The 144179-nt window shown below is 41.4% G+C and overlaps 1 protein-coding gene across 1 annotated transcript; it reads left to right on the top strand.

The window, feature by feature from the left end:
• The first annotated feature begins 52077 nt into the window (after positions 1 to 52077).
• LOC147886000 (uncharacterized) lies at positions 52078 to 117237 on the top strand. The gene is made up of 6 exons (XM_087396267.1): positions 52078 to 52272; positions 114184 to 114409; positions 114635 to 114894; positions 115068 to 115227; positions 115453 to 115568; positions 115916 to 117237. Exons 1-6 carry the CDS (start codon positions 52078 to 52080, stop codon positions 116948 to 116950), a joined length of 1992 nt encoding a protein of 663 aa, XP_087252393.1. The 3' UTR covers positions 116951 to 117237.
• The last annotated feature ends 26942 nt before the right edge of the window (positions 117238 to 144179 follow it).

Below are 144179 nucleotides of genomic sequence, written 5' to 3'. Positions count from 1 at the left end.
GTCAATGCCTGAGAACCCCCAGTTACTTACCCCTCATCTTGGTTGAGAGAAGTGGAGGGGGACTTTCCCCTTGAAGATACTCCAGCACATAAAGGACTGAGAATGTGTGAACCAAGTACCTCAACATCCCAATGCATTGCCCCTGTTGATGAGGCACGGAACTGGCGGTATCTCAACATTGGAAGTGAGGACCAACCCAGGCATTTGAAGTTAGCCACTTGGGTCTGGGAACATGACTATCTTCTAGGTGCAGTCACCGACCTTTTTAAAGAATTTGTGGATGTCTTTGCTTGGTCCTACAAGGATCTGAAGGGGGTGCCCGCTGATTTCATGAAGCATAGCATCGACTTATATCCCGATGCAGACCCTGTGATTAAAGGTCCATACCGCATGAATCCCAACTATGGCAAGGCAGTCCAAACAGATATACAGAAAATGGAGCAAGCAGGATTAATCTACCCAGTGGATTACTCCGATTGGGTCAGTGGAATTGTCATTGTACCCAAAAGAGAGACCGGCAAACTTAGAATATGTGTTGACTATCGGAGTTTGAATGCTGCAACACGACGTGATAGGTTCCCTCTTCCTTTCACAGATAGAGTGTTGGAGACAGTGGCAGGACATGCTTTATACTCATTCATGGATGGATATAGCGGGTACAACCAAGTTCGAGTGAAAGAACAGGATCAGCCCAAGACTACCTTTGTCACTCAATGGGGAACATACGCCTACCGAATGATGCCCTTTGGACTATGTAATGCCCCGGCAACCTTTCAACGACTTGTAACCAAACTCTTTCAAGAGAATATCGGTAAGTTTCTTGAGGTATTTCTAGATGACTTCTCTGTTTTTAATGGTAAATCGGCCTCCCATCTTGATCCGGCCATACAAAATGATCATCTACATAAGTTGAGATGGGTCTTTGATAAGTGCAGAGAAGTGCGCTTGTGTTTGAACCCTGACAAATGTTTCTTTCTCGCACTCCGAGGTGTTCTCCTTGGTCATATTGTTTTTGCTGAGGGCATGACCACGGATCCCGCAAAGGTAGAGGTGATCATCTCATTGCCCATCCCTCGTACACCCAAAGAGGTGAAGTCCTTCTTAGGGCATGTAGGATATTACAAAAGGTTCATACGTTTCTATGCCGACATTGCTATTGCACTGACAGAACTCCTACATCAAGACCGATCGTTTGTCTGGGCCACCCCACAACAACTAGCCTTTGATGATCTGAAGCATCGCCTCGTGAAGGCCCCCATCCTCAGGCAGCCTGATTGGGATGTAATTTTTCATGTCCATGTGGATGCTAGTGGGTGGGCAGTAGGTGCTATACTGGCTCAACCTAACCAGGATACTAAGATTGATTTGCCCATCTACTTCGCGAGTCGACAACTCAATGGAGCAGAACGCAATTACAGTACCACAGAAAGGGAGGGCCTCGGCATGGTTTATGCCATGACCAAGTATCGTCACTACCTCTTGGGCAACAAGTTTGTGATCATCACTGATCATCAAGCTCTTAAGTATTTATTGAATAAGCCCACTCTTGGTGGCCGGATAAGCAGATGGATTCTTCTCTTTCAAGAATTTGAATTCGACATTGTGGTGAGGGCTGGGAGACTGCATCAACCTGCAGACCACTTGTCTAGGTTACATTCCGGGGAACCAACCAGTGGTATCACCGATGACTTACCCGATGCGGGCTTGTTCGGAATAACAGAACTACCTGATGAATGCCTATTTGCGGTGGATTGCTTTCCACCATGGTATGCCAACATCGTACACCTTTTGTCTACAGGTGGCTTTCCTCCAGGATTAACTCCAACAGAGAAACGCAAACGGATCCTTCAAGCTGCTCCTTTTAAGTTGATTGCAGGTCAATTGTACAAGCTTGGGAAGGATCAGATCTTGAGACGGTGTGTGCTTCCACATGAGACACAATCCATTCTTAAATAAAGAGGCACATGCTGGCATAGGTGGAGGGCATATGGCCTCCGATGCTACTGCTCGTAAGATCATGCGAGCAGGGTTCTGATGGCCCAAGCTCTTCCGCGACTGCCATGTTCATGTGACCAGATGTGATTCATGTCAACGAGCGGGCCCCAAGCCTACGAGGCGTGAGTACCTCCCTCTCAAACCATTCACTCCGGTGCCTCCCTTCTATCACTGGGGATTGGATTTCATTGGACCCATCTCTCCTGCCACACGCCGAGGGAACAAGTATGCTCTGCTTGCCACCGACTATGGAACCAAATGGGTCGAAGCCAAGGCAGTCAAGAACTGTACAGCCCAGGTAGTAGCCACATTTCTATATGACCAGATCATCTCTCGGTTTGGTTGTCCTGTTGAGTTGATAAGTGATAGAGGGTCTCACTTTCTAAATGACACCATTGCTGCACTAGTTCACCTGCTTCAAATAGTTCACAAATTTTCATCTCCCTATTACCCATGTGCCAATGGTCTAGCTGAGAGCTCAAATCGCACAATGTGCGGGATCGTGCATCGACTTTGCCTAAATTCTCTAGCCGATTGGGACGACGTACTTCCAGCTGCTTTATTCGCCTATCGAACGGCTTACAAGGCGAGTACTGGGTATTCACCCTTCGAGCTTATCTATGGACTGGAGGCCGTTATGCCTTATGAATTTCATCTTGACACTCACAGGATTCTTCCAGACAAAAATGACAACCTTGAAGCCTGCACAATGGAACGCTTGTGGGATTTGGAAGCACTGGCAGAGCATCGACGTGAAGCAATTTTCGCTCAAGAAGTAAGTTTGTGAGTGGTTGGACAGGTCCATTTCTCATTGCCAAGCTTATCCCAAGTGGCGGAGTCTACTTGGCCACTTTAGAAGGCAGACTTCTACCTGCCCCGGTGAATGGGTCACGCATCAAGAGGTACCATGATCAATGAGAAAACACCCTCCTAATCCTTCTCCTTCCTGGTGACATCTTCTCCCTCTGAGTGAGGGCCAGTTTCTCTTTCTACAAGGGTCCTCTCTGCCCCTAGTGCCACTTTCTCTCTCTACATGGCTCCTCCTCTCTGCCCTTGGTGCCAATTTTTCTCTCTAAATGGGTCCTTCTCTTTCCACCCAAGTGTCACTTTCTTTCTCTAAGTGAGCCCTCCATTTTTCACCCCGAGCCACTTTCTCTCTCTAAGTGTGACCACCTTTTTTCATCCCGTGCCACTATCTCTCTCTAAATGACCACCCTTAAAATGCGGCCTCCCTTTTTCACTCTGTGTTACTTTCTCTCTCTAACTACGGCCTCCCCTTTTCATCCTGTTTTACAAAATCCTTCTCCTTCTACCTTCTCTCCAACTCCTACCTCTCTCTTACAAAAACCTTCTCTTTCCACCCTCTGTCCAGCTCCCTACCTCTCTCTTACAAAAACCTTCTCTTTCCACCTCTGTCCAACTCCCTACCTCTCTCTTACAAAAACCTTCTCTTTCTACCCTCTGTCCAACTCCCTACCTCTCTCTTACAAACACCTTCTCTTTCCACCCTCTGTCCAACTCCCTACCTCTCTCTTACAAAACTCTTCTCTTTCCACCCTCTGTCCAAGTTCTACCTCTCTCTTACAAACACCTTCTCTTTCCACCCTCTGTCCAAGTTCTACCTCTCTCTTACAAACACCTTCTCTTTCCACCCTCTCTCTTACAAAAACCTTCTCTTTCCACCCTCTGTCCAACTCCCTACCTCTCTCTTACAAAAACCTTCTCTTTCCATCCTCTGTCCAACTCCCTACCTCTCTCTTACAAAAACCTTCTCTTTCCACCCTATGTCCAACTTCTACCTCTCTCTTACAAAACTCTTTTCTTTCCACCCTCTGTCCAAGTTCTACCTCTCTCTTACAAACACCTTCTCTTTCCACCCTCTGTCCAACTCCCTACCTCTCTCTTACAAAAACCTTCTCTTTCCACCCTCTGTCCAACTCCCTACCTCTCTCTTACAAAAACCTTCTCTTTCCACCCTATGTCCAACTTCTACCTCTCTCTTACAAACACCTTCTCTTTCCACCCTCTGTCCAACTCCCTACCTCTCTCTTACAAAAACCTTCTCTTTCCACCCTCTGTCCAAGTTCTACCTCTCTCTTACAAACACCTTCTCTTTCCACCCTATGTCCCACCCCCCACCTCCCTCTTACAAACACCTTCTCTTTCCACCCTATGTCCCACCCCCCACCTCCCTCTTACAAACACCTTCTCTTTCCACCCTATGTCCCACCCCCCACCTCCCTCTTACAGAATACCTTCTCTTTCCACCCTCTGTCCAACTCCCTACCTCTCTCTTACAAAAACCTTCTCTTTCCACCCTCTGTCCAACTCCCTACCTCTCTCTTACAAAAACCTTCTCTTTCCACCCTATGTCCAACTTCTACCTCTCTCTTACAAAACTCTTCTCTTTCCACCCTCTGTCCAAGTTCTACCTCTCTCTTACAAACACCTTCTCTTTCCACCCTCTGTCCAACTCCCTACCTCTCTCTTACAAAAACCTTCTCTTTCCACCCTCTGTCCACCAACTCCCTACCTCTCTCTTACAAAAACCTTCTCTTTCCACCCTATGTCCAACTTCTACCTCTCTCTTACAAACACCTTCTCTTTCCACCCTCTGTCCAACTCCCTACCTCTCTCTTACAAAAACCTTCTCTTTCCACCCTCTGTCCAAGTTCTACCTCTCTCTTACAAACACCTTCTCTTTCCACCCTATGTCCCACCCCCCACCTCCCTCTTACAAACACCTTCTCTTTCCACCCTATGTCCCACCCCCCACCTCCCTCTTACAGAACACCTTCTCTTTCCACCCTATGTCAAACCCCCTACCTCTCTCTTACAAAACCGTTCTCTTTCCACCCTCTGTCCAACTCCCTACCTCTCTCTTACAAACACCTTCTCTTTCCACCCTCTGTCCAACGCCCTACCTCTCTCTTACAAAAACCTTCTCTTTCCACCCTATGTCCAACTTCTACCTCTCTCTTACAAACACCTTCTCTTTCCACCCTCTGTCCAACTCCCTACCTCTCTCTTACAAAAACCTTCTCTTTCCACCCTCTGTCCAAGTTCTACCTCTCTCTTACAAACACCTTCTCTTTCCACCCTATGCCCCACCCCCCACCTCCCTCTTACAAACACCTTCTCTTTCCACCCTATGTCCCACCCCCCACCTCCCTCTTACAAAACCCTTCTCTTTCCACCCTATGTCCAACTCTCCACCTCCCTCTTACAAACACCTTCTCTTTCCACCCTATGTCCAACTTCCACCTCCCTCTTACAAACACCTTCTCTTTCCACCCTATGTCCAACTTCCACCTCCCTCTTACAAACACCTTCTCTTTCCACCCTATGTCAAACCCCCAACCTCTCTCTTACAAAACCCTTCTCTTTCCACCCTCTGTCCAAATTCTACCTCTCTCTTACAAAACTCTTCTCTTTCCACCCTCTGTACAAGTTCTACCTCTCTCTTACAAACACCTTCTCTTTCCACCCTATGTCCCACCCCCTACCTCTCTCTTACAAAACCCTTCTCTTTCCACCCTATGTCCAACTCTCCACCTCCCTCTTACAAACACCTTCTCTTTCCACCCTATGACCAAACCCCTAGCTCCCTCTTACAAATACCTTCTCTTTCCACCTTTGTCACACTCATCTCTTTTTCTTCCATCTTCCATCATCCTGATGCACGTCCAACCTATTTTTGGCACTTAGCTAAATGTGGCAGATATGCTAAATTTGGCAATAAGCTAAATTTGACGAATATGCTAAATTTAGTGGATATGCTATTTTTGGTGGATAAGGTTAAGTTTGGCGGATTTGCTTTCTGGCTTTCTCTCCCCTCCATTGGTTTCTCCACCCTTTACATACCACACTCACAAGCGCGCTAGTTGGGTGGCCAACTATCCTCCTCCCAACTCTCCTCTCCTTGGCAACCAGCTCGCTCCCTCTCCACGCAGCTCCCTCTCCTCCCCTTCTCTCCCTCTACTACCCGCCACCCCGCCCCTACCTGCCCTCTCCCCTCCTGTGCAACAGCCCCCCCCTCTCTTCCTCTCCTCACCACCCTGCTTCTCCCCCTCTTTCCTGCGCAGCCCCTCCCTCCTCTCCCCTCCTGCGCAACAGCCCCCCCCTCTCTTCCTCTCCTCACCACCCTGCTTCTCCCCCCCCTTCCTGCGCAGCACCTCCCTCCTCTCCCTCTACCTGCCCTCTCCCCTCCTGCGCAACAGCCCCCCCTCTCTTCCTCTCCTCACCACCCTGCTTCTCCCCCTCCTTCCTGCGCAGCACCTCCCTCCTCTCCCTCTACCTGCCCTCTCCCCTCCTGGGCAACAGCCCCCCCCTCTCTTCCTCTCCTCACCACCCTGCTTCTCCCCCTCCTTCCTGCGCAGCACCTCCCTCCTCTCCCTCTACCTGCCCTCTCCCCTCCTGCGCAACAGCCCCCCCCTCTTCCTCTCCTCACCACCCTGCTTCTCCCCCTCCTTCCTGCGCAGCACCTCCCTCCTCTCCCTCTACCTGCCCTCTCCCCTCCTGCGCAACAGCCCCCCCCTCTCTTCCTCTCCTCACCACCCTGCTTCTCCCCCTCCTTCCTGCGCAGCACCTCCCTCCTCTCCCTCTACCTGCCCCCTCCCCTCCTGCGCAACAGCCCCCCCCTCTCTTCCTCTCCTCACCACCCTGCTTTTCCCCCTCCTTCCTGCGCAGCCCCTCCCCCCCTCTCCCTCTACCTGCCTACGTCCCCCTCTCCTGCGCAGCTCTCCCCCCTTCTCCTCCCTACACCCTCTGCATCTCCCCCTCTCCCCTCCTAGCTCCAGCCCACCTCCTCCCCCCTAGTCTACATCCGTCCTTTTACTCTCCCTCTCCACCGACACCCCTTCCTCACTCTTTTCCTCTCCATCGAAGCATGGGCCTGCACTGGTGGATCTGCTAAAGTATTCTCTCGTAGCAGATTCCGGGCTTAACCTCGACATCAACACCTCCTCCTTCCTCCTTGCCTCTCCATACCTCGACATCGACACCCCCTCCGTACTGTTTTCCTCTCCATGCGACGCCATCGTTCATGCCTACCAGTGCCTCTCGCCACAAGTACAAACCCAGATTACCCCGCTATACTTTATTCGTTGACTTCCATCGGGCTCGAGCAAGCCACACGACAGGATCGGGACCATCTTCCATGGCATCACTTGGCAAGCGCACCACTGATGACCTGGGTGCCGGGTCTACACCACAAAGCACTTCGAAACGACCTCGAGCAGTTGCAGATTCACCTTCCTCCGACAGGATCACTATCATATCGGATGAGGAGCTATCCCCCTTTTCGAGTTCCTCTGATTGAGATCATGGAGGCTCTGACTATCTGCCCCCCACAGGTACAATCAAAACACCATCCAAGGCATCCAGTGGGCACAGTGGTCACAGTAACGGTGGCGGTGATTTGGCCCCACAAAGTACGGCTTGTGATCTTCCACCCCCAGCTTCATCCTCCTCGATCATTCAGGTGGTTTTCAAACCTTTCCTCGATCCCACACTCAAGCTGTCTAGCATCTTGTCACCTGATGAGATAGCCCGCATGTCTCTCGTGGAGTTTGATGATGTCACACTTCCCCCGGTGGATGTCCAAATGTGTACTGCGTTCATTCAGTCTTATGACTTTGCAACAGACACATTCGGGTTCTTGAATTCCCGTCACATGTTCACTCCTAGTCTCGTATCCACATATCTCCGTCTTCCTACACTTCCTTTTTGCCACCTCACACCGGCTCACCCACATTCCTGTCCTTCTTGTCTACCTGTAAAACTCATCGCAGAGGACATGAGTGCAAGAAAGTTCTCGAGGGAAACAGCCGAGAGGCGCTTCTAGCGAGGTATTTGTTCACACACTTCTACTCTGCCCCAGGCCACTTCTTCATCACCAAGGCGATCCATTCTGCCTTAGACTCCATTCTCTCGGTCACTCCCTATGATTTCGCCTCACTCTTCTACTCTGCCTTTTGTAACACAATTCGCAAGCGTCGGGGCACATATACCTGTACTTGTGGGCCCCACCTCACCTTCTTACTTCATCAGTGGAAGGCCAACCCTCCTTCCATTGTCACAGGTCACCTCCCTTCATCATCTCTCTCCACTTCTATCACCCCCTTTTCCACATCGTTTACTGTCACTTCTAGTGTTCCTTCTCCCGGGACTGCCTCTTCTCCTCTTTCGCTCAGGAGGACACCTCGGCGAGCGCCACCTCATGAAGTCTGCACCGGAGCTTCTTCAGTATATTCTGTTACCGGTGCCCCAGGGTTACCACTAGTGACATGTCTTGTATCTCCATCAGTCGTGCCCGTGCCAGGACTTGCCTCTCCATCAGTCACACTTGTCCAGGCTTCTCCAGGGATTGCACCAGGTACACCTCCTGTTGTACCCGTGACGACGACTGTTGTACCCGGGACTTCCTCGACAGGTGTATTGTTACGCAGGACTGCAGTTGTTTCGTCTTCACCCCCTACCACTTTCACCGATGCAGTCATCACTACAGTTCAGGCGACCTCTGACCATGTTTTGGACCAGGTATTGGACCTGAATCTTAGCCTGGGACTCCCGACTCCCACTCCCATGGGCTTTCTCAAGAGATGTCATCCCAGGGTGTACTTCACATTTCAGCCTCCCCAGGCAGAGACAGGACTAGAGACGGGAGTGGGAGCCCCTCTCGCGGAGATGCTCCATCGGCCACTTCAGCATCAGAGGAGATATTTGAGGGAGGGATTCTGCCCAAATCTGTGGATTGCCCACCCCTTCATGAAAATGATATGTTCACAGCTTACATAGCTGCTTCATCGGGCCCCCCTCTTTCAAATATTTCCCTGGTGGAAAAACAGAATGAAGATTACAGCCAACTACTATCTGTCCTTCACAAAAAACGCTCACCAGTATGTGGGGAAGAGGAGGATCTCACTCAAATCTTCACCATTCCCTTGTAGGACTGCCTCACACAGAACAAGAAGATCTCCAGGGCCCCAACATGTTTTGTGCACTTGGACAAATTGGCACCTACAGGAAACCTGTCAACCGAGGAAGAGGGAGCTCTTCCTGACATGTTTGAGGAATTGGGGGACGTCATTAATTTGGCGGACAGGATGAATTACAGCGACAGGTATGCGTGGATGAAAAGGTCCCTGCATCTTGCTCAGCGTATCATGGATGACACCTTCACGCAGCTTGGGACAGCGGTCTTCAATTCCACAGGTTATGCTCATAAGCTCCTCTCTCAACAGCAACATTTAAAGTTAGAATTCGAGAGAGCTCAGGCAGCCCAGCAGCGCGCCACTAGCGTGACACTTCGACAACAGGAGGAAAGGTGGCAGAAAGAGAAGGCCTCAGCAATACATGAGCGTGACATCGCTTGGAATATTCAGAAGGCTGCCCTTGAGGATCGCCTCCATAATCACAGGCAGGAATGGGAAGCAGCAATGACATCTTTACGCAGCCAACATGCTGCAGCTCTGGCAACTTTGCACAGCCAGCATGTCACGGAGGTGACCAGATTTCACCAGGAGATTACCAAGTTAAAAGAGTCTTTGTCTTCCTCCGAGATTGCCAAAGAAAAATCAGAATCCAGAGTGGCTGAATTGGAAAAGAAGCGTTCATCCATGGAGGAAGAATTCACAGCTCTTCGGATGCAGTTGGCCACCCTCCAGACTTCCCAGTCCACCTTGCAAGAGCAAAAGGATCATTACTACCGGCGATACCACCGATATAAAGACAAGTATGAAAATCTGAGAAATGTGATGGACACGCTTGAGTGTGAGGAGGAAGCACCCCATCCACAGATACCTATGACTGAGCCAGAGCAAAGGGATGCGCAAAAAGCCACAGAGCCAAATACGAAGGCGGAAGAGGAGAAGGCAGAGGAACAGGCTGCAGCTTTACCACCCTCTGCAATCTCATAGAAGGGTTGATACATGGCTGTTGGTGTTTGGGTTTTTTTTTGGCACTGTTAGATTTTGCCAAGCTGTTTGGCCCTCACTGTAAATATCAGTGTTTTACCTCAAGATGTACTCAGTTTTTTCTGCAATTTTCCATGCTGTCCCTTGTAATACAGCAGTTTATTTTTCACATCTCCACTTAATACAAATCTTGGATTACTCCCACGGCCAACCACATGGTCTGTACTCTTTCCTTTTCCCACTCCATCACCATATCCATGGTTTGAAAGTTCATCTTTATTTTTCTTTGACGGATTCGTCCAACCTTTCTATTCACCGGGACGGTGAATGATAGTGGCGGGGGAAACTGTTACCTTATCACACGACCACCTGTCGACAGGCGTTGACCACATGACGACATCTGTTGACCACATGTTGACCATGTGTCAACACAAGTTAGCCACGCGATCACACGGGTTCATCCAGGAGTACTGTCCGAGGCTGTCAACCACAGGTCGACACATGTTAACCACAGGTCGACACATGTTAACCACAGGTCGACACAGGTCAACCACAGGTCGACACATGTCAACCACAGGTCATCAAGAGCTGCGCACATGGAGAGTGAGCTTAGCACATGGAGCAGTCAGGAGTATTTATATTACACAGTGGTTCAGTGATACAGTGGTGCAGTGGTGCGGTGAACCAGCTCACCTGCACATGGAGAATTTACACCATCGGGCTGGCGAGTCAGGGAGTCAGAAAGTCGCCGAAGCCATCAAGAGGTGCGGTGAACCAGCTCACCTGCACATGGAGAATTTACACCATCGGGCTGGCGAGTCAGGGAGTCAGGAAGTCGCCGAAGCCATCAAGAGAGCTAGCGGTGCAACGGCTATCCTCAACAGCTAAGGAGATAAGAGGATGACCAATGGGAAGAAAGAGGGGAGATTCTCAGCGAAGAAGGGACCCTCCAAGGCGGGGGATGAGGATGAAGGAGAAGGGAGAGAGAAAAGGAGGCATTCGGCATTCGGTAGGAGAGCGAAAGGGAGGAGAGTGAGGAGAGATAGAGGCTAGAGCTACGAGCTCGCCAAGGAGCGAATGTGAGAGACTTGTGTGTACCCTTTGTCTACTATGGGGATAGACCTGTGTATTCTGGTGATTTGCGACTTGTGTATTCTTGTGACTTGCGACTTGTGACCTGGGGACACATCCAGTGATATGTACATTGGCCAATTCGGTCACTTTCTCATCTCTCCTGTCTCTTCCGGATATGGGGATTGTTCACCAGTGTAGGATTTTCTTATTTTGCTTATGTTGTGGAGTTCACCGGTGATTGTCACTTAGCATAGTGCACTCATACGTCGTCGTTCACTGCAGTATAGCATACGACACTCGCACACTACTGCACGGTGCGCTCTGCACGATCCATGGCATTAGAGCATTGCACAACTCATGCTTCTCACACCAGTGGCCTTTGGCCTCCGGTAACACCTCCGGAAGGATAGGAACCCCTCCCCTCAAACACTATCCTTCCTCACTAGCTGGCTGCACATCTAGAACATTTGAAGGAGAAGCACACTCAACATGTGGCAAACTCACTGAAGTAGGAGAGGACGAAGGAGTATCCTTTGGAGAACCTATTGCATCATCGTCAAACTGAATTACATCCAAAGAAACATCATCATAAGGTGGCAAAGGGAGTTGCATGCATTCATTTTCAGCAACTTCCTGGTTCCTGGATCATAGAGCCCTTAGCCTTTACTTTCTATACTCAAACCACTCTTTTCTAAGAGTCATGTGCTTAGTAGCACCAGTATTATTTATCAATGGCAATAAAAGAAGCATCAATAGATTGAGCATGTGCACTAGAATCCCCCCTGGCATCAGGGATGTCTTGAACTACAGCAAACATGAAATCTCTGTCCTCGTGTGCAAAGTGTGCTTGTGGTGGAGCATTTGCATTTTTAGCTGGTGCAACAAAATTACTGCTTGTACCTTTCCTTGTCTTCTCATTAGCAATCTTTTTCTAACACTCTGCAATAAAATGACCCAGTTGTTTACAATAATTGCATCTGCCCATCTTTACCTTAGGACCTTGCTTTGTACTTGCATTCCTCTCATTCTTGGGCTGATATGTATGGTTGTTCTTTTTCTGAAAATGACCTCCCTTTTGCTGAAATTTTCCCTTTCCTTGGCTGGCAAGTGCTTTCTCACCTTGATAGGAAGAATAGACAAAATTGGAGGCCCTCTCCTCTTCCTGTAACAACAACCCAATTAGCTCATCAAACGAGAGAGGGGCTGCCCTGAGCATAATAGTCGAAGAGGTAACAAATGTGCTATAAGAGGGAGCCAAGCCGTTGAGAGTGATAGAGACGGAGAGAGGCTTCAATGTCCTCAATCTCTTACCTCAACCTCTTGGAAGATAGTCTAGCTCTGATACCATATGAAGATGCAAGACATGGAATGGAATGGAAAGGAAAAGCAAGACTAGGAAAGCATAATGGAAATGAAATAATGCGAGAAAGAAATATACAACTAAGTAAAGTACTTACATGATCAAGAAAGGCATGAGGCTTGATGAAAATGACAATGAAAGTACAATGCCTTTATAGGATAGGCACACACACTTTAAGTGTCAAATGTATATGGGATAAGTCCCATAGTAACACATGGCACTCTAGGATATAAAGTAGTATAGTACTACTCTAGGAACACACTAAAAGTCACTCAAATTGACTCCATTTCCTAACAATAACGTGTCACTGATGACGTGTCATGTGTCACGTGGACTTGATGATGTGGCTGTTGACGTGGAGGTGACCCGAGGTGCTGACGTGGCATGTATGAGGTGGCATATTGGATGCTGACGTGGCATATAACTTGCCACGTGTCAGCTTGAGTGGTGACCTTGAGGATAAGGTGACCAGGGTGTGCCACGTGTCTCTTGCTGGACTGTGGTGACCCAAATTGTGGTTAACTCAACTCACCCGAGGTTTTTCTAACTAGCCCTATCCTTCAATCTGCCACGTGTTGGAACAATAGCCACCGGAATCTTTATAGGAATCTGGATGATTCCATTGACAGCGAATGGAGGCCCGTGGAGGTGCGCGTCGAAGACGATGGCGTAGATGCTTTTGGAGGTTGCTATTCTGCTATGGAGCGTGCGAGCCGTCGTTGGAGAGGGTCGTGAGATAGAGCGTATGGAGGTGGAGAGCTCGTAGGAGAGTTGCGCTATGGTTGTCGCTGGAGGAGCTACAGGTTGTTGATGGAGCTACCAGGGAAGGCTGTTGTTGAAGTCCGCATCGAATGGCTTCCAATTGCTCGAGTTTGCTCGTAGGCCGGGAGCTTGTGTGCTGTTATCGATTGGAGCTAGGCTTAGGCCGACGGGCTATGGAAGCTAGAGGAGAAGCGCTGTTAAAGAGCATTGCATGGAGGGAAGCTTTCACGTTGACGATGGACTACAGCTGTATGTGGGCTTTTTGCAAGGCGGGCTTTGGCAGAAGGCCTTAGTAGGCGTTGCTTGGAGAGAAGCGCCGCCTTATACTAGGAGATGCATGCCTCTTCGTTGGAGGGCTTGGAGACTACTTGCGCCGTTTCGTTAGAGGCGGCTGTTGATAGGCTATGGAGGCTAGCCAATGCTGCCTACTGTTGTAGAATAGCTATTGTTGGAGCTTGTATGCCGAGATCCTGCTCGTAGTTAGCCTATAGAGTTGATGCTACTGCTTGCTACCTTTGCTATTGTCATTATTGCTGCTGTAGGTAGGTAGCTTTGCTTGTCATTGCAATGCTTTTTTGCTGGCTGTGTTGCAGAGTCTCACTCTTGAGTTGCTTGCTTTGGAGCCTTTGATAGATGTAATAGGCTTGCATGCTTGCTTCTTCCACCTCTACTTCTCACACATAGGACTCTCTCTCCCTCTTAGAAGACTCTCAAGAAAAATAGAATGGATTCTCTTGAAGAACTTCCCTCACAAACCTCTCAAACTAGTGGAAATATCTCTCACAATAGAACATAATTTCCTCTTAATGGATTTCTCTCTCTCACAAGCAAGGTCTCTCCCTACCTTTCTTTCTCTTCCTATCTCTTTTTCGCACACAAAGAAAGAACAATGGACAGAAAATCTCTCAATGCGAAATGAACGGAAATTTCCTTCACATGAACGGAAGTCTCTCACGGAAGAGAACACTCGAGAAGCTCTCAATCTCGAGAAGTCCCATGGGCCCATTTTGGCCTTTAGTGGACAATAATACACTTTCTTTCTTTCTCATAAGAAGGATAGCGCCGCAGCGGAAGGGACAACCATGCTCTGATACCATGACAAAATATGAAGAGGGGAGAGGAGAAGAGTGGAGATGAGGAGATAGGGCACATCTAGAGTGCACACCACAAATGACTAACTGTACACTAGATTTTAGTTGAAAATGTAGAATATATACAAACCCATTTAGGGATCGGGTTAGGGCATCTAACCCTTTCCTTTATAGCACTCTATTGGGTTAGTGCTATGCACATATGATCACATGATGGTGCTATGCACACATGATCACATGATGTTGAGCGTGAACTCTCAACATAACTAACTATGTATAAAAAGGTCATTAAGCTCAAAATCTTGCATCCCAAGTGGCTGACGCCATCTTCCCTATAGGAGCCTCTGTTGGCTATCTTGCTTGACTTGCATCCTTACACATCCAACTAGGAACTCTAACACAAACACATTGGATGTACAATGGAGCTGCTCTTTGTTGCAAGAAGGAAAGAACACTTCTTGGAAAAAGGGAGCTCTCGTGGCAATGAAACCTACGATAGCCAAGTTCATCGGAGGAATTTCATAGCTTTGGAAAGAGTGAAAGTATTGTTTTCTATTCTGATTCAGTTAATCAAAGAATTCAAGAGTGGCAGAGGACAATAAAGCTCTTCCACTGCAACACTGAGAAGGGGACAGATGGACTAGTTTCCCCTCTTTGCATTTGTGGGCGAGTCTGGGCATGAAGTACAGGGTGCTCGAAGCTCCCTATTGCTCCAAAATGAATAGATCGAGGGCATTGCAGGCCCTCCCCTCTCACTACTCCTGACATTTTATGATTGAGGGCACTGTTGGCTTTCCACTCTTAATGCTCCAAGGAGGGAGAGTATTGCCGGCTCTCCCTTCCCAATGATAGTCTAGTGTTCACAGAGGGAGCACATTGTTTGCCCTCCATTTGTGTTGCTCCAGGGCTGAACTGAGGGAGAACAACGCTGGTTGCATTTTTGTATAAGAATTGCAAGATACACCCTAAACTAAACTACAGAAAGAGTGGCCAGATTACATCTAACATATTTTTCCTACAATGTAATGCTAAAGATTGAATGTTTGATACCAGGGCCAGTTGCTTTTGGAAACTGTAAAGCAGTTGGACATGGACTGCAAGGAGGACCAGCTGGCAATCCTCTGGATTTTGATATTATATCCTTTGATCAGTACGGCAACTCAAACCCGACAAACCTATTCACTTTTTCTGTGATGCTGATTCCCAATGTGACTACATCGGTGCTCATTACCAAGGATGAATTTGGCATCTTTCATGTGAGCTATATGATCACTTGGGCACGGACATACTTAATGACAATTATTGGACAGACTGAGGAGACTCAAGGGCCAATAAAAGGAAGTCCCTTTTCAATTGAAATACATCCTGGTAGGTTTTACTTGTATGCATGTGCTTGTCTTTTTGCTTTCCCTTATATGTGTAGTTTTGTTGATACATGCCTCTCTTTCTCTGTCCTTACAAAAAGACAAAATTCTTCAAATATTGGGAAACTCTGTCTTGCAAAGTCATTCTCCATGACTACGAGGGAACCTTAGTCTTCCTCTACCTGTAAAATGAGGTACCATGTACTTGCTTTCTCTCAATCAACTTAAGTGGTTCCCTCTCTCTTGTCTCCATCACTCTGATTCTTTCCACTCTCTCTTCCCCTATCCTTGTTGAATCTATCTTTCATGAGATCCTCATCATGGTATCAGAGAAGGATCATTCTTTTTTGTTTTTTCAAAAAAGAGACTTCTATTAAGTAAGAAAGAAACCCGCTAGAGCAAGCTCTGTGCAGAAATACACCATGCTAAGCATGTAATAAAAACACCTCAGAGGAATGAGGTAGAAAGAAACCAAGATTGAGGCTGAAAATGCCATCTCAACCCTGTAGAAGTCTCAGCAAAGAAGGGAGAGTCTCTCCAATCTTTGAGAAAAGTAACTCTCCTGGAGGAGGCTGCTCGAGATGATCCCTGCATGGTCACCCAAATGGCCATTAGAGTGTGTATCGTATCTGTCTAAGTACTGGCCAAGATATGAGAAGGGTGAACCTGAGAACCCTCCAAAGCCTCAGTGCATCTGGCTCTCCAAATGTGCCATGCTGCAATGCTAGCTAGGATCTCCCATGGAGAGTCGACCGAGGAGTGAGCAGCCCTGAAAAGAGTGGCCGAAACATCCTCTAGAGAGCACGACTCCACAAGGTGTTGTCGAATGTGAAGAGCCCAAGAGGAATCAAGTCTCTCAAAAAATACCTGGGGCCCTGAAAGAATAAGCCAAGCCACTGATCCCCAGGTCATATAGAAAGGTAGGCGAACAAAAGTGCTGAAAAGTCTTGCAATCCCTTCCATATGATTCTCACCCGTCTACAATCCCAAAGGTAGTGTTGTATTGTCTCCAAAGTAGAAAGGCAGCGAGGGCAAGAAGGGTCAGCTCCTAACTTGGACCTCCAATGGTTTACTGCTATCCCACCATGAATAGAAAGCCAAAAGAAGAGAGTGATTTTTCTATTCCGGTGGGATTTCCAGAGTCTCTGCCAAAAAAATTTCTGCAAGTCAGCAGGAATCTGAAAGTTCTCCCAATGATGAGCTCTGGTGGGCCTCCAACCCCTACAGCTGAGCTGGAATTTCCTTGCATTACTGACCGTGTAACGAAAGAAGGGGATGCCCTTCTCTCGGTGCCCTTCATCTATCCATTCTCATTCCCCAGGGTCCCACTGCAAAAACTTAATTGGGACACCTCCATAGAGCCACAGCCTCCATGAGCCAAGGGTGAGGAGAAGCGGGTCAGGATCCAAGTACCACTTTGAAAGAGAGCCATGCTCCATGAAGCCCACTATCCTGACTGGCTGAAACGGTACCTCCAACAAGATATCGTCTGTGGATCTGGACAGCCTGCCCCCCGAAGAAACATCAAATACTAAGGCATCCTCGTGTGGATCAAGAAAAGCAATCATCTGTAAAGGAACTCCCAATCTGGAAAATGCCCCCATCCAGGTGGAGCAAGTAATAGGCATGTCATCTGTGTCCACCCAATCCAAGGGCAAGGCTGCATCAATGTGTTGGACTCTCCCTGCACTCCCTCTGAGATTAAGAACCATCTGGGCCTATTGGTCTGCAGGAAGCTTCCTAAAGGCTTTCCATGCTCCCACTGTAGATGCAGGGCCCCTCTCCCATCTTTGCCACTGCATGTAAGGAGAAGCTCCAAGTGGTCTGCCAAGCTCATCCAAAATCATGTCATTCCACATGATAGGCTGCCTTTCAATCTCTTCACGGGTGGATGGGGGAATCCTGCGAAGAGTACTCCTGAAGCTGGCCCATGCTTTCAGGATAGCAACCATAAGAGGGGAAGAGGGAGACCTGAGGTGGTGGGCTGTGGTGAAAACCCATCTAGTATTGTGTGTCCAATCCTCTCTTGAAGTGGGCGTGCGAGACTGTATGCATCTGATAAAAAAATCCTTCCAATGCTCTTGCCCTGGCATAAGCCCTCTCACAACGAACTTGCAGAGTAAAGCTCTGCATTGTAGATTTGGATCGATGATATTCAAACCCCCTTCTCTTGTAGGAAGAATCAAGGTCTCTAGAGCCACCTTGGCTGTAACATCAGTTGTGCCATCTAGACCACTCCATAAAAAGTTTCGTACAGGCCTCTTAAGCTGAGTGATACAATCCCTAGAGTGGCACCAATAAGAGCATACAAAGCATGCTGTGGCTAGAAGAACCTGGTTAACCACCACCACCCTGGAGGCCAAGTCAAGTTTGGCTGAGCTCCAGAAAAGGAGCTCTCTTCTGATGCTTTCCAACACCGGAGCAAACTGTTGTGAAGGAGAGATGCCCACCCCAACCTGGCAGCCCAAATATCTGACGGAGACGCCCCTCTGTACCCAAGTGAAGCCAATATCATTACCCCGATCCGGGGTGTCATCCTCGCAAATCCAAAAACCACTGGATTTATGCCAATTAATGTGTGCACCTGCAGCCGTGCAAAACAAATCCAAGGCTTTCCGAAAGGAAGTGAGTGTCTTGGGGGAGGCATCCAAAAAAACATCCGTGTCACCTGCCAACTCACTATCCAGGAGCTCTTCTTGCGGATAGGAAGCCTCAGCCCATAAATATCAGCTTGAGATCTAATGTAGATACTCATAGCTTCCGCCACAAACAGAAAAAGAAACGGGGCAAGAGAACATCCCTGGCGGACGGATCTGGAAATCTGAAACCTGTCCCCTCTTACCCCCCCACAACGAGCAACTAGCTATGGGCTGATCTGTAGAGAGAGGATACTCCTCTAATCCATGCATCTGAAAAACCAAAGCGAGATAGAGTACCCTCTAAAAACTCCCAGTCTACTCTGTCGTAAGCTTTCTCAAAGTCCAAGAGTCGAATGGCCAATCTCTGGCGGCTCTGCATGGCCCATTCTGAGGCCTCCCAAAATGAGAAAATATTATCAAAAATACTTCTGACATGCACAAACCCTGTCTGCGTGTCATGAATCAAATCTGGAAGATAAACCTGTAGCCGTAGACTAATGGCTTTCACCAGAATCTTGTAAAAAGTGCCCAATCGAGTGATGGGTCTCCATTGAGACACAAGATTCCTATTACCCCCCTTTGGGATGAGATGAATGAGACCATCTGTAAGTGAGTCCGGCATCTCACCAGAGTCCCACACGCCTTGCAAGGCTGATGTAATGTGATCACCAATCTGCTCCCAAAAAGTAATAAAAAAGGAGGGGGTAAGTCCATCTGAACCTGGGCACTTGCCCTTGTGAAGGGCAAGTAATGCAGTCTTGAATTCTGCACTTGAATTCTGCATTAGTGAAAGGTGCATCCAGAGAAACATACATCTCATCCTTCACCAATACAGGGATACACTACCAAATAACCTCTCTGGCATCATCAATGGCCTGTGTTCCTGGATCTGCAGTAAGAAGGGATGCAAAAAAATCTGAAGCTATACGCATGACAGCATCAAGATCTGGCTGTAACACCCCGTCTGAGTCAACAAGCTACGAAACACTATCTCTACTATGTCTGGGCCCATGAGTAGAGAAAAAGTGTTTGTTGACCCTGCCACCCATCTGAATCCAAAAGGATTCCCGTGCATGAAAGGCATATTCTGCTCTCTAATCCAACAATGTCTGCAAATGAGCCCTTGCTGCAGCACGGCGCTCCTGAATCCAAGCATCTGTGGTCCTCTTCTGCTCTTCCCTCTGAAGGGACGCTAACTACTAGCGTATACCAATCTCACATCTGAGAATCTCACGTCTCCTAGAATCAGCGACTGTATGATAATAGTCACTAATTCCGGATAAGGCTGTAGCTACCTGAGATGGGTGGACAGCTCCACCCTGTATGTGAGAAACCCACATCTGTAAAATATCCTCTGTGAGGCTCTCCTCTGCATAAAAAGCATCCGGAATCCTGACACTGGCAGAGCGTCCTCTTCGATGAGGCTCAAGAATCTGCAACACCACTGGAAAATGATCTGAGGTGGAAACCCCAGTAGAAATGCATACAGATCCTCCTCTGTCAAGTGCCCAATCGTCTACATAAAATCTGTCAATCCTTGCATGAATGGGCATGTGTATTCTCCTGTTCGACCAAGAGTATAGGAGTGACTGTGGCATAATATGAAAGGCATCATCCAACCAAGTGTCCCTGCCATTGAATTGAAAGAGGAAGGCATCCCAGGCTGCCCTCTCCAAAGAATGAATTCCACCCTGTCTGCCTTCCTTTTGTCTGAAGGCAACTCAACCATGTTGAAGTCGCCACCAATGATCCAAGAATCTGCAATGGGGGCCCAAGAGAGTAACTCCTTCCAAAAGGAGATTCGCTCCCCTCTGGTGTTGGTTGTATCTGCGAAAAAATATGATTCACAATTGATACCCTGCAACGAAGGGTCACTCCATGCCATGCTCTCACTTTTTGCCACAACTTTGTCCTTGAACCAATCGAATCTCTGCCTTAGAGTCAGGCCAACATCCAGTGGCACCCCAAACATCTACTAATTGTCCCTCTTTCCAATCAAGAAAGTGGCAATGCATCCAACCATTCTGGGCACACTCTAGGATCAGTTCTCAAACCGAAGGCCTTTAGCTAGCTACACACAGAACCATATACTGCACAAAACTTCAGCACACAGAGCATAAATTCTGAACACTCTACTGATCCTCCTCAGAAAAATCAATTATATCATCTACAAACATCTGAGGCACACTTGGTTTCTAGAAGGCAGCACCAGTGCTTTAATATTCCCCTCAGCCACCCCCTTCTTAAGCATATCAATCAATGGCACAGTACATATAGCAAACAACAAAGGGGCCAATGGGCACCCTTGTTTCACAGATCTCTGAAGTTCAAACTTGCCTACCACCCCTCCATTTAGACATAGCACAACCAAGGCATTCATGAGGTGGGCCCTCACTTTTCCACAAAAAGCATCATGAAATGCCAGTTTCCTTAAGTCTGACAACATGTAATCCCACCTAATCCTATCATATGCTTGATCAAAGTCGAAGCCCATCGACACACGTCTTTGCTCAGACGGACCTGCATAATCCAGTGATAAAGCCACATTCAAAATATTCTCTCCCCTTCACAAACCCATTTTGTTCTCTGTCAACCACCTTCATGCACAGATCACAAATCCTCATAGACAGGGCTTTGGCAATTAACTTATAAGATGCATTCAACATGTTTTGCCTCTTGGGAAACATCTTCGTTAGTTCCTTTTACTTCCTTAGTTCCAAGAGTTTTTGGTTCTCGAGACTATAAAAGAAGACTACTCTACCTAGATAGATTAATGTCTGTGGGTCTTTTTTCAATAAAAGTTTTTGAAAAATATAATATCAAAGCTCTTTTTAAACTTCAATATACCTTAGAAAACTTCTCTTTTGAGGATTTGAATCTAAATAAGCTCCATTATATACAACTTAAAACTTCGTTGGATCGCTTCTTAAAAGTAAAAGTTCCTGTCAAAGCAAATAAGTCTATCTAAATAAGAAACTCTTGATTTGTATTTTTACTTCTCCCTCTCTTGACAAGATAGGCTTAAACTCACTTTTGAAGTCTCCTGAAGTAATGGATTCTCTCCCTCATTTTGTGAGAAGAATTTGGAAGCATCCAGTAGTAGCTTGGAAGTATGTAAAAACTTTAGGACAGAAGGCTTTCAACTATGGAGAGATAGGTAAAAGGATTTCAGAGCATTCAAAATATTCTATCCTTAGAGAACCTTGCTGTTGTAAAAGTAAGACATTCCAAAGCTTTATTGATGCTGATTTAGGACATGTAGTCACAGTTGATATCTCAATTTTGCTTTCTGGTAACTTAAGAGACCTTTTCATGAAAGGCACGAAATTTTGATTGTACTCTTTTAAAGAGTCTTGCCTTTTAAAAGCTATCGAAAAGGGAATCTCAAAGTTTGTTTTGTAATTAGAAGAATGTTTAGGAGTTCAAAATATCTTATCAGAATGGAAAGGGAAGATTTTGAAGGAAGTTGCTTTGAAACTAAAAGAAGTCCCTTCGGTTAATTGCTCAAAGCAAAGTAACCATCTTTCTAAAGAAGATGAAACTCTTCTTCGAAAATTCAAAGGAATTTTGTCATTTCTTGTATGGACAAATGCTCTAATAACTTTGTTTTTATTTGCAAAAAGTTTTACTTAGAATGTCTTTTGAGAGAAGTGAACTCGTCTACCAAAACTTACGCCCGTGCCTTAATTTCTCAAAAGGATTTGATCTCAAAACACCAGAGTTTTTGCAAGTCTTCTGGGTTTGTTTGCAATCCAAGTATCCCTTTTCTTTGTGTTGCTTGGAAGTTCCATAAAACTCCAAAAAAGCAAAAGATTTATTGCAGCTGCTTGTGAGACTACTTTGACGGACGTCTCTAAATGGCTAAGCTATTGCTTCAAAGCCATGTTGCCTAGTGTCCATTAACTTTGAAGGGACTTATTAAAGGAGGCAGATGTCCCCTCGCACTCAAGCTGGATTTTAAATGACTCTATAGGAGTGATTCCTGTTGTAAAATCTTTTAATTTCTCTCGAAGCATTCAGGAAAAAGAGTCTCCTATTCTCCGATTTTCCATGCTTTACACAAAGATCGAGCTGGAAGACCTGAAGTTTAGAATAAAAAAGCTAGTGGCTGAAGCTTTTAAGCTGAGATCTGACAAAGATAGATGCAAAGTGCTAAAAGTTGAGAAAACAGCCTTATGCTTTGACTTTTTGTGGCTAAAAAATAAAGATCATGACATCGGTTCTAAAAAGAAAAGATACACAAAGGTAGTAAGTGTTGAAGATGTTTGCTCTTGGATAGATTTTCTTTCAAATAATCTTTACATCACAATAGGTGATTCTTTGTTTCAACAAATTATAGGAATCCCCATGGGCACTAATTGTGCTGTCTTTTTAGCAAACTTTTATCTTTTCACTTATGAATTTGAGTTTATGCAATGTCTTATTTCTATCAATACCTGCCCTATCATTTTACATAAGCTTAGCCAAGTTAGGCTTTTTATAGATGATTTATATGTACCAGATATTGCTAATTTTCAAGACTTTATGTACAAAGATGCTTGTGCTTTTGGAGAAGGAATCTATCCTCACGACTTTTGTGAACTGAACTGCACTTCAAGGGGGGATTCTTGTGTTTTCTTAGATCTTAGACTTTCTTGATCTACCATAGGATTAGAGGTTGATATTTATGATAAACGTGAACAACGTGAATATAGTGGTTTACACATTATAAAAATGCCTCACATTGACTCAAACATTTCTGATTTGGCAAAATATGGAGTCATTTCTTCCCAATTCCATAGATGTTCCCGTCTTTGTACAACTAAGGAGCCTTTTATCACTAAATGTAGTAATTTGATCACTTTACTATTACACAAGAGGTATAATCCAAGGAAAAGTACGCACAATCTTAGATATGAAGTCTTTTATCTATGGTGTATTGGCCTTAGGTATGTTTAGAATGATCGAACATAAGCTGAAAACAAAAAGCGGAGAGCTGAATAGTCTGTTTTTCTTTTAGTTTCAAAAGAGAGTTTGATTCAGTATGCTTGTGCTTTCTAAGTTAGGAATGTAATTTTGCCTCTTTGTAGGAAGCGATACATAAGTGTAAAGGGTCCATTTAGCTTTTTATGTTTTAAGTAAGAGTGAAAGTAAGTGAGAGAGAGAGAGAGAGAGAGCATTAATTCTAAGAGTGAAAGTGAGTGAGAGAGAGAGAGAGAGCATTAATTCCAGTTTTTTGAAAGATTTTGGTTTTTGTTTCTTGACTTGCTTGTTTATTTTTGCTTAGTCACCTTCTTCCTTTCTTCTTTATTTCTTGTTTTCTTTCTCTTTTGTTTATTTGACGTATTTTAGTAAGCACTGGGTTTGCCCAAGAGACTCCGTAGGTCTTTAGAAACCCAGTATAGTTGCTTATGCTTGGGCACTAATGATGACATAAGTGTTGCTTTGCTTGCTAAGTATGTCTTCCTTTTGTTTTTGATAAAAGTTTTTGTTTACCTTTGATTTTTTGTCTTTAGAACAACAAAAAATCTAAATTTGTTTGATTGGACTTATTCTAGTCTTACAAAGGTATATAAAATCTTCATTAGCCCCACATTGACGTCCTCTAACAGCATCCCCCTATCCATGACAGAGTTGGCCATCTCCACAAAATCACTCTTGATCACATCCCATATTGCATTAAAAAAAATCGGCCTTTAAGCCATCAGGCCTAGGAGACTTATCTTACTCCAAACAATTCACAGCTTCTCTCATCTCATCAACCAAGAACTCCCTTCCCAACCCCACCCTTTGACTGGCATCAACTGTGAGCACAAGACCCTCGAACACCCCTCCTTCTGAGAGCCATAGGATCCCACTATGCTTGAAATCTCCCTCTTAAACACCTCAGCAATATGCCAAAAAGTAGTAACAATATAATCTTCTGCATCCTGAAGCTGATCAATTGCTTCAATCGCCTACTTCTTGAGTTCCTAGAAGAAAAATTTTGTCGAAGCATCACTTTGAGCACAGGAGCCTGCTCTGCCTTGCCACCTCCGCTTTCTCCAACTCCTCTACTCTTAAGGCCACCTCCAAAAACACCAAAAGAGTTAGCCATAATAGGGTCTCTTGGGCACTCTTCCAAATCCAGCTCAAGCTGAACCTACAATTCACCAAACATATATTACATATGGACTTTTCTTACCTGTATCTTTTATCCCAATCCTTGTTGAGCTTCAAAACCGCATTTATGGATTTATCCCATCTCACACACGGGTCTTCCTCACACCCTACCACTCTCCTCCACACACTTCAAATCTCATCACAAAACCCTCTCATCCTCAGTAATCTCTTATTGAACTTGTACAGGACATCTAGAGATCTGCCAACGTCTCCTAGATTGGAAAAGACCACTCAATAGGGCTAGGATCAGGCTAGGATCAGACAAACTCAAATTGAAGAGAATACTCCCCCTCATCAGAGCACTAACCCACCATCAAAGATAGAATCTATCTATCCTACTAGCCCTGAACTCCTCTCCCTTACACTTATTATTCTAGATAAACCCATTCAAGCCCCCTTCTCACTGCAAATCTTGACACATAGGCCAAAGATGATGCCAGATATGCTATATGGCATTGTATTCCTATGTTGGTGAAACCAAATATGCGCGGCTCACTTCATGCACCTTTTACCAACATAGAGCTCAGGATTGCGCTAGATGGTAGCTTTCATGGGAGCAGGCATTCCTCTACATGTTATTGCTTTCTGTGGTGCAGATGAGGATGCCCTGGTTTTTTATGTCCTTGCGGGAGGCAAGTTGTCTAGATCGACCTTTGATGTTCTACTAGGGGCATGTCAAGATTGTTGGTGTGTGAAGCATTGCTCAGAATCAGTGTGGTACATAAACCCTCACCCACGTCTTGTTACCGTGGTTGCTTGGAGGTTGTGGCTTTATGTGTGTGTTCCCATAATGTATTTGGAGTGGGATCTCGGGGAGTAGGAGTGGATTGATGAATGGCATCAAGAGAAGATCCTCCCCTTCTTTTGTGTCTTTTGTTACACGGTAGTAATGCTAGGAGATTTAAGCTGAGTTGTGGAGGTTGGAAGCCCTCCAGAGCACCCCATTGGAATTAGAGTGGTACATAAACCCTCACCCACGTCTTGTTGCCCTGGTTGCTTGGAGATTGTGGCTTTATGGGGGTGTTCACATAATGTATCTGGAGTGGGATCTCGGGGAGTGGGAGTGGATTGATGAATGGCATCAAGAGAAGAGCTTGCCCTTCTTTCCTTACAGGGTAGTAATGCTAGGAGATTTAAGCTTAGTTGTGGAGGTTGGAGGCCCTCCAGAGCACCCCATTGGGAGGGATTTGAGATTTCAGCTAACCTGCATAAGAACTTCTGGTCTTCTATGAGAAAGATGACTCCTCTTGGGCTTTATCGATTCGACGTCACATAGTTGATCCATGCTCTCTCTGAATGATGTTCCTATAAGAGATTACAAAGATATGGTGTTGTAGGCGTAAAGTCAACCCTATGGTTGACCAGTAGTACTTGGGTACTATATATAAGTACTTGTATTGTTTCATTTGAACATTTCTATTGGAGCTTTCTTCTGTGTGCACTCTTGCTCACTTGTGTTCACAACATGTCTCCACTTTGTTCCTACATTTGGTATCAGAGCGCTTCCATCTCTAGAGCCCATTCCTGTGCTTGCTTTGAGACACCCGTAAGTTTGGTGCTCCAGTACATGTTCCTGGTTCTCACATTCAGCTCTCTAGCTTTTGTTTGAGGTAGCTCCAATACTCTAGCGGCTGTTTTTTGACCTTTTGAGGTTCGATTTCGACTTTTTTTGAAATTTCGGAGCTGCCCGCATACAAACAAATCGGTCCCACACCACTTCAGGCGAAAAAAAATAATTTTTTGGGTCCTTTTTTTCGTCCATACAGTCTGTATGACCTGTCCGTACAGTTGCACGACAGTGCCGCGAGTCCGTACGACTTGTCGGAACCTGATTTCGAGCCCGTACAACTGGTTCGAAGGCGATTTGAGCGTTTTTTGGCATTTTTGCTCATATCTGGACTCTTTTCAGCACCACCCTCTCCCGGGTGTGTTCTAGCAGCTCTAGGCTCTTCTCTACACATGTATTGTGTTCAGAAGTACTCCAGACAGCTTCATTCAGCTCCAAACAGCTCACTTCAGCTCCTTTGTCATCTCCAGCTTGCCCACACAGTCAGTGGACTGTTTTGCAGGTGTTTTGGGCCAAGGTGCACTTTCAGTAAGTGTTTTGAGCTCTGTATTTCGCTTCAGGACTGTTTTTGCAGCCCATACTCTTGCACTCTCAGGTGCATTTGCAAATACTCTGCATTGTTGGGCGCATTTGCAGTTACTTTACAGTTGTGGATGCTTTTGAGCTCTGTTGGGTGCATTTGAGCACTCGTGGGTGCGCTCTTTCAGATTTGGGTTGTGCATTTTCAGTTTGGGATTGCACTTCAGATTGCAGCAGAGAGCAGTGATTGGTTGATGCCATTTTTGCAGTGATTGCATTGTGCAGTCAGTGGCATTTCAGAGCAGCCAGTCGTACTTTGCATTTGCAGCCAATATTAGTTTGGGATTTGCAGGCACATTTGCAGCCAGTTGCACTTTTGGGACTTGCAGTTCTTTTTGCAGGTACATTTGCAGCTTGTGGGTATCCCATTTTGCATCATGTCAACTCTTTCAGACAATTTTGGCAATTTGTCCGAGGGTGACAAGTTGGATGAACCAAACTATGCCTTGTGTTCATTCATGCTTAAGAACATCTTGGTTGATAAGGGATAGTGGGATATTGTTAGTGGGGACGAGGTGAGGCCAGCAGGTTCATCTAAATCCAACACAGCTTCTTTGGGTCAGACTACAGGCAGACAGTAGACTGCTATAGTCCCTCCTGCTAGTCCCATAGCATCGACGGAGGAGCTGAAGAAGTTTGACCGCCGCAGTGCCCAAGCGATGTTTTTGATTGCCACAAATGTGAAGGGGCACATTATGACGACTATCAAGTCGTGCAAGGATGCAAAGGTAGCATGGGAAAGATTGGCAAACATGGTAAGAATGAGGCAAGAGCCATTGCCTTGACAAATCAGCTCAAGGATCTTGAGATGCAGGAAGGCCAGGCCATCACTGATCATATTGCCAAGATCACTGATCTACGTGATCAGCTCGCAAGTATGATGAGGAAATAGAAGACAAGAAGCTCATCTCTATTACTCTCAATAGCTTAGCGTCCTCATATGGCACATTCATCACTTCATTGATCATTGTTCTCAGGGCAGTCCCACTCTCGTTCGATAGTTAGGCTTTTGTTGTAGGAAGAGGAGAGATGCTTAAATTTTGCCAAAGCCTCTCCTCAGGGTGAGCAAGCACTTGCCATGGGTGGAAAGGGCAAATTTCAAGAAAATTTTGAGCTAAAACACAGCCATACAACTCAGCCCAAGGAGAGGAATGCAAGCAGTTCAAGCAAAAATCAGAAAAAGGGCAAATGCAATTATTGCAAGAAGCCAAGGCATTACATCGCAGTGTCTCAGAAAAGGATTGCCAATGAAAAGAAGAGGCAAAGGGACAGCTCTAGCATTAATTTTGTTGCCCCCACTGAAACTCATGCTTCATATGCACATGGTGAAGCTCATCTTGCCCAAGGTGATAGAGATTTTGTGTTTGCTGCATTTAATGAGAAGATGATGCCAGGGGGGATTTGAATGCTGAAAATCAATCAGGGGATGCTTCCCTTGTTGCAAGTGATACATGGTATATCGACAGTGGTGCTATTAAGCACATGACTCCTCGCCAGGAGTGGTTTGAGAGCATCACACCTGTTCATGGCAGACAGGTTACGTGTGACAATGATGCTTCTCAAGACATCATCGGAGTTGGGCACATTCCTATTCAGCTTGATAATGGGAAAGTTAAGTATATCCGAGATTTGGTATGTTCCAGATTTGAGGCAAAATCTGATTTCAGTTTCAAACATTGCCCATGATCAACATATGTTGGTCGAATTTCAGGATAACCAATGCAGGATCAAGGATCCAAAGAAAGGATATGAGATTGTAGCAACAGGCACATATGACAGAGGCTTATACAAGCTTGATTCTCAGCCTTATGATCAGAAGATATTCGCTGTAGCAAACACTTCCAGCAACCAGCAAATGAAGTGTGTGAGGGGTGTGCACTTGGCCAATTGCATCGCTTGCCATTCAATAAGCAAGGCAAGAATTGGGTCAAGGCAACTAGAGTGTTGCAGATAGTGCACAGTGATGTATGTGGCCCCATGACCATTCCCACGCATAGAGAAGCAAGATACTTTGTGACCTTAATAGATGACTTCTCCAGGTTCACATGGATTTTTCTCGTGAAAGAAAAATCTGAGGTGTTCTATTGGTTTCAGGAGTTCAAAGCGATGGTTGAGAACCAAACCAATTCTAGAATTAAAACACTCAACTCAGATAGAGGGGGAGAGTACACGTCACATGCATTCTAGGGATTTTTGAAGCAGCATGGGATTAAACATCACTTGACATGCCCTTACACACCACAGCAGAATCCACTCCCTGAGAGGAAGAATCGTACTCTCATGGAAATGACGAGATGCATGCTGAAATTCAAGAGTCTCAAAGGCTTTTTGGGGAGAAGCAATTGTGACAGCCACTTATATTCAGAACAGATGCCCTACCAAAGCTTTGGTTAATGTGACTCCATTTGAGGCTTTGTATGTCTTTAAGCCAAAGGTTAGTCATTTCAAAATTTTTGGCTCAGTCGCATATGCTTTGGTTCTAGATGCACATCGGACAAAGCTTGATGACAAGAGTGTCAAATGCATTTTCGTGGGGTATAGCACTGAAAGCAGGGGATTTAGGCTTTATAATCCCACTACCAGGAAGGTAATAATCAGCAGAGATGTTCTCTTTGCTGAGAATGTGTGCATGCAGCCCGCTAGTGTAGACTTGCCACCATATGATGACACCCCTTTGGACATCATCGAGTTTGAGGATGATGAGACGGAGTCTCCTGATGCTTCCCCTTCTACTTCTCATAGTTCAGATGGCTTGCCACATGTTGAGGATGGCTCTCCCTCAAATGTTTCAGATTTGCAGCCAATTAATGAGAATAGACAGCCTCATGTTTGGAGGCATTATCAACGTCGTGAGGCCCCTAAAGATGTTGATGCAGCCCCGAGTGGTACAGCAGAGAGATCTATTCCACATTGGGCAAGGTTAACCATTCAAGATGCTAAGGATCAGCCTACTTTGGGGAAAACCAGGGCCAGTACTCAGATGGATGTCAAGACCGCTTTCCTCAATGGAGATCTTAAAGAGGAGGTCTATGTACATCAGCCCCAAGGTTTTGATGTGAAGGGACAAGAGCATAAGGTATGCAAGCTCAGGAAGGCTCTGGGCTGAAGCAAGCACCATGTGCGTGGTATCAGAAGAGGTACTATATGTGGATGACATTATACTCACTGGCAGTGATTTGCAGCAAATTACAGTAGAGCAGTGCAGTCCGCTTTGTCACAACTTTGACATGACAGATTTGGGCCTATTGCACTATTGTCTTGGCATTGAGTTTTGGCAGACCCATGATGGGATCTCTATGTCATAGACAAAGTATTCGAAGGGGTTGTTGCAAAAATTTAAAATGGAGAACTTTAAGCCTGTGGCTACTCCATTGGAAAAGGGATTCAAGCTGAGTAAGCATGATACTGCTGAAAAGTTTGATGGCACTTTGTACAGGCAGTTGGTTGGCAGTTTGATATATCTATGCTCCACACGGCTTGATATTGCCTACGCCATAGGGCTTTTGAGCGCTAGTTCATGCATTGTCCCACGATCACACATTGGAATGCAGCAAAGAGGGTTCTCAGATATGTCCATGGCACTCTCTCTCTTGGCTTGCATTATGCTTCAGATTGTGATCTAAAGCTGAGTGGTTTCACCGACTCAGATTGGTCAGGGGACATTGACGACAGACGGTCCACTACTGGCTATTGTTTCTCATTGGGTTCAGCCTATATCTCATGGCTCAGTAAGAAGCAAGATCAAGTCTCTCTTTCCTCTAGTGAAGCAGAGTACAAAGCTGCAAATTCAGCCAGTACAGAGTTAATGTGGTTAAGGAAGCTTTTGCATGACTTGCATCATGCACAGGATGGTGAAGCAAACTCTATCTTCTGTGATAGCCAAAGTTGCATTACCATAGCCAACAATCCTGTCTTTCATGCTCGCATGAAACACATTGAAAATCATTATCATTATGTACGGGATTGTATTTCTGATGGCTTCATTGATCTCATCTATTGCCATCTGAGGACAATATGGCGGATATATCTTCACCAAAACCCTGTCAACAGATCTTTTCTCATGACATCGACATGGCTTGGGGATTAGAGACATTCTCACAATGTCAAGGGAGGTTGTGAAGTGATTCACAATGACATAGTTTTCATGCACTCCCATAGGTTGCATATCCATCTGGATGAATTTGTGCAACCATGGTACTTTAGGTACTACAGGGTACACCTGAGATGTTTCCAAGGTACTTTCAGTCATATCTTTGAGGGGGGATTTGTAAGAGATTACAAAGATATGGTGTTGTAGGCATAAATTCAACCCTATGGTTGACAAGTAGTACTTGGGTTCTATATATACCAAGTACTTGTATTGTTTCATTTGAACATTTCTATTGGAGCTTTCTTGTGTATGCACTCTTGCTCACTTGTGTTCACAACCTGTCTCCACTTTGTTCCTACAGTTCCTACCTTACCCTTTAGAGTTATGCATGCCTTTGTGGACTCTTCTTGGGAGATAACGGCAACTATTGCATTGGATGGATCCCATGTCCAACCACCCTTCTCATACTTTGGCTAGTATATGGACAGACACTTTTAACCTCAACCTTGTTTTTTTATACCTCTTTCTGAGGAGGGTTTTTTCCCTGCACTGCATGATGTATATCGGCTTTTTTTTTTTTCAAGAAAGATACTTCTATTAAGTAAGAGAAAAACCCGCGAGAGCGAGCTCAAAGTGGAATACATCATGTAACCATGAGGATTAAAAAACCCCCTCAAAATGAGGTGGAAAACAACCAGGCATTACTGACCGTGTAGCGAAAGAAGGGGATGCTCTTCTCTCGATGCCCTACATCAATCCACTCCCACTCTCTAGGGTCCCATTGCAAATATCTAATGGGAACTCGCTCGTAGAGCCAAAGCCTCCAAGATCCAGTGGAGAGAAGTCGGGGGTCTGGGTCAAGGAACCACTCTGAATCTGATCCTTGCTCCAAAAGACCTACAACCCTGATAGGCTGAAAGCTAGCAGACTCAAGCAAGATGTCCTTTGTGGACCTGAACAATCTGCCACCAGCAAGTGAGAGGCATATCATCTGTGTCTACCCAATCCACTGGAAGGGCTGCCTCAATTTGCAAGATCCTCCCTGCACTCCCTTTGAGATGTCCTGTCAACTGAGATTTAGTCTCCTCTGGAAACCTCCGGAAATCTTTCCATGACCCCAGAGATGAGGTAGGTCCCCTCTCCCATCTGGACCACTGCATGTAGTGTGAAGCACCAAGTGGTCTGCCAAGATCATCCAAAATATTGTCATTCCACATGACCGGTTGCCTATCAATCTCTTCACGAGAGGAAGGGGGAATCCTTCGAAGAGTGCTCCTGAAGCTGGCCCACGCTTTCAGGATGGCAACCATGAGAGGGGACGAAGGAGACCTGAGGTGTGCTACGGTGAAGATCCATCTAATAGTGCTCATCCAGTCTCCTCCTGAAGAAGGTGTGCAAGTTTGTATGCTGCTAATAAAAAATTCCTTCCACAGCTCCTGCCCTAGCATAAGTCCCAGCACCACCATCTTTCAGAGTAAAGCTCTGCACTGTAAATCTGGATCAATAATATTGAGACGTCCTACTGTGTAGGGAGGATGAGGGTCTCCCAAGCCACCCTGGCTAATGCATCTGCTGTGCCATCAAGCCCACTCCAAAGAAAATTTCTGATCGGTCTCCTGAGCTAAATGATGCAATCCCTAGAACGGCACCAGCAAGAACAAACAAACCAGGCCATGGCCAAGAGGACCTCGTTGACCACCACAACTCTAGAGGCAAGGTCGAGCTTGGCTGAGCCCCAAAAAAGGAGCTTCCTCCTGATGCTCTCCAACACGGGAGAAAACTGCTACGTGGAAGAAATATCCAACTCGATTTGGTAGCCCAAATATCTGGTTGGTGCGCCCCTCTGAACCCAAGTGAAACCTATGTCAAGCCCCCAATCTGGAGTGTCCTCATCGCTGATCCAAAAGCCATTTTTTTAATGCCAATTTATCTGCGCCCCCACCGCCGCCAAGCAAAATAAATCGAATGCTATCCTGAAATAAGTGAGCGTCTATGGTGTGGCATCCAAGTAAACTGCCGTGTCATCTGCCAACTCGCTGTCAAGTAACTTCTCTTCCCGTCTGATGGGAAGCCTCAGCCCAAAGATGTCAACTTGAGATCTAATATAGATTTGCACATCTGTATGCTGCTAATAAAAAATGCCTTCCATGGCTCCTGCCCTAGCATAAGTCCCCGCATCACCATCTTGTAGAGTAAAGCTCTGCACTGTAAATCTGGATCAATAATATTGAGACCCCCTTCCTGTGTAGGAAGGATGAGGGTCTCCCAAGCCACCCTAGCTAACGCAACTGCTATACCATCAAGCCCACTCCAAAGAAAATTTCTAATCGGTCTTCAGAGCTGAACGATGCAATCCCTAGAAGGACACCAGCATGAACAAACAAACCAAGCCATGGCCAAGAGGACCTGGTTGACCACCACAACTCTAGAGGTAAGATCCAGCTTGGTTGAGCTCCAAAAAAGGAGCTTCCTCCTAATGCTCTCCAACACGGGAGCAAACTGCTGCGTGGAAGAAATATCCAAGCCGACCTGGCAGCCCAAATACTTGATTGGCACACCCCTCTGAACCCAAGTGAATCCTATGTCAAGCCTTGAAGCTGGAGTGTCCTCATCGCTGATCCAAAAGCCATTGGATTTATGCCAATTTATCTGCGCCCCCGCCGCCAAGCAAAATAAATCCAATGCTGTCCTGAAAGAAGTGAGCGTCTGAGGTGTGGCATCCAAGTAAACTGTTGTGTCATCTGCCAACTCACTGTCAAGTAGCTCCTCTTCCCTTTTGATGGGAAGTCTCAGCCCAAAGATGTCAGGTTGAGATCTAATATAGATACTCATAGCTTCAACCACGAACAGAAAAAGGAAAGGAGCAAGGGGGCATCCTTGACGGACTGATTTGGATTGAAATCTCTCACCCCTTACCGGACCAATAAGTACCTGGCTATGGGCTGATTTGGAGAGGAAACACCTCTGATCCAAGCATTTGTAAAGCCAAAACGTAGAAGGGTGCCCTCCAAGAAATCCCAATCTACTCTGTCATAAGCTTTCTCAAAATCCAAGAGTAGAATAGCTAAATTCTGTCCGCTCTGCATGGCTCACTCTGAAGCTTCCCAAAAGGAGAAGATGTTATAAAAAATGCTTCTGCCATGCACAAATCCCGTCTGAGTGTCATGAATAAGATCTGGGAGAAGGGGCTGCAATCGAATACCTGATAGAAGCCTTTTTTTTGCAAAAATAGAAATAAAAATCATATGATTGGGACTCATCAGATATGTATTTTTACCTTGGATCACAACAAATTCTTACTCGTGCATAGGTATCCACATACTTTTTTATCTCTCCATCCTTCATATGCAAATTCTAACTCGTGCGTAGGTATCCACATACTTTTCATGCAAACACGTCTTATTCACCATGTGCTCGATTGGAAGAAGCATCCATATGTGCTCCTTGATGGAATAGCTCTTTGTTGGCTTATATGCTTATATTTTTAGTTGAGAGCACTAAGTATCAGAAGAGGGCTGCATCATACAAGAAAGGGCATTTATACTACAAAGAGAAATATGAAGAGTTTTAGCATAATTGGAGACAATGGACATCGACTAGGAGTCTGATCAAAATTCAACAAAGCTAACATCATTGTCAAGTGCACCTAAGGATAAATGGGATCCTACACACCTATCATATGTCTCCAATATTATGGTGATGTACGGCCTCATGCCATTTGCCTTGTTTTAATCATTACCTTCACAAGGACAAACAAAAAATAGGAAAAGTTGCACAATACTTTCACGTATGTACCGCCATCTTCAAATTCATTGATGATGAATTGACAGCAATGGGGGAGCTATTACACCAATGAATTAGGGACTTACTGCACTATAAGATGATTTCTACCAACTATTTCGAGACTTATTGCTCCAAAAGACGATCGAGACTTATTGCTGCAAAAGGCGATCTTGACTCAACCCAAACTGACCTGAGACCAATTGGAGAGAGAGAGAGAGAGAGAGAGAGAGAGAGAGAGAGAGGACCTCTGAACTATCACTTGACGCCCTCCTTGAAGGTACATGGTGGAGACGGAGAGAGAGATAGTGGGCTAGGAAGAGAGAGAGAGTGATACTCAAAGAGAGACATAATGAAATGGAAATGAAATGACTAGAGCAATGACTAAAATGAAAGTACTCACATGTAGACCAAAGAGGTTGTAGCTTGATACTTGATTGATTTGACACTAGACAAGTACAGCTCTTATATAGAGTACACACACACATATGAACACCAATATATATGGGATAACCCCCAATGTGACACGCGGCATCCATAGGACACACTAGACTAGAACTCATACTAGAACACACCAAACTGACTCATCTTGGCTTCATGTTCTAACACCCCCCCATGAAGGCAAGGTGAGAGACTACTGGAATGGAACCAAGAACAAAACATGACAATGACGGTATCTACTACTCTGTGTAATGTCTGAACTAGACATGGCTCTCATGCTAACTCAGAGGCTGAAGTTTGAGCATGGTTCATAGGTCGGACTGAGCACTCATGTGGCTTTACGTCCCAAACATGACTCAGAGGCTCATGTCTCAGCATGGATGCATGACCAACTCAGCGGTCTAAGAAACCAATGCACCACCATCTTGGAACTCATATGCTAGGCCTAATATCTAGATCCTATCAATGCCAATACATGGCTCCCATAGTACATCCCCCTCTTGACTCCAGGGTCTAACTAGGAACATGGAGCCACACACCATAAATATAAAAGAAGTACATCATTTTAGGACGACTATCCAAGGCAGAGGACCTTTATTGACTCAACACTTTTTGGGAAACAACCCAAGGCAGAGTACCCAAATAGAACTAACCATTATCTATTATTTCATATAGATCATGCAAAACAATAGATAAAGCTCGTCAGTCAGGTCCAGTAGATGTGTTGTAAAGATTCTCGAACTTGGCTTTGATTTCCGTGGCTGAAGCAGTGGGGTCAAAGTGACGAAGTATTTTGCTATCCAATCTCATACCGATACGAGCCAATGCTTTCTCCCTAAATGATATGACTTCTTCACAAGGGCGAGGCTCCATGGTAGCAAATCAATATGAGGTAGTGAAACGGTGGACTAGTAGCTCCCACAGGTAGAAATCCCACGGGCATAAGTGGCAGATGGAGCAGCAAATCGTGGGCACCAGCAAATCGGGGGCACCCGCGAATGGGGAGCAACGTGAGGGCAGCTCAACTCAGTGGCTCATGCGCATTTGGAGAGGCAATGAGTAGCAAAAATGACACACCAATCAAATAAGTAGGCAGCTGCAAATGGTACTTCAATCGAGGGCAAAGGGCAGCTGCAAATGACGCAGTAGATGGGTAGTCTTTACAGGCAGATCTTTACAGGCAGACTAGCAAGAGTGCGAGCAGTACAGAGAGCTAGTACGGGCCTGTTGTGTGCAATGGCAGGAGAAGCAGCAGTTGGCGGAAGTCCCGAGGGCTGGTACGGAATTTGTACAGCCTGTTGTATGGCCTGGGTGTACTACGGATCAGTCCATACTGTTCCGGACTGTACGGCCTGTACAGCCTGCTTGCATGTCGATGAAGTAGCTGGAGGTGAGGCTACTAAGGCGACTGATGGTGAGGCAAAGAAGTGGCTGTTGGTGAGGCATTTTGGGCTGAAGAAGGGGTACTTGATGGCGAGGTAGATCAGCTCCAACAGCTCTGAAGGTGAGGCTAAGGTAGGAGAAGAAAACAAGATGGGGAGAAAGGAGTGGAAGGGAGCTCAATGATGGAGGAGAGAGGAGCCTCTAGGTAGAGCAAGAAGAAGGGGAAGGTAGAAAGGGAGGCTCTAATACCACATTAAGATACATGGTGGAGAGGGAGAGAGAGAGAGTAGGCTAGGGAGAGAAAATGGAAATGAAATGACTAGAGCAATGACCAAAATAAAAGTACTCGCATGTAGACCAAAGAGCTTGATACTTCATTGATTTGATACTAGAGAAGTACAGCTCTTATATAGAGCACACACACACATATGAATACCAATACATGTGGGATAACTCCCAATGTGGCACGTGGCATCCATAGGACACACTAGACTAGAACTCACACTAGAACACACCAAATTGACTCATCTTGGCTTCATGTTCTAACGCTCCTCGCCCAACTTTTTTTTAATTCTTGCAACCCATGGACCTTGATCATTCCCAAATCTTTTAAGGAGCACCTCTGAAGTTCCTTTCCCGCCGCATTAACAAAACCTTTCAAATTTCCATTATCAACATAGATTTGATTAGTCGGCTCGTCAGACCTCAAATTGATTAAAAGACTTTGTATGATCAGCTTATATATCCTGTCAATCTCCTCAGAATTCAGCCAAGTCCTTCCACCACGGTCCCAAGTACTTCTAAAAGTGATCACATCACTATTGCACAAGTTCCTAACACGCCTAGCCACAACCACCAATGGTTTGAAGTTCCCTTTAGAGGCCAAATCTGTCAACTAGAGAGACCTGCCCAGAGAAGCGTCTTCCTGCAACAATCTGCGTCCAACCCAGGAGGCATGAGAAACATATGAAGAAACATGGTGGAGAGAGAGAGAGAGAGAGGGTAGACTAGGGAGAGAGGAAGTGATACTCAAAGAGAGACATAATGAAATGGAAATGAAATTACTATAGCAATGAGCCAAAATGAAAGTACTCACATGTAGACCAAAGAGGTTGTAGCTTGATACTTGATTTTATCTGACACTAGACAAGTACGGCTCTTATATAAGAGCACACACACACATATGAACACCTATGCATATGGGATAACTCCCAATATGACACGTGGCATCCATAGGACTCACTAGACTATAAAACACCCCCTAGACACCTAGTACACTCATTTTTTACTCACTTTGGCTTCATATTCCAACACCCCCCATGAAAGCAAGGTGAGAGACTATTGGAATGGAACCAAGAACAGAACATGACAATGATGGTCATCAAAACTGTGCATGTTGGTCTAGAACTAGACATGGTTCCCACACAATCTCAGAGTCAAGTGAGCATGGCTCAGAGGTGAGTGAGCATAACATTGAAATCTCATCTAGCATGGCTCAGAGGCTCATCATGCATTTGCCGAAAAAACAGTGTCAATTATATTACTTCGAAAACAAGATACAAGAGGTCAGCATTGTAGATGACAGGTTGCGTTCACAAATCGGACGCAGCCCAAAAAGGAAACAAAAGTAAAGCTCTCTCTCACAGAGGGATAAGGCAAGTGTGAATGAACAGCCAGATAGGTGGTGAGTAGCGCCACTGAAGGCCCTGCGAAGTCTGCATGGATAAACAAATAGACCTATCAAAGCCAATACATATGGCTCCCACAGTACATCCCCCTCTTGACTCTAGGAACTAACTAGAAACATGGAGTCACACACCAAAAATATAAAAGAAATACATCATTTTAGGAGGACTATCCAACTCAACACACATTACTTATTGCATTCATTTTGGGAAACATCCCCGGGCAGAGTACCCAAATATTCCTAACCATTATCTATCACTTCAGATAGATCATGTAAAACAATAGATATGGCTCGTCGGTCAGGTCCAGTAGATGTAGTGATAAGCTTCTTGAACTTGGCTTTGATCTCCGTGGTGGAAGCAGTGAGGTCACAGTGATGGAGCAACCTGTCGTCCAACTTCACACCAATACGGGCAAGTGCTTTCTCTCTGGATAATGTGACTTCTCCAGGAGGACGAGGCTCCATGGCATTAACCTTGAAGTAGCTAATTAAGCAGGCTGAAAAGGCTAATCAGCTTGCAATATCTCACGCAATTGGAAAGGCAATGAGCAGGAGCAAAGGCGTGTAGGCAGTTGCTAATGGTTCTGAGGGCAAAAGGGTAGCTGCAAATGATGCGGCAGAGAATGCAAGTTATGGCAGAGTCAGGAGCAAGTTTTGGTGTGGATTTTGAGTGCAGGAGCAGCAGTAGTAAACAGCATCAGATGGCGCATCAATCAAGGCTATAAGCAGCTACTGTTGGGTGCACATTTCGAGGTTGTTTGGTACGGACAGTTGGGCAGGAGTGTACGGATAGTTGAGCTGGCTGTACAGGCAGTGGAGCAGGCTGTACGGGCAGTACTGCAGAAGCATACGGGCAGCCTGGCACGGCAATCAGCGGGCCTGTTGTATGGCACACCAGTCTGTACGGCTGTACGGCTGATGCTGAGGCTAAAGGAGCAGCCGATGGTGAGGAACCAGAAGCGGCTGTTGGCGAGGCATTTCGGGCTGAAGAAGAGGTAGTTGATGGCGAGGTAGATCAGCTCCAAATCAGCTCCCGAGGTGAGGCTAAGGATTTGGAAGGGAGTTCAATCATGGAGGAGAGAGGAGCTTCCATTTGCGGGCTTCTCTCATCCTCTAGGTAGAGCAAGAAGAAGGGGAAGGTAGGAAGGGAGGCTCTGACACCATATGAAGAAACATGGTGGAGAGAGAGAGAGAGAGGGTAGACTAGGAAGAGAGGAAGTGAAACTCACAGAGAGACATAATGAAATGGAAATGAAATTACTATAGCAATGAGCCAAAATGAAAGTACTCACATGTAGACCAAAGAGCGCTTGTAGCTTGATACTTGATTTTATTTGGTACTAGACAAGTACAGCTCTTATATAAGAGCACACACACACATATGAACACCTATGCATATGGGATAACTCCCAATATGACATGTGGCATCCATAGGACTCACTAGACTATAAAACACCCCCTAGACACCTAGTACACTCATTTTTGACTCACTTTGGCTTCATATTCCAACAACATAACCCTCCAAAGTCTTAAAATTTGCAAGTATTTCTGATTGCAGTATCTTGATTTCATAGTCACTTAATGTTATATCCTGCTATGGTGCAACGACCCCCCATGGTCCATTCCGGGATATCCAAAATCTTGCAATAACCGCCCACGGCTGATCACAGTGTAGCTTCAGGAACCATTTTGCACATAATCTTCTACATTTTTGGGTCATACTTTTCAAGGCCATGACCTCCATCTTTTTTGCGAGTTGTCATAATACTCCTGTCAATGGAGTGCCATTGCCCTCTCCAGATAAAGTATGTAATCATCTTGTCTATCTTCTTTAAACCATTCTCTGAAAATGGGAACGCTGATTAAACATAGACTGAGAAAGAGGACAAAATCTGCTTCGCAATGACAACCCTCCTAGCAAAAGAAACCTTAGTGTTCTTCCACACTACTACCTTTTGCTTGATTTTATTTAAGCGCCATTCAAATTTATCCTTCATATTAACTGCAAAACCAACTGGGCATCCCAAATTTATAACCACTTCTCTTGCTCTCATCCACTTGAAAGAAAAGGATGAAGTCCACACCGGCATATCTCCCCAACCCACCCACACAGCAGTTTTTTTGTCTTGGTTGACCCAAGAATCAGATAGAAATGCAAACTCTTCAAACACAGAAAGAAAATTCCTAACATTGTCTTCCCTGCCCACTAAAAGACTAGTGTTATCATCTGCAAAAAATTGCATGAAAAATGAAGAGCCGTCAGGAAAAGGCAGACCCCTAATACATTCTTACCTCTGATAGTAATCTAGCTGATGATGATAGAGGTTCAGTGACAATAGCAAAGAGCAGAAGGGACAAAGGGCACCCTTTCCGAATTGACCTCTTTAATGCAAAGGATTGTCTCAAGTATCTGTTCAGTGACAGTCTAGCAGATGCATGTGGGAAAAGCACAGTCGTTATATTGCAAAATCCTTTTCCGAATCCCAATTCCTCCATGGCAGCAATAATAAACTTCCATGTTACCCTATCATAGGCTTTCTCCAAATCAAGATTTAGGATTATAGATCTTTCATTACTCCATACTGCATGATCAATGGCTAACAGAACATTAAGGACTTTGTCATGGATATTCCTTCCAAAGACAGACAAACCCGTATTTCTTGGCATGAATAATTCTGCTAAGAATAAACTTATACCTAGATGAATCCACGAACATTCCCAAACTCATGCTCTAAAAACACAACATAGTGCAATTGCCTTTGCCATCACTTTATAAACACAGTTAGGCATGGTGAGTGGCCTCTAGTGCCTTGTTAGCACCCTGTTCTGACTTTTGGGAATTAATTTCACAATCCCTGTATTGAAACTACGAGGCATATAACCTTTCATAAAGTACAAGTTAATCACCGTAGCCATATCTCTACCACATATGTGCCAGTAATGTTGATAAAATTCTATAGGCACCAGGAGACTTTCCTTTGGTCATTGAAAACACATTGAACTTTATTTCCTCCCTAGAAAATGTTCTCTGCAATTCAATGGAGGTTCAGAATCAGCAACATCAGGCAGATTTTTAGTAAAATTTCTGCAATCTTCTTTTCTTGGTATACCATAACCTCATCACTCGTCGCATTCTTTTCTCTCTTACTGCTTTGAAGAAAAAGGCAGTCGGTCTATCTCCATCCTACATCCACCTTGAATGTTGAGAGAAGCAAACCTCATATGTTCAATCGACTTGAAAAACAGCTCCATTGAACTAAGTAGTGAAGATAGCATACAGTCTTCAGGAGTCTCCACTATTGCAACCAACCAACATTCTCTACATTTCTGCAGAGGTGCAGAAGAACTTTTGGAGGAGACTCTAGAAATCCCTCAGAAATAGAAAGATCACTCTCTTCTTTTGGCTTTCTATTCATGGAGGGATTGCAATGAACCTGTGGAGATCCAAGTTCGGGGCTGACCCTACTTGTCCTCGATGTCACGCAGCAGTTGAGTCAGTTCAGCATTGCCTTGGGAGTGCAGACAGGCGAGGACGATCTGTGTCACGTACCGGTTGGAGGATGCACATGTGTGGAAGAATGATGCATAAGTTGAGAAGCATTGGCCCTCCAAATGGGGTGGAAGGAGTGCCCACATGAGTGTACTTTTGCTATTGACTCCTCTACCATGCTCATGCAATCCACAAACCACATATGAGTGCATAATGCCTCATACACACATTCCATGCATACAAGAGGTCACAACCTCTCATGCCTCTTGGGATCCATCCCTTGGGCATACCCCATTGTTCTACCCTTAGTCTATGACTCTTTTATGCCTACCATTTATTAATGCATACCCATGCATTCCTACCCATTCCTATCCTAGGACCTACATTTGTGAGTGCTCCATATATGTTAATCAATTAACATATCCAATACATCATCCATATGGCATTTGGCCATTTAAACCTACCTAGCCTACCTTCTAATTATTACATTTGATCATTCTAGACTACAAAATCGTGTCGTGACAATCTGGAAGGGTGTTGCTAGGATTCTTTGGTATATTTCATGAAATACCCTTTTCATGACTTGGGGATCTGTAGCATGGTTCTCTCTTACTGGTCCTCAGGTTTTTTTTGAGGGACATAACTCAGACTCATCCTTCATTATACGACGACACTCTGTGGAGGCATGCTCTCCCCAAGATGCTCCTTTCACTCTTTTCAGAGATGCTCATACCTCGGTGGACACTGCTTGGGAGATTCTGGATAGCATTGCAGCTTGGTATATTTGGAGGGCCAGATGTACGAAGGTGATGGAGGGTTCACAAGTTCCCCCTAGTCTATGGCCAGCATATAGATTGATACTACACACACGCTGATGGCCATCTAGGCAAGCATGCAGGGATCCTCCAGAGCAGCTACAGCCAGGAGAGAGATTTTTTTCTGAGTCTGGAGAGGATCTCCGTTCTTCTCTAAGTCTTCTTTAGGGTTGAGGTGGCATTTTCAGCCTCCACCTTGGATTTTGTTAGCTCTTTTTGAGCTGATTTTTTTTTCATGCATGACATGATGTACTCTTGCATTTGAGCTTGCTCTCGCGGCTTTCATTCATACTTAATGGAGTAATCTTTTTGAAAAAAAAAAAACCACTTTCAAACTCCTCTTCCTACTCTCCCCAAGAAAAACTTAAAGAAACCACATTCCTCTATGTGTGAATATTCTTTGCACAGCTACTGAGGCTTAGTATCCACTGGTACTCATAAGATCTTTTTAGACCTAGCAACATTCCCATGCATGGACTGTCTTTTCAAACTCCTCTTCCTACTCTCCCCAAGAAAAACTTAAAGAAACCACATTCCTCTATGTGTGAATATTCTTTGCACAGCTACGGAGGCTTAGTATCCACTGGTACTCATAAGATCTTTTTAGACCTAGCAACATTCCCATGCATGGACTGTCTTTTTCGAATATTAATTTTTGTAGATCGTTTTCCAAGCAAACCAAATCAGCAGGATCAATTGTTCCTTGCAACGATTTAGCTGCCTCTGCATAACCCTCAGCATTGCATGCCATTTCTTTGTCGGGGTCCGGATTTGTAGAATTTTAAGGCAAATGGCCCTTTTCCTTTCCTGAGATTGAGTGATAAGAGATCAGGTGCCAACTGCCAATCAATCGCTGTAGCTGGCCTTCAACCATTATTGGGGATGGCCCGCATGTCCTCAGGATCTTACGGGCTTTGTCATTAGCTGCATCTCGACTTGTAGTCCCCTCATCCATGCACTGTTTATCAGCTGGCATGTCTAATTACTATCTACTGTCAGTTCTTGACCATCCCCTCAGACGGAGCCATCTTTCAATGGGTATAGTTGTGATGGCCTTGATGTGTGAGCTGGGATGAATCTTTCTCATTTTCCCTTCTCATTTTCTATCCAAGTTTTATATTGTGAGTTATAAATTTTTAAGGAGACAAAAGCTGACAGAATGAGGCTTTGACAAGCATTGAAGGTTTCAGTTTGTAAAGAGAAAATAAGGGTATTGCATAATCTATACATGGTTTTATGGAAAAGTATGAATCTATCTAAGCCCCAAGATGATGGATTGACATTGCAAAATATGGTTTATGCTAGAGGGAATTATTTCTTAGTTGGTTTGAAGATATTAAAAGGGTTATTCATGTTGATACTCATGCCAAGCTACCACACACTTGTACTTCATTCCTTTAACATCAAAACAAAGTAGAGATCCAAAAGGCCCACTAGTAACCAAAGCCAAGGAAAAGCATAGTATCCTCCAAAAGTGACCAACCAACTATATCATAGGCCTTCTCAAAATTGAGTAGATCACTATTAGAGTGATCATCTTGTATGTAAGTTAAGATGTCATATAGAATACTCCAATCCTAGAGACATCAAGTAATACATGAAATGGAATATTTATATGGAAACTATGGATTTTACCAATATATTATGTGTTTTCAAAGCTACGAGATCAATTTGGCATTCCTCATAAAGGATTTATTACATTGCAAATCATGAAACCTAAGAGTACGTCACGGTCTAGAAAAATTCGTGTGCAAAGTGTGAAGAAGACGGGTTTAATGAGATCTTAGAAGCACATAGACAATAGTAGAGACAAGCCTTGAATCTTGGTTCCTTATTGATTAAGCGCATATTCAAGCTCTCTAGTTGTCCCTGATTGCGCTCAAGAAAGACACATAACTCATTTTTCTTTACATTGCTTCTAAAAGTCTTTCATACTTATTGGTGAGGTGAGAGTGGTTAATGTGATCTCAAGCCCATGTTTATTTGGAATCTTGAGAAGGTGTCTAGCATGAATAATTTAGTTTCATCTTTCAAGAAGAGGGCATCTAAGGCATCAATTGTGTTGTGTTATCATTTGCATTTTAATATCATATTAAAATTCTCTAAATTACTTTCATATACAATATTGAGATCTTTGACATAAATTTTGAACATAAAAAAAGTGTTATTTTGTGAATTATATATATGATGAAATTGTCAAGTTTAGGGAATGTAAGTTTTCCTTATTGAATGAACTCTAATTATTGGATCACAAATTAGTTTGACATAGTTCTAAATCCTTTTGGGGGTTTTGTGGGATACTAGGTTTTCAAAGGAGAAAATTAAAGCTTCATTATAACTTTCACTAAATTATTTGCCACAAGCAAGAACTCATGACAACATGAACAAATTTCAATATTAATGAAGTATATGTTACTCTTTTTATTAATAAGGGTAATAAATAGAAGGCTCTACTGAAAGATAGAGTTAATGCATATATATAATTGAATGCTCTTGAGAATGTCTAAAGTCCTAGACCATGAAATGGGAAAAGGCTCTCGGCATTGCTTACCCATACATTGTGATTCACAAACTTTTTGATGGAAGACCTTGAAGCCATATTTGACTCGTAGAAACTAAGCTTTTAAAATTGAGGGTGATAGAACCTGTGGTTCCCCAATATGCTTTAGTAAACATCTTCATTTTGATGGTCAACAACAAGTGCACTTTGAATTGTTTTTCATGTTAGGTTTATGTAATTATCACTATTTGGATGTTCTACATGTGTAGGACCAGTTGATATGAGCCTTTCGACAGCTAGTGGGTTTGGCTTGACGTCAATTGCAACAAGAAATATGCCAAATGATGTGGTGGTTCTTTTTAAAGATTCATATGGAAATCCGACCATAGCAAATATAAGCCTACTTGATATGATAATCTACACAAATTTTGATGTTGATGTCACAAACTTTATGTATAAGGGAGTAAATGAGTATGTTGCTACATATACACCAAAATCAGGAGGACTTTATACTCTCTTAATATCGTATAAAAACATCAACTTCACAAGGATGCCTTACACAGTACTGATAGAAAGTGGTAACTCTTTTCCCTATGCTGCACTTACTTCAATTTGTGGATAAATGTCTTATGTTTGTGTAGGCATGTCTTGTATGTGTTGCATTGACAAGTGTGTACATGTTTTATGTTTAAGGGAGTGAAAACGTATATGTTGCTACATGTATACCAAAATCAAGAGGATTTAAGATATGTTAATATTATAATTTCATAGGGTCTCCTTACATAGTATTAATAGGTAACTCTTTTTCCTATGCCCCCCTTACTTCACTTTGTGCATACATACCTATGTTTACGTAGGCGTCCCATATGTGCATGTGTTGACGAGGTGTTAATGTGTGTACATATGTGCAGTACATGTGTGCAATACATGTGTTTGCATTTGTGCCATATCATGTACACGTTATTTGAAATTAGAGTGCGGATCTTTAGGCGTAATCCTTGCTAAAAATCTAGAGGTCAGTTCTATTTAAATGGGAATTTAGTGACCATCCTTATTTCATCACATACCCAATCAAATATGCTTGGTTCTTTACATTTGACGGATGAATATACATAAAGACTACCTAGCAAGGGCCCTCAATATCACACATGTAGATACCACATTTCTTCATTACCCTTTATTTCTAAGAGGAGGATAATGATATCATAGTCTTGATGATATTAGAGGGGCCACATGTTCCTCATTCCATTAAGCAATTCTATGCTCTATGACCCCTAACACATATAGGTGGATCCATCTAGAGATCGGCTAGATAAATCAATATCTATTGTATCACAGTTATTGAGGGGAATGCCTCATCCCACATAAGATAAATCAGAACAAACAAATTTTGGTAGTGATTCCTTTGTGAATTGCTGATTGTGTGCGGCTTGTGGAGGATTAAGTGATAAAGTTGGGCGAATGGATAATGTTCGATGCATGTAATTGATCCGCCTGTGATATTGGAAGGAAACCTTCTAAGGCACAACCGTCGATAGCAGCAGGTCATTGAAAGTTGATGACAAAGATTACTGAGTGTCGACGGCAATGGCCATCGAAAGTTGAAGGCCATGGACTGAGCATCCACAGTAGATAGTAAATACCATCGAAAATTAAAGATAGAAGATGAAAGCGTCGATCCTAGACCCTTTGCAAGATGATCTTTTTGCTTCTATGGTGTTGTTTAGAGTGCCTTCCATGAAATTGAGCTTAAAACTGAGTCTCTTGTAAAGGGAATGGCTCATTTGGATACTTCGAATTCAAGCTAGGAAGGATATTTCAATGGATGAAAGGCAATGAAAGATTGGCTATGTTTTAGTAGTGCCCAAATCAATCATAAGTGAATAAAAACTCTTTTAATAATGTGAACAACCAATGAAGCAAGATCATAGTATGCAAGTGTTGTACATTCCTCAACATTCTAAATATAAGGATAAGGAAGTAAAAGTTTTCCACAAGGATGAAGCACATGCTTGCTTCAGTATTTTGACCATATGGCAGTCCAATTTTTGTCCCCATGACCTAGTTAGGATGCATGGGATTCTTAATGGGAAAGTTATGGTGAATGATAATGCCACCTACACCTTTTAAAATACTCACTGATTAAAGAACTAAAAGTTACCTAAAAGTCCTAGTCCACATGTGTATGTAGTCTCATCTCGCTAAGTGCTGACAAGAAAGTTTGGGACATGATGGTCAATAATTTGGCTATGAATATTTAACGGTATAAGGATACTCTTAGCTTTCAAATTATGCATCTTGATAGGGTTGATGTGGTCCTTGATAGGGAATGGCCCTATGGGTTAAGCCAAACCCTATAGAGGAGTTATTTGAGCAAGGCGATGGCCAAGTATTTCTTTGGGATCGTCTTCTTGTTATTGAAAGTTCATTGGATTTAGTTGAAAAGAAAAATGAAAAGGTTCAATTTTTGTTGCATGAAGTTGTTGATGTTTTTCTTGCGAAACTTCCGAATGGTTTACTTCTTCAGTGAGTTAAGTGCTCTTCTATTTCCAATCACCTTACCATTTAAACAAAATAAAACAAGATAAAGTAAGGCAATAGTTGTGAGAATAGATAGACTCAGCCCAGTAGTTCTCCATGAGCTATCCTAGGTCTTTTAGTAAGAGACAGAGTTAGATTTGTTTTATGCATTGTGTGAAAGTACCTTAAAAAAGGATGGACTCAAACCAGTAGTTCTCCATGAGCTATTCGAGGTCTTTTGGTAAGAGACAGAGTGAAATTTGTTTTATGCATTGTGTGAATCCTAGGGAAAGCCTTGTATTGTCTTTATATTTGTTTTATGCATTGTGTAAATCCTAGGGAAAGCCTTGTATTGTCTTTATATTTTCTAACACAGATGGTCAAATAGAAGAAGTCAATCAAACTTTGGAAATATGTTGTAAGATTTTGTCAGTAAACATCAAACAAGTTAGTAGGATTATCCTACAATTTTGAAGTTTACCTATAATAGTGCAACACATTCAACTAAAGGCCGTAGTTCATTTATTTTGCTGTATGGGTTCCTATCAAGAGCTCGGTTTCAAAAGAGAAAAGGTACAGGAAGCTAAAGACTTTCACTAGGACATGCATTAGGTGTTCCAAGAAAGTAAGATAGAGCTAAACTTATGTGAATCCACCTAGATGAAAATGGAATTTGATGGTCTAGAAAGTTTAGACAGTTATCTAAACCCCCTAAAGATTGCTACTTTAGAGGATTCGTGAGGTTGCTTGTAAGTGCACCTAGGAGCTAAGACTCATACTAATTATCCTAGGTGTCTCAACCAAACTTAGGCCATTTAGCCCACCATCATACCACTAAAAGCTAACAACTAATGACCATTGTCTTATGCCTATCTTCCTAACCCAAGGGATCCATGTTACATCATGCTATGATTGTTTAAACAGAGTTGATATCTTGGCAACATCGATAGAAAACAATTACTTGAGTTTGCTTACAATTTTCCATGTAGCATTCTCTCCTAAACCATTCTTCCCCTTTACTAAATATTCTTGAATGATTATTATGGCATGTATGCCTTCCTTTCACATCAAGAACGATTTTTGGCTCATTTGCAAACATTTAAGTTTCAATCAAGTCTCGAGAAGTTCTCCTACCACTAGATTATCACCTTCATGAATTCGCTTCTTGAAGAGACTAACATGAAGTATTGGATGCACTCTACATTATTCTAGTAAGGCAAACCGCTTATGGAGTGCAATTATTGAAAGTGACCATTGAGCTTAGGGGTGGTAATGAGTGCATCCAAGAGATTCTAGTGTAGTTAATCCTGCTTAATTTACCATGGTTGGCTGGTGAACATCCTATTGCAAATTTGTCTATTCATGGGAATCCTTAAGTAGAGGAATCTATGTATTTTCTAAGATGCAACTCAAACTTGGTCTCATAGGCCTTTTCACCCTTTCACCAACATTGACTATATAGACCATGCAAGCACATGCCACACTGAGGATAATATTATTGGACAATCTAGACGATAGGCCACCGCATGATAGAGAACAAGAACATGATACAACCTTCAAAGAGGAATCATACATATCATAGTAGATCTTAGAGATGTTCTAGAGACACCAAGGATCTCGTTGGAGCCCTAGTCAAGCTGACACAAAACTTAGACTTGTGACCAAACATGACATATGATCACACGACATGACACAACAAGAACTACTCATGATACATGATTTCTTTTTTTTGGACAAAAGAAAAGTGATTATATTTATCTCAAAGTGATATTCACATCTTTAGAGTTCAAATTTGTAGCTCTAAAGGTCCATAACAAGACATACATCCTCACAAAAGGGATAACAACAAAAGAGACCCTGTTCTCAAGACATACTAGTCCCTTACTGTCCATGAAAAAGAGGAAAACAGCAGGCCCAGCTTGCAGTGAAAAGTACTTCAGCATCTCTCATAGACACAAGAGGGAACATGAAAAGATAAACTTTTTTGCAGTCTTATCACTATGAGGTAGAAGTAGCAACAGCTTGCAAAGGATCCAATGAGATTTCTTGAGAAAGATTCTATAACCCAGTCGACGGAGAAGAGTACTGTTCAGCATCTCCCTGACCAGCTCTGCATCTGGATGATCTGCTCCCTCATGACCTGGAGGTCTCCTAAGAAGATAGGGTGACAACTTAACCTGTTCATCATTAATGTCGCACCTGCTCTTGTGTTCAGCCAACTCAGTACACAACCTGGAATGTTCAAGATTGTAAGCACTTATCTGGAAATCAAGTCTTTTTTTTTTCAATTCCACCATTCAGCAAAGAGGGCATCAGTACACATTTCAACTTTATTAAACTGAAAGTTGCTCTTAGAGATCCATATAAACCATAAAGCATGTGCCCTTATGTGGAACCATAGCTCCTATTTAGTTTTGCATGCATCACCTAAGAGTATAGCCTTCCAATTAACTGGTTCCCCACACTCATTGAATGAACTTCCACACCTTCCTAGCATGTGGGCAAGCAACAAACAAATGAAAAATATCCTCAAGAACTCTTGGGCATCTTCTGCACTTTCCATCCCCCTTCCTATTCTGAATCCTCTGGCATTAGTCCAAACTGCTTTGTGAAGTATAAGCTAGGCTAGGCAAAATATTTTCTCAGGGACCTGTTTAATCCAAAGCTTGCCAAATTTCTCATAACACCTTTCCCTGCTATCCTGCAATGACCATTTTGCATTTAGGGTCCTAAACCGCTCCCCCATGTCATCATTATTGTGGGGATAGGGAAAATAGATGAACTTCCTATCTAGCTAAACTCTTTGTGAAAAAGTCAATTAGTGCCACCCTTCCAAAGCTCCAACCTGCTTAAAATAAGTGCCCAACTTTGATTGTTTAATGCAAACTCCCTTCTAATTTCTTGCCAGGTTATCCACCTTAGTTGTTCTTTGCACCATAATTGATGCCAAGTTTGCAGTCCTTTTTAAAACAGAGTGCTAGGTAGCACAATCTGTTCCTCAGTGAGTTGGGCCTTACTGAAAATGGATGCACCCATATGGAGTCTCTGGCCATAAAGGCACCTTTACCCACAAAATGCAAGAAATCCTTGATCTCCTCAAAGGCCTTCTAGATAGATTGCCAGAGGGAACTACCCTTAGTCTTACAAGGCTCAAGATTATAGAAATCAAAGAGCAAAGGGTAGTTTTTCCATTTGGGAGCCCTCACTGGACGACCTGTTTCATATTTCTTAACAACAATTGGGCCCAATCATTTTAAGAATGGCATTAATAACCCAAGTGGCAGAAAGTTTTCTAGGAGCAATAGCTATACCAATGACTCCTAGACCTCTTTCTTTCTTAGGCTTGGTACAGTAAGACCATCTAACCTTACAAATTTCGGAGTGCCCTCTCCACAGAAAAGATCCATAGACCCTAATAAATCTATCCAGACGGACTTGAAAGGGCCCCAACAAGACAAATAAAAATGGAGATAGGATAAATGCAATGGTTGAGGACCAACGTTCTTCCTGCCATATTTTCTTGAAACACTCTCCACTTGTCAACCTTTTTCTGGAATCTTTCCATAAACTGTTGAAGGATGGCAATCCTCACCAAGGTACATGTGGCGTTGTGCATGGAAACACTTGCATGGCATTGAGCATCTTGATATCTGAGTAGACGATGGTGTCTTTCTTGCCTGGCTCTTTGCTTATCACCACCTCACCTTGATTCTATGAGAATGATCTTCATCAGCGGCACAATCATAGGGATGCTTATAGTAATCTTGCCTCTCATTTCAAAGAGCAGTTTGGGTGATGATCTGGTGACCGACTGTTTATATGGATCTAGTGGGGGTGTGTTCGATTGCAACTTGCATGAGAGTTAACCAAGTACCGTTGTTAAGATCTATGAATAAGAGTAGCAGCAACTACTCACCTTCTCTATGTGTAGGGTCATTAGTCCAGTCTTGTCTGTCTATGTATACCTGCAAAAAGGCACGTAGGCATGAGTAGATTTTATCGTCAGTCTTAGTTGGAAATTGTCCCTTCCATGCATGAATAAAAGTCAGTATATTTCCAAAGCTCAGTGTGTCGCGTCTTTCTCAAATTTTGAGTTTATTATTGTCATGCCATTTTATGCTCATGTGATATTAAAGCTGCAAGTTTCGATTTTCTTCAATTGGTATAGAGCCACACTTAACGAGGCTTGTGAGAGATTTGGAAGACGTGCTTGGTGTGATGGATAATTCTAAAGAAGATTCGGCCAAATTGGAGAAATTCTCTAGAAACAATTTCCTAGCATGGCAGCTCGGAGTACAATTATACTTCATGGAGGAAGGTCTTTGGTCAATTGTTGCTGGCATAGAAAAGAAACTCACAGGAAAAGCTAAGCAAGAATCTCTAGATGTATTGAATCAGTGGGAGAGTAAAAATGAGAGAGCACTTGGCATCATGGGACGTGCTTTTGGAAAGAAATTCAATCATCATTTGGATTTGACGAAGACTCCATCAAAAAATTGGATGGCACTTGAAGCACTCTTTGGATCTCGACTAAAGACTTTAAAGGTCCTATTGAAACAAGAATTTTTGGGGCTCAAAAGGGACGGGACAGGGAAATTAGGTGAACACGAGCAAATTCCCTTCACTTATGAAAGAACTATCGTGCAATCAAAAATTGCAAACTCCACGATGAAGGTGGGGACCAATGAATGGGGAGCAACTTGATAGTAATGGCAAACTAATTGGGAGAAGTATTTGCCCATATTAGAATTTGCATATAATAGTGCCAAAATGCATGAGTTGATGAAGATGATGCACGAGCTGTCTTACTATCTAGCTTGTCCTCTAAATATGATCATGTGGAGAAGATCCTTTGAGTTAGCAGTGATTTGATCTTAAATGATATGATTGCTATACTATTGGATGAAGATCGGCGCCAAGTACCAACTTATGTGGATGAACGTGTAGATGCAAAAATTGATGGAAAACGAGGCGCGAAGAAGGATAAGAAGCATATGCAATGCAACTGTTGTGGAAGATCAGGACATACAAAAGAATATTGTTTTAAAAAGCCTGATGATTCCGCTTCTAAAGAGAAGGTAAAGAAGGAGACATGTCATTTTGTAGGATTGAGTGTAGCAGGTGGTTCGAGTGAAGAGACCAATGATGGGTGGGCTTTCTAAGAGGTTACAAAGAAATTTATGGCAACTCAATGCAAGCACCATTAGTCTTTGCAGTTCTTCTTTGGTGTTCCTTGTACGTGGTTGTCCTTCATCTTTGAACCGGATTTTGTATTCAATTTTGTCTCTCTTCACTTGCCTGACGAAGGGGGGCCGTTTTGATTCGGTTATTTTTGAAGAAGTATTGTCATTCTATGCAACTTCATGTTTTATGGTTCATTCTTTTCCCTTGTTCAGCTTGAGGGGGTGGTTGAAGGATGGCAATCCTCACCAGGGTACATGTGACGTTGTGCATGGAGACATGTGCATGGTGTTGAGCATCTTCATACTATGAGATGGTTGCATGCTTTCAGAGTAGACACTGGTGCCTTTCTTGCCTGGCTCTTTGCTTCATCACCACCTCTCCTTGATTCCGTGAGAACGATTGTGATTAATTTTTGAGCCAGATGCTTGACAGAAGATATCCAGACAGTGCATTATGCATCCAACATCATGCTTAGTGTTTCTGGGCATGAGGGTGGTATCATCTGCAAATTGCTGACACCCCTCAACATTAGTTCAATCCCTATGAGAATCCCTTCCTGGGTCTGACTCTTAAGAAGACAGCTAAGGGAATCAACAACAATTGCAAAAAGTAGAGGGGCAAGAGGACAACCTTGTCTAATTGAATTCCTCAGAGGAAAAGGACTCCTCATGTCACCATTAACACAGACTTTGGTAGAAGCATTAGAAAGCCGCAATTTTATAGGAAACAAAAGAAGGACCCAAGGCCATATCCTGCAAGGATTGTATAAATAAGTCCCACTCTAGCCTATCATAAGCTTTGCCAAAGTCTACCTTTAAAAAACAGATGTCTTGTTTTGTCTCTTTGGCATATTCACACCTCCCCGAAATGTTTATGATGGCCTCCAAGAGATGACGACCCTTTATGAATCCTTTATGTTCTTGCAAGATCCAATCTTTCATCTTACCTTGTATTATGCACAGGGTGAATCCTTTCAGGTTACACTCAACATCTTGGTTAACATGGCCCAAAGTTTGGTGACATCCCACCATGGATGACAATAAAGAAGAGACACCTCATGCTTGCCTTCCTTGTGCCAGGGAAGTACAAGGCAAAGAATATGGAGGTGTACATTGCACCTTTGATAAATGAGCTCCAGACCTTACAGAGAGGAATACATGTCTTTGATATTCCTAGAGCTCCGAGGCACACCAATGACATTTTGGTTAGCGGAATTTTGATGTGGACAATGCATGAATTTCTAGGATATGGGGAGTGCTCAGGTTGCAAAAGTTATCTGTGATTGATCCTGCGAGATCTTCTAGCAGTCTAGACTCCTTTCTGTAGGATTAGCCAGAGCAAGCAGGATTGCTTCTCAGAGATATTTTTGTCCCACATATTTTCGAATCTCTTTATCCAAGTTCCCCAAGAGTCCATGAGCGTCTTTATTATTTCTCCTTGGCCTTCCACCCAAATTGGGACTGTGGTTAATTGGTTTTTCCCAACCCATATGGATTCCCTCAGAGATGGTCTAAGGTGGCCTCCCATCCACGACAAGCTTTCAGAGCCCTGCCACATCAGCTAGCCATCTTTTTTAGCGAATCCAGCTGATTGGTCAGCATTGGTTTTGTGACATCACTTGCTATGGTTGATCACCATATGTCTTGAGGGCGTGAGTTTAAACTTGCATGTGGGCAAGAGCCTAGAAAACTGAGTGGGCAAGGCATGGAAAGTTTCCCCTAGGAATTACTACCTTGGGGGTGAGTTTGGTCCAAAGAGGGGGGCAAAGGACCCTTAGAATTCAAGTTGGGCCATTGGTTGGCGCCTAAAAATTGCCCCACTAGAGGGGACAATGGGGGCAAATGAGAAGGAGGATGCCATGTGGCATTTCCCATGCTTGGGATGGAATTAGCAAGGAACCCTATGAGAAGACCTAGGAGATTGACGTAAGGCTGGTCGTGGAACGATGATCGAAGGAGTTCATGTAACGTAAGGATTTCCATAGCGTGCACTGAATTAGCCTTATTTTAGCATGTTTTCCAATTTGGTCATTTTTGGACATCTTTGGGATTGTTAATGACGATCAGGGGAGCAGAAAACGATCATGCGGGGGCTTGATGGGGATGAACAACTTGTTGTGTGATGGAGGCTAGTCCTTGAGGTAATGGCAATGGAGTACGGATTGTCCGTATGGAAAACTCTAATGGGTGATGAAGTGTGTACGCTGCTCAAAGGGCCATGGGCCTTGGGGACTGGGCTAGTCAAGATTGACATACGAGAGCACAGGCTGGTCACGAGTGTTTGCATGCTTGTGGGTCGGTGACTGTGTAGCATGCAATGGTAATCTGATCGTGTAATTCACAACAAGACCTTCTTCAAACCTTTAGCGAGGAATTAGCATTGTACACCATAGAGAGAGAAAGGGGGGAGAATTTGCTTTATACTTGGAGAACTGAGATATACAAAGAACACTCTTTGAGAGAGCATGGAATGTGCTTCTGAAGAGCTCACTGTGCACACGTAGAGTAGATGAGCCAGAGCTTTAGAAAGATTTTGTAGCTGCAGTTAAGCATTATGAGGGATCTCCAATTTTTGAGATCTTCCTTGGAGCCCTTCTTAGGAATGAGCTTGATAATTCCTCCATTGACATGAGAGGGTAGAGCTCCATTGTGTAAGTTTTCTTGCCATAGTAATAGCAAATAAGGCCCAACAGTGTCCCAAAAAGCTTTATAAAACTCTACAGGTAGCCCATCCTCTCCTGGTGTTTTCCCATCAGCCATTATTGTAACAACTCCCTTTAGTTCTTCAAGGGATAAGGGATTCTCAAGATAAACCATATCAAACCTCTCAACAGCTCTATTTCTAATCACATGGCACAATTCTCTTGCTCTTTGAATCTCCTCATCTGGGATCACTGTTTAGGAAAGAAGTGTGAAAATGATTATGAATCACAATGATATTTTCCTTTATAGAGAAAGCTAGAGTGTTATCATCCTTCTTAAGAAGAGGGACATATTCATTTTCTCTCTTCCTCCTCATAAGCATAAAAGTTTCCTTAGTGGGTCTGTCTACCTTCCCTACCCACCAATTTGTGTAATAAACTTTAGATTCATTTAACCTTATCGGTTCTTGTATTTTGAGGTCCTTTTTAGTAATCAAAAGATCCCTTTGAGCATCCTCATCTCCCAATTTGGCATGTTCCTCTAGTCTTTTGATTCTGACCTGAATATTGTCCATTCTTTGAGCTCTGATTTTAGCTCTGTTCTTTCTAGCTGATTTTAAAAGCTTTTGGGTATTTTCTACTATCACAACCCATGCCTCTACAACAATTATGTACTCACCAAAAGCAACCTCCCAAACTATTTTCACCATGCATTGCACACTCTTCATTGCAAAAAATTTTAGATATGCTTTAAACCATGAAGATACTCTATGGCCATTACCAAAGTGACAGTCAAGAAGGACAAGTTTGTGGTCTGACAAGATAAGAGAGGAGAAGGATTGAGTCTTCATAGAGATAATATTACTCAACAAAGATAAAATCTGTCTAATCTGGCTTCTCTTTGGAATTCTCCAATTTGACTATTGCACCAAGTAAAATCACCATCTGGATAAGCATCCACTTATTGTCAATGATCTTTGAGATCTCCCAAGCAGCTAGTTCAGTACCTCTAATTACATTACCCTTTTTTGGCCATTTGTCACATTTCCTTTCTACCATATTGAAATCCCCCATGGCAAAACAATTGCCTTCTACACAAATTAATGAATCCCACATTGATTTTCTTTCAACTGCTATGTTTGGGGCATACAGAGAGTTGACTACAAAGTCATTACCTTTGATGAGACATTTGAGGAGCACCCATCTATTCAAGACATCAGTCACTACTTGATTGACTCCTCCATTATAACGGGATAGTAACCCAATAGCAGCCCTCCCCTTCTGCATGGGAAGTAAAGTACCAATTTCTCCTCTATCAATAGTTTTTAACCTACTCTCTAAGTTTACTCCACTAGCCTTGAATTCTTGCAATGCTAGAAAGGTAGGAGAGAGACAGTTAGCCCTCAACCAATGGGCTATCTCTTCTTCTCTACCAGGGTCAATCAACCCTCTAGCATTGAGAGTCAAGAAGGAGAATTTTTTACCCGGCATTTTTTTTTGGCTGTTTCTTAGCCTTGGGGTTGGGGTTGTTCACCTGAGTAGAAGCTACCTTGGATTGTCTTCTTTTATTCTGCAGCACCACACTGAAAGCTTTAGCTAGTGTCCCCTTTCTTCCCTTGGGTACCTTTACCTTGGTCTTCTTTTGAGTCTTTTTCACCATTAATATCTCCCCCTTCCATTACATCTTCTCTATTGACCTCCTCTTCAAACTCCTTGGACCATCTAGACTCTATCATCATTTGGTCATCAGGATATTGACTGTTACTAGTCTCATTGTCCTCCCCTTGTTCTTTAAGATCTTCAAATGGGTTCTTGGTTATAGGAGGGGATGTAACGATTTCCTTTCCTTTTTCCAAGGTAATCTTGGAGGTATGAACCCCTTGGTTAGAAGTATCAGGGACAGTAGGAGTCTTAGGGACCATTTTTCAAAAGAAGTAGCTTGTTTTTGGGTCACAGGAATAGTTTCTTTGGGATTTTCCCTTTTCAAAGGGCAGTTTTAATCCACGTGTGGAAAGTTGTTATACACCAAATCTACTCCCTGAAAATGCTAGCATTCCTACTCAAGATCACCAGGGTCTTAGGGAGTTCTTCTACAATGTATAACTTAATACACACCTTGCCCCTCGGGTTGATGAGATTTTCATGTTTTACTTGCATGACTTCTCCTAGCCCACAGCATAGGAAAGGCAATTGATAACACAGATATAAAGGAAGATCAGGTAGCTCCACCCACATAGGAATTCTAGTGGATCTACGGGCATTAGGAGAGAACTCCTTGGTCCACCATTCCAAGTACAAAGGTTGGTTCCTGATGGGTCCAAAGCCCATATTGTGGAGCTCTAGCTACCATTTTAGGCTTCTCAAATAGAAAGACAAAAAGCCTTTTTTGAGAAATCTTAGATTCAAAACATTCAATCCCTTCCTTACCTAGTTTGTCCTAATCCATGTTTCAATAAAGGCCATTGGAGGTCCAACACCAGGAAAGAAGCCCACTAGTGCATGTGTACTAAGCCACCTCACAGAATCATTGAGAAGATTGTCATCCAAAAAAGCCATGATGGACTTACCATTGCTAGGTTGGCATGTTAAACATGCTTTCTAGTTGAAGCCCGAGGAAATAGATACTTTAAGGACCTTTTGTGAAGGCATACAAGTGAAAATATAGAAAATAAGCGTCAAACTTAATCATAAAAAACAGAAATGTTACATAAGATATTTTTGAGGGTTAAGACTTTGAAACTATACAATATAGATACTCATTTGAAAGCCCTTTAAAGAAAAGTTCATTATGGTTGTAAGCTCACATAATGGACATCATAACATAAAGATATATCCTTTTGTGCAAAAAAAGATCAAAACATAATACAATGGGTATCAATGGAAATAAAATTGTCCTCTTAAGGTTAACTTTAATGTAGGTAAACTAGTTATGTTAAGTTTACTAACATAACACTGCGGCGGCAGTGCGAAAAGGTCCTTGATTGTGTGTATTTTTTAGGCAACTATGTAGTCTTGTCTCAGTACTTGAGCTATGCTCTTACTCAATTAGTTGTATGAGCAACTATGTAGTTTTGCTAGTACTTGAGATTATGCTCTTAGTCAATCACTAGTATAAGTCAATAGTCAAGTCTATCTAATAAGTAACAACGTTCCTTGACTTGTGCTCCATTTTGGGTTAATAAACCTATGCTCCAAAATGGTTAATATACTGTGCCCATGAATTGGCCAAACCATATCAATTCTATTATGACTATTTCTAATTGGAGTTCATGTCTATTTTGATTTTTAGTTCATGAGTTAGAGTATAGAAAGGTAGGCAATTCTAACCCAATTGAATTATATCTTGAAAGAAGGTTTAGACTTGCTAGCTTAAACTCTCTTAGTACTTTGATAATGTGATTAGTATCAATGACCCCATTCGTCACTACTACTTCAGCAATGCCAAGCTAAGTTTTTATTGTCTTTTGTTTTTTATGTTAAATTTCATTTTCCTCCATGTTTAAGATATCTTGAGTTTAGTGATTGTTTATTCTATAGAGTGACCAATGAGTTTAGAGTAATAATTTGGAAAATGCAAAATAGTCAAAGAGTGCATGACATGCCATTAAAAAATGGCCTCCTATAAAGAGTGCATGACATGCCATTAAAAAATGGCCTCCTATAAAGAAAAATAGTTGAATTTACATGGAAGGAATTAATAAACAAGATAAAAATACTAGATACTATTAAAAGTAAAGGAGTAAATATCAAGATACTCCTATTTGATAAAGATATTTGTGTTGCCCAACTAGATGTGTTAGATGTTGTAAAAATGAAAACCACATCATAAAGTGAACAGAGAGAAAAGTTATAATTTGCATTTTGACACACTATCTTTATAAATCATATCAAAATTTTGGTGTACTTGTTTTGTAGGATTAGGAGTTCCCCTCCCAAAGATAGTTCATATTGATGTTCAACCCAAAGGAAGACTTGTCGCTGGTCAAAAGGCTTTTATATACATCATGCCAAAAAATTTCACTCATTCAAAGTACAATCTTGAATTCACAGTACTTTTAGATCCAAATCCTTTCCCTTCAAGTTTGGTTACACATACAATACTTCAAAGAAATAATACGTACTTGGCAACATTCACAATCATTGTAGTTGGATCGTATAACCTTTATGTTTCACTTTTTGATAGCTTGGTAGATTTGAGGCCATGCGTTTTGATCATTGATCCAAGTAAGTTCATGAAATCCAACCAAGACTTCCATTCCATTATGAATATTGTACACAATACATAATTTCTAATTGAAAAGTAGATTCATGTACACACATCCTCCCCCCACACACACATGCACACATGCACGCATGCACGCATACACCCATGCATGCATGCATGCATGCCCACATGTATGTGCACACACACACACACACACACACACACACATAGAAACATGCTCACACACACACATGCATGCATGCACACACATTGTTGAAATATGGTCCAACCCCCATGTACCCCTATTGTGTGGCTTGGTTGATGGAAAATCACAAGGGGTGAAAAGGTGCCCTTGGCAATATCTGAGACATGTAATTTGGTGGCTTTGAATATTCCCATATGCAAATGGCCACTCTTGTGAGCCTTGAATATATGTATGGTGGAAACCTATCTCCATTATCCCCACTGGATTTTCGGAAGTCAAAGAGGGCATGTGTGGCTATGGTGAGGGACTAGGCCCCCTTGTAAAATCGATGCACCTTGATTTGACATGTGGTAACCTATAGTGGTACAAAAGCCAAAAGTTTATGGCATTTAGTGGCAACTTTATTTGGTGTGTTGTGGGATGCGGTGACCTATGGCAGACTATTTGGTGTGAGTGACGCATTGTAATGGGCTCCTCTTTGGTAGACTATGAAGGTGTCACAATTTGTGGCTGCTTGGCGACAATGCTTGCACTATTGGCTCATTGTCTATAATTGGTGTGGCTTACACTTTGTGGCAACTTTGGTTTCTCATACCTTTTGTGGTTTGTCTTGTGTCACCATTGGATGTTGTGTTGGCATTTGGTTTAGTCAATGCTTGTTTATGTGCTTGGCTCACAAGGGGGTGTTGGAATATGGGCCAACCCCCGCAGTGTGTATAACTTCATTGATGGAAATGGCAAAGGGTTCAAAAGGGCCCTTGGTGCTAGTTGACCTATGTAATATGGTGCCTTTGATTAGTCCCACATAAAAAGGAGCACTCTTGTGATCCATGAATATATGTAGGGTGGAAACCCTTCTCCAACATCCCACCAACTTTTGGGCATTTGGAGTGGGCATGCACAGTTAGGGTGCAAGGGAGCACCCCAATTCAATATGTGGTTGTTGAGAGTTCACGCTCAACATCATGTGATCATGTGTGCATAGCACCATCACGTGATCATATGTGCATAGCACTAACCTTATAGAGTGCTATAAAGGAAAGGGTTAGATCCCCTAACCCTAACCCTAAAAGGGTTTGTATATATTCTATTTTTTCAACTAATTCTAGTGTACAGTTAGTCATTTGTGGTGTGCTCTCTAGCTGTGCCCTCTCTCCTCATCTCCACTCTTCTCCTCTCCCCTCTTCATATTTTGTCATGGTATCAGAGCTCCCTTGTCTTCCGCTGAGACATTGAGATTCTTGAGAGTGTGAGAGAGATTGTGAGATTGAGAGTTCTCTTGAGTGATTGTGAGATCCTTCCTTTCACTTCCATTGAGTGAGAAAGAAATTTCCGTCATTGTTCTTGAGAGATTTCCATTGTGACAAAGAGAGTGCTTTACTTGCGAGGTATTCTTCTCTTAACTGAGAGAGATATAGAGAGAGATATAGGGAGAAATTCTGCTGTGATAATGTATGAATAGAGTCTTGTTTGAGAGAAAGAAAGACTTGGCGGGTAGCATAAGGCTTCTAGCTATCCATTCGGTCACCAACTCCTTCTACAGTAGCAACGTTGCAAAACAACAAGGCCTACGCAATGGTGGACTATAGACCTTAGCAGCAGCTGCCATCTACCTCGACTCAGCATAGAGGCAACTTTATCCTCTACACTAGCTACAACTCGGTGGTCTTCTACAACGATCCCTCAAGGTCTTGCACGGTGACTCCTTCAGCGAACTCTACAATGAAGCGCCACCAATTATGAGCTCCAAAGCTCCAAGCGTCGTTGCTCGTCTCCTATCCGAAGCCTGTGATTCGGTATCCAATGCAGCGACGGAGGGAAAAGAATTCTCAATAGTTCGTAAGGTCTGAGGAGTTAATTTTCGGATGTGCGAGTCCCCCCCCGGCCTTACCCTTTGGTGCCGACAAAAGCTCCACGTCAAACGAAGTAGTCACGGTCTCAGCTCCTAGCTCTTACAAGGCTCCAGCAGCTTCCAACGACTGCTATTCCAGCCAGCTCCAAACGGCCGGCTCCTTGACAGACTCCCAAACCGTCTTGCTCTCCACAGCCGACCTTCATTCACAACAAGCCCTACAACCGACCGAACGGCTTCAAGCGACCTTATGCAAGCTCTACGGCAAACGAAGTAGTTGCTGGCCGACGCGTAGTAGTTGCCTCCAGTGGACGGTCGCATTTACAGCCACAAGCTGTGTTGCGGCTCTAGCTACTAGCTCCTAGCTACAACAAGCTTACGCTCCAACGAAGCGCCATCGACCAGCAACTCGCCACCGATCGACGGCCTCTCCAAACGGGCTCCCTTCAGCGCATTGCCGCCTCGAACAAGCCTCAAAGGCGCCGCCACACGGGTTGCAGCTCTCTCTTCTGCAAAGCGTTCATTAACGGGCCGCCTCCATCGACGGAGAAGACGACGGAATCCAGAAGATTCCGTCCGAATCTTTCTAGATTCCGGCTTCCCACAGCGTGACATGTGGCCCGTGTGCCACGTCAGCTAATCCTATCTGCCACGTCATCTTATCTGCCACGTGTCTTATCATCTGCCACGTCATCAGCCAATCCTATCTGCCACATCAGCAGCACCACGTAAGTAGGCCACGTCAGCACCGACTGCCACGTCAGCATCGATTGCCACATCACCTGCCACATCATCAGTGACACGTCATCAGCCACGTCACCTGCCACGTCATCAGTGACACGTCATCAGGCCACGTCATCTGCCATGTCATCTGGCCACATCATCTGTGCCACGTCACTTGTGCCACGTCATCTGTGCCACGTCATCATTGCCACGTCATCAGTGCCATGTCATCAGTGACACCTCAGCACTGCCACCTCAGCACAGAGCTTCACTGGCACACCTCTTGCTAAGCACAGTGCCACATCATCACTGCATGTGACTCACAGTGACACATCATCATTGAGCACCATTTGCACTCCTTTTGCCCCTCCACCTAGATCAAGTCATATCTCTTGATCCAGGAAGAATTTGAGGGTGCTCCAAAAAGGAAAGTCGCTCGATTTTTTGTGCTCTACGCGCTCGCTACATCACGCGCACATTTCTGCGCAAGTTACATTCACATTTGAGCCTCGCCGACAAAACCACTTCCTTCACGCACATTTGCCTCTACATCGACGCATCTGACCCAGCACTTAAAAAGAATAAAGGAAAAGGAATTATTTGCTGTTCTTTCATCGATTGATGGTTGGTTTAGATCTAGATCAGAGTAGACTAGATCGCCATAGAGGGGACGCTTTGAATTCCCCAAGTTGCCAATCTAAGCCATGCCCGAAATTCCCGACTAGTACCTACTCGGAGTCAGTCCATACGCTCACATCCGATTTCACATCATTACATTACCTGAAACCTTACGTTCATCAGTTCAGTGAGCAGACTTCAGAGTTCAGAGGCATTGCAGATTGATTCAGTGGGCAGATAGCACTTGATTTCACACACACATGCCACCATTGTAAAGCCTATTTGGCTATCTCACAGCATCGTGCACATCATTTTTCAGCCTTGTAAAGCCTCTTGGCTATTCCCGGCATCATTGCCACAAGCCTTGTAACACAGATCAGATCTTATTTACTGCAGTTCTATCTTCATCGATGGTACAGAGATTTCACTTGGCATCTTCAGTGTATTTGCAGTTGATTCATACAGAGTTTTTCCAGGACACTTTTTGAGTACATTGTTTGCACCAAGTCGACTAGCAACCTCAATCTGGAGGCATCTGCTAAGTTAGACAACTCCAATTACGGTACATGGAAATACCGAATGGAGACCATTCTTGTGCTTCAGGACAAATGGGAGTATGTTGATGGATCCATACCTAGACCATTGGCCGATCCAGCCACCAGTAGCTCTACTCCATCTGATGTCACAGCACCAGCAACGGGATCTACATCGGGATCTACATCTACACAAACAGTTTCCGCATCAGTAGCAGATCCTGCCATTGCCCGAGCTCAAGCAGAATGGGATAAGAAAGATAAGTATGCCTATCACCTGATCAAGCAGAATGTGCAAGATGTCATGCTAGGACAGCTCAACACAGTCAAGACATCAAAAGAAGCATGGGATATGTTCGCAGCTCTCTACGAGTCCAAGAACACATCCAGGATTCTCACCCTGAGAAACCAGATCAACCAGAGTTTCCGCAACAGCAATGAAACTGGTCATGCTTATGTACTCCGCATCAAAGACTACAACAATCAACTTGCAGCAGCAGGAGAGACTATGAATCCCGCAGAAATGGTTCAAGTAATCCTGAATGGACTAGGAGAAGGATATGAGAATCTAGTCCAGAGTATTGCCATCCAACGGCAAATTCCAACACTGGAAGAACTTCAGTCAGTTCTACTTGGTGAAGAACTCAGGACTCAAGCCATTCAAGCACGTAAAGGTCATTCTAATGATCAGGCATTAACCGCTTCAGACAGAAGCAGAGGCAAAGGCAGAAACAGAGGTAGATCATATCAGAAAAGTGGTCAAAATCAAAGTCAGAATCAGCATCAGCATCAGCAGCATCCTCAGCAACATCAAAATCAGCAAAGAGGAAATCATTCCAACAGAGGAAGATTCCAAGGACGAGGGAATGCATCCACCAATGTGTCAAACATTCAATGCAACTATTGTCACAAGTTTGGACACTATGAAAGAGATTGCCGCAAGAAGCAGTATGACCAAGGCGGTCAATCCAGAGGAAATTCCCGAGGAAGAGGAAATCATCATGGTGGACATTCTAGTCACAGTCATTTTGCAAATGAACATGGAAATATGTTTCTTGCAAGTGAGGAATTGCATCAGACTGATACAATGCACCTAGACACTGATTTCAATTCCAAAGAAGATTTCAGTTATCAAGTCGACCAAGTGGAACAGGATCCTTGGTACATCGACAGCGGTGCATCATCTCATATGACAAATCATCAGGAATGGTTCACAGAAATGAAGCCATTAGAAGGTCAAAAGAATGTCATCTATACAGCAGACAATACACCGAATCCGGTTCAAGGGACAGGTGTTATCCCTATGAACAATTTCACTGGTACAAAAGGATTAGTCAAAGATGTGCTCTATGTTCCGAAGCTCAGCAAGAACCTTTTGTCAGTAGGTCAAATGACGGAACACAACTATAAAGTCATCTTCGACGGTGATGAATGCACTATCAGAGACAAATCCAAAAGAGGTCAGCTAGTAGCAAAAGGTGTCAAGGAAGGACGCTTATACAGGATGCTAGCTACAGTACCAGATAAGCATGCCATGTCAGCTCAAATGCAACAGATGCCACTATCTGCAAAATGGCACAAGAGATATGGTCATGTCAACTTCAAGTACTTGTTAGATCTAAGGAATCAAAATATGGCAATTGGGATTCCGAAGCTACAGTTTCTTGGAAAGGTTTGTGAAGCATGCTGCTTCGGCAAACAAAAGCGAACCAACTTTGTCAGAAGTACCTCTCGTGCACGAGGTATTCTTGATTTAATTCATACAGATGTATGGGGTTATGCCCAGACCCGCAGCATCAATGGTTCACTTTATTACTTGACCTTCATCGACGACTACAGCAGATATTGTTGGATTTACTTTCTGAAAGAGAAATCTGAAGTGTTTGCCAGATTTCAAGAATTCAAAGCCATGGTAGAAAACCAAACAGGCAGAAAAATCAAGGTCATGAGATCAGACAGAGGAGGTGAATACATGTCTTCAGCATTTATGAACTTTTGCAAAACTCACGGCATTCGAAGACAATTCACATGTGCAGATACTCCTCAGCAAAATGCAATAGCTGAAAGGAAGAATGGGACTTTAGCAGACAGTGCTAGAGCAATGCTTAGTGAAAAGCATCTTCCGAATCAGTATTGGGCAGAAGCAATAGCTACAGCTAACTACTTGCTTAATCGGCTTCCTACCGAACCGATACAAGGTATGACTCCTTATGAAGCATTCACTGGACACAAGCCACACATTGGGCATCTCCGCATATTTGGTTGCATAGCATATGCCCACATACATGATGATCATCGCAGGAAATTGGATGCGAAGTCATGCAAATGCATCATGGTTGGCTACAGTGAAGAAAGTAAAGCATACAAATTGTATGATCCCATCAACCGCAAAGTCATTATCTCCAGAGATGTAATCTTTGATGAGGAATCAGAATGGAAAACCTCACCTACACAGGAGATAGAAGCATCGACTTCACAGTCATCTACAGAACAGGTTGATGAAGAAGAGCAAGAATTGCCAGCAACACCCCAATCAGCGTCACAGCAGCTCAGACGGTCTACTAGGGAGAGCAGACCACCAGCCAGATTGACATATGCTCAAAAAGGCAAAGCAATTCAGGTGGAAACCACCAACTATGCTCTTATGACTACCATCATGGCTATAGAAGAGCCAGTGTACTTCGAAGACGCAGTAGATAAGCCAGAATGGCAAACTGCTATGAATGAAGAAATGGATGCTTTGTATAAAAATAACACTTGGGAATTATGCGACCTTCCACCAGGAAAGAAGGCCATAGCCAACAAATGGGTATACAAAGTGAAGTACAATCCAGATGGCAGTATTCAGAGATACAAAGCCAGATTAGTTGCAAAAGGATTTGCACAACAATATGGCCAAGATTATGATGAGACTTATGCTCCAGTAGCAAAGATGGATTCCATACGGTTCTTGATATCACTAGCGACACTCAGTAAATGGAATGTGTATCAGCTCGATGTCAAGAATGCATTTCTCAATGGTTATCTAGACGAGGAAGTCTACATGCAACAACCAGCAGGTTATGTTGAACCAGGAAAAGAGAACAAGGTTTGCCATCTCAAGAAAAGTCTCTATGGCTTAAAGCAAGCACCCAGAAGTTGGTACAGCAGAATTGACAAGTATTTTGCTGATCTGGGATACATGAAGTCCAATGCAGATCATACTCTCTACTACAAAGTTCAAGGGGAAGATATTACTATTGCACTTTTGTACGTAGATGATCTGATTGTGACAGGAAGCAAGGATAGCTTCATCCGAAAGCTAAAACAAGACTTATCTGTAGAGTTCGATATGAAAGATCTTGGACTTATGCACTATTGTCTTGGAATTGAGTTCTGGAGAGATTCAGATAGCACATTCATGAGTCAGCTCAAATATGTTGATAGTCTCCTGAAGAAGTTTCATATGGCAGATTGCAAGATTGCAGCCACTCCCATGGAACAGAGTTTGAAACTTACTAAAGATTCAGAAAAGCCTACAGTCAATGACAGATACTACAGGCAACTCATTGGATCTCTTATATATCTGACAATCACACGGCCAGATATTTGTTATACAGTAAGCTCACTAGCACAGTTTATGGCAAATCCAAAACAGTCTCACTGGAATGCAGCCAAAAGAGTCTTGAGATACATAAGAGGTACAAGACAATTTGGGATAGAATACAGAGGAAGTCATCCACGGTTGCACGGATACTGTGACAGTGACTATGCTGGAGATCATGAGACCAGGAGATCGACACAGGGATATGCATTTTTCCTTGGTCAAGGTGCTATATCATGGTTGTCAAACAAACAGCCAACTGTTTCTTTGTCTTCGACTGAAGCAGAATATAGAGCACTCACTATAGGTGCATGTGAGGCTATATGGCTCAGAAGACTATTGTCAGAAACAGATTACTTTGATGAGTCAAAGCCAACAACAATATACTGTGATAATCAATCGGCTCAAGCATTGGCCAAAAATCCAGTATATCACTCCAGAACAAAGGACATTGATGTCAGAGAGCACTTCATCAGAGAAAGAGTGTTACTTGGTGACATCATACTGCAGCATTGTGATAGCAAAGAAAATGTTGTAGACATCTTTACCAAACCACTCGGTAAAGAGCTATTCGAGAAACACCGACTAGCTCTTGGTTTGATGCAGAGGAAGGACATTCCCATTAAAGGGGTGTGATGGAATGTAATGCTCAGTCCTTCTTCGATTCCCCAGAATCATCATCTTGAGGGAAGGCCTACTTCATGTGTTGATCTTGAGGGAAGGTGTTGAGAGTTCACGCTCAACATCATGTGATCATGTGTGCATACACCATCACGTGATCATATGTGCATAGCACTAACCTTATAGAGTGCTATAAAGGAAAGGGTTAGATCCCCTAACCCTAACCCTAAAAGGGTTTGTATATATTCTATTTTTTCAACTAATTCTAGTGTACAGTTAGTCATTTGTGGTGTGCTCTCTAGCTGTGCCCTCTCTCCTCATCTCCACTCTTCTCCTCTCCCCTCTTCATATTTTGTCAGTGGTAGCCTACACACTTGCATGCACTCACACACACATGCACACATGATACACATGTGTGAGTGAGCATATATATGCAAGGCTACCAACACACTCAGCATGATGGGTGGGAGGGCATGGGAGAACAAGAAATTTGATCATGTAAGAGAGAAACTAGGGGGGATGAAGAGTCCATTAAGAGCAGACCAAGAACATGGTGTATCAATAGGGGGAATGATGAGAAGGAGAGGCATGCAGGGATACTTTATGAGGAGAGCATGAGAATAGGGACAAGTGAGAATCAAAGAGTAGATCGAGGGGCTAAAAAGGCCATGAAGTGACAGGAGCCCAAGAAGATGAAGGGGATCAAGAGGGCTAAATTAGGGTACAAGGTTGGAAGGAATCCTACATGAGGAGAGGGGAGAACTATATATCAAGTAGGATGGTTGGCATGGTCTCCTATTGAGTCTCAATCAACAACTCAACATATGACGAGGCATCTATTATGATAGTTGAGTTAATGAGGATGGTGTGTATATGGCCATGTGGAAGATAAGAGCAACTCAAAAATTGAGTTGGGTGACACTTCAACCAATATTATCTCTTGAATGTAGCGGTATTTTCACTTGGCCTACTAAGAGCTATATGCTAGAAGGAATCCAATCATCATAGTTAAAACATTATTATTTAGTACTCCTACCCTTCTTAGACCATAAGAGATACCTTTATTTTATAACTCATCATGTCCTATGGTCCACATGCACAATATTAGAATGCAAGATACTGAAGGCACCCACATGTGAGATCAGATAGAAGAACATTGTTTGACTATTCTCACTAGAAATAGCAAGCATAGTTTTGGTACATGGGGAAGTTTATCCTTGTGATAGTACCATGTTGCCAAGAGACAACTACATATAAGTTTTTCTTTAAAACTCTAATGCAAGCATTTTAAATGCATCAATTTGATACAAAGTTAGACCAACCATTACATCAATAATTAGATTATATCTTATATTAAAATACTATAGCCCTACATTTATCACTTATTTCTTTTTAGTAGAGATAAATTTATATTAAAGAATTATGTCCATCGTATTCTTTGAATGATATGTTGAAGGGTTATGACTTGTATGCTTCAAATATGAAGCATTTGGCATACTATGCTATATAGGGTCAATTTCTTTTAATGATAAGAGCATACATTATGAACTATAGTCTCTCAAATCCACGTTCAAACATTGACCTAAAAAATGTAGATCCCAAGTAAATTTATGACTAGCATGGCCTACAATTCAAGTATTCAAAAGGCAAAGCATGCCTAGTGTTGAATAATTAATTCTAAATAATAATGCATTTGTAGGATTGATTGCTGTAGACGAGTATGTACAATCAGACAATTGGACATTTTGAAGAACCAATTCCAAATAAGAATGCATTTGTAGGATTGATTGCTATAGATGAGTGTGTACAATCAAACTATGGGGCATTTTGAAGAATTAATTCCAAATAATAAAGCATTTGTAGGACTGATTGCTATAGATATGTACAATCAATATTTGTAGGACTGATTGTTGTAGATAAGTATGTACAATCAGACAATTGGGCATTTTGAACTCCATCACATTGTAGTTTTTTTTCTTAGTTTTTCCCTTTGTGGGTGGCCTATTTAGTCAACTGAGAACCTGGCTATTCGTGAGTGATCACCAATGATCCTTTTTCTTTGATTAGACTTATCTCTTTCGAAGTGGATTGTCAACTTTTTGCAAATGTTTTTGATTTGATGCCTTCATTTGATTCAAAGTGTATGGATAGCTTTGTGACAGCTTCTAATCAAATACTGTGAGTTTTTGGCTTATAATTTTGTGATGAACCCTTTTAAACTTTGGGAGAATCTTGGGGAAATCCTCACTTTAGGGCTTGGGTGCATGTGGTGACACTTGTCTTACCAAAGCCTTCAAGGGGTTTATGATCACATGTGGTAGTTGGCTTTGAAAGAGTGGTAGATTGGACATGGTGGCTCATCCAATGCATGGATAGCCATGATACTTTTCATGGTGGCAACATGGAGCATCGTTTCAAATTGACTAGCCAATCCCTTCATACGGATTTGGGTTTTGATAAAAGGAATTCAATTCTTAGAGATCCTTTTCTTCTTCGACCTATTGAATCCTCAGCTGGGTGATATAGAGCTTTGAAGAGAATTGACTCTTGAGTCATATAATATTGTAGTGCAAGCTCAATTTGCTAGTTGATATAGAAGTTTGATGTCATAAATGGGTTTATGACCCTTGAATCATATACTATTGTAGTGCAAGCTCAGCTTGCTAGTTGATAGGGTCCTTAGACTTCAGTCCTAGTGATCTTGGTCTTGTGTAAAGCTAAGTTGAGATGAACTACTTCTAGTTAGGTATTTTAACATATAGGATCCTTTTTTAAACCTATTTTTAATGATCTTCACATGATATCTAAATTGTCAATTTATTTCATGATCTTTAATCATTTCATGTGATATTCTAAGTTGAGAGTTTAATTCATAATCTTTTATAATTTCATGTGATATTGTAAGCTGTTATTTTTTCTTAGGTTGAGAGTGAGAGTAAAACATTGTCTTGCACCATATACTATAACAAAAAATTGTGTAAATTATCTAGTTAAAAATCCTTTAAAAGACACCTTTTTGTGATTATGTGTGCAATCTTGCATATTCCCTAGTGGAACCCCTATGGGAGGTACCTTCTTCAAAGCTTGCATCCTCTTGGCTTTTTGGCTAGGTACTATTAGCTGCAAAAGAAATCAAGACCAAAGGCTAGAGGCTAAGCATGGCAACGCTCGAGGGCCATAGAGGAAAGGAGATCGTGAGGGCGAAACGTTTCATGGGAGGGGAAAAGGAATTAGAAGGGGAGGGAATGAAGAGGGAGACTATGACACAAGGGGAAAGGGAGAGGGGGAGGAGAAGCATGTACATGATAGGAGGAGGAATGTAAAGATGGAGACATCAAGGGAAGAGGACCATACTTTATTTGAAAGAAAGGATGAGAGGGAAATATCAAAGTACTAGCTAGGTGGCTTTACAAGAATGAGCGTGTCTCATCAAGGAATAGACCCCTCCTTTTATAGCCAAAAGAGGGGGTCTCTCCCAATTAATGCATCCTCCCACATGCATGGTGTGTGTGGAAAAGTCTCCCATGTGGGCTAGGCAGTTACACACTCTCAATTGTGTGCGACAACCCTTTGCCTCAATTTTCCACATAAATCAAGCCCCATATCTCAAGTCTATGATACTCTCTTGGTCTCTTCCCAATTTTATTATATGTTCAAACCTCTAGGAGGACAAGTGGAGGGTTGGCACAAGGAATCTTGCCACCTCATCCTACTTTCCCCATTATTTAACTTGCTCTCTTGGACCTTCTATACCTCCCCCACATGGGCCTATCCTATATGGAGGGAATAACCCAATATAATATCCATCTCCACCTATTTTATATTACTTCTCCCATGGACTTTGAGCCATAACTCACTAAATGCAGCCTAGGTGGAGGGGTGGCACATGGAGGAGCCATGCCACCTTACATTTTATAATATTACTGCCATGGATTATGTACAACACACCTTATGGGTCCTCTTACGTGGAAGGGTGGCACATGGTCATGCCCTACCACCTCAACCCTGGGCCCTATGCACACCATATTTTATTATACTATTGCCACATATACAAAACACACACACATATTAATGCCTTTTTCCTTAGACAATTTTATCCATAACAGTTCCCCCCCTAGGCAGGGAATGCACAGCATTTCCATGCCTAGGTCCATCATGCACAAAGAAAGGCTTGAGGTAATGCTTGTTGATCACCTTCTTGCCATATGGTTCATGCAGCTCCCGAACTTGTACAGACCCATTGCTATGTTCCTTGATGACTTTGTATGAACCAGTCCACAGTGGCAAAAACTTCGTATCCATTTGGTGGTCCAATTTATTATCAAAGCATAGCACAACATCCCCCTCAGCAAAGTATCTTTCCCATCCCTTGCGAATCTTAGCATCCACAATGCCATATGTCTAAGCATACCCCTTGACAACTAATCTTGCCTTGTATCTGTTCACAGAACCATTTGCATTGTGCTTGATCTTATAAACCCACTTACAGCCAATTGCATTCTTGTCTTTAGGCAAAGGCACCAATTCCCATGTAGCATTTCTTCCAAGGCATCCATTTCTTCATCCATGGCTTTCTTCCATTTTTCATTTCCCATGGCTTGCTCAAAAGAAGTGGGTTCTGGTTCCTGTATCACTTTGACCATATAGGCATAGTGAATGGCTATAAATCCATCATATTTCAGCCTATCCACAGGATATCTAGCTCTGGTAGACCTACGCAAAATAAGCTTACTTCCAGGTGCTCTCAAAACATCCCTGGTCTTCCTTACTCCAGGTGTAACAATAGAAGGAATACCCAACTCATCATCAATGCTCTGTTTTGAGCCACTGGATTCACCATCCACATAAGAGTGACCTGCATTCACATCAAACATGGGATGATCTACCTTCTCTTTTCCTTTTCGTGATACCTGCGTACCACTATCTGCATTGCTTTGAGGAGATTCTCCTAATCTCAATCTGCCTGTCCATGGTGAAGTATGTGAACCACTGCTAGAGGACACTACAGGTCCACTGATATTTTGTGATTACTGCTGTGAATTTTGTGCAGCATTACCATTTTGCGCATCTACATTAATCATCACATTTACTGGTTTATACTAGCTACTCATCTCATAAAAAACAACATCTCTGCTCACTGTAAACTTACAAGAAGAAGGGTTATAGCATCTATACCCTTTCTGCTGTAGACAATAACCAATAAAGATGCACTTCTCAGCTTTTGGATCCAACTTGGACCTCAACTCATCTGGCACATGAACATAGGCAATGCAACCAAAAATTTTCAAATGAGAAATGTCTGGTTTCCTACAGTATACATCTCCTAGTATACATCTCCTTTGGCGTCATGCCATGTATTGCTGTAGTGGGAGTCCTGTTCATTATGTAAACTGTTGTAGCAACTGCTTCAGCCCAATAATAATCTGGTAGATCTTTTTCATTTAGCATGGCCCGAGATACCTCTCCAATATGCCTGTTTTTCCTTTCTGCAAGTCCATTTTGCTGTGGGGTATGACTGCATGAATATTGCTGCTTTATGCCATGCTCCTACAAGAACCTTGCAAACTCATTTGAGAGATACTCTCCCCCTCCATCTGACCTTAGGCATTTTATTTGCAGGCCTATTTCTTTTTCAACCATAGCTTTAAAAGCTTTGAAGTGCCCAAACACTTCACTTTTCTTTTTCATAAAATACACCCAAAATTTTCTGCTGAAGTCATCAATAAAAGTGACAAAATAGTGGTAGCCTCCAATAGATACAGCTTTAGTAGTCCACACATCAGAGTGGATTAATTCCAATGGCTTTTTACTCTCTTGAACATGCCTAGGAAATGGTTTCCTTGCCTGTTTTCAAAATTGACAGGCTTCACAAACCTTATGCATTTCTGCAACCTTGAATTTTGGCAATCCTGCAACAATATTTTAGGCTTGCATTGATTTAAGTCACTGTATAGTAACATGACCAATGTGTTTATGCCAGATATCAATATCTGCAACTACACCGGTCCCATGTGCAAACATTGTTGCACTCAATTCAGGCATGTCCGCATCCAACGTAAACATCCTGCCTTTCTTCTTTCCTTTTGCTATCAAGCGACCGTTATTTTTCATATCCTCAACAAAGCATCCATGAGGATTAAATCTGACCTGTAAGCTCTGCTCAACCATTTGACCAATAGAAACTAGGTTCTTGGTGATGTTCGGGACATGAAATACATCAAACAGGTATTTCTTTTTCCCATCCTGCATAGACAAAGGAATTTTACCAATCTGCACAATAGGATGTGCGGTATCATCACCAGTCTCCACAAATCCTAGTTTTTCCATTTTCCTTGCATCCTGCATCCATTCTGCATGACTTGTCATGTGGTTTGATGCACCTGAGTCAACATACCACACATCATTTTGTTCTTCTGCACTTGTCACAGAACTGGTCATGTGCTGTACCATAAATAGATGCTTATTTTTGTCATCACCCTGTCTACTAAAAGATGCATAATTACCTTGCTGCAATTTTCCATTCATAATGTCATTCTGCTTTTTGTAGCATTCCTTAGCCATATGACCCATTTTACCACAGTAGTAGCATTCAACATTGTTATTTGCATTTTGGCCTCTCTGCCATCCACCACGGCCTCTTTGGCTCCCCCTGCCTCTAGAGTTACCACGTCCTCCTCCATAGGACTGGTTTTCTTGAGTTTGCTGCATATTCTGCTTTCTACCATGGCCTGTAGATCAGCCTCCTCCTCTACTCAAGAAAACCATAGGACTAGTTTTCTTGAGTTTGCTGCATATTCTGATTTCTACCACGGCCTGTAGATCGGCCTCCTCTTCTTCTGCCTCTACCTCTTTCAGCATTTGAGTAGAAGATAGTTTCTGTTGAAGTTCCTCCTGAAGAAGATACACCCCCATTTCTCTGCTCTTCAAAAATTAGAAGAGCAAACAACTCTTCAAAATCAAGAAATTTTTCACGGACGGCAATGGATGTCTGGAACTGTGCATAATCCTTTCCTAGACCATTCAAGGTCACAGAAACTAGATCATCATCTTCCACTGGTGATCCAATGGAAGCAAGTGCATCTGCAATTTTCTTCACCTTCATGTGGTACTCATTTATGCTCAAATTTTCTCTCTGCACATTGTGCAACTCCTGTTTGAGTTGCATTTTCCTGGCTTGCGTATTTGTGCTACATTTTTGCCAAAGTATCCCATGCCTCCTTTGGCGTACTTGCATCCTGAATATGCACAATCATAGAATCCGAAATACTAATAAACAGCCAGTACATAACTTTTCTGGCTCTCTCATGCCATCATTTAAATGCCTGCATTTCCTGTTGATTGGGAACATTAGGAAGAACTGGTTCTTCTACATTTCCTGTAATGAACTCCCAATAGCCTTTTTCCATAAGGAAATTCATCATTCTAAACTTCCATGCCTAGAAGTTATTCTTGTCAAGCTTTTCAATGACAATCTATGAAAGAGAATCAAACGCCATTACAGAACACTGCAAAATATTTTGTCACTGCGAAAAACACAGCTTTTGCCTCACACAGGTAGATCTGCAAAACTGACGAAAGTGGTATTTGACCACATAGTCACTTCCTAGTGACGATTTTGCATCAACAGGCAACAAGCATGATTTTGCAACTCCCAATATCTCTGCACACAGGCATATGATGCAATTTCTGCGACAACTTTTCACCGACCAGCCAAGTAGTGGTCGCACAGCAAAAACAAGGTCTTTTTCAGAGTGCTTGCGAAGAACTTCCGCCTTCAAAAAGGGCCTCAAAATGGCCTCAAATAAGAAAAATAACATCACCAAGGGCTTTGCCCTTACCCGCAGCATATACTATGCTCTCGCCACACCACGAAGGGCGTCTCAATCTAAGACAGTGCACTCTTGCACTTCTGGCTGTGCTACCTACAGAGATTTGCTCCCAAACTTGAAAAAGGAAAGCAACACTGGTCCTCTTACCAAGACACCGCGAACTTAGTTTGCTTTCTTGAGCTCCTTACCACGAACAAGGCTTTGATACCATGTGAAGATAGTGGGAGAGAGGAAAGGAGTCTCACTTGCGGCTTTCTCACATACACAATGGGGGAATACACACACAAGTGGAGGCTGAAAACAGTTTTCCTCTTCTTAGTTGTGAAAGCCAAAAGAACTCAAGTACAAAGAAATAGAAGAATCCTATATGTGGGTCTCAAACCAAACTCAACTAACTAAGGTGGCATACTAACTGAGCCACAAACTAGATTAGATAAGGATAGCTATCATCCAGCTATTATTCATGGGCGGTGTACCAACCGCATCTGCAGCGAACAAGTCGGTGACATAAATGCACAATGGTCACTTTGGCATATTATTGCGAGTGGAGCTCGATATCTCAACAGTTCTGTTACAGGGGGGGCCTCTTTAGGTGGAGGGGCTGAGGGAGTAGAAAGGAGGGGGGCTCATGGGCGAGGCTGGGGAAATCTTTGAGGCGGAGGGTGAGAGTATACACCTTGTTGAGGGTAAGCATCTAAGGGAGGACCATACACTTGAGGTGGAGGCGGTGAATACATCCCTGATGAGGGGTGGGGGTATGCCCCTGAGTTAGACCCCCCAGGTTCAATCGTCTTCTTTGAAGCGGGGTCGGACTGAACTTTATCAAACTTTTGAGCAATCTCATGTGCTAGCACCATAGTTTCTAGATTCTCCTTTAAGCTTGAGGCAGAATTCATCACTTGCTCCTGCTACAAGGTAGCCCAGCACATGTTGAGTCATTCCAGCTCAAAATCCGGCATTGTCCTCCTATGTGGCAATTAAATGGTCCAAGAGCATGGCCGCTCGATCCACATATCGACGCACCGTCTCACCTTTTGACTGCTTCAAGTTTGCCACTTGCAAGTAAACATTCTCCGGCTCCTCTTCTTTGCCAAAATACTCAATCATTGCTGTTGTCAACCTTGGCCAGCTTTGGCGAATGTCTTCGGCCTGCTTCTCATACCACACTTGAGCCAAACCCTCTAGAAATGTGGGAAGAACCAATAGCCATCTATCTTCAGTAAGAAAGTTGAGAGAAACACAACGGCGCTTGAAGGCCACAAGATACTCATTTGGATTTTCTTCCACTCATCCACAAAACACGGGAATGTCAGCCATGCTTGGAAGATGGAAAAGAGAGTGGCAAGACGAGGCTTATATATGGACAAACAATAGAAAGAGGAAGCTTGAACTGAAAATTGGGTGAAGATACATCCACAAAGCACACATAGGTAGGGTAGGGTGTGACTGGTGTATTGTAAAATACCACACGGGAAGAATCTTCAACATAGAATAGCACATAGACAATCTTAAAAGGACCAACCCTCATGATATCACATCCATCTTTATAAGCGAGGGTTAGAGACGTGGCGCTGCATGAGGTTGTTCATCAAGGCAAACAAGAATGCCATGACAAACATCAACAGTTGGAGAGCTTGCACATCACCTTCAGCTTCTTCTAGTTCTTATAGTCACCATGCTATTTCTTCAAGGGGTGTGTGGTCTGGCATCCTTCTTTTGAGCAATGTCCTTGAGGACCTTTCTGATGATCTTCTGAAGTCGGTGAACTCGTATCAAGTATGCCCAACACTTAGTTTCATGATGACCACAACCTTTGCATTCCTTACAAATGATCACCCTCCTTCATGGCTTGCAGCTTTGTTGGGGTGGTGCTTCCACTCGCATCATGTGTGACTGAAGTACAAGCTTCACATGCTAAGAAATCACCAACTAGATTTCGAGCTCGAGGGATATGCTGAATTTTTACCTCTTCATATTGGTTGCAAAGTTCCAATGCTTGTTGATGTTGTGGAACCAAGCCTTTGCTCCGCACCTTCCACCTTCCACTAACTTGTTCACACACTAGTTGAGAATCTCCTTGCACTTCAAGTTGCTTGACGTGATGTTCTTTTGCCTTTTGTAGCCCAAAAATAAGTGCCAAGTACTCAGCTTGATTGCAAGTACATGCAGGTGCAGACTTACTATAACAATACTCCTCACCACCCGGTGAAGTGAGCTTCACACCCACACTAGCAGCCTTGGTCGAAGGTTTGTAAGCTCCATCAGATTGAAGGATCCAAGATGTCATCACACTAAGACTAAAATTCGGATATCACAAGTTTCTCAATAGTCCAGGATAGGTAGAAGGAGAGGGTGGGGAGAATTCAACACTTGAGCCAAACATTCAGCACCAAATAAACTTGGAATCCTTTGTTGATAGTTTATCTTTAGACCAAAAAGAATTACAACTTGAAGCTCGAAATGAGGCACAAAAGGTTAATTAGGTACAAATGGATTCCTTGGTCGAAACATTACCAACCATAGCCGAGGCCTAGAAACCTTTGTAGTGAGATTGAGAATAAACCATTCAGGATGAGCTTATCCATAGGAATTAACAAGCAGATGTGCCAAATCTCGCCCCAAGCTTGGGGAGCATCCCACCCTTCGATGAAGGACACCATTTTAATTACCTCTGAAGCAGCAAGTAGTTCGATCACCGCATAATGAATAGAAGTAAAATCAAAGTTCTCCCAGCGTATCAGTAGTTCTTCACCATGAAATGTCCATGGTGTATCATTCCACCCATCATCTCCTTGAACAATGCACTGGACAATTGGCCGTTGAAGGTCGACATGAAGATCAAGGAAGAGATCTCGTGCATTGGTAGCCGTAAGGCACGGAGGACCAGGCACCAAATCCTTAAACGCATCAAGAAGTGACATAAATATCCACCCTCCTCGTGTGATATGCATCTGTGAAGTGAACTTGGAGAAGTTCTAAATCGGTGATCTAGCAGGAGATGTGAATAGAGCACATGAAATGAAGTACTTTTTCTTTTTACAGCAAGAGCAAACTCCCCACGGTTAGAGAGTTACAGTTCCTGAGATTTTAATATATAAACAAAAATCATTACATTTGCATCACTTCCAACTTGTTGGCCCAATGATAAATCTCCCTTTTGTGAAGGGGGAGGTCTTGGGTTCAAATCCTACTCTTTAATAAAAAGAGAGGAGAGGAGAGGAGAAGGAGAAGAGAAGAGAGAGGGGGGTGTGGGATCTGCTGTTATAGTTTTGCAGAAACTCAGAAGAACTGTCCATGACCAGAAGATGTAGCAGCCCAGAAAACTGTCACGCAGGTGAACACAGTAGACGCACGAAGTGAGAAAACTGTCCGCGACCAGAAGATGCAGGAGCCCAAAAAACTATTGCATGAGTGAAATAGTAGATGCGCAAATCGAATGCGCGCGCAGTAGCTTAGAAAGAGCACAGATGGTGCAGTTTTGCAGATGCGACTGGTATGAGCACAAGATTCGCCACTAGCCGTGGAGATTTCGATCCCAACAACCACACCATTTCTATTAGCCAGAAAAGAAATCAAGACTAGAGCCTAGAGGCTAAGCATGGCGACGCTCGAGGGCCATAGAAGAAAAGAGATCGTGAGGGCGAAACGTTTCATGGGAGGGGAAAAGGAATTAGAAGGGGAGGGAATGAAGAGGGAGACTATGACACAAGGGGAAAGGGAGAGGGGGAGGAAAATCATGTACATGATAGGAGGAGGAATGTAAAGATGGAGACATCAAGGGAAAAGGACCATATTTTATTTGAAAGAAAGGATGAGAGGGAAATATCAAAGTACTAGCTAGGTGGCTTTATAAGAATGAGCGTGTCTCATCAAAGAAAAGCCCCCTCCTTTTATAGCCAAAAGAGGGGGTCTCTCCCAATTAATGCATCCTCCCACATGCATGGTGTGTGTGGAAAAATCTCCCATGTGGGCTAGGCGGTTACGCACTCTCAATTGTGTGCGACAACCCTTTGCCTTAATTTTCCACATAAATCAAGCCCCATATCTCAAGTCTATGATACTCCCTTAGTCTCTTCCCAATTTTATTATATGTTCAAACCTCTAGGAGGACAAGTGGAGGGTTGGCACAAGGAATCTTGCCACCTCATCCTACTTTCCCCATTATTTAACTTGCTCTCTTGCACCTTCTATACCTCCCCCACATGGGCCTATCCTATATGGAGGGAATAACCCAATATAATATCCATCTCCACCTATTTTATATTACTTCTCCCATGGATTTGAGCCATAACTCACTAAATGTAGCCTAGGTGGAGGGGTGGCACATGGAGGAGCCATGCCACCTTACATTTTATAATATTACTACCATGGATTATGTACAACACACCTTATGGGTCCTCTTACGTGGAAGGGTGGCACATGGTCATGCCCTGCCACCTCAACCCTGGGCCCTATGCACACCATATTTTATTATACTATTGCCACATATACAAACACACACACATATTAATGCCTTTTTCCTTAGACAATTTTATCCATAATAGTACACCCGCATCTCTAATTTTTTTCATGTATTTGGCCCCATTAATAGATAAATAATCATGATATTGGAATAATTGCTTGCATCCATGGGTCCATTTCTTTATGGATTGGGATGATTATGTTAAGTGTGTAGAACATAGGAAATAATTTACAAGACAACCAAGATCAAGGAAAGTACATCTAAAATGTTAAGAGTTCTTTAAATCACATCATGATCTCAAAGAATTAGATTGTTAGAGAGAGAGAGAGAGAAAGAGAGAGAGAGAGAGAGAGAAGGGGGGGGGAGGGAGGGAGGGAGGGAGGAGAGAGAGAGAGAGAGAGAGAGAGAGAGAGAGAGAGAGAGAGAGAGAGAGAGAGAGAGAGAGAGAGAGAGAGAGAGAGAGAGAGAGAGAGAGATTCTTATATGAATAGAACTTTTAGGTGAAGTCAAGATCACATCATGTATCCCTCTAGGGATTGGACTTACAACAGCAATTGTTGGTTCAACACAAGAAATCATGATTCAAACAATGGATATGTTTGGAAACTTAGCAAGTATGATCGAGGAAACTGATCCAAATTTGGATTTTGTGATGACCATATCAAATATTTCAACACACCAAGAGTTCTTGTTCTTCCAATCATCAGAATTCTACTTTAAGGGGAACTATACAATTTATGACCCAGGGGAATATAATCTTTACATAAATTCTGTAGGGGTACCAGTGGATGGGAGTCCCTTTATGCTTTATGTATCTGAAGGTATGTGGGAGAGAACAAATAACATATACATTCTTTAAATTTAAGTTTACTTTTATTCTCATTGTACTACTCAACATATGAGTATCATGGGATTTGTTGGCTTTATGCCTTAGCAAATGTTCTATTTGGCAACGATGACTTGCATTTTTGGTTATTTGGCACTGATGATGTGTAATTTGGGTCCATTGTCATTCACTCTCATCATAAATATATCACATTTGTGTGCATATACATTGAACCTTAGGTCCATTGGTGATGCATTGATATACCTATTTTGACTACTCATATTTATAGTTTTATTATGTTCCCTTTTGCTTCCACTATCTCAACTTCATCTGGTAAGAGTAGATACACCTACATAGTCCATCAATTTATAGCTTTCTTACGAACATGGTCTTATACATCCACTTTTATAGTCATTTGTACATTGATTACATGTTGAGCATGCGTATGTCCTACTCAATAAAAACAGAAATTTGCCTTTAACTACTTCGAGTAAGATACATGAGGGGCAAAAAAAAAGGGTTTGATTAGTTATAGACAATTTCAAAGCTTGAATAAATAGCACTCAACTAAGTGAAGCTGGATCATAATGATTATCTACCTAGTTCTTAGTGGGGTATAAACCAATTTGGGATATGCTCAAGGTTTCTATTGCCATATATCTGTCTCCCTTCAATTTAAAATAAATACGAAGGAAAGCTTTGCTATAGAAGCTAGAGTATCTAACTCTATAAGAATGAAGATATCTTGCCAATATGCTCCACACAAAAATAGATGCTTCTATGTAAGGAGCCCTTTGATTCACCTTTAGGTCACTTTATGTATATATTCTAGGGCTTGTTAGAGGGGATGCTTGATCCTAAAATAACCAAGAAATAGACACTTAGTGAACCTTATCTCATATAAAGTCACTTTCCATGCATCCTTGGAAGAGAAGATTAAGCAATAAAATTTAAAGGATCTATGTTGAGGGCTGCCTTCCAAGATGAAAGGAACATGAGGCCACTACGAGATGGATCGTTACATCAAGTAGAGGATAGCTCTACAAGCCTCATTGAAGAAAATGAAGACTAAGAAGTACCTATGGTGGGGTATGTGACATGGATTGCCATGTGTGCTAATGACATTGCACTATGGGGGATACTAGTGAGATGGTAGATAAGGATGATGTGGTAGTGAGACACTTGTCAAAATATTGTGGTGTATCTAATCTATGTCGCATGTTCATCTATGAGCACATGCTAATCTAGGAGCAATCTATCTACCATGTGGCCTTATCCTGCCACGTCTTCTAGGTTGCAGTATGGAGGAAGATGCTACCAAAGTTTCAATCATTGTCCTTGTAGTTGCCATCGATTTTTTTGTGATATACATTTTCTTGTGGTGCCTTTACTTCATTTTTGTCATCATAGCTTTTTGTTTCTAGTCTTCTTTCTTGTTGGTTGGTTTGTGAATGCTGTAGTCTACCATTGTTGGTCTCTCACTCCTCGTAGGAGTTTGTAGTGAGTGATGGTTACATTTTGGTCCATATCCTTCTTCTTATATGTTATTGCACTAACATCACTTTGTATATGTTGTTGTTGGTGTGACATTCTTGTGTAGAGTTGATGTAGGTTACTTAGCTCTAGTCGTAGATATCTTGTTGGTTGTTGACCACTTGGCTATGATATTGAGTTATTGTTGCTAGTGTAGGTTGCTTGCAGAAGTCCATCCCATTTATTTTTGTCTTAGCATCTTTCCTACCTTCTAGTAGACTTGGCTATTTGGATGCTTGTAACATATACATAGTCTTTTCGTCTTGCTTAAGCTATCACTAGTGCTTTGAGTTGCTATTTTAACATATACATAGTGTTTTTATCTTGCTTAAGATATCACTAGTGCATTGAGTTGCTATTTTAACATATACATAGTCTTTTTGTCTTGCTTAAGCTATCACTAGTGATTCAGTTGCTATTTTAACATATACATAGTCTTTTTATCTTGATTAAGCTATCATTATTGCATTGAGTTGCTATTTTATTGTAGCTTTTTGTGTTGCTCTTGGTTACACCTTTGCTTTCTTTGCATATTGCATCGCTAGCTTTTGCTACTATTGGGGCTACTTGTGTAGGTGATGAAGTATTCACTTATGTTTTGTCCGTAGTCTAGGTTGTTACATTGTTGCTATAGTAGGGACTTGTTGTAGAGAGTTTAGAAGCTTTGCAGATATTTTTTGGCTCACGTTGAGTTCCATGGGACAATTGAGGTAGCCATGTGTCTGATCCTAGAGTAGATGCTAAAGGAGCTAGAGTTGACTAGATATAATGGACTCTCTCTCTTTCTCTCTAAAATAAAAGAAAACTTAAAAGTGTATGTATGTATGTATGTATCTCAATAGGTAGCATGAATAGAATGGAATGATGTATATAACGCCTCAACAAAAAGCAAGGGAGATTTGATTCTATGAAAAACGTGAAGAGGGAGAGGAGAAGAGTGGAGACAAGGAGAGAAGTCATAGCTAGAGAGCACAACACAAATGGCTTAAGTATACACTATATTAGTTAAAAATAATGCATATATACACACCCTTTTAGGGTTAGAATTAGAATTAAGGTTCGCAACCCCTTGTGCCTTTCAACACCACTTTTTGTGTAGTGCTATGAACAATTTGAACATGTGACGTTGAGATAAATCTTTACATTTTGACCGTGCAATATGAGGGTACCTTGCTTAATAGAAAGGAAGACCCTACCCATTCCCAACATGTCAAGGCCCTTTTGGATGTGCCATAGGTGACCGCCGAACCTTAATATTGAGTCCTACTATTAAATGCTAGAATTATATTCATAAAATTCTCCATTTCACGTGGTGCATATTTGGCTTACCCTAATACAATTCCACACCATAATCAAATAGTAAGAATGAATTAACATAAAAAAGACACAAAGTGAGGGCTTTTTATGAAGTAATGTAGCAAAGATGAATTCTTAATTTAAGAACACTCAATTCACTTTGAAATTTATTACAATGATATAATTTTAAAAACAAATCCAAAATAAAGATAATATTATTTGTATAAATGTGTTTATAAATAAAACTTTCAAAATAACATTTCTTTACTCTTGGTTGTGTAGGTTTGTGGCCACAACCAAAACTAGTCATATTATCCAACTTGATCATTGCTATAGCAAATGTACCATTTCAAATAAAAAGGTATTAATGAAAGTGCACTCAAATTTTTTGAAAGGAAAGAAAATTGCTTTAAGAAAACTTTGTTATAGAAAGGCAATGCTAAAAAAACCCTAAGGAAGATGTAAATTTTAAAAAAAATGAAAAGATTTCTCTTTAGTATGAAAGAAGCAATAAGAGCAAAGCTCATTGAAAAGACACATCATGCAAGGCATGACCAACAAAAAACCCTAAATGGGTAAGAAGTACGTTGACTCATTATAGAGAGCTAGAAAAACACCAAGGTTGAGGTCGAAAGTGCCATCTCAACATTGTGGTGGACTTTGAGAAAAACAAGGAACCCATCCAAGCCCTAAAGAAAATTATCCTCCTAGCAGACACCACCCAAGAGGATCCCTACATGCCCACTCAAATGGATGTCAAGTGTGGATAGTGTCTATCCAAATACTAGTCAATGTATGTGAAGGTTGGATTCATGAGCCATCTGAAGCCTCTATTCCTCTAGATCTCCAAATATGGCACATTGAAATGCTTGCCAAAATCTTCAAAAAAGTGTCCACTATGGCATGTGTAGGTCTATAAGGAAGGCCAGGAACATTATCCAGAGAGCATGACTCAAGTAATTGTCATTGAACCAAAATAGTTTAAAAAAATTCATGCCTCATAAAAGACATAAGGACATGAGAGAGAAAGCCAAGCCGCTAAAACCTAGGTCATGAAAATGGGGGAAGGAACAAAAGTTCTTGAGAGAATAGTAATCCCCTTCCAAACTATCCTTGCCTATCTACAACCCATGCATAATGTTGAATAGAATCCTCAGTAGAAAGGAAATGATGGCAACTAGAGGTTACTAAAGACATGGACCTCCATTGGTGTACTTCAATTTCTCCATGAATAGAAAAGGGTTATTGTTAGAGATGAAATTTCATGGTGTTCCTAATTGTGTACAAAAAGAAGGGGAGGCTCTTCTCTTAGTGCCTCATATCAATCCACCCCCATGTAACCCTATCCCCTTGGGTCCCATTGAAAAATTTACAAGGACATCTCCATAGAGGCAAATCCTCCATGAGCCCAGGGGAATGTGATCTATGTTAGGGCCTAGATGCCATCCTAAGTCCCAAGAAGCTCTACTCCATGTGATGTAAAACTTGATAGCTAAAATTCAGCATCCACGTGGATATTCTCATCTATAGCTTAAAAACTTGCCCCAAAATGAACATAAAAAACCAATGCATCCCTGTTGAATCTTGTCATAATCTTAAGACCTGAAGTGGAATACTTGTCGATACAAGTATACCAATAGTGAGTCATATAATCTATATCAACCAATCGAAGGGTATGCCTACATCAATTTACTGAAATCTCTTTGCACATCTATCTCAATCCAAGGGCATATATGGCTTCATCAATCTACTCATATCTCCTTACACTTTGATTGAAGTGACTTCCTAATTGGAATTTAGGAATATCTGGAAGATTTTGAAATCCTTCCAAGACCCCATGGAGGAAGTAAGGCCTCTCCACCATCTTGACCGTTGCATATAATTAGAAGTACCAAGTGGTCTACCAAATATACTCTTATTTCACATGATAGGCTACCTATTAATCTCTTCTAGAGAGGAGAGGGAAACTGTTGAAAGAGTACTCTTGAAGCTTCCCAATCTTGATCTCATGAAACTAAAAATTTGTGTAAGTCTTTTTGATTTTTTGTAGAGCTAGAATTTTGAGGATTATAGACTTTTTATCCCAATTGTTCAATCTAAACTCTTTATAGAATCTTTATTCCAATTGTTCAATCTAAACTCCTATTGTGGGGGTTAAAGGTCACTGTGCCTTAACCCCGGTTATGTACAGTACTCAAACACATATATAAATGAATGAAAAAGAAGATTAGGGTGGTTCTGCACCCACCAAAACTTGTGTGGCTCTCTGTTTCTCTCTCTCCCTCTTCCGTTCTTGCTTCCGTTGAGAGCACTCTCAACTGGTATCAGAGCCCAGGTGATCTAGCTGAGCGTGCGTGAATGCTTGGAAGCTCAACAGCTCTGTGGGAGGAAGGAGAAGCTCTGTGGGAAGCTTTGTGGGTGACTTTACTTGCATCCGAGTGTGCAGAGACCTTGGAGGAACCTTTGGAAAAGTCACTTTGGTTTTGCGAAGTGGTTTTGAGAGCCTAATAAGAGCTTTCAAAGAAAAAGTCGTTTTTTGATCTTTTCCCTGTTCCGTTCGATGACAGAGACTCCGTATTGACTTGTGGAGGCAACTATTGCTTGCTTTTGGTGTCCACATTACTTCAGGAGCTTGGAAACACCTTCATTCTTGAATCTGGGATCATTTCAATGGATTTCTGACTCACTGTGTCAATTCCTGCGTTTTTTGCCCGGGTGTTGGAACTCAAGTTTGGAGCAACCATTTGCAGATCTGTCAGTTCCGGTGGACTCAGGAGGTCCTAAAACTTCTATGTTGCTCATCATTCGCACTCCGGTGGAGTTTACAAACATCTCTGTTTCCAAAAACGTTTTTCAGTCCGTGTGTTGGACCCAGTGATTGAGACCACGATTTCCAAAACCGTCTGTCCCATTGCATTCCGGAGGCCCAAAAACCCCTACCTATCAGTTCTTGCACGATTTGGTGGAGGATTTTCAGAGTTATAGATCTCTGTGTATTCGATTCGTCTCTCTGTTATGCATTGTTCATTCTAAGGTTTTGAAACCTTAGATTTATGCCACATGGCAGTGGATAAGTGTTGACTCCCATTTCTCACTCATCGGTTGGGATTTTGGAGTTCTGGCAGCAGAGAGATATTTGCAGATTTTCTTACTGATTCCGATTATGCAATGGCGCCCATGTTTTGAGGCATCTCAGGTTCTATTTTTAGTAGCGCTCATTACCGTGGGACTATGATTTCTTGAGCATACCTTATGCAGATCACTTTGGTTGCAGTTTGAGCAGTGTGCGCTCATTTGTGGTGTGCATTGGGTTGCAGTGGATGATTTATAGGCCATTTGGATGCATTGCGGTCCTTATTGGATGCGCTGATAGGCCCAAATTGCCTTGTGGGATGCTATTTTTATGGACGCTTTGCACATGGATGCTATTTTAAGCTGAGGGACAGCTTTGAAACATTGCAGGTGATGCACTGATAGTGCTATGCTCTCTTGGATGAGACATTATTGATGCATATGCCAGTGGACAGTGTTTATGCTTGAGTCATTTGGCACTTATTGGCATTTTCTTTTGGGCCAAATTTGCTCATATGGATGCATAGTATATGCACATGAGTCAGATGCTTTGAGCTTTGAGTTTTGGTGATATTTCACTCTATTGTGGCATACACATTTGGGTGCACCTGGTATTTGGTGTGATTCTCTCTTGCAGGCACTAGCATTTGGGATTTCGTTTCATTTGCATCATGGCATCCTCTTCCACGTCTGAAAAGGAGTTTTTCAGCATTAAAAAGTTTGATGGGACAAACTTTTCTTTGTGGAAAGAACAAATAAGGGATGTGCTTATTCAAAAGAAGTAGATTAAACCCTTGGCAGGGATTGAAGCTAAGCCTGCAAATATGTTTGAGGATGATTGGAATGAGTTGGATGCATTAGCAAAGTCTACTATTAGACTTCATCTTGCAGAGTCAGTTTATTTCACAGTAGTAAATGAGCAGACTACGGAAGATTTGTGGAAGAAACTATGTGCCACTTATGAAAAGGAAACTGCCTCTAATAAAGTTTACCTCATGAAGAGGTTGCTTGAGCTGCAAATGAAGGAAGGGGTCTCCATTGCTTCTCACTTGAATGAATTCAATATTATTTTCAGCCAGCTTTAGGCTCAGAAAATGAATTTTGATGCGGAGACTAAGGCAATCTTTCTCTTATGTTCATTGCCATCCTCATGGGATACCTTCCGTACAGCTGTCAGTAACTCTGCACCTGGTGGAGTACTAAAATTTGATGATGTTGTGGGTAGCTTGTTGGCCGAGGAGATTAGACGGAAGTCTATGGATGGCAACAAGTAGGATGCAGCCTTAAATGTGTAAAGGGGCAGATCACAGTTCAGGGGAAAGTCCCAAGAAAGAGGGAAGTCCCGTAGCAAATCCAGGGCACGAAACATTGAGTGTTACCACTGTGGCAAGAAGGGCCATATGAAAAAGGATTGCTACAAGCTGAAAAGAGAGCAAAAGGATAAGAAAAATAATGCAAATTGGGGTGCAAATCAAAAGGAAGAGAGTCCAAGGGAGGAAAAAGGAAAAGTGAAGATCGAGGAGATCAATGCAGTCACACATGATAGTGACAATGATGTTCTCTTCATGTCTACTTTATCTGCAGAGTTGCTTACCACTTCAGATGATGCATATTCCCAGGATTGGATTTTGGATTCTGGTGCTTCATTCCATGTTACTCCCCATAGGGAATGGTTCTCCACTTATGATAGTGGAAAGACAGGTTGTGTGCATCTTGGAATGACTATGCATGTGACATAGTGGGAGCAGGTGACATAAAGTTTTCTTTTGCAAATGGGTCTGCATTTGTTTTGAAACATGTGAGACATGTGCCTAAGCTGACCAAGAGTCTTCTTTCAGTGGATCAGCTAGATGATGCTGGTTTTCACACCACTTTTGGCTTTCAAAGTTGGAAAATTCAGAAGGGCTCTATGCTTTTGGCCAGGGGTGCCAACTGTGGGACTTTGTATCCCTTACATGTATCAGGGGTATTTGATCATGTTGTTGTAATAACCGAGCAGCCAAGCACTTCTTTGTGGCATTGCAGGTTGGGGCACATGAGCCAGAATGGAATGAAACTCTTATGCCGTTTGGGTTATGTACCGCATTTGAGTTTCTCTGATTTTGAATTTTGTGAGCATTGTCTCTATGGGAAGTAGACTAAATCAGCCCATAAAAGAAGGGGAAAGAAAGAGTTTGAAATGCTTGATTTGGTGCATTCAGACGTATGTGGTCCCATGCCTACACGGTCATTAGGCGGGGCTGAATATTATGTGACATTTATTGATGATGCAACTAGGAAAGTGTGGGCTTATGCTATAGCTCGGAAGAGTGATGTGTTCCAGGTATTTCAGAAATGGCTGGCCTTGGTTGAGAATCAGTCAGGTAGAACGCTTAAATGCCTACGGACTGACAATGGTGGGGAGTATCTCTCTCATAACTTTCAGCATTTTTGTGATACTCGTGGGATTAAGAGGGAGCTTACATCCCCTCGTACTCCAGAGCAAAATCCAGTTGCAGAAAAGATGAACCGTACCATTCAAGAAAGGTTGCAATGCATGCTTTCCAATGCAAGTCTTTCTGGTGGTTTTTGGGCTGAGGCAATGAAGACTGCAGTGCATGTGATCAATAGATCACCTAGTAAGAGTTTGGATGGTGGTATTCCTAAAGAGGCATGGAGTGGCAAGAAGCCCTCTTACTCTCATTTGCGTATATTTGGGTGTGAGGCATATGCACATGTGCCAAAAGAGCTTCGACGAAAGAAGCTAGATCCTAAGTCTAGGAAATGCATCTTTTTGGGTTATGGTGAAAGTGGAGAGATGGGCTATCGTCTCTGGGATCCAAAAGCAAAGAAGATCATACGCAGCCATGATGTGGTCTTCAATGAGAAGAAGATGCATAAGGCACCCATGAGGGATGTGGAAATGAGGAGAATCACTTTCCAGGATGTGAATCCACCTGCCTATGTTGATAGACAGCAAGCTGTCCATGCACCAAATGTGCAAGAAATGGTACCACCAAGTACTCCCACAGGTATACAATCAAGGGTAGATGATGGATCATCTATTGGTGGAAATGATGAGCCAAATGTGGCTGATATACAAGTGGGACAGCAAGCTGAAATGCCCTTGAGAAGATCATCTAGAGTGTCTAGACCGCGCCTGATAGGTTTGTTCCAGGGGTAGACTATGTGATGCTTACTGATTGCGGGGAGCCTTCTTGCTATAGAGAGGCTATGATGCGTGAGGATCAACGCAAGTGGGAGTATGCTATGCAATCAGAGATGAGTTCACTTATGAAGAATAAGACTTGGGACTTTTTTTCTTTGCCACATGGAAAGAAAGCATTGCCATGTAAATGGGTCTACAAAATGAAGGTCACAGGTGATGATGTGCCTAGGTACAAGGCTCGTTTGGTTGCTAAAGGGTTCAAGCAAGAGAAGGGTGTGGACTTTGATGAGATATTCTCTCCGGTTGTGAAGATGACCACACTTAGATGCATGCTTGGACTAGTGGCATCAGAGGATATGGAGCTTATGCAAATGGATGTCAAGACAGCTTTCTTGCATGGGGATTTGCATGAGGAAATTTACATGGTGCAGCCGGAAGGCTTTGAAGAAAAGGGCAAAGAGCATTTAGTTTGCAAGCTAAAGAAGAGTCTCTATGGTCTTAAGCAAGCGCCTAGAGAATGGTATCAGAAGTTTGATGCTTTCATTCGGTCCCAGGGTTTTAGAAGGAGTGAAATTGATCACTGCCTCTACACTAAAAGGGCTAAGGATAATAGCCTGATAATCTTGGCACTATATGTGGATGATATGCTATTGGCTAGCAAGAATACTTATGAGCTAGATGCATTAAAGGCCAAGTTGCATGAGGCCTTTGATATGAAGGATTTGGGACTTGCAGGTCATATTCTTGGTATGCGCATCACAGGTGATCGGAGTAGGAAACTCCTTTGGCTTTCACAAAAAGAGTATGTTACAAAAGTATTACAGCATTTCAATATGGAGGGGGGGAAGGCAGTGAGTACTCCATTGCCTCCATATGTGAAACTGAGTCATATAGATAGTCCCAAATCAGATGAGGAAAGGGCCATGATGGCCAAGGTTCCTTATGCATCAGCAGTTGGGAGTCTTATGTATGCTATGACAGCTACTAGACCAGACATTGCATTTGCAGTGGGAGTTGTTAGCAGGTATATGGCTAATCTAGGAAAGAGGCATTGGGAGGCAGTTAAGTGCATCATGAGGTACATGAAGGGTACCACGGAGATGTGCATTTGCTTTGGTAAAGGAGACATGTGTGTACTTGGGTACACAGATTCAGACTATGCAGGGCATGTGGATAGTAGGAGATCCACTTCTAGTTATGTGTTCACCTTTGCAGGTGGTGCAGTGTCGTGGATGTCTCGCGCACAGAAGTGTGTTGCTTTGTCTACCACAGAGGCTGAGTATGTTGCAGCCACAGAGGGTTGCAAGGAGGCTATATGGCTTGATCGGCTAGTGGGAGATTTGGGGATTCATACAGGTGTACCGACATTGCATAGTGATTCCATGAGTGCTATTCAGTTAGCACGGAATCCAGTCTTTCATGCAAAGACCAAGGTCAGGTACCATTTCATCAGGGAGGTACTTGAGGACAAGCGCATAGAGCTTGTCAAGGTTCATACAGATGATAACCCTGCAGATATGCTGACGAAGAGTCTACCTAGTCAGCGGTTTGAGTATTGTCGTGTATTGATGGGCATTGGATAGTATGCTCACTAGTTATTCTCCCTTAAAGGCACATTGTCCTTTAAGTGGGAGGTTGTGGGGGTTAAAGGTCACTGTGCCTTAACCCCGGTTATGTACAATACTCAAACACATATATAAATGAATGAAAAAGAAGATTAGGGTGGTTCTGCACCCACCAAAACTTGTGTGGCTCTCTGTTTCTCTCTCTCCCCCTTCCGTTCTTGCTTCCGTTGAGAGCACTCTCACCTATCTAATCTCTTTCCCAATTTTCCATTTTAGCTATGTTTTGTTTCAAAGTTGACCCTAGGTATGTGCCCCTTCTTGAATAATTTTCAAGCATGGATAAGTTTATAATTGGAAATTTGATCCATTTAAAAGATCCTAGTCTTCATCATGGCTGAGTTTGTCCTTCACCTCCGGAGTGCAGACAAAAACTTAGTACAAAGACTTTGTATAAATGGATGCACAAGTATGTGTGGGTGAGTGGATTTGCATGTATGAGAGCATATTTTTATACTATGGTCTACACCCACTATTAGGTGGTGCTGATGATGTGTCATAGTAGCTAGTCCCTTCTATGCATGATGGAGTTAATGGTTTTCAATATTATGAGTGACTATCGTGAGATTAAAACTGCACTATGTTGTTTTTTTAAAGGATGAGTTTGGGAATGTTCCTGGATTCATCAAGGTATGTGTATCTAGGGGAAAATAGCACACCACAATAAAGATCATCATGCCTCTAGTAGCTAGATTCACATCCACATACGTCATTCATGCTCCTCTCTATAACATAGATATGAGTGGTTTCACGTGTGATCTAAAAAGGACAGCCATGCCCCCAGAGCCCCGTACCCCACTCTTCATCCTATGGGATGACTCCCATGTATAGTGTGTCACTATGGGTGATTCTCTCTTTGGTCTCTCATGTGTCTTAAGGGAGAAGATCATGTCTCTCTTGTTAGAAACCCCTCAGGTTTTACTAGAGGGTTCCATTGCCATTTTTAGTACATTTTGCTCATCACATGGGTTCGACATTGCATACGCTATCCAATTCCCCATCTTCCTTCTTTTCCCTGTCTACTCACTCTCTCAAATGATCACTTTCTCATCCCTATAGGTAGCCCATTTCCCTACTTCTCTTGTTGCCATCACGTGCACCATACCCTCCCTTCAATGCTCTTGCTGTAGGAGAGTGAGGTCATCATCCAAATAAATCCTAGTTCCTTTCAAGGTTTCTCTCTTGCTTAAGAGGGTACACCTATCCATTGTAGTCCTAAGCTTCATCATATGGTGTCATTGGAGTCTCCACCTTGCCCTTTCTCTTTTGAACAAGACTTTGGCATCTGCCATTGCAGTGTCTTCCATTGGTAGGCATGTGACCAAGACATTTAGTGCCTTACTAGCCCTTCTTCTTTCTTCCTTCAAAGATTTAGAGATAAACTCCTTCTTAGGGAATGATGTGCCCTTTTCTAAACCACTTAATTCTACTCCATTATCTTTGCCTCTCCCTTGTTGATTTGTTGTTTAAGTTAAGCATGTGTCCCTTGCATTGTTGCTTGCATAGCTACAATATCCTTCTTAAGAGTGGCATTTTCTATTTTTAGTTCTTCTATGGCCTTGTGAATCCCTTTTGGAGACACCATGTCTTTTAATTGCTACACTTCAATCCCCAAAGCATTTGGTCTTCTCCTTTCTTCTTGTATTTCCCCCTACTTCTTCACTTTAGCGAGTGTCTTATCCACATGTGCTTTCTCTATTGGGAGAACCTCATTTTCTTCTTGCATTTCCCTCTATTTCTTCTTATATTTCCCCCTATTTCTTGACTTTAGCTAGTGTCTTATCCACATGTGCTTTCTCTATTGGGAGAACCTGTCAATTTTCTCAATCAAGGCTAGGATATCTTGGTTAGTAGGCTGGCAAGGAATTAGATTTAGAATTCTGAGTTATCCCTCCTGAGTAAGCTACCATAGCATTTTCCAATGCTTGCTTCCCCCAAATATCCTCTACACATCCTCATGTAGGCATTGTGCAAAAGCTCTATTGTCCCTATTTATGTGCAAAAGTGCAAGAGTGCAGAAATAACCAATTTCCTCACATTTTTGTGTATGTTTATAGCCTAGGGTGATCTTCAATTGCACTAGTTGTTCTTCCTTTTCCTTTTAGCAAAGAGTTACTAAACTATTGAAGCTTTCTTTTTTCACTGTTCTTGATCAAAATCTTGACCTTCTTAGTGTTTCTTATAGGTCCAGGCATGGTTGGAGTAGAAAAAAAGGATTGGTACAAGTGTAGGAGGAGGTGGAGAGCTATAGAGATGAGCTAGGCATAGGGAATAGTGTCATGACCTATGTATAGAGACCTAAGGTCTAGGAAAGGGCTAAGAGAAGCCCCGCAATGTGTTCTGGAGCTTCATAGAGGCTAGTAGGCTAGGGCTAAGAACAACCTCATGATCTAGTTATAGGTGTGGCACACATTGTGGCCCAAGAGTAGCAATCGTCCATGGGGGCATTGGATGCAACCCACACGGGCCTAGAAGCCATCTAGATGGCATGATAAGTAGCATCATAATCAACAACCCACAAGGGGTTGGAATGTTGAGAATGGTGTAAATTGCACCATACCTCTAGGCCATTGGGGGAAAACCCTAAGCCTAATCCTAAGGGGTTCACATGTATATCTTCATGTTTATGTTTATGTTCAATACAACTTAGTGTACATGTAGCTATATCATGTGCACTCCTCTCTCTCTCCCTCCCTCTCTCACTTTTGCTATCATGGTATCAAAGACAATGGTCCTCCCAGTCCCTTCATGAGTGTCAAGCCCTCCTTCCTATGAGACATCTTCCATTGAGAGATATTTTTGTAAAAGAGAGTGAAAGCCTTGTGTTGAATGTACCTCTTGTTGAGGGCTTACCACATCAGATGTTCCACATGCTAGCATGGATCAACCCATAGTTTTTTATCATGCATATTTCATGTATAGGATCGTAAGTTGTACTCATTGTACAGGCTTCTGCTACATAGTCACTATGCTCACATATGCACATACTACTCTGATTTCTTTTCAATTTTAGATGCTATCATATGCACCAAACAAAATCCACACAAAAGGCCTTGTGCATGCACCCTCTACTTATCCAATGCAATTTAAGAGGGGGTGTTGAGGATGGTGTAAATTGCACCATACCTCTAGGGCATTAGGGGCAAACCCTCTCTCTCTCTCTCGCTCTCTCTCTCTCTCTCTGTATCTCTCTCTCCCCCTCGCTCGCCCTCTCTCTCTCTCTCTCTCTCTCTCTCTCTCTCTCTCTCTCTCTCTCTCTCTCTCTCCCTCTCCCTCTCCCTCTCCCTCTCCCTCTCCTTCCCTCCCTCTCTCTCTCTCTCTCTCTCTCTCTCTCTCTCTCTCTCTCTCTCTCGACCTTCCATGAGAGAGAGAGAGAGAGAGAGAGAGAGAGAGAGAGAGAGAGAGAGGGAGGGAGGGAGGGAGGGAGAGATTCTTAATGTGTATGAAGAAAAAACAATCAATAAAAATAATATGAACTTTTAATCAAAATATTTTAAATTTGTACTCATCTTGCATATGAACAGCTTGCAAGGACTACAAGTAGAATATAGCAAATTAGACTCAAATATATTTATGGAGATAAGTGTAAGATATGGGGTCTTGATACCTTTTAAAAACTCAAATGAGACATATGCAATCAACTCAAGGACTTTATTCATTGTCGGTATTTTGGAGACAATCAATATAGCACTACAAGGGATTCAATACATAGGGTAAGTCACTCATGTACTACATTCATAAATATTCTATGATGGCATAATACAAAGTAATTAATTAAATCTCAATTCACCAAATCTCAAAAGTAGTTATAGTTTCTCTATAACTATTATACTATACAATGTGAGTTTTAGTTTGAAAATATGATTTGTTATCTTCCACCACCCACTTTGTAAAGATGAAAATGGGTTTCCACATAGTTTTCTTCTACTCCAACCATCCCCCGAATTTGTATAGATGAAAATACAACTACAAGACCATGAATGCGATTGTGAATATGGAGTGATGGGGGTAAGGTTTTTAGCATGTGTCTTTTTGAAAGGTCAGATTGGTTTCTTTTGGTAAGATTGTATAGTCCATATCCCTTGCACCTACTGTGATGGGGTAAGATGGACCACAATTGAGTTACCTAAAATCGAAGAGGAGAAATGTGAGAGAGAGAGAGAGAGAGTCTTCGTTATGCTTGTAGAATTGGTCAACTACTCAAGAACTATTCTTATTTTTGGAAAAATGTCTAATGTTGTTTCCTTGAGTGATGCATGGATTGTGTTGTAATATAATTGTATAATGTAAACAAATGCATGAATGATAATTCACGAATGAAAAGGATTCAATTTTAATCTTTGTGTGTTTGTTTGAATGATGTATAGATGAAAATAGTTTTCACATAGTTATTCATCACAAAGAAACCAATTCAGTGTTATACACATATGCTTAAAGCTATTCCACTTACATTTTACATGTCATAAATAAGTGTCCATCTAGATATAAACCACCAAGCCCTAAAAATATATATATTCAGGACATTTGGATACTAATACCAAACCCTCAAAACCATACGTAACTTATTATCATCCTTAAGAATTACCCTCAGCAATTAGCCTAGTACCGGTGGTAGTAAGCCTATTACCAATTGTAGTAGACTTTTTATTGGCAATAATTGGCCTATTACCATTGGTAGTGACCCCTCATACTAGTGGTAGTAAGATCATTATTGGTAGTGCTCCACTAGTTTCCAGGTAATTTGTGGATGGTTTTCATCATGATAGCACACTCCATTTCATGAAAAAGGTATTCATGTAAGTAAGTCATGTAAAATACATGTGATTAAATAAATATGTAATCCCTGTCCACAAAAATAGCATCTAATCTGTGGTAGTCTTTTACCCTTATCATTTTTACATTTTTCCCTTCCCTCAGCCTTGCTTGAGTCTTGGTGGACACTCATTCTTAGGCTAGATCTTTTATACCACCTAGTTGACATCCATGGCAACACTCAGAGCCACCATGCTCAAACTTGCTATGTGTCTTACAGTACCTGATTCTATAGTAATCTTTAGTATGTCCATATCAAGACACTCGTTTCACCTTTTGTCAATCATTAGGAATTGGATTTCCTCATATCCTCAATTGTAGCAATGCCTTCTTTAGCTTGGTCTTTAGTTTATCTTTCTTAGATAAGGTATCATCTTTCTCACTATCCTTTCTTCTAATGATTGATTTGCTGCACCACTCGTCTCCAAATTAATAGGTTAGTTTAGGACCTCTTTGTACATATTAAACAAATTGATAATTTTTTAGGAGAACATGTCCATGTGCATGCAACTTCTAATCAACCAAGCACACAAGGATTTGTCATTTGGTGAGTCCAAGAAATCCAAAAAGGAAAATAAGAAAGAAAAGAAGAAAAAAAGTGAAATAAAGAGATCGTTGGAAGAAAAACTAAGAGTTTAGGAGAAACTAAGTTAGCATCCCAGTTAAGATGTACAATTTGCACAAAAAAACAAGCCAACGAAGGTTTTCTAGTACAACTAGAATGCCTGAATGAATACGGTGTAGCAAGAACATTTACCCCACCTACTAGCTACAGGAGCAATGATTGATCAAATGGTGGCACAAAATGTGGCCCAGATTCGGTAAAGAAACAATTGAAATTAGTGAGGCAATTGGAATCAGAGAGGTAATTAGAATCCTTAAACAACATGGGACCAAAAAATTTTGGAATCAATAAAGATTTCAAGTATTGTTTGGAGAATGGGCATCATCAAGGCTTGAACTGCCCACTGGGGTGTAAAAACAGAACAAAGAAAGGACTAGAAATTATGCATTGGCCAACAAGACATGGACCGCCTCAATAAGAGTAGCCACTGGCATAGACAAATGTGGTCTTCATCAAAGAATGGGGTGACACATCACTATGTCAGACCAAGTCCATAGCTCACTTGTACGAGTTGTAGTAGTGTGATTAATCAAATTGCACAAAGTAGGGAAATATGTTGTATATCAAGCTAGAGAAGTTTAATGTGTATGCAATAATGCAATCTAAGGGTCCCATCCAAGAAGCTGAAGTGGAAGTGTTACCAAAGAAAGAAAAGTAGCTTTTTGGAAAGACCAGGAAGAGGTCCGAGTGACGACTTTGAAGCAAATTGAGAAGATGCAAGCTTGTGTAAAAAGAAGAGAAGTGTGACCAGTTACACCAAAGTTATGAGAAGCCAGATCCAATCCTCCCAAAACCAGTTGGGTACTATTGGAGGATACAGAGGTAAGACCTATGGTTCATGTTCATGATAAAAGTCTTATATTGGAAAACTTTTTAGAAGGGTTGCTAACGGCCTTGAAGAAGGCAAAAGTGAAGATCTCGGTAGAGTGCGGCCTCATCCATAATTTCAACCCTGAGAATTTATACCACCAAATCACTTGTATAAAGACACACCAATTATAAGCTGGGCAAAACCCAAGGACGTGGACTATATGGTGCCGATGGTGCAATACCAGGGCCAGAATTCGGTAGGAGTGTTGCTTGATCAAGGCTTGGGATCTACTCCTTTCATATCTGTGTACTCCCAAAATTTTAGTGTCTTTGGGAAAAAAGCTAAGCATCTACATCAATTGCATATGTGTTTTGACAAATGCCGAAGTACCAAAGTTGAGTTTAAATCTAGTAGAGTGTTTTTTTGTAGTAAAGAGAGGAGTTTTGCTAGGCAACATCATTTTGGGACCACCTCCATGCAGGTATTTTTGGATGACTTTAGTGTCTTTGGGAAAAAAGATGAACATCTACATCAATTGCATCTGTGTTTTGACAAATGCCAAAGTGCCATGTTGTTTTCTTTTTTTCAAGAAAATTACTCCATTAAGTATGAAGGAAAACCTTGAGAGCTCAAATGCGGATATATACATGCTATGCATGAGGAAAAAAACAGCTCAAAAGGAGCTAATAAAAAACCAAGGTGGAGGTTAAAAATGCCACCTCAATCCTAAGGGAGACTCTGAGAAGAAAGGATATCCTCTCCAAACTCTGAAAAAAGTAACTCTCTTGGTAGTGCTTGCTCTAGAGGATCTCTGCATGCTCGCCCAAATGGCCATTAGAGTGTATACTGTGTTGGTCCAAAGCCAAGTTGAGATTAAATCTGGTAAATTGTTTTTTTGTAGTAAAGAGAGGAGTTTTGCTAGGCAATGTCATTTTAGGAAATGGAATGGTGATTGATCCCCGAAAGGTAGAATCCATTCAATAGGTTAAGGTTCCTTGTAATTTCAAGGAATTGCAAAGGTTTGTAGGCCAAGTGAATGGCACAATCGGTTCTTGGGTTACTTATCATATGTTTGCCAACCCCTTATGAGGTTGACAAAGAATGATATTTCGTTCATTTGGGGGGAGGAACAGGAAAAAACATTCCAATTGTTAAAAAAATCTTGGTGGTCGTGCAAGTACTATAGCCGCCAGACTAGAGTTTGGATTTCCATGTGTTTTTGGATGCATCACATATTGCAATTGGCATAGTGTTGATGCAGAAATGGTGGAAAGGATAGTATCAACGGTGTACTATGCAAGTCAGATGCTCTCACCACTGCAAAAAAAATTTACTTAATGAGATGAAATGGGAAAGTCTAAGAATGACCTACTCCTTGGGAAAATTTCAGCACTATTTATTGGAAAGCAAGACTGTGTTCCATGTGGATCACCAACCAGTGTTGTACTTGGTGAGCAAGGTGCAACCAATAGAGAGATTGGCTTGATGGATTCTCCTATTACAAGAGTTTGATTATATACTACTACACACACTAAGAACCTAGAATTTGGTGGAGGATAGGTTGGATTCAGAGGAAAGAACCTCGGAGGGCATTTTGGATGATCTACTAGATGTGGCTTTGTTTGAGGTAGAACCTATTCAGGGCACATGTTGGTATGATTGATAATTTTTGACAGCATGTGTTTTCCTGAAGGAGATGTCACTAGATTAAAGAAAACGGATGGCATTGAAAAGAAGACCTTTGATGGTTATTGCCAAAATGTTGTATCACCACAAAGGAGTGGATCAAGTGTTAAGGTGATGTGTATAGGAACATGAACAGAATACGATGTTGATGAAGGCATATCAAGATATATCAAGTGGCCACTTTGCAAGAGACACTATGGCAAATAAAATTTTCCAAGCTGAGTTGTGGTGTCTAATTGTCATTAAAGATTCGCATGATTTCACAAAGTGCTGTTGGTATTTTCAAAGAGATGGTCATCTAATGAATGTAGATAGGATGCCTCTAAATCTAATTCTTCCATTGGAACCATTCCAAAAATGGGAGGCTTTCACGGGTCCATTTAAGCCGATAGCACAGTACATGAGCAAAAAGTATGTGGTGATGGCCATGGATTATTCGACCAAATGGGTTGAAGCATAGGCTCTAAGGAATAATACAACAACCCAGTGGAGTAAAATTCCTATATTCAAATATCATCACAAGGTTTATCTATTTGATTAAATTGGTGTCAAAGTAGGGGACTCACTTTATCAATGCAAAGGTGAAGCAATTGATAGATGTGCATATGGTACTTCACAAGGATTGGTATACAAAACTAGACTTAGAAATATGGGCATACTCACAAACACAATATGACAGTATGGGCATACTCAAACATAATATGACAGTATGGGCAAATAATCTTTTGAAACATCTAGGATACTGCAACAATCAAAGATCAAAACCTCAAGGAACTCAAAGAACAAGCGGTGGAATCCAACCTCAAATGGGCGAAAAGGGTAAGTCAATATTTGTCATGGAATCTTTGCCCTTTGTTGACTTTAAATTTTATTTGGGTGATGATGAGTCAAAAACTTTGTTTGGCTACAAAAGATTGAATTGGAGGGATACCATTAATGCCACTAGTGGAAATGGCAAATCAACTTACAGGAAAATGAATAGTTTTCGAGGTTATAGGAGGAGTCAGGTGAGTATTTGGCACAAGGAATACAGCTTACAGAAGAAGTCGTATCAAAATTTTTTTAGCTAATTACAAATTATAGCAGCCAAGTAAGAAAGAAGTAGTTCCAGTAATTTATGGAGAGAGTCTTATTTGTACAAAATATGACTTTATCTTAAAGGCCAATTATTCTCTAATACTTTTTGCTGAAAAAGTTTGTAAATACAATTGGGCCAATATTATTCATGTCAAAATCATGGGTGAAGCCTTGGGAAAGGAGAAAAGAAGAAGTGTTACCTAGTCAAAGTTTGGACAAATGCTATGGCTAGATTGATTGAGTATGCCATTGTAGTATCACAAACTGGGAAGCTCATGACAGTAGAAGGAGGTTTAGAGAGTCCATAAAAGATACCCCTCATAGAGGAAGAAAGAGTGGAGATGAAAAGAATCAGATACACAATTCAAGACATAGAGAAATCCTACAAAAGAGTAAAAGTTGTTGAAGATATCCTGCCATGTCCACCTTGTCCAACTACTGGAACCAAAAAAATCATGAAGTTGAGATTCAAGAAAGGAATGGCAAAGCCCAAAGAAGAAACAATGACTTAAACATCAATGAGCCACTTACTCAAGAGGAGGAAGTTCCTATTGGAGAATAGAAAAACAAACAAGGGAGAGAGATGCAGAAGAGAATCATGCCAAGAATCTAGAGAAATTCCTGACATGCCTATTGAGGAAATCCTGAAGAAAATCCTCAAGAGCTTTTTATTATACCATCACCTAATCGAACAAGTGTAGAGCATCCATCCACCACAAATACTTGTGTTAAATCATCCAAATATGCCTTCAACATTAGGTGTGGTGACTACAATTTCTGAGGAGAAATCTAATCAGGCTATTAATCAATTGATTTCTTCTTTCAATATTCTTGCTAGTTATCATCAGCAATAGAAGGTGAGAATGCAAAATACAATATTCTTGCTAGTTATCATCAACAAACAACAAAATGCACAAATATTGGTAGAGGAGTTGGAAGCAAAAAGAAAAATGCATAAGGCATTTAGAGAGGGACATGAGAAGCTCAAAAAACATGTGCACAATAAGTTTACAAGACTACAAATAGAGATTAGGCAGATCTTAGAGGATAAAATAGTATGGATGCAGGAATGAGAATACTTATGGCAAAAATAGAGGGAAGCACAGAAGAAAGAAGAAGAAAATGCAATAGCTTTGCTAGAGCTATAGAAACAAAATGCCATCATTGTTGAGAAAACCAAGAGATTGCAGCAATTGGTGTGGCTGCTAAAACTAGTATTGTAGAGGATGTATAGAAATGGCTTACAAAGGTCAAAAGTACCCTATTAGAACAATTGATCTAATTGATGGAAGGAAATGCTCAACTCACAGCATAGAATACCTTATTAAAAGAGAGATTAAATTCATTGAGAGATGTTGAGGATCAAATAAAATCCATGAATGATGATGACACTTTGGAGATTGAAGTTGTGTTTATGAGTGCAAAAGTTTTGAAGAATTACAAAAGTAGTTGCATGGTTACATGAAAGATATGTGGGTACAATTGAAATAAAAATTGATGGTGACACTTGAGTATCCATTTTCAGATCACTTAAGGATATGAAGGTTCCATCAGGGTGACCCTCTTATAGGAATAGATAGAGGCACTACAGAGAGACTTGTATGAGGTAAAGAGATCAAATCAAGTCATTTTTATTGCTTCAAATCACTTAAGGATATGAAGGCTCCATCAAGGTGACCATCTTAAAGGAATAGATAAAGGCACTATAGAGAGACTTGTATAAGGTAAAGAGATCAAACCAAGTCATTTTTACTGCTTCAGTTTTTGAATTAGAAGAGGTTTTTTTTACAAAGGATGAAACAAAAACATCTTAGGAGTAGGAAGTAATTAATGCTCCCGAAGTGAAATTTACATAAAGCCAAAGGTCATTACTAAAAAAGAAGTGAATATTTACATAGAGCTAAAGGTCATTACTAAAAAGAAATAGTAGGTATGCCTCAATAGGCAATTGACATGGATGTACAATAGAATCCAAACATGGTAGCACAAGAAGAACCACATTTTGAGCACATAGATGAGAAGAGCACTGCAAGTACCTATGCCTTAATGCAAGTTGCCTAGAAGATTTTGATTGAAGAAGAGGTAGATGGAAATTTTGATCTTCAATAGTTTGCAAAAAACACTAGCAGACATAATTGATAGGATTTCTGACATCTCAAAAAAGAAAGAATAGGAAGGTAAGGTGGAATTACAAGTGATTAGGGTAGTGTGACCAATTTACTTTAGTAGAAACTTAGATTCCTTCTCAGATTGATCAAAATAACATTCCATCAGTTGATGCTACAACCTGCAATCAAATGTGATATCTATGTTGAGCACATGGTTACTAACATAGAATAAAACTAGTGTCAAGAAATTCTTTTGGGATCCCTTGTAAGTAGCTATGTCTCGGAGTAGTTTGAACCTTGGTACTGCACCAAGCTCTTCACTCTATTTGCTAGCATATTCTTGGGTTGAGGAGATGTTGCCTCATGAAGGGAGCTTATCTAGAGACCATTAGAATTTATTGAGTTAAACATTTTGGTGAGTTCAAGTCCAGGAATTTGTTTCAAATTCCTATCCACCGTGTATCCTAGTGATAGTAAGTAGCTAATATCTAGATGGTATTTTTTTATATTTGTGTATAGATAATTCTTATAGATACCAAGGGTCACCACCTATTGACTACATCCCTTCATATCCACACATGAATAATGTATCAATGTGTATGCTAAAAGATGTATCAGAATAGGAATGAGAACATGTGTGTTGCAATAATAATTTTTGCTATTACTGTAAGCAAGCACATTCTCTTGAATGATGAAGATGTCTATTACCTCTAACCATGTGTTCATTATTCTACTCTCTACAATTCAGTAATTCTACAAGTTTTTGGATTATATTTCAATGGACTTGTTTAATGGAGTCCATAGAGTTAACACAACATTATAGATCTAGTGCTACAATGTAAGACACTCATGATGTGTTGGTCATCAGTAGTTTTTCTATTTTTTGAGTGACATGAGAGTGGTAGAAGTTTTGTATGGAACACTTTTGTGGGTTCTAGATGAATCCCAAAATAGAGTACATGAGTTATTTTCCTTGCACTCCACGAAAAAACACAGTGTTGGCTCAACAAATTTCCAATTAGTTACTTTGTAGATTGGCTAAAAGTGTCCAAGGTTCTTCCCAAGAGTTTTAAACAATAGATAGATGAGAAGGATTTCTACAAAAACCTTAGTGACTTGAAGCAAAAAGAGAATAATCTATTTAATTAAGCACACAAATGGATGACAAGCCACTCTATGCCTAGTTGATCATGGAATGCATTTAGATAGACCTATGGTGTCTAGAGATTGTTAATTCTACCAAGACTTATGAAGAGTTTTTGAACTAAGCAATGGTCCTAGAGAAAAGTGGACCTCCCTAAAAGTTTAAAAAAAAACTAAAGGTAGTGATGAAGAGAATGCTTCCTCTAAATAAGACATGTTAGAGTTCAAGCTCAAAAAGGTCTTCAAAGTAATAGGTTTTCGAGGCAAGCTTCATTTTTACAAAAAAAAGTAATAAGCATTCATGGAAAGGAAACACTAAGGATGAAGGTCAAACTAAGAATTGCAATACTTGTAGCAAATTTGGGCATAATGAATTTAAGTATTGGTACAATAAAAACTACACTAGAAATTTTTATAAAGTAATATAGGAAATTAAGCCTAAGATGGTGCCCATCGAGGCTCAAGAAAGACAAAGGAAAAGGTAAGAATGATGAAGGTGGAAATCAAGGGCCATCACAAATTTGGTGCTATCTATGTCGTAAAATCAAACAAATGCTAGGTGCAAGTTGTGAGACGGGAGCGTCTTAAGTTCGTAGTAACTAGAGCCCAAGGTCTAGTAAAAGGCTCCCAAAAGAGCCTTTCTCCAGCCAAGGAAATAAACTAGAGGAAATGGAAACAAGTGGCAGCAAAATTGGCCAAAGAATTAAAAGGGAAGGCATCCTAGTAGACTTGATGGTAGCACCACCACCTTTGGCTTTACAGTCAATCGAGTAAGGTGAAGCTTCAACAAGCAAGTGATCAGAGCATGGGAAACATTTCATGATATGAAGGCTAGTCTTACAATAGCAGAATTGTAGAATTTCTTGTATAGCTCAAAGCTAAAGAGAAACCACCTTAGATTTTGGATTTGAGTCAATCAACAAAATTTTCAACTCAATACTCACAAATACAATGAGCATACATCACAAGGATTGGGATACCAACAACAAACAACATGTTACACTATGGGCTTATTGCATTTTAGAATGGCTTTTGTTTTGGAAAATTGGTACACTTGAATTTTTTGTTCGAGCTTTTGAGTAGCTACAAAGCATCAACTTGGGGATCAAGAAGCAATCCTAAGATGATTACAGTAGCTAGCTAAGCTAGATGAGATGCACATCTAAGATGCCTGGTCACAACAAGTGATTCACAGAGAAGGAAATCTTGGCATGATCAACATATTGTGAAGAAGAATCATAGAAAACACATGCTTGTTTTGTTGTACAATGCCAAGCTAGGGCCATGAAAAACTAATCTTAAACTTGAACGAAATGGGCCTTATAGTCTCATCAAGATTTTTAGTAATGGTACAGGGATCTAAAGGCCATGTGATTCTTGAGCTCTTTAATGGAAAGATGAGTGAAACCATAATAAGCTCTGACTTGTTCACAATGGGTAGACCGAGTACATGACAAGCTACCACATGGAATCTAGACTAGTGTAGCAGTCATCATTGGGTGGAAATGCATATCACTCTAGCCGAGGTGTCACATGCACACTAGGTGTTCCAATGGTGCATCTTCTCCAATGACTTTTAATTGCATATGGACTAAAAGGGAACTTCATATTCCATTGCATGTCATTTTTTAGTGTACTTCCCTCCCCATAAAAGTTGCATGACAATGATGATAGGGGAACGTAAGACACAAATGGTCATCCCATCAATGTACAAGCAAGTGAATATTTTGTGAGAAGTCAACAAAAAAATGGAGGGGTTAATGTACAAGCCTTTTTCAAAGTCAACATTTAGTAGGTTATGGAACACAATATTCAAACAAATTAGTCTATAAAAAACAAGAACATTCTCTAAGTGTGACATTTTGCTCTACACTCAAGATGAAACTAGAAAGAACAAAGATAGAAAGTGAGAGGGAAAAGCTACTACTCAAGAGATGAGCACATAGTTTGCAACAAAAGTCTTGCAGAAGCCTATATTATGCATGGAGGTTGTCGTTGAAGTTGGACCCAAATAAGAATCTTTGCATCATTCATGATGAGATGGATCAAATGAAGACTTGTATTCCAAGGCTACAACCTATACCAAAATCATCGAATCGTATAATGCAACTTCCTGTAGCCTTAACAAGGATTAAAGGGTTGCAAGGAACCACAAGTCCCAAGCAATGCCCATCATGACTAGTTATTTGACGAGAATAGATTTCCTCTTCATAGGGATGCTTGGTCAATAGGCCAAAGATCTAGAGATGCATCCTTTATTTAGGTACTTGTCCAAGCACATAGGCCTAAAGAAGATCATAGTCTACATTTTCTAAGCCTATGTTGCCAAATCCCTTTCTACATATGAATACAAAGTGGTAATAGAATGTCTTGGAATTTCCTAGAAGACATTTTAACTCTTAGGTACTGTAGGCAGTCCGCAAGAAGGGCTAGGCACATTGTAAAACTTGGGGCACATCTTTGTGTAATTTGATATTGGTTGATCATTGGAGAGGTACCATGTCCACGAGCAAGGCCTTTGGAAGGTCTACTCCAATTCCACTTTTGATGGGGTCTTCCTCTATGGCAATCAACCTAGCATGGACACCATAGTGCTGGATCAAATTACCCAAGTAGCATAGGCCACTAGAGAGGACTTATAGGAGGACACTATAACATAGAACTTACTCCTTCTTGACCCTAAGTCTCTCCATGCTTCCCTTATTAGTACAGTGCCTATCTCCTTGAGACACTGGAAGAGAAGTAGTACACAGACCTCTCCTCTTTGTCATTTGAAGGTGGGTATCCAAACATCTCTTGAGCCTGTATTTTTTATCTAACATTTGATCATTTCCCATATATAGTGTTGCCCATTTCAAGCTCACATGGATCAAGTGGCATTTTGCACTCTGTGCCTAGCTGAGCCAATTTTCCATCATCACATAGAGTCTTGTATTTGCCTTCAATAGAGGCTACTAGCCTAGCTCTTAATTTTTGGATTCATCCTAGCCTTTGCACTTATGGGAATAGTTTCGTGATCTTCCACTAGAAATCTCAATCTATAATTGGGCCTACCACAAGTTTGACTTGGTAATAAAGAAAAAAGTAGAAAAGTTTAGAGAAACCTTTGAGTCCAAGCATGGGTTTATTGGACAAAGTTATGCATGTGCCTCAACCAATATGGCCAATATTCTTTCTTATTATATTCCTCTTATATTCACCATCTTAGGTTGAATGAACAAATGATAGCTTTGCTATTTTTATGGCTACAACTATGTGTTAGTGTCTTTTGACAGTCTTCAAAGTCGCCATAGAGAAATGGATGCAACCCCCATCTCTATGCACATATTAGAAACTTCACTTTGGCGATATGGGCATCATCCATCCAGATGCTTGCAAGGGACTCGAATCAACATTTGGAGCATGAGCCTATCAATATTGAATAACTCCATCCCTAGCCACACAGACTCCAGACTCTAAGGGTGTCTTGAAATGGTTGCAAGAGCCCTTTCAATATGGGCTTTAGACAACTAGGCACCAACCCCTATATCTGGAATGGTGGACTAAGGAGTTTTCTCTTGATGCTCCCAAATCCACTAGAATCCCTGTTTGGGTAGAACTTCCTAACTTGCCTATATATTTATGCAATTAACTGCCCTTCTTATGCTATGGTCTAGGAGAGGTGCTAAGAGTAGAGTAGAAGAACTTTATAAATCCTAGAGGCAACTCTCGGATTTGTATCAAAATTGATATTGTTGAGGAACTTCCTAAAACCCTAGACATTCCGTATAGAAATGGCAAAACTTTCAAGGAACTGCATTTGCTCTATAAGAACTTACCCAACTCTTGCTTCCTATGTGGCTTATCTAGCCATGTTGTTAAGAATTGTCCTTTGAAGAAGAGTAATCCCAAAGAGGCTGCTGCACCTACTAAAAAACAACCTCATGTTTTAGAAAAATGGGTCCCTAAGGCTCCTTCAATGCATGATACTTCTAAATGGGATGTACACACAACTAATGCCTACAAGGTTATTACAAAAAATGGGAAGGAGATAGTGCCCATCCCATCTACTTTCAAAAACTCCTTTGAACCTCTCAAGGAGAAGGAGGATGAGAAAGGAGGGAAAAAAAGCTAGGAAACTAAGGATGATATCATGATTGAAGCTGGTTGGTCTAAGGAGTTTGAAGAGGATGTTAATAGACATGATGCCATGGAAGGGGAGGATATAAGATGAAGATTCAAAAGAGGAGCAAGCTAAATCTAGTCCAAGAAACAAGAAGGAAATTGATCAAGGTAAAGCTTTTACGATGGTGCACAATAAAAGAAGCCAGTCCCAAGCTAAAGCAGCATCCCCATAGGTAAATAGCCCTAACCCCAAGGATAAAAAGGTGCAAAAAAATAATGTTAGATAAATTTGCTATCTTCTTTACTTTGAATGTTAGAGGATTGATAGATCCTGGTAGAGGAGAGGAGACAACTCATTGGCTGAGAGCTAATTCCCTCTCCCCTACCTTCCTAGCATTTCAAGAAGTCAAGGTAATTGAACCTAGTCTAGAGAGTAGAGTTAAAGTAATTGATAAAAGAAGAAATTAGTATTATACTTCACATTATGAAGAGAAGGGAGGTACTAGTATTGGTATACTCTCTCATTACAATGCAAGACTATTACAAATGGTTACAAATGACTAGAATAGATGGGTCATGCTCAAATGCCATATCAAGGGTTAGAAATTCTCATTTATCTCCATATATGCCTCAAATTTTGCTATAGATAAAAAACAATGTGGGAATCACTTTCTATTGCAGATGGAAATTGTTTTGCCTCAGGGGATCTCAATATGGTGGAAAGGAAGAGAGAAAGGTGGATGGAAAAAGGTACACTAATAAGAGGTTCAAAACTAGAGGCTCAGGAAGGGTAGCTAGTTGATGCTTGTCTAGAGGGGGAATTTACTTAGTGCAATAGTCAGGTTGGTGACTATAGGAGGGAGGCTAGACTTGACATGTTTTACTTATCTCAGGGGATCTTGGGTAGCTTGAGTTCTATGAGAACTCAAACTTTCTCCTATTTATCTTTGTTAGATCACAAACCAGTCCTCATTTTTTGTGACATTAGATCTGGACAAAAATGTTTATCTTGGTTTAGAGCTGGCCCAAAGCTTTTCTTCCTAAAGAGTATTTAGTCTATGGTAAAGATAGTCTGGGGAAATGCTTTTTTTAATTGTATACTCTTGGGCATTAGTAGTAGAGGACACTTAAAAATTGCTTAAGACAACAAGGAAGAACAGGGCCAAAATTAGAGCTTAGAGGATGGATAACATTCAACAAAGGCTTAAGGGATTAGAAGCCCTAGCTAGGTTGGGGGAATTAGTTGCATAAATTAAGCTATTGGTAGTCAAAAAAGAGATTAGAAGATAGGAACAAATTAGGCTAAATGACATCAAGTTATACTTCAAAGAATGGTGGGCAGGAAAGTTGGACAAACCTACTAACTTTAGAGACCTTTAAAGTCATTAGAAGAAAGAGGGCTAATGAGGGAATCCCTTTATTAAAGAAGGATAATAACACTTTAGTTTCTTCTAAGGAGGATAAAATAATCCTTATTCAAAGTCACTTCTATGATAACAGTTAAAGAGGTAGAGAGGGCTAGAGAGTTATGTCAAGTGGTGAGAGAGAACTCTGTTGAGAAATTTGATATGCTTTTTTAGAGAGGCCTATCTCCTTGGATGAGCTGAAGGAAACTGAGTCTATTATAAAAGAAGGGAAAACTTCAAATGAGGATGGATTGCCCATTGAGTTCTACAAGGAATTTTGGGACGTGATTGACCCTTATCTTCTCTTATTGTGGCAAGAAAGCTTAAACAATGGAGCTTTACCTGCACACATTACTGGGCGAGTCATCAAGCTCATTTCAAAAGAAGGACCTAAAGATGAGCTTAGAAACAGGAGGCCCCTCCCCTCACTATGCTTAACTGTAGTTACAAGATCTTTGCCAAAGCTTTGACTCTCAGATTCAAAAGAAGAAGAAAGAATAGATTCTTCAAGAACAAAAAGTATTTATTAAAGGATATCATCTTCTTGAGGCCATCATCAACATTTGGGAGGGATATGAGTATGCTTAAGAAGCTAAACAAGATGTTTGTTTTCTCAATATGGACTTTGATAAATCCTATGATAGATTATGGTGGGACTTTCTCATTCCTTGCAAGATATGGCCTCAGCCCCTCTTTGTTTTCTTATGTGAGGCTGCTACTCATTGATGCTTCTACTAAAATATGTGTCAATGGTGACATGAGCCCCTCTTTTCCCTTGAAAAGATCAATCAAACAAGGATGTCTCCTTAGAGATCAATCAGACAAGGATGTCCCCTTGCCCCTTTGCTATTTGCTATTGCAGCTGATGCTCTATGATGGCTACTCAAAAGCCAGGTTAAGGAAGGTAACCTTAGAGGTATAGAACTGATTTTTGGCAAACAGTTAGTTTGCCAACAGTTTGTGTATGACACAACTCTTACACCTGGAAACACAATTTAGGGTGTTGAATGCACTGCGAAGTGTTTGGACATTTTTTGCAAGGCCTCTAGTTCCAGACTCAATCACTCAAAGACTGGTAATGCTACTCTCAAAGGAGGTAAATAGGAGACTTTGAAAGAACGGGGGGTGCCACATCATTAACAAGGGTACTATGTTCAGATTGCTGCAAATTCCCATGGGATTTGATATCTCTATGAACAAAGATGGGATTGGTTTATAAAGATATTATAGAAAAAATATTGAAAAATGGAGGGGATTTCAAGCCAATCTTGCAAGCAGAAGGTTGGTGCTCAACAATTGTATTTACCCTATATAACATTTGTTATCTTTCTTTTTGGGCCCCTTCCAAAGCTGGATTGGACAGATTCATTAGAATCTACATATACTTTCTCTGGGAAGGAAACTATAGAATTTCTAAAGTAAGATGGTCCTACTGCATCAAACCTAAGGAAGAAGATGGCTTAGGAGTGATTGACATAGCTCTAGCTGCTAGAAATCTTTCTTCCACATGGGTGATCAAGGCCATTTTGAGTCTAGAGTATGACTAGGCTCAGCTCCTTTTGAGAAATATGAAACTAGTCAGACCATTTAGAGCTCCTAAATGGAAAAATTATCCTATTCTCTCTGTCATTTGCAATCTTGATTTCTATAAAACCAAGGGAAGTCCTCTCTAGTAATCAAGTTTGGGAAGCCTTTGAGAAAATAAAGGCTTTTTTGCAATTTTCTTGCAAGGAGCCTTTATGGCTATTGGTTCCATCTAAGTCTTTGTTGTCTTTAGGAATTCCCAACTCAATTATGAACAGTTTCTCCTAGCCAACCATAAGCTCAAAAAAGAATTGCAAAGTTGTGAACAACTTTGGAATAAAGAGTAGCTAAGATGGAAGACTTGGCAAGAAATTAGGAGGGAATTTGCTTTAAGCAATCAGTCGCAGCTACTACTGATTATGAGCAGGTTATAGAGCGCTAGCAAGGGAGGGTAGGTTGGAAAGGTGGCACTTTCTTAATCTATATCTAGAAACAACTTCCATTTTAATGATGTTGTGATGCTTACTAATGCTATGTTTATGTCACGGTGGCACAAGAGAAAAGTCAAATGAACTTCCAAATAAGTGCATATAATATGGAACACACCAGGCTAAGCAAGGATCTTGCTGACCACATAAGCAGATGTAATTTGGATCATGATCATGATAAGTCCCACTCATTACTACCATAGGAAACCCCTTACTCAAGGTGATGCTACTTAGACTTCTGCCCGGTGTTGTTGCTTAGACTCCTATTGAGTCCTCTTTTTAGGGTGAACTACTTCTTCTGGACATGATATCTCTTTGGACCCTGCACAAGTTGTTGCTACTCAAGGTGCTGTTTCTGCTTCAATTTCTAATGTTTCTGATGATGTTGCTCATATTATTTCCCTTTAGGTCCCCTCATGTTTATATAAGAGGGGTTGAACTATCATCTTGGTCTTCTCCTTGCTGTCACTACTTACTTTATGATGTTGAGTTATGACATTTTGTAGGAGCTTCAAATAGTTTATGGTGTCAGTTGGACTTCAGTGATATCCTAACAAGGATAACTTTTTGGATGTACAAAGTTCTTTAATAGTAATATAATCACTCTTTCTTTGCCCAAAAATAAAAATCTAGATGGCTCACAAATGATGCTTAAGTAATCACCTAGAATTACATAGTCTTGTAGAATAGTGCATTCATCGATGGCTTAATCCTTGTTAATTGCTCTAGAAATTCATGTCAAACAAGGTAAATGTAGCTTATGCAATGTGCACAACACCAAGTAGAGAGGGGGGATGAGTGAGAATGCATTTGTGCACACTTTAGAGTTACAATTGCTTCAATAATAAAATGCATCTATGTTTTGGAAGACATACCACTTTCCCTTCTCATACATCGAGCCAATATCTACAAAGCTACATGAAGGTGGGGTGGCGATCACCAAAAGCTAGGGGCAAACTAGCTAATGGAAGTTTATTCCATTTAAAAAAGGACCAATGCTTTTGGAACTCTAGTTTGAGTCATTCATAGAGAAGAAATAGTCAATGTGAACTCCAGAAATATAATGGCTCCCTTTCCACATATGCCTTGCATCACTTAAGAATTTTAGTGGGTATATTGTAAGGTTAACAACTAACAAATGCACAACTTAATGATTATTTTTGGTGCTTATTGTATGCATATAGAATGCATGTTTGGATGTCATAACAAGTAGGTCTTGTGCTCGTCTTGTGGTCATACTGATAGTGCTTGAAGCATTGGTAAGGAGATTCTATATACTTCTGAACTTCAGCTCTTATTAAAGTTAGAGTGAATACTATACTTTTGAAAATTTTGGAATTAAAAAAAACCCTTCTATAAATTGGCATTTGGAATATTTATAAAACCCCTTATGTGAATATATTATGTAAGTCATTACTAAATTAATTACCCCTATGTAAATTGCTCATGCTAGTTTACATAGTACTCAGTGGCCCCCTAGATAGCTTGCAAGGATGAAGGATATTGAGGTGCAAGGGCCCACACAGAGTAAGAATGGTGTTCAAGGGAGCTACCTATGCAAGATTTTTAGGGAAAAAGACCAAGATGTAAGGCTTGTAGAAAAGAAGATAGAGGCTCATGACTTATAGGAAAAGCGGGATCAAGTCACCAAGCTTGCATGCAAGTGTGGAAAGAGTGATGGCCATTGTGCTTACATGCTTGAGTTAGCTTGAGAGCTCTAAATAGCATTATGATCAAGATTGGATAATCTAATTCTAAATACCTTGGTGGTTGGAACATTTAATTCTTATTACCTTGGTGGTTTTGAGGTAGGCATAGTCCACCTTAGCTAAGGAAAATCTAATTTCAGCCTCCACAAATGGAGATGTGGGTCAGCATGCCATTTCAAATTACACATTAATGGCATGAATGCTCCATAAAGGTGATGATGTAGGCCACTATGGTGGTAGTCACCCTATAATGGTTGATGTGGCCACTAGGCTAGCAATGTGCCTATACATTACAATCTCTTTTCTCAAAATTTTTGATGCTCCAAGTACTTTTATAAAAGACCTCTTCAGTCTTTGGTATGTAATAAGCTACATATTTGATGTGAATTCATAGTGTTTTCACTTGGAGATAGACATCACACATTTGTCACCATCTTGTCCTTCTTTTCCCTACATAAGACCTAAAATTATAGACATTTTGACCTTCCATGATGATTTAGTTTGGATCAGCCTACTACGATCTTCTTTGACATTCCCACATAGGATTCTCCTTAGCATGTATATTAGAGAGACCAAGCTTCTACTAAACAAATCCATGGCATGACTGTAGTATTGTTTGAGGTAGTGCTAAAAGCCCCAAATCGTAGGGGTAAGCTTGACACTCGTTTGACAATAATGAAATATTGGAATGAAACATTGGCATGATCTGAATGAATATATATATAGTTCATGATTAAGAAAAGATTGCAATATAATGGAATATTCCTTTCGTACTTATGGATCTCTCTACTCTTGCTCCTAAGTGGATAGCTACAAAAGAGTTGATAGACTCCAAGATCTTCTTCTTGGGAGGACCAACTGATAAAGCATCAAAATCATCAAATGATGCTCAGAAAGGAGTTAAAAATGTGGATATTAAGTGTCCTTTCTTGAATATAATAAAGCTCTAAATACTTTAATTATGCTCTATAAGCTACTTTCTTGGCAGCTATACATTGGCCCTAGAATTAAAGTTGATTTTTTATGCAAGTTCCAAAAGTTCTCTCGACAAATGGTTTTCTTTTAAGTATTGTTTTCATGTTAATTAGAATTTATTCTCTCTTCTTCTGTAAAAGGGTACAAGTTTTAGCTTTTATGATGTCTTGCTAAATGGCTTGGGCTGTAAAAATATTTATTTGTTACAATCTTGTACAAAGAAAGAAAGCTTTGCTTAGCATATTTCACCTACAGCCCATGGTTACAATACAAGAAGACAATGTGGAATAAAAAATTTCCAAGTCCATTTTCTAGATATTTCCAAATACTTTACATCTTTAAATAGACTCTTTAGCAAACAGGCTTGCTCTTTTATGCTTTCTCATTGAGCACTTAAGATAGCTTTGACATAATAAGCAAAAAATGCTTCACACTTTTTGAGTTGAACTTCAGGTCATTTGATTTCCATAAAATGCTTATTAATTTCAAATGCCATATTCGAAGCTTAAGGAACATATTCACCTTGATAACTACAACCATATTCATGTCTACTTGTCTTCCTTTACTAGAATTGCAGGGATCCGGGTGAAGATCAGCTAAATATTTCTGTTTCTGATAGTGACAAGAAGGGAGAGTACTATAAGATTATTCCTATTTATGTTCGATCTATCAATCATCCACCTTTTATCCAAGCACCACAAGTCATAGATGTACAAAACATCATAAAAGAAGGATATTTGAATGTGAAAATCCAAAGTGTGAGAGTTGGAGATATTGATCAGTTTGATAGACAAGGTATCTCTCTCATGCTGCTTGTTTTGTTTTTCCAATTCAGTGTTATCTTCAATGAGATGTAGTTTTATGCAATGAGTTGCGTGGGAATACTAACTGTTACTACTTTTACATAAAAGGAATCAAATCGACGTTACCAGTACGTAAAGCAACAGCGTGCGTCTTATGATTTGCTTTATCACTTTCGTTAGCTTGTGCTATATTGAGATGTTGTGTGTTGCGGTGCAGAATTTGGCGAAGAACTGCAGCTTGCAGTCATCGCTCAGGTGGATAGTGGCTGGCTTTCGATCACGATCCCAAGCCCAGTAACAGTCACCGCGTCCAGCAGGCAGGAGGGCTCCAGTGAATGGAACTCGGTCTCAGAGATCGTTCCTGCAAACGCTACACTGGAGTTGAGAGGCCAGGGAATCCAATTCCGTGCGTCAGTCCCCTCCTGTAACGATGCATTGGCCACCTTACAATACGGCTTGAATGCTACCCTGAATCCGGTACTAGGCTCCACTACTTTCTCAAAATACTTGTCTCTATCTGTGTCTTAGTAACTAAAATCAAGCATCGCTTGCTACGGACCATCATCAGACAACTCCCGAGGCTATTGTAGGGGATGTTAGTCTTAAAGGAAGGGTCTTGGATCATATTTCTTTTCCAATATATCGTGCAGACTATGCGAGTCATTGCTCACGTGACGATTGAGGTGAACGATCTTGGCAACTTCGGGTGCTTTAACGACTGCACGACTACCGTTTCGGTACCGCTGCTAGCGACCTCCACCATCGTTATTGTTAACCAAGGCTCGCCGACTCGCAGCAGATTAAGAGCTGGTAAGGATTTCCATCTTAGTCTGCAGGTAAAGTTTGGGCGCGCACGTAGAGAAAGAAACGTTGCCTTCTGTTCCCTAACCTATCGTTCTGTAAGAATTCACGACGCTTGCTGAAGAACTTGAGGAGAACAGGAACTTCTTTGTGGTGCTTAGTGAAATTTGCGCGTAATTTCACGATTTTTACGTACTGTGACGCCTCTATTAATCTCGCTGCAATTTTGCCTAGGGGTGATTATTGGAGCCACGATTTGCATTGGTCTAATAATATTCCTCGCGGTAGGAATTGCTGTGATGCGATTTGCTATATTCAAACGGATGCCATCGCAAGGAAAAACAGAAAAGGTACACTCTATGGCCGCTCTTTCAATTTGGAATGCTAAAAGACTCGGAGAGTAGTACACGACAACCGAAAGTTACCCGAATCCTGCAAGATAATTTTCCAGTACTCTAATAGTAGGTCGGTCTTTTTCTATACTTCAGCCTCAGGACATTTCCAGCTTTACGGACAAATTTGCACAGTGCTGTGGGCTTGGAGATTCGGTCCTTGATTCAGAAACTGAGACGAAGAAGGTAAACTATCAACCGCAGTGCAATATTCGTTGCGTTTTTACGTGGAAAAACTAAGAATGAAGGATTCAAAGAGAGTGCGTCTAACGGCGTTATTGTCTGTGGTGTCGCTACTCGCTCAGGGCACTTCCACATTCGTGCAATCTTTCCCTTCGTTTGTGGCTCCGGAAGCAAACGCAGATCTTGCTTCCGAAGGCGATCAAACTGTCTCCGCAAGCACAACTGATGATATGCATCAGTCAGTCAATGAAAGGGTCTTGGTGGAAGATCAAATACCTCCCCTTACGCTTCCGGCTGACATTTTAAGACGGCAAAGTGAAACAGACGCCGCTTATAATTGTGATTCGAGAATTGAGCAGACGACGATGCATTCTCTCTTACCAATGTTTGATGGAAGTGATGAGTACATGCAAGCAGCGGAAGGTCTAAGCCCTCTCAAAGATGTCGCGGATGGTTCTCCTTTTGATGCAACTTCTGAGCTTCCTTCGTTGTTGTTGGAAGAAGAAATACTGAGGCCACTCGATGGAGCTGCAGCGAGCACTTCAGATGAGTCAGAGCAGGGCGACACCTCAGTTTACTTGGGCGATGAGTTGATCTATCATAGGTACCTAGCTTCAAGTGATGTAGAGTACCCGTCCCTTCAGCCTTCAAAAGGTGATGGTACATTGGACAGACCGACCTTCGAGACCGAGAGTAGCTCATACGAATCGGAAGGATCGGCAAGAACATGTTTGCTACAAAACGCAGTCGAAGGTACAACAGATGAGTGTCCAACTTCTTCACGTTTAGGAGACTCGAGCAGCAGGGATGAATCGGAGCTGGAGGATGTGGGCAATAGCTTGCAACCAGAAGCTAAGGTTTCGACGTCTTTCTCGAGTGAGATGATTGCAACATGGACAGGAGAAGAAGCAGGGGGTGGCATACAAAATGAAGAGGAGGAGGACGCTATTGCAGGACGTTGTTTGTGGGCAGAGCCCGATGATCACAAAGCAGAAGAGATGGTGGAAAAGGCAGGGATGAGGATCATCGTGGAGGTACAAGGAGAGGAAGAAGACGTGGATTGGATGGACGATGTAAATCTAGTCTTCTCGTCTTTGGAAAGGAATGAAGATGGATCATATGTAGCAGTGCTCACAACGCAAACACAAGGAACGTAAGGTGATATGCAGAGCAATGGCACTTGGCACTCGCCCACCTGAGCTGCTACTCGTGTTAGATTTTCCTCGAGAAAGAAAACCTGCTACCTATCAGCGTAAGCTACAGCCGGTGCACCCTTCGTCATTGACTCTGTGTGTGAGAGAGAGAGAGAGATATTTCGCATATTTGTCGTAGGTGTTTAGCTCTGAGGGACTTTGTATCTCGTATTTTTTGGCACTTGTCCTGACACACGGAGCTTCTTGGGCGTCCTTCGGCAGAGTTTGATACTGAGATTTCCTCAGGCTTCTTTCGGCAAGCTTTTCTAACTCTTTGGAATCTATCCTCTACGGCTGGATTTTGAGTTTTTCTTTACCTTGGGTTTGCTATTAGGCACTCTGGACTCTCTCGAAAGATATAAACCACAAAGTTTTTGGTGATTCAGCTTTTTCTACTTTTGTTTTCTTCCGTCGTTCTTTGCAGCAATCACTTTTCAACTGTCTCCAAACTCAGAGCATAGATCATGACGTATATTTATCCTACATGGAGATTTTCTCTCGATGTAATCTTTCAGCTTAATCATTTTTTCTAGGATAGCTATCTTGTAATATAAAGCACTCAAAGCTTTCACTAAAAAAAGAGAGTGAGAGATTTAAACACATAGCCCTCCTAGAAGATAATGACGTGAGGGGCAATTTTATGTTACTTTTTAGTTATTTGCATCTAAAGGTAATAGAATGGTGTGTCCAGTAATTAGCATATGAAGTTCCTGTAGTTGTCCTAATGTGGTCAAGGAGGCTTCCATATCTTATGGTTGGAACTTAGGCACGCATGTGGAAATTGTATTTGTTCACACAAGTTCAATGACACATCCACTTCGAAGCGCCGCCACACACAGAGATCGACCCTGAAGGTCCAACTGTGCTAGATAACAAATTCATTGATGCTCAATCCCATCTTTCCTTGCTCGACACTATTGACAACATTCATGATACCTCTCTACCCAACAATTCCAATGGGCTCCGATGCTCCTCCAGGGCCAATCGAGACTAGTATAGACCTAGATTTCATGACAGTGAATACTCCTTCTTCACTGTTCACTATCCCAATGCTTCTGATGCCCCTATTGCTAGTCACATTCCCTTAAAACGAGCTCATCAATCCCCTGAAGCCCCTCACTGGCAAAAATTTAGAATGCAATGGACAACGAGTTCTCATCCTTAACAGAGAAGCATGCATGAGTTCTCACCAATCCTCCTCTTCACCATAAAATCATGGGATCTAACGACCCATGCATGGACAAAAGCCCCGTTTCACTAACGAAAGCACCACCGATGAGGTTCCCACGCTTGGAAGGGAGTCAAAAGGTGAGTGGTTGAGAGCCATGGTTGCAGGGTTGCAGAGGGAGGGATGGAAACCTGCTATTAGCTGAGCACTTTGCCCAAGGCCTTCCACCACGCACCTAGGTTGCGGAAGGAGTCCAACCTTTTTTGCAACACCCAAACCAGCACCGAATGCTCTAATGCCTCAGCCTCAGCACCAAATGCATGCATTTCCACCAGCATGGAAATAGATCGTAAGTGGCTATTAAAAAAGAAATACAACTCGGATGGCATAGTGGCATGTTTTGGAAGCTTGCAGGTTGGTGGTGCTGCGTGCAAGGTTATTCTGAATCCCTTATTCAAGGAGTGGACTTGACTGACACCTATGCTCCTATGGTCAAGATGCAGTCCTTCAGAGTAATCATTGCACTCAGTGCTTCTCGACATCTCCACCTCCATCAGATGGATGTGAAGACCACATTTCTCAATGGGGTCCTACCAGAGAATCAAAGGGTCTACATGAAGCAGCTTGAAGGCTACATTCAACCAGGCACCGAATCAAAGGTGTGCCTTGTTCTCAAAAGCCTTTACGGACTGAAGCAATCACCACGATACTAGTGCTTAAATCCGTTCCTCATCGAGCTCGAGTTCCAACAAACACTCTTGATTCAAGTGTCTATGTCAAGCGTAGCTCCCATGCATATTGTCTACTCAGACTGTATGTAGATGATTTGATTCTTGCAAGTAACAACCTCAATTTCCTTCTTCAAATTAAACTCCAGTTGTTACTTGAATTTCGCACGATAGACAATGGCCCTGCCGCATGGTGAGTTATTTGGGGACATCGACTGAGTGAGCTTAACGTTGACCTCCATGGGTGTATAACACTTATTTAATTAATTTTGGACTTTTCAATGTACAAATTTATTTTTTTAGATACTTTTGGACTAGTTTTTGGATTAAATTTAAGGAAAAAATCACTCTACAAAACACAGATAAAACATAAAAGTAAGTAATTTTTTAGAGTTTTTTGAAGGAAATGAAATCAAAATTATAAAATTTAACGTGACACCACAGATAAGAAATTGTTAAAAACTCCCATAAATTTTATATTTGAAAAAAGAAATTAAAATCCAAAAGTAAGCCAAATTTGAGAGTTTTTCAAGCAAATAAAACTAAAATTATGAAAATTAATGTAACATCTTACATAGACTGGTGCATGGTCCCAGTTCACTTTTGTACTTAAATTTCTATTGAAAAAATCTAGTTTATGAAAATATCCTTCCAAAACCAAAAGGTGATACTACCCTTTTGAAATAAAGAGTTTATTTACTTACGCTATCATTTTGTACTAATAATGCAAAAACTAAGAATCCTCATTTGAAAGTTTAACTTTTCCTTAACTTGTTAATAGCTTAAATAAACAAAAATCATTTAAATCCATAGACAAACTATATATATGTATGTATGTATGTGTGTGTGTGTGTGTGTGTGTGTGTGTGTGTGTGTGTGTGTTTAGAATTCATTATCCCCTCAATAATTGAACCATACAATCGATTCAGTCATAGATTGGCCTTAAACTAAACAATTAAAATTTAAAAATAATTCAAATATGGATATTTAACATTTAAAAGAAATGAGATATAATTTTATTTCGAAGGTATTATAGCCAAACAAGGTAGGTTTACAAAGTGTAGAATCCATCCGGTAGTCCAGGCTCCAAGGTCAGGGTTCACTTACCTACCACCATCCAAGAAAAGCTAGGTGTTAGAACATCATAGTTTTAAATGGGTAGATAGGTAATGTCTGTATTCCCTGGCATGTTATTGCTTTACCAAGGAACAAAGACAGCCATCTAGATTCACAAATATTGATGCACAAAAAATCCATCATTCTTCTACACCTAAGTTGTATTAGATAATAAGGGAACCAGTATTAACAATTTAAAGGGAACCAAGGGATGGTCCACCTCAATATTGAAAAAGGACAAGGGGGGTAGCCCACCTCTTTTGGAAAAAGACTCTTTAATTTTATTGAATGATGATAATGAGGGGGGGTACAGCCCATCTAAAAATGGCAATTAAAGGTCATGAAAATTTGAAAAAATAAATGGTTGAGCCAATAACTTGCACATAGGAAAAATATAAAAAGCAAAATAAAAGGAAACAAGCAAGGCACTTAAGTTATGCCACGATTAGTTAGACAGTTTAATGAAGACATGGGAGTAAGTGCCAACCTGGAGGACCCTACAAGAGTGCTTTATAAATTGGGGACAATAAATTTTTTGTAAAGTAAATAATAATCTAGAAGACATTAGGGTACTTTTAAAAGCTAAATTTTAATCAAGAAATTATTATTACTTAATAATTTAGAAAGAATAATTATTGTTAGAAGGCATTTATTTTGGAATCAATATTCTTGTAAAAGCAAATAAAACGTTGAGTGAGTGAGTATAAAAAAAGAAAGCTTATGTAAAAAACTTGACGCAAAATGTAGACAAGAGCAGTATATAAGAGTCATTATTAGAGAGAAATTAATTAAAGAATTTCTCTAGAGGAAAGATTAAGGAAACATAGTCATACATATATCTATGGGACAACACAAGGGGATAAGCAAACTAGTACCATAAAAAAGCCGATGAGCTTCCAATATTTTCCTATGTGCCATATATAGGTATATTTATACGAAGAATATATGACATATATAAGAACAGCACATGTGTGTAAAAGCTTCTGTGAAAACACATGCATCCGTGACCTTCAGAGTCCCTACTTTAGATGAATCAACTTCGAGCTATGACTGTAAGAGGTATGAAGGGTCACAAGCATAAGAGGTACGATTCTTTATACCAATGAGTCCAACAAGGTCTAACCGAGCTGCACGATGCATCTTCTAACGCTCTTGATTCGGAGTCTTGAAGCGTGACCAAACTCACCAAAGCACTGAGGCTAGGGAAGCCTACGAGGCCATTGAGGCAGTAGAGGCAATCAAGGCAAATGAGGTAGTCGAGGCAGTCGCAGCCTAAGAGGTCAATCAACAGCAAAGGCGGTAGCTATAAAGGTAGCACAGCTCCAAGTTCCCAACAGTCGAGGAGCCTATAGTAATACCACAGCGCTGCATAGTAGTAGCCCGAGTAGCAGCAATCGAGGCTGGCGGGGTCTAAGCCATGGTCTTTCGAACTATACAACCACAACAGCCAAGGAGCGATGTTGCAGGAGTCTAGAGAAGAGAGTAGAGGGAAGCAAAGCTTAGAAGGCAAAGAGTAGGGAGTACGAACATAGGAGCCTAGGTGGTCAGTTAGGTAGCCTCTAAAATAGTTGGTGTGAAATAACTAACCTAGGGAGGTGGGTAGATAAGCGACTCTAGGAAGTACTCCTAATGACTAGTTTAACTGTTGCTTAATCATGACTAGTTTTAGGTTTTCGCATAAGTTAGGGAGTATTTAGTTTTAGTTTAGTTAGGGATGTTTAGTTTAGTTTTTGGGCAGAAAAAGTTTTTGTTAGATTACGATATCATCATCATCATAAGTATTTACATGTTCTTTGGTAAAGAACAACCAGCCCCCATGGGGAGAATTTCATCAAAACATTTCTGAGTAAAACATAAACAATAGCAGCAAAATCAAAAGAGAGGGACATAAGAGTCCTCAATGTCATCTGTATTGTCATCATTGAAGTAATCAATTTAAGTAATTGAAACTCTCTGAATCTCTAGAGCTATCAGTGTCATCTGTGCCTGGGCTTCACAAGGTGAGTTTTGTTTCTCTGGCATACTTACATCCCTCCCAAATGTTGATGATAGCTTCAAGTAAATGTCTGCGCTTTATGAAGCCTTTTTGCTCTGGTAGGATCCACTTGGCCATTTTGTTTTTAATCCTCAAAGCCAAAGCTTTAGCAAAGATTTTATAGCTATAGTTGAGCATAGTAAGAGGTCTCCAGTTCCTTAGCTCAATCTTATCTCCTTCCTTAGGAATAAGTTTTATAACACCACCATCGATATGTGTAGGCAGGAACCCACTTTCAACACTTTCTTGCCATAAGAGAAGGAAGAAAGAGGAAAAGACATGATTCTGGCAATTGCTGGTTTGGCTAACTAGATCTTGTGAGACAAATATCTTGTCCAGTCTGGTCTCTCTTCTATTGTCCCCCACTTGACTGTTTGACCATGTAAAGGTGTCCTTCATCCCCATGTCCACTAGACTTAGCTCTTCTTTCAAGTCCTCCCAGAAAGTCAAGTCTCTGCCTCTGATGACTATTCTGATGAGTGTTCCTTTACCCATCCATCTATCCTTGGAGCTTTCCACCATGTTAAAGTCACCAGCCACGAAACATTTATTTCCTACCAGCAAGAGTGATTCCCAACTAACCATTCTTTCCTGTGAACTATTAGAAGCATAAAGTGACACCACTGTGAATGTCTGCCCATGTATCATGCATTTAGCCATAATCCTTTTGTTCTATGTATCCACTTCCACATCCAAAATACCTTGAGCATAGTTAGATAGTATACCAATTGCTACCCCACCCTTGCCCTCCTCATGGTCAATGAAGTACCATTTCCTTCTCTTGTCAATTACAGTTAGTCTTTTCTCCAAAAAAGGTCTTGAGACTTTAACTTCTTGCAGAGTAAGGAAAGTAGGAGAAAGAGCATTAGTTCTCATCCAATAAGCTAACTCTCCGCCTTTGCCAGGGTCAGTGAGACCTTTGACATTGAGTGAGAGGATGGCTATTGGTTTACTTGACATTCTTCTTAGTTCCCTTTCTAGCCCTGGGATTGGGGCTGTTTATCTGAGGGGAGGCATTTTTTACTTGAGAGAGTTTTCTCTTGCTTTGTACCTGAGTAAAAGCTTTACCTTGGTCAGCAGTATCCTTTTCAGCCCCCATATCTTGATCACCTCCTAGGTCTTCCTCACTGATTTTTAAAGAGACCATCTCATCCTCTTTGTTTATATCATCCTCAAAATCTTTTGACCAACTTGCTTCAATCTAAGAGTCAATGTCCAAGTTTTGATTTTTTCTTATCTATTCCTCAGATTCATTGTCTACCAGGGTGTCAAAAGCATTGTTCAGAGCTATAGTGTCATCAATCATCCCTTTGCCTTTATCCTGGGGGAGCAAGGGTTTGATAGAGTTTATCTTTTGGAGAAGGGTTTTTTCAGTAGAAACTGACTTGGATCCGGATCCCTTTTTTAGCTTGTTTACTACTAGTGGGTGCTAGATCCTTGGGCTTATCTTTGGTCCTCCTTTGTGGGCAGTTCTTAACTATTGAGCCTCGACTACAAATGCGCAGTACACAGATGGCCAAACAGCGACAGAAGCTAACAGAGGCACACACGGCCAGCGCTCACCATAATAAAAGCTTCTACAAGTCGACGAGAGAGATGATGGAATCCAAAAGATTCCATCAAAATCTTCATAGATTTTGCAGCCCTATTCATTCAACACGTGGCGGATAAAGGGTCTAACTAACCCCAGCCCTCTCAACCATAGTTTAGAACAAGATTGGGTTAGTTGAGGTCTGGAGTTTGACACGTGGTAAAACCTCATCCACAAGGCCACATCACCCTACATGCCACATAGGTAGGTCCACTCACACGTGCCATGTGGCAACCTTATCTTCAGTGCCACATCACCTTATTTGCCACATCATCATCGACTGACACATCATCACGGCCATGTCAGCATAGCCACGTCAACTACCATGTCATCTACCACATCAGCATAGCCACATCACCATTACCACATCATCAGTGACACATCATTTGCCATGTCATCAATGCCACATCATCAATGCTATGTCATATGCCATGTCATCATTGCCACATCATCTGTTGACATCATCATCTGTGCCACCTCAGCTATCCAGTCAACATTGACCCTCTGCAGGCACACATAGTGCTCCACAGTCACTTCATGTGACCACTCTTGCCACCTCAGCACAGGGCTCCACTAGCATACCTCTTGCTAGGCATAGTGCCACATCATCACTACATGTGACCCACAATGACACATCATCATTGAGCACCATTTGCACTCCTTTTGCCCCTCCACCTAGATCAAGCCGTATCTCTTGATCCAGGAAGAATTTGAGGGCACTCCGAAAAAGAAAGTCACTCGTTTTTTTGTGCTCTACGTGGTCATCACATCATGTGCACATTTCAGTGCAAGTTACACTCACATTTGAGCCTCGCCAACAAAACCACTTCCTTCATGCACATTCGCCTCTACATCGACGCATCTGACCCAGCACTTAAAAAGAACAAAAGAAAATGAATTATTTGCTATTCTTTCATTGATCGATGGTTTGTATAGATCTAGATCAGAGTAGACTAGATTGCCATAGAGGGGACGCTTTGAATTTCCAAGTTGCCACTCTAAGCCATGCTCGAAATTCTCGACTAGTACCTACTCGAAGTCAGTCCATATGCTCACATACGGTTTCACATCATTACATTACTTGAAACCTTACGTTCATTAGTTCAGTGAGCAAAATTCAGAGTTCAGAGGCATTGCAGATTGTTCAGTGGGCAGATAACATTTGATATCACACACACATGCCACCATTACAAAGCCTACACGGCTATCTCATGGCATTGTGCACATCATTTTAGCCTTGTAAAGCCTCTTGGTTATTCCCGGCATCATTGCCACAAGCCTTTTAATACATATCAAATTTTATATATTGTAGTTCTATCTTCACCGACGGTTCAGAGATTTCACTTGGCATAATTAGTGTATTTGCAATCGATTCATACACAGATTTTCACGACACTTTTGACTACATTTCTTGCACCATGTCTATGACTAGCAACCTTAGTCTTGAGGCATCTGCTAAGTTAGACAACTGCAATTACGGTACATGGAAATATCCAATGAAGACCATTCTTATACTTCAGGACAAATGGGAGTATGTTGATGGGTCTACAGCTAGACCATTGGACGATCCAGCCACAAGTAGCTCTACTCCATCTCTTGTCACAGCACTAACAATGGGATCTACAGCTACAAAAATAGTCTTCACACCAGTAGCAGATATTGCCATTGCCCGAGCTCAGGCAAAATGGGATAAGAAAGACAAGTACACCTATCATCTGATCAAGTAGAATGTGCAAGATGTCATGCTAGGATAGCTCAACATAGTCAAGACATTGAAAGAAGCATGGGATATGTTCACAGCTCTCTATGAGTCCAAGAACACATCCAAGATTCTCACACTGAGAAACCAGATCTCAACCAGAGTTTTCGCAACAGCAGTGAAACCGGTCATGCTTATGTACTCCGCATAAAAGACTACAACAATCAACTTGCAACAGTAGGAGAGACTATGAACCTTGCAGAAATGGTTCAAGTAATCCCGCATGGACTAGGACAGGAATACAAGAATCTAGTCCAAAGTATTGCCATCCAATGGCAAATTCCAACATTGGAAGAACTTTAGTCAATCCTACTCGGTGAAGAACTCAACACTCAAGCTATTCAAGCATGAAAAGGGCATTCTAATGATTAGGCATTCACAGCTTCAGATAGAAGCAGAGGCAGAGGTAGATCATACCAAAAAAGTGGTCATCATCAGCAACAAAATCAAAATCAACATCAGCATCAGAATCAGCATCATCCTTAGCAGCATCAAAATCAGCAAAGAGGAAATCATTCCAACCGAGGAAGATTTCAAGGACAAGGGAATGCATCCACCAATGTGTCAAACATGCAGTGCAACTACTGTCACAAGTTTGGACACTATGAAAGAGATTGCCACAAGAAGCAATACGACCAAGGCGGTCAATCCAATAGTAATCGAGGGAATTTCCAAGGCAGAGGAAATCATCGTGGTGGACATTCTAGTCACAGTCATTTTGCAAATGAACATGGGAATATGTTTCTTGCAAGTGAGGAAATGCAGCCTTCCCTGAAACACTCCATTTTTCATTGACAAGTCCATATCCTGAATGCACAAGGGTTTACTATTTGATGGAGCACTAATTGTTGGCTTCTCCTCATCTTTCCAATGATCGAGAGGTCCTAGAGGAGCTAAGGGCAAGGGTTTAATATGGAAGGCATTGTTTGAAGTCTCAGCTAGAAATGCCAATGTTTTGGATTTCTTATCCTCTCATACAAGGATCACTTGGTAGAGACCCTACCAAAGACAGGGGAGGGGAGATAGCTAACAATGAGGCAAATCCATGAAGCAAAGATGGACTGGTATTTTGAGAAGTTAAAGGGGAAGACTCATGGGACAAAGGATCATTCTATTTCTCATCAACATATTGATCTGTTACGCAAAATTGGAAACTCTTTCCAAAATTTTTGATAATTAACACATGGACTACTATCAGTTATCCTCTACAACTCCAATTCAAAGTAATTTAAAGACACAATCCATGTAATTCGGGGAAAAAATCTGAATTTTTTTTCATAGACTAACTGGTCCCAAGTTATATTATTAATTGCAAATGAAATAAACCATTACTACTAGTTTTTCAACTATCAACAACTGGCAAGAATTTTTTCTTATATAAATTTTATTCTTAGAACTGCAATCATGCTCAATAATGAACTATTTATTGACTGTCAATATAAAGTAAGAAATCAAAAATCTGAGTCTAAATATACATTTTCAATATTTATCTCTGCTAGTAATGCTAGTATAAATTGTCCACCAACCACTATAATAGAAATCTAGTAGTATTGCCAATTTAACTATCCATCATTGATTGAGAAAAACAAAAAATGAAATGAATGCATTAAGCATTTTGTGCTGAAATGAAAGATTTAAATATTTTTGCTTGGTTATATAGTAAGTAAAAGCAAAGAAGGATGCCTATAGACAAAGGAATTTTACCAATCTGCACAATAGGATGTGCAGTATCATCATCAGTCTCCACAAATCCTAGTCTTTTCATTTTCCTTGCATCTTGCATCCATTCTGCATGACCTGTCATGTGGTTTGACACACCTGAGTCAACATACCACACATCATTGCTTTCTTCTGCACTTGTCACAGAATTGGTCATGTGTTGCACCATAAATAGATGCTCATTTCTATCATCACCCTGTCTACTAGAGGATGCATAATTGCCTTGCTGCAATTTTCCAGTCATGATTTCATTCTACTTTTTATAACAGTCTTTAATCATATGACCCATTTTACCACAGTAGTAGCATTCAACATTGCTGTTTGCATTTTGGTCTCTCTACCATCCACCACGACCTCTTTGACTCCCCCCGCCTCTAAAGTTACCACATCCTCCTCCATAGGACTGGTTTTCTTGAATTTACTTCACCCCCTAACCACACTCATGGTGTAACAACCCTTTGGAAAATGGAAATTTGACTTTGTAGGACCCATACATCCTACTGCTATGAAATAAACACAAGTCCGATACATAATTGTAGCAACTTGTTATTTCATTAAATGGCCTAATGCAAAAGCAGTACACAAAGCTAATGCTAGAAGTGCTACCAAGTTCCTTTATTAAAATGTGATCACACGGTATAGTTGCCCCTTGGATTCTGACCGAGACATGCACTTTGTCAATCAAGTGATTCAAGAATTTCTCTCAGGATTTATGGTTGTACTCCAAAAGAGCACTCTCGACTATCCCTAGGGGAATGGGCAAGCAAAATCTACCGATAAAACTCTATGCATTATTCTCACAAATGTAGTGGAACCCAAACTCTCTGATTGGGTGGAAAATCTCAACTCTACCTTATAGGCCTATAGAACTACTTTTAAGGTTAGCATAGGTTTTATGCCATTCCAATTAGTATATGGTTTGGAGGCAGTAGTCCCATTAGAATTTGAAGGCACAAGAATGAAATGGAAAGGAAATGGAAAGGTTGAAAATGAAGAGACAAGTGCAAAGCAATGATAACCAAAGTACTCACATGAATAAATCGCTTGATGTTGACTATTCTGTCAAGATTAGAAAGTACAATGCCTTTACAGAATAGGCACACACACTCTAGGTTCACATGTATATGGGATTAGTCCCAAAGTGACATGTGGCACTCTAGGATATAAAGTAGTCTAGTACTACTTCTAGGACTCAATAAAACACACTAGAACACTCACTTTGGCTTCATCTTCTAACACCCCCCCAGACAAGTGTGCATGGCTTAGAGGCTAGTGAGCATGGTACAATAGACTCAGAGGCTCATCTAGCATGGCTCAGAGGCCCAACATGCATGGATGCAAAAGACTAAGAGCATGGCTCAGAGGCTAGAGAGCATGGCACAACAGGCTCAGAGGCTCTACCAAGCATTGCTCAGAGGCTCAACAATGGAGTACTCATAAATGGAAGGACTCCTTCCAAACATCCCCCCCTGGCTTTATAACATGAAGTGGTAGGAAGCCACACACAAATAAAATCAATACATCAATTTAGGAGGACAATCCAAGGTTGAGGACCTTATTAACACTTTATGATAATCATTTTAGGGGGACTACCAGGGTAGAGTACCCAATTACATCAAGATGATTTCAAATTTCTGAAAACATAGTCACGATCATCAGGCTCATAAACCTCCTAATGAATAGAGAATTCTTCCACTTGAGCTGTGAGAGCATGAATTGGATCATCATCTAGTTCCTCTGCATCATTGTCTCCTTCTGCAACTAGGTGGACATGGTCCTTGTGTTGTTGCTGGGCAATCTTCTTGTAGCACTGGCCTTGGTGTGTCCAAGTCTCCCGCAGTATGTCACTTTGGAGGAGTGAACTTCCCTTTAACTTTGGAAAATGGAGCATGTGAGGCAAGACTACTTTTACCCTTGGAGAAGAGGACATTGGAGTCAGGAGTGTCAACATTCCTCCTATCATGATCCAATAGCATGGTGACCATAGCATGAAAAGTCATGCCCTGTGCGACACGAAGTGCTGGAATAATCTCAGGTACTTGGGTATTTCTTCGATGCTGGAGAGAAGTATTGCTACCTGATCATCTTCCCCAATGGGGGCCTTGAGGCCTGCGAGCTGGGTGATGAGAGACTTCATGTGATTCAAATGTGCCATGAGCGACACATCGTGCATTGGTGCAACTGAGTCCCAAGAACTTTTGTGGCCACCTCCATCAGCATACATACTTTCCAATGCCACAAAAGCCTTCCTATAGAAAAGTGGACTTAGAACCTTGTTTGAACACCTATAGTCCCTATAGGAAACTCCTTCCATGAAAGCACACATCAAGGATTTCCTCCACTCCCATCACACAAAGGATGAATAGGAAGAAAAATATGGCATCATCACTGTACATCAGAGCACTCAATATCATTCTCTTGATACAACAGTGATCCAAATAGTTTTTTTCACTTCCAACTAAAGGGGGAAAATACCCCTCAAGGCCTATTGATGCCATGTTTCAATAAATTTAGCATTTCCTCTCTAAGGGCACCAAGCTCCATAGGTATGGAATAATACTTTGTACAATCATAGATCCTAAACTCAAGGAAGTAGCTACCTTTTTATCCACGATCTTGGGTGTCAAGTGTGGTTATGCACATTTGTTTTGCTTAGTAGGAAGATCAAACAAGACTGGATCTGGCATGTGGTCCTCTTGTTCACAAAGAACATCAAGGGTTCAGCTAGCAAAAAATCTCAAATTCCCCACTTATTGGCCGTAGTCATCAATACGAAGGTTCAAAATAGGAAATGGCCCTACCGCTATCACCAAAACCTCTCTAACTATGAGCCTCGTCTCCTTTTGAACCCTGAAACTCCTTCCAAACTTTATACCCCCAATGGAGGCCTTCATTCCCCCAACCATGTTGCTGAGTGTTCCTTACATGCAAGCACGCACAATGTTTGCTTCCCACACTTGAGCCTACGTCTCTCACCAAAATACAACTTGAGTAACACTGATATATTTGTAGGTGACAAAAACCCTCGAAACCCAACACACCTTGCACATCCTGTGAATGCCATGGAGAAGTAGCAACAATATGACATTCTCTATTATTAATACAGAAATAACTCGTTATGCATTGATCTCTGAAGGTCACTCAATACATGTATTACAAACCTCTCGAAAAAACAAAGAATATAAATGACAAATAGTATTATTCATTCATCACAAAATCTAAGCAAAGACTTTATATCATCAACATGTATTATTGACACAAAAGATAGCCATCATCTCCATGCAGTTCCAAATCTCAAAATCATATGAGTCATAACCCAAAATGCACACCTCATCATAGTTGACTCCTTATATCACGATTACATATAATCTCTAGAATATTAGCTAAACATGTGCCTATTTATCTCCTCTGTCATTGGCATCCTTCAATTATAGTCATCCCAAAAACATGGGGTACGATACTTTGCTCTCCATCTTGACCATAATGAAAGTCATGGTGACATGCGGCTCTACTGATTTTGATGCAAGCATACTTAAGCATGCCCATGCGCATGACTAGTCTTTGATCAACCATCCAAATTTTGAATGGCGATGGAATTAGCCTCCTTTGGACTTTGTCCAAAATGGTATTGATGCTTGAGCCTCTATTAGCTATCACACACTTCATCGTTATGGTTTTGGACTTTCAAGTTGATCATGGGTACCTCTTTCTCTCCTATATGGCCATCTCCATCACTTTGATGATAGATGAAAGGGGTGTGGCTATGGGTCACTATTCCACCATGAGGCTTTGGAAGCATTTTGTGAAGTGGGAAGTGAATTCCCATCAAATGACCAGGCAAAATCATCACATTCAACTCAAAGGACTCCTCACATATCTGTGTGTACTCCATCATCCATTTGAGCATGTATTTGGTTGGGGTCTTTTTTTCCTTTACTTGTTTGTTCATTCTACTCCATCAATCACCCTTTAGGTTGTCAATATGACATTTCTCCCAGTTTAACAAGTGGTTCTTTCTTTTTCAACTCGTGGTTGATCTTCATTGTGGTCTCTTCTCCTCCTATTAGAATTGTGCTCTTTTGGCTTCTTTGGTTCTAGTCTAGGCTAGCCCCTATGGTCAAGTGACTATTGTTGAGTCCACCACTATTATCATCATGCCTACTTCAGGTGTGAGGTCTTCTTAGCTACATGATTTTTGAAGCATGTTGATTTGCTTCTTCCACAATTGGCACTCACTTTTTTGGGGCTTTCTTCCCATAGAAGAAAAACAAGCCATGTCGATGCTTGCGTTGGTAGGCTTTCTTTGGCTCTTGCTCTACTTTGCAAATATTTGTTGTTCACTTTGACTTGTTGTATTAGTAGCCTTTGAGTGCATGGCCCTAGTAGTTGTAAATGTCACACCATCTACTCAAGCAACACACATTTGCCATATGACCCTAGGTTTTGCTTTTTTGGTACCAAGCCTCTCCTTTTATAGGATCCCTCAAATGCCCATCTCCTTCAAGAGATTCTTGACCTCTTCTTTACTATTTTGGTATCCTTTTTGCCATTGTTTCTTTTTCCTCCTCATCATTTCTCTCTGCTTCTCAGAGAGTTTGACTTCTTTTCTCATTTGCGACATTGTGTTGCCCTTTTCTACTGCAATTGCTCACACTGGAGCAATTCATCATACATCATTGTTGGGTGTGTTATCTCCATGTTGTGTAGCTCTATCCATAGAGTGGGGCCACTCATCATTTAAGACTACAATGACATTTCATCTTGCAGATTGGTGACTTGGTTGGTCAACACCCTATTTGTGCTATGAAGTCTTATACCATTTTACCCTTCATTTGCTTGAGGTGGTTGAGCTTTAGCAATAGGTCCTCATTGCTAAATTCATGTAAAACCTCTTCAATAATGTAGCTTTGCCTCTTTCTCATTCCTTCATCCTCCTTAGACTCTCTTCCTCATCGCTTCATCCTTATCTTTGGTCTTCTTGTTCCGTTGGCTCTTTGGCATGGGATTCTGTTGGGGTGATTGGCGGGTAGACTTTGACTCGGTGTCTTCTCATTGAATCAATCGAATTGGTCACCAGTGTTAGCCCGATTGGCTTCATCTTGGTCGGTGCTATTGACTTGGTTAGCTCAATAAAATTTGTTTGATTGGTGCATCTTCATTTGCTTTTCCTAGTTTGGTCTCGCCCCTTACTCTTGCCATAACTCATTGCCTTCAACCAAGGATTCATCTTCATTTTCTCTTATCTCTGTCTCAACCTCGATTCCTTTGAGCCACTCTTCTCTTCTTTGCTGGTATATGGGTTGACCCCTTGTGCTTGCACTGTTGGCTCCATCGTTCACTAGTGCAATTCACTTACTCTCCACTAGCTGCTCAAGTGCACAAACTTGCCTGCCCCCAATAAGATCACCAAATGTTGACATCGAACGTGTCTCATGGATAAAGTTCAACTCTTTGTCCCATGGCTTCTCATTCATTTGGGTTTACAAGGCAATTGCCTTTTCTAGATAGATAGTGGAGTGTTGAGTGAATGCAAATTAGTAAACATATGTACAACATGAGGGCAAGAAACAATGAACAACTTAGAGTGACATGTATATCGAAAGAATAAGACAAGGAAAGAGTGCAATCATTACTCATGCTGGCCTCTTTTATAGATGTTTTGATATAAACTATGTAAAAAAATCATTTCTATAATATAAATCTAAATATCTTTTTTGCTCAAAATAAAAAGAGGATTGCAATCATTTCTAATTAAAAAGCCTTTCTATTACTTGGTTTAAGAAGTTTGTATACCAACAGCTTTATGTTGCACTCCAGATGCACGAGTATACCTATGTTGCAGGAATGGCCGTAAACACTAGAACTATGTATCCTGATATATAAGACTCAAGTTTGACATTCATGATGGGTACTACCCAACACATTTGCATTGGTTCATCTTGATCTTGTTAGAAAATGAGATGCTTTATTTTGTATCAGTCCAGGTGGATAGACTTTGCTCGAATGTATCCTTTGTGCTTGGTCTTTGATAGCACCCTTTGTCCTATTGGTTGACTTCTTTGTTATTTGGTGTACTAACACATTCCTTGGTGTTTGTGCCAATCTTTTGCCTTGACTCCCTTTATTGTGTAGCACCACTCCTTTGTCATTAGTATCTAAGCACGTAGTGTGCAAGCTAAAGAAGGCATTTTATGATCTCAAGCAATCCCCATGGTCTTGATACAACAAGATTGACACTTGTTTTAGGCAAAAAGGATTCATGAGAACTAAACTTTATCATGGGGTGTATGTGAAGAGAAATGCAAAATGCTCTTATGATAATCACACTTTATGTGAATGACCTCATCATAGTAGGTAGCAACAACAAGCTAATCGATAAGGCCCACGTCAATCCTTGCAAATAGTTTAAAATACATGATTTGGGATAATTGCATTATATTTTGGGAGTTGAGATAGAATAACTAGAGGAGGCATATTTTTGAGCCAAACGAGGTACGTTGGCTCAATATTGGAATAGTTGCAATGTTGTGTTATATATGGAGCTTGATCTTTTTTTTTTGAGATTATTTTTTACCATGCTTTGGAACCAGGCATGTTTATACCCATCCCATGAAGGGGGATAGGAAGGTCCCTAGTACTATTGCCGAGGCATTCCAAGGGGGGGGAAGATGGCATGCCTTAGGCCCCCCTTGGTGGGGGTACAGGGGCAATGCCCCCAAAGCCAGAAATACATGAAAATTAGTGCATGAGTTGTTTATGAGCTATTTGGTTAAAATTGTAAGATAAGGGTGTGGCTCACATAGCAGGAGAGAAGTGGATATACTGCTTATATCTTGTATCTTCTCGCTTGCTGGATAAGAAAAATGTAGGGCTAGCTATTTGTCCATGGACATAGACCACATTGGGTGAACGATGTATATTGGTGTCTCTCTATCTCTTCCATTCATTATGCTTTCTATCTTGTGTATTTTACACATTCCACTTCTTGCGTTGTTGCACTATTATCGCATTGCTCCTAACAATTGGTATCAAAGTGTTTGTTTGAGTAAAATCCATTGACTCATTAGGAAGGAGGTTCCTGGTTTGAGTGGGAGTAATGATGGAAGAAGGCAAGTTAAAATTTGAGAAGTTCAATGGCAAGAACTACTAGCATTTAAAGATGCAGATTGAGAATTATATGTACCAAAAGGACCTTTTCTTGCCATTATGTTGGATCACAAAGAAGCCTACGAGTATTTCAGTTAAAGACTAGGAGGTTCTGGACAAAAAGGTGCTAGGAACGATACGACTATGTTTGGAAGCATTAGTGGCTTTCAAAAGAAGACAATAAAGGACTTGATAAGCATGCTAGGTACATTGTACGAAAAACCATCAGCTTCTAACAAGGTATTTCTTATGAAGCGTCTATTCAATGTGAAGATGTTAAAAGGTGGGTCTATAGTAGCTGATCATTTTAATCAATTCAATATGAAAAAACTCAACTAAGTTCTGTAGAAGTAAACTTTTATGATGAGGTTCGAGCTCTCCTAATTTTGTGCTCATTGCTAGAAAGTTGGATAGCTTGGTCATGGCTATGAATAACTTTGTTTCTAGGTCAGCATCATTTGTCCATGTTGATGAGGAATCAAGAACAAAGCTTGAGACAAAATCCAAGAAGTGCATCTTTATTAGATATGGAGGTAGTGAGTTTGGTTATCGTATATGGGATTATGAAAGTAACAAAATCATTAGGAGCAGAGATGTTATATTCAATGAGACTATTACATATAAAGATCACTTGCTGAAAAGGAAGAAAGAAAATGCAAACACAGAATACACATCTCTTTATGAAATCACAGGACATGAAATTCCAAAGGTTGCAAAACATGAAAATGTTGTAGAAGCAACAATAGCAAGAACCTCAAATTCCTCTAGGTGCACTAAGAAGCTCTACGAAAGTAAGTAGGCCACCCAATTAGTTTCTCCTTCTTTCAATTATGTTCTGTTGACTGGTTCTGGTGAACCAGAAACATATGAAGAAGCAATGTAGGTAGAATCCAAAAAGGCATGGGAGTGAGGCATTTATCACAAAACAAGGTTTTAGTAGGTGTCATTCAAACAACTAGTTTATTTTCAGAAACAAGACAATGGCAGATACGTGATCTTGTTATTGTATGTTGATGGCATGCTTATTGTAGTCTCTACCATGCAGGAAAAATCACAAATTGACATTGTCTCAAATTGAGTACATTGAAAAGGTGTTGGAAATGTTTGAAATACAAAATGCAAAACTTGTTTCTACACCTTTGGCTAATCATTTCAGATTATGGAAGGATATGTGTCCCAAGACACACGAGGAGGTTGACTACATGTCAAGGGTTCCATATGCATTAGCAATTGGTAGCTTATTGTATGCAATGGTATGCACAAGGCCAAATATTGCACATGCAGTGGGAGTTGTGAGCAAATTTATGAATAATCTAGGTAAAGAACAATGGATGGCTGTAAAGTGGATTGTCATATATTTGAGAGGTACAATTGCTCAAAGAAAAAGCACCACTGGGTATCTTTTCATTGTAGGTGGAACAACAGTAAGCTGGGTTTCAAAGTTGCAAAAGATTGTTGCACTTTCTACTACAGAAGTAAAATGTGTTGGAGTTACAGAGGCTAGTAAAGAGATGATTTGCTTGCTGAGGTTTATGGAGGAACTTAGGAAGCAGCAAGAAAATTGTAGCTTGTATAGTGATAGCCAGAGTGCTATTCATCCGCAAAGAATTCAGCCTTGCATTCAAGAACCAAACATATACAGCTCAGATATCATTTTATATGATCTGTTATGGAGGATAGACAGTTAAAGCTAGAAAATATACACCTATCCTACAAACATGTTGACTAAGGTGGTAACCAGCGAGAAGTTGAGCTCTTGCTCAATTTCAATTGGTCTTCAAGAATGAGGAACAACATGAGAGATAGCCAGATCCAAAGAATTTCAGTGAGTGTAGTAACAGTGGAGTTACTATGACAATCTCCAAGTGGGAGATCGTTATATGTGGAGCTTGATCTCTTTTTTTTTTTAAGATTATTTTTTACCGTGCTTTGGACCCAGGAATGTTTATAGCCATCCCATGAAGGGAGGTTTGGGGGGGCAAAACCCCTAGTACTGTCGTTGGGGGATTCCAAGGGGGGGCCGATGACATGCCTTAGGCCCCCCTTGGCAAGGGGTTCTAGGGTAGCCCCCCGAAGACAAAAATACATGAAAATTGGAGCATGAGTTGTGTGGTCAAAATTGTAAGATAAGGGTGTGGCTCACATAGCAAGAGAGCAATGGATATACTACTTGTATCATGTGTCTTCTTGCTTGCTAGATAAGAAAAACACAGGACTAGTTTCTCCGTGGATGTAGCCCACATTGGGTGAACCATGTATATCAGTGTCTCTCTATCTCTTCCATTCCATGCACTTTCTGTATTGAATATTTTATGCATTCCACTTCCTGCATTGTTGCTCTGTTATTGCATTGCTCCTAACATGTTGGATATCAAACGAATTAGTGCAAGAGCATGCAAAGCATGAACCGGATCATCTAGAAGTATATAGGCTAGGATTAATCAACCCCTCAGTGGAGTGATAATGTGCTATGCATTGAGGCAAAGGAATTTGCACACGTATCAAGGGATGTTTGGTTACTGCATGAAAGACTTTGGGCATTCACATTTCAAGAGTGTGTCGAAGGGCATGAAGGAGGAGGAATTGGAAGCAGGGATCGAACTTTACGTTCGCTATGGCACTGATGAAACAAAAAATCGTGTATGTTTAACAAGTACCAATGTATTTGATCGGGCTTTTATGTTCTAGAAGTTTAAATTAGGATGTAGGTATGCTGCAACGTTGAGCAAATGTCTTCTTAAAATTCTTCAAAGTGGAAGTTATTATCCATCGGCATCTTGGGTTATTCCCTATCAAGGCAAAGGTATGGATAGCAAAAGAGTAGAATGCCTCTGGAAGGCTACAGTATCTCTATATGCAGTCACGCCTTATGATGTAAGCAATATTTTCTTTTGTAGCAATGCAAGAGTCAGTCGTCCGAATCTTGATATGCATATTAAAAGGGTTCTTGATCGTGGTTTGAGGTATTTCAATGAAAGCACAGCGAATAGGGAGAAAAATGCAAACATCTCGAGTGACGATGATTTCCTTTTCTATAGCAAGAGTCCGATTGGGAAGAGTGGCGACAGTTCACATCAAGCTTATGGATCTACTCCGACAAAGAGAACACCCCTCTAGAGACGTTTGGTAAAGCAATGCTGGGAGTGACTATTGATAGCGTACCTGAACACTGACCAAGGAAAGAGCCAGCCATTTTTGCGGAAGCTAGTCAGTCCAGGAGCTCGATTGCTCCTTGTGTCCCACCTTTTCTTCCTCACGTAAATGCATCACGAAAGGGAATCCAAATCGCTTGAAGATGTTTTTTGTTATTTTGAGCCTTTGGGCCAGTGGAAAATGTAACAACTTATAATGCAAGGACTTATGTTATAAGGACTTATAAGTAATGAAAGCTATTTTTGCTAAGAATTTGCCCAATATCTTGGTATCTATGATTTGAATCGCAACTTGAATTTGTACATCTATTGATTGAATTGTGAAATTGTAGTTGTCTTGCAAAAAATTTCATGCGAAACAAATGAATAGTTTGGGAGATATAGATTTTTAGACATTAGGAGACCCATTAGGACAAAGGACAAAGGAAAAGTGAACTTGGACAAAGGAATCAACGAATCTGGAGCAATTGGTTTGGTAAGTGCTTAGTGTGACATGGAGACACCAATATGGTCTTTCAATGTTGAGAGAGCCCATTCATATCGACCCTTCATAACTAACCTAGTTGATTGGCCCTACAATATGAGTTTATCATTTCCTTCTCGGACTTAGAAAACCAAGGGACTCAAAATTCTATTGATTCCTATAATTTTGGGATACATTTGGCCTAGCCCAAATTTTGTCCCTTTCTTCCTCTTCCCTCTCCCTCTTTCTCTCTCTTCATACTTCATCCATATAATTTCCCCATAATTTCACACTTCTTGGCTCCCTCTAGTCTTTCATATCCTTTATGATAGTTCCAAGGGTCTCTCATTCTTTCCTCATCAAATAATTATGTTAGAAAGTAGTTCTTTTGTCTATCACTTTGATCTAGACATGCTAATTGGTTTTGCATTGTAGATTTGTGAATATACCTATTTTTATAATGCATGTCTGGGTAGTATGTTTTCTAAAAGTTTCCCATTTTGTTGGATATAGAAGCAAGAGGTACTTACAAGCCAAGCTTGGAGATTTCGCATAGTGAGGTTTAGAAGCATACCATAATTCACTTCCTATTGTTCAAACATCATAAAGAGGTTGCTAGGCAATTATCTACTATAGACTTGCCACTACAAACCCTTGGTAGAAATGAGGAAGGTGTCCCATGCAAGTGGGGGAAAATATCATGTTGAAGACAAGGAATCCTTAGGTTTCCATTGACCACACATTGAGCATGTTAATATCTCAAGAAGGAGGCTAGAAAGTAATCCATTAGGCACGGTTGTAGATAGAGACACATTCAAAAAGTGGGCCTAATTGTAGAGATAAATCATCCAAGACTTATTAAAAATCAATTGATATTATATGATCGTAGGGTCCTTTGAATAAGGATACAATACAATAGGAAGACACATTGAATCTCTTCATTTCTAAGTAAGAGGATAGCATCAGTGGTGTTTTAAAATCTTACTAGAAGAGAAGAGAATATTGTGTGATAAGTGAGTCAAGTGGTGTGACAAGCAACTCAAGTGGTGTATGTGGATGATGCGACACAGATCATGGTGTAGTAGACCCTCTAAAGGATACTACACTAAGCAGTGTGACAAATAACTTAAGTGGTGTTATGGATGATGTGATTCAATGCCACAATACATCCTCTAAAGGGTACTTAAGTCAAGTGGTTTGTAAGGATAATATGACACACATGCACACTAGACACTTTGAAAGGTACTTAAGATTTGTGGCCTATACTACACAAAACACCTATTATTTAGGCTTATATCCATGAATTCCCTTACCAAAGGAAACATAATGTTAAAAAATGTGAATGAGGGACCAAATGTTGAAAGATAGCTATAAAGAGATGCAAGTGCAATGGAAGCCTTGTTGTAGATGGCATAAAGGATCAAAATTTATTATGGTTAATGAGCACATTAAACATACCATAGATTTGGATACGTAGATGGTCCCTCATGATGAGATTTTTACTTCTACCTCAAACATATATCTTTGTTACTTTTGTCTTAAGTAATGCAGGACACACAGACTGTATCTTGAAAGGGAATTCATGCCATGCAAGAACATGCATTGGTTTTATCATCCATAGGTCACAGCTATGTCTAGTGAAAATTCATACAATTGATGCATTGGCATGAAATCCATCCAAACTTTTGAAAAAGGCATCAACTTCAAATCTAGCTACTATGCAAGATAAAATTTCCATTATGTATTATAAAGCATGGGAACATGAGGGTTTTTAGGTATGTCACTAGCAGTCCATGAATCTTTGCACTTACTCATTGCCTTCTCTAGATATCAGTTGCGGGACAAGGCATTGCCTTCTCTAGATATTAGTCATGGGGCAAGGCATTGCCTTCTCTAGATATCAATTGGGGCGAGGCATTGCCTTCTAGTCATGTATGATACAATTTTAAGTATCTTGAAGAGTTTCTAATATGTTGCAACTATGCTTTCTTGTAGCACCACAAGCTTTTAAATTCTTTGAGGAATGAAAACTAAAAGTGCATTAACATGTGTATAAGAAATCAAAAAGAAAATGAAAGTAAAGAGGATATCATGGTATGCTTTTACAGTCCTTGCAATGCCACAAAGAGTTGGTCCATGAATGTCACATGAAATTTTAGGCCAATGGCAATTCGTGTCTTTTTATGCTTCCTTGTTGTAGCATGAGCTTCTTGACTCTTCCAATTAATTCTTATAGATATTGAGCTAGGCCAACCTCATGAACGAAATAATTTATGCCATTAGTCTCATACACATGTTAGGAAAAACATGCCTTGTCATCACGATCTAGCGTTTGGAACATGGAATTTAGTCCCCTTGAAGCATATAACTTTTGCCATCACATGATAATGTTGTGGATGATTTCGTGTGCCATCAACCTATAAGCATGACTGACATGCTAGCCTTTCTTTGTACATGCTAAGACATTCTCAAGAGTGCCTTTGGCTCATTAAAGACCCATGAAAATTAGAGACTTATCACTTGCTAGTCTCATGAAAACTTTTAATGATGACTTGAGGATAGTTTGAATTACTAAAATAAAAGAGTAAGACAAGCAGATAGTATTTGCTCACACAAGCACAAAGAAGCTTACATGGGTAATCTCTCTTGCCTTTGCATAGAAAGATCTTGTTTTTTCCATCTATAAAATATTAGTGAACATGCTTGAGTGCACTATCACAATAATTTTTTCATATCACCATGTACACCACAAATTTGTGTTATAATGTAGAGTAGGGCATTCTAGGATATGGGTCCAATAGGAAACAATAGGAAATGTGAGTAGCTTGAAAAATGATACAAAACGTTTCACATGCTCATTCTTTGAAACATGCATAATGCTAGGTGTGTCCATTTCCACTGCTAGCAAACAATAGAAATCTTAACTTTTACTTTAAGATTTATGTGGAGTCATATCAAATGTGAAGCCTACCATTAGGTGTCGATGGAAAGCGATCGACCATCAATTTATTTGCCTTGTTTATTGAGTTTTGTTGAGAATCATGGCCCACCAATTAGTTGTCAATATTTATCATTACCTTTATATGCTATCACCATCCAAACAAAAAACAAGAGTAAGCACTTGTTTATACTACATGCCATTAGCTTTGAAGAGATGGGTCCCAATTGGTCACAAGGCACCCACAAAAACCTCAAGTGAATACAAGAGTTCTTTCTAGTGGGACAAGAAGACTAAGGGGGTTCAAACCACCTGCCTACCTATGGAGGAGGAAATAGAATGAGGCGGCCGGGTGTGATGGTCGCACCACCCAACAGTCATGTTTTAAAAAGTAGGTTCTTAATATATGTCACCAACAAGTGATTCATGGAGCAGTTGGAGGAGATGGAATGCCCAATCATGTAGCGGTTGGACGATTGACCAGGGAGTGGTGGGAAGCCTTCATGTGCCCTTTTGCATCAGTATCCAAGCCCCGTCCCCCTACTGGGCCAATTAGAATGGTAACCCTTCACTCACATTTTTGGAGGATGGCCACCAAGTTATGTGAACTCGGCCTAAGAAGCTGGTCGATAACCATAAGGTGTCGTGCTAGGTGCTACTCGTTTTGCCAATTGGTCCCCATTTTGGACCAAGGCACCCCACCCTGAACCCATATACTAGAGTCCTTCATTGTGGCATTTTCAAGACTAGACATTCATGACTATCTCATGCCATCTTCAATATCCTTGAATGTGTTAAAATATGCTACACGTACAATAAGTTTAGACACACCGTGTCCATATGTACTACACTTACTGCAATAAATATGGCCACACGATGTCTACCCATCATAAAAGTCTCCTTAGTGGATGGTTTATGATTTTGATTCTTAAATTCGTAAATATACTCCACTTGGAGGGTTCACTACTCAAATACCTTAGACAGGGCGCATTTGAAGGATTAATTTAAATACCTTTATTTTACATAGAGTATTCATCCTAGTCCACCTTTTTTTTTTCCATCCTAGTCCTTTATTTCACATAGAGTATTCATCCTAGTCCTTTATGAAGCTTTGTTTCTTTTCTATAACTATATATCCAGATCCCTTATAATTTTATTACAAAAAGTTTGAATCTCCAATTGAAAAACCTCCATATGAATGTATCGGCTAGGTATAAACAATCAAGGTATATTCGACATAGACATTTATATGTTCAATTGCATAGTTGCACAATATTGTTACAAAATTAAAATATACGCTCACACAAAGAAAACTTGAATCCCAACTATACAATGACAAATTTACCACAAATTTATAGTTGATGTGCATATGTAATCCAACTATACAATGACAAATTTACCACAAATTTATATTTTGCATTCATATTATACCTTTATCTGCCTATACTTTGAAAACTTAGTTCTTGGGAAAGCAAAGATAACTTTTGATTGGTTTCAACATATCCCTATGTTTGAATAAATTTCACATATTTATCTTGTGTGAACCAAATATCATCAAAGCAATTTCAAAAGATGAAGATGGTATGATCGAGTAGTATAGAAGATTTTTAATAAAATATATCCAATTGTGACCTTTTCAAGCTTCGCTAGACATTCTAAGGCCTTGTGAAATGTCAAAGCCCTCCATGACCATGTGTGAACAAATGATGTTAAGGCAATGCATATTCCCCCCAAAAAAAAGGCAATGCATATTCACTGCTTAAAATGATGTTAAACCAATGCAATAGTCACTCCCAAAAGCCCTCAAGTGAATTCAATCATTCTTCCTTGTAGAATAAGTATGGCCAATGCAATAGTCAATCCCAAAAGCCCTCAAGTAAATTTAATCCTTCTTCCTTCTAGGACAAGTATGGCCCCCCTAAGTTGTTATGGTGACTTGTGACACCAAGGAAGGCTAAGCACCTTGATTGTGCATCTTCTGCCACACATACAGTAAGGCCAATGCTATAAAGGGAGAATAATAGTTTGCCGGCCTTAAGTGGAAAGCTCCCACCATTGCCGAGCTGCAAAGTTGTTTAAGGGAAGCATAATTGTTTGTGGGCATTAAGTGAAAGCTCGAACCATTGCCAAATTGTCAAGTAGGAAAAGACTAAGCCAATGTTATAAAGGGAGCATAATTGTTTGTGGGCCTTCACTGAAAGCTCCCAGCATTGCCAAATTGTCAAGTTTTTTTTTCTAGATGGTTTTGAATCTTTGTCCTGAATCCTCAATTCTCAAAAGGTGGCTTCACTCGAAACATTTTCAAGTGAGGCCATTTGAGGCGCTTTTTATTTGTGTGGGCACTATTCTATTAGCCAACCAAAAGTTCATTGAGGCCCTATGCATTTGTGCGGGCACTCTACTAGTGTAACTGACGGAATGATCTTGAGTAGTTCCAAGGCCTACTACATTAGCACTGACCTCTTTTTTTTTGGTAAGGTCCAAGGCTAGCCATTTATTTATTATTATTTTCTGTGTGGAAAATGCCGAGTGTATTAGAGGGGTTGGTTAGACCCATAAAAAAGGCTAGCCATTTATTACTACTTAGGGTCTTAGCCCTCGAGGAGATTTATGATGGGAATTGATCCAAGTAGATTCCAGTAATAGAAGCTCATTTCCAATTGAAGAACATGTAGGACATGTGCTAATGTACCATGGAGAATAGATATAGCTATTCACTTTTTCCCCCATATTTCATAAACCCACAGTATTCCTTTGGGTCTAGGGCATAGAGTTAGAGAGGTAGGGCATAGATTTAGAGAGGAAATGTGTGACCTATCCTACTCTATTCCTATTCTAATAGTGGGAACTACAAACCCGTTGGTATTCCCATCCTAAACCAGCCTAGGTATTGGGGAACCTCTTCTTATTTTTGGGTTTATTGAGAGAGTGGGACATTCCCATGTAACATAGCCACCCTTTAGCCAGGGATGGAGGAGCTTGAAATGGCAAATTTGATTGTACAGACTAGAGTTGCCCATGCTTGCCCAGAGTGGGGTTGGCGTTGGACGAGGGCAACCAATCTTGCATGTCTATGATCCATGGGTGGTGCTCATTGCCCATGCGGCGCGAGTCTTTAGGCACATGTGGGAGGCGAGGAGCTAGTCTTTAAGAACCGTAAGAGGCTATGTAATATGGAGAGATGGGCTAATAATGAAGCATGAAGATAGAGCCTAGAGGGCTTTGAAGGTTGTGGTCATCAAGCGTCAATGAGGTGTATGCTATTACAGCTTTGCTCCTCCAATTTAGCAGCCTAATAAAAACACTCATTTAGGGGGGGCAACCAAATTTAGCGCCAAGCTCACCAAAACATTTGGCGGGCGACTTGGAGTGAAAGCA

This window comes from Dipteris shenzhenensis, chromosome 25 (assembly GCF_047967505.1).
Source record: "Dipteris shenzhenensis isolate YYH24624 ecotype China chromosome 25, Dip_SZ_1.0, whole genome shotgun sequence".
NCBI classification, from domain to species: Eukaryota; Viridiplantae; Streptophyta; class Polypodiopsida; order Gleicheniales; family Dipteridaceae; genus Dipteris; species Dipteris shenzhenensis.
Note: the sequence above shows the minus strand (reverse complement) of the source record. Positions and strands in the feature narration are given on the sequence as shown.

Coding starts and splice junctions, on each gene's coding strand:
- LOC147886000 (XM_087396267.1), top strand. CDS start 52,078: ATGATTGCTATACTATTGGATGAAGATCGGCGCCAAGTACCAACTTAT. Junction 52,273..114,183: donor ATTCCGCTTCTAAAGAGAAG/GTAAAGAAGGAG, acceptor TTCCTTTACTAG/AATTGCAGGGATCCGGGTGA. Junction 114,410..114,634: donor TGATCAGTTTGATAGACAAG/GTATCTCTCTCA, acceptor GTTGCGGTGCAG/AATTTGGCGAAGAACTGCAG.